Source organism: Plectrocnemia conspersa, unplaced genomic scaffold (genome assembly GCF_051122295.1).
Source record: "Plectrocnemia conspersa isolate PC_06_02 unplaced genomic scaffold, ASM5112229v1 ptg000006l, whole genome shotgun sequence".
Taxonomy (NCBI): domain Eukaryota; kingdom Metazoa; phylum Arthropoda; class Insecta; order Trichoptera; family Polycentropodidae; genus Plectrocnemia; species Plectrocnemia conspersa.
In genome coordinates, this window is record NW_028277170.1 from 17,223,873 (window position 1) to 17,345,461 (window position 121,589).

The 121,589-nt window shown below is 33.1% G+C and overlaps 6 protein-coding genes and 1 long non-coding RNA gene across 10 annotated transcripts; 3 read left to right on the forward strand and 4 right to left on the reverse strand.

Annotated features, from left to right (window-relative positions):
- Nucleotides 1-213: 213 nt before the first annotated feature.
- On the reverse strand, nucleotides 214-4,148 carry LOC148234381 (peptidoglycan-recognition protein LF-like). Its single transcript, XM_088188400.1, has 4 exons — nucleotides 3,827-4,148; nucleotides 1,159-1,269; nucleotides 789-928; nucleotides 214-720 (listed from the first exon to the last, which is right to left on the reverse strand). The coding sequence occupies exons 1-4, from the start codon at nucleotides 4,134-4,136 to the stop codon at nucleotides 214-216; spliced, it is 1,068 nt and encodes a 355-aa protein (XP_088044526.1). The 5' UTR covers nucleotides 4,137-4,148.
- Nucleotides 4,149-6,091: 1,943 nt separating this feature from the next.
- LOC148234382 (histone-lysine N-methyltransferase SMYD3-like) lies at nucleotides 6,092-27,504 on the reverse strand. The gene is made up of 9 exons (XM_088188474.1): nucleotides 27,322-27,504; nucleotides 16,345-16,597; nucleotides 16,103-16,272; nucleotides 15,762-15,920; nucleotides 14,768-14,905; nucleotides 14,509-14,701; nucleotides 13,923-14,185; nucleotides 9,768-10,837; nucleotides 6,092-8,196 (listed from the first exon to the last, which is right to left on the reverse strand). Exons 1-8 carry the CDS (start codon nucleotides 27,462-27,464, stop codon nucleotides 10,651-10,653), a joined length of 1,506 nt encoding a protein of 501 aa, XP_088044600.1. The 5' UTR covers nucleotides 27,465-27,504; the 3' UTR covers nucleotides 6,092-8,196; nucleotides 9,768-10,650.
- Nucleotides 27,505-27,929: 425 nt separating this feature from the next.
- LOC148234383 (peptidoglycan-recognition protein 2-like) lies at nucleotides 27,930-34,971 on the reverse strand. Of its 2 annotated transcripts, none has more exons than XM_088188475.1 (4): nucleotides 34,665-34,971; nucleotides 29,824-29,937; nucleotides 29,406-29,545; nucleotides 27,930-29,344 (listed from the first exon to the last, which is right to left on the reverse strand). In XM_088188475.1, exons 1-4 carry the CDS (start codon nucleotides 34,969-34,971, stop codon nucleotides 28,964-28,966), a joined length of 942 nt encoding a protein of 313 aa, XP_088044601.1. In that variant the 3' UTR covers nucleotides 27,930-28,963. The 2 variants fall into 2 exon arrangements, with proteins under 2 accessions (XP_088044601.1, XP_088044602.1); XM_088188476.1 differs by lacking the exon at nucleotides 34,665-34,971 and adding an exon at nucleotides 33,060-33,080.
- On the forward strand, nucleotides 34,649-38,927 carry LOC148234384 (uncharacterized). Its single transcript, XR_015810192.1, has 3 exons — nucleotides 34,649-34,749; nucleotides 34,812-35,012; nucleotides 37,263-38,927. It is a non-coding gene; the product is annotated as an uncharacterized LOC148234384 (long non-coding RNA).
- A 1,748-nt stretch (nucleotides 38,928-40,675) lies between these two features.
- kon (chondroitin sulfate proteoglycan 4-like protein) lies at nucleotides 40,676-60,399 on the forward strand. Of its 3 annotated transcripts, XM_088188471.1 has the most exons (18): nucleotides 40,676-40,970; nucleotides 44,426-44,562; nucleotides 44,639-44,785; nucleotides 44,848-45,173; nucleotides 45,237-45,444; nucleotides 45,515-45,670; nucleotides 45,741-46,256; nucleotides 46,329-46,526; nucleotides 47,950-48,056; nucleotides 49,090-49,225; nucleotides 49,291-49,626; nucleotides 49,798-51,816; nucleotides 52,647-52,842; nucleotides 52,911-53,066; nucleotides 53,312-55,173; nucleotides 55,527-55,771; nucleotides 56,030-56,207; nucleotides 56,414-60,399. In XM_088188471.1, exons 1-18 carry the CDS (start codon nucleotides 40,907-40,909, stop codon nucleotides 56,510-56,512), a joined length of 7,086 nt encoding a protein of 2,361 aa, XP_088044597.1. In that variant the 5' UTR covers nucleotides 40,676-40,906; the 3' UTR covers nucleotides 56,513-60,399. The 3 variants fall into 3 exon arrangements, with proteins under 3 accessions (XP_088044597.1, XP_088044599.1, XP_088044598.1); XM_088188473.1 differs by lacking the exons at nucleotides 40,676-40,970; nucleotides 44,426-44,562; nucleotides 44,639-44,785; ... (2 more) ...; nucleotides 45,515-45,670; nucleotides 45,741-46,256 and adding an exon at nucleotides 47,489-47,579 and having other exon boundaries at nucleotides 46,398-46,441; XM_088188472.1 differs by lacking the exons at nucleotides 40,676-40,970; nucleotides 44,426-44,562; nucleotides 44,639-44,785; ... (2 more) ...; nucleotides 45,515-45,670; nucleotides 45,741-46,256 and adding an exon at nucleotides 47,489-47,579 and having other exon boundaries at nucleotides 46,480-46,526.
- A 2,579-nt stretch (nucleotides 60,400-62,978) lies between these two features.
- Nucleotides 62,979-67,463, forward strand: bor (ATPase family AAA domain containing bor). The gene is made up of 8 exons (XM_088187842.1): nucleotides 62,979-63,263; nucleotides 64,516-64,783; nucleotides 64,902-65,108; nucleotides 65,177-65,334; nucleotides 65,458-65,717; nucleotides 65,780-66,087; nucleotides 66,512-66,818; nucleotides 66,896-67,463. The coding sequence occupies exons 1-8, from the start codon at nucleotides 63,065-63,067 to the stop codon at nucleotides 67,064-67,066; spliced, it is 1,878 nt and encodes a 625-aa protein (XP_088043968.1). The 5' UTR covers nucleotides 62,979-63,064; the 3' UTR covers nucleotides 67,067-67,463.
- Nucleotides 67,464-73,720: 6,257 nt separating this feature from the next.
- Nucleotides 73,721-115,018, reverse strand: LanA (laminin subunit alpha). The gene is made up of 57 exons (XM_088187983.1): nucleotides 114,713-115,018; nucleotides 98,812-98,958; nucleotides 98,353-98,480; nucleotides 97,460-97,568; nucleotides 97,221-97,391; nucleotides 95,963-96,176; nucleotides 95,682-95,891; nucleotides 95,425-95,618; nucleotides 95,275-95,359; nucleotides 95,067-95,204; nucleotides 94,674-94,785; nucleotides 94,431-94,606; nucleotides 94,189-94,365; nucleotides 93,999-94,121; nucleotides 93,774-93,932; nucleotides 93,438-93,694; nucleotides 93,227-93,363; nucleotides 92,399-92,537; nucleotides 92,124-92,333; nucleotides 91,752-92,054; nucleotides 91,146-91,298; nucleotides 90,916-91,084; nucleotides 89,462-89,628; nucleotides 88,834-88,990; nucleotides 88,523-88,759; nucleotides 88,012-88,174; nucleotides 87,796-87,940; nucleotides 87,148-87,288; nucleotides 86,263-86,741; nucleotides 85,968-86,196; nucleotides 85,593-85,720; nucleotides 84,415-84,539; nucleotides 84,150-84,323; nucleotides 83,798-84,079; nucleotides 83,499-83,725; nucleotides 83,212-83,376; nucleotides 82,923-83,136; nucleotides 82,732-82,841; nucleotides 82,541-82,662; nucleotides 80,758-81,019; nucleotides 80,528-80,689; nucleotides 80,259-80,455; nucleotides 79,856-80,055; nucleotides 79,457-79,788; nucleotides 79,266-79,399; nucleotides 78,918-79,199; nucleotides 78,641-78,842; nucleotides 78,220-78,546; nucleotides 77,697-78,007; nucleotides 77,376-77,629; nucleotides 75,677-75,781; nucleotides 75,294-75,563; nucleotides 75,055-75,224; nucleotides 74,744-74,986; nucleotides 74,536-74,685; nucleotides 74,236-74,467; nucleotides 73,721-74,124 (listed from the first exon to the last, which is right to left on the reverse strand). Exons 1-57 carry the CDS (start codon nucleotides 114,938-114,940, stop codon nucleotides 73,859-73,861), a joined length of 11,103 nt encoding a protein of 3,700 aa, XP_088044109.1. The 5' UTR covers nucleotides 114,941-115,018; the 3' UTR covers nucleotides 73,721-73,858.
- Between the last annotated feature and the right edge of the window lie 6,571 nt (nucleotides 115,019-121,589).

Sequence of the window (121,589 nt, forward strand, 5' to 3'; positions counted from 1 at the left end):
TCCTGGGGCTAGACGTCCTGGCGCTGAGCTTCGGGGGACCAGATCCTGGACCCGCTAGCTCTTTCCACGAGCGACTCGACGCTCCACTGCGTCACTTCGGGGACCAACTCCTGGACCCGCTGACTCGTCGAGGTGCTGTCCTAACCTGACGGCTGGGTAGCGCTGCTCGGCTCCGCGTCTGTGAGTTCGTCCACGTGGTGGACGACCTCGAGGTTAAGACGATGTTTTCGGATTCAGACCTTCGCGACGTGTAGGCGTCGTCTCACGTATCCGGTTCGAAGGACCAAAATGTTGCGTGTAGGGATACGCGTGCTGGTTAGGTCTTAGGTCAATCCAAAAACACGTGTGCTGGTGTAACAGTTTTATTGAGCTCGGCGTGGTCCGACCGCTTTGTAACGACGATCGGAGCCGACTCACGTCAAAATTGGGTGCTTTCCCGAACGCCGTATGACGGCGTTCGCGAACGTGTGCAAACGGCGAAACGGGCGTCAACACATCTAGTTGCCTTTTGGGTGGCTTTACGTCGTTAAACGTCCCGATCATGGCAATACCCATGCTTATATTATTATAATTTTTAGTATGTGCTCCGATTGTATCCCAGCTGCGACCTTCGTACACCTTACCATCCCCGCCCACCAAGAAGTTATATGCTATGTCTGACCATTTGTTGTTCTCCTCATGGTACACTTTCATGCTTTTAACACGGAGCATACAAGTGGCCTGAAATCGGTATATAAATAATTTAAAAAGTTTAGTTCGATGATTCGACTGACAAAAATAATCGATACCTGGTTTGTGCAGTCCCCTGTAACCGTGTGACATATAACAACATAAGGAACGGGTGTCAGCAAAGGACCGTTTGATCCGATAGGTCGATCCAACCACTCTTTATTTGAGATCATCCTAAGACCACCTGTTGCAGGTCTTACTGAAACAAGTAAAATTTATTTTCAATAATAAAATATATTTACTTCAAAATTAAACTAAAAAAATTTATCATATGATTCGCGTAGCGATATTTTAGTTCAAAAATTATCTTACCTAAATAAAAGATACTTACAATATATAAAGGCGCATAATAATATGAAAAATGTTTATTCTCACGCAATTATTATTTATATTATTTTATATTTTACGATATTTAATTGTGTTTTGAACCTAAGAAATAAAGTAGCAGACATGCTGGAATGAACGACACGGTGATGGTTGATCCTATAATAATTATTTTCCACCTGTTCTTCTGAACCAGACCACTTGAAACATAACCATCTGAAACATAAATAAAAATGAAATTTTAATTTCAATAAAATATGACATGAAATCTTCAAATAAATGCTTGTTATATATAACTCAATTAACTATTTAGCTTTTATATAAATTTTCAACTTAAAATAATTTCTGTTATTGCATGAAATTTTCATCGTATTTTTCGCAGATAGTGACAAAGTATTTTTAGAAAAAATATCAGTCTAATTGAAATAAAAATATCAATGTCTGTGTGTCAACACTTTTTTATATGAAAAAGTTTAAGAAAACAGTTTTTCCAGGTAGCCTGCAATAAAACTTTAAATTTAGATCTTCGTTAATTAGTTCTCCCTCGACATATTCCACTAATTATTCAATATCTTTCACGATTAGTTGGTTTGCATGGTCTCGCGAGACACTTTTATATTACTTTTAAGTTTGATAATAACAGTATTCTTAATAGTAGGAATTAAATACCCGGTGTGGAGTTTTTTTAGGTTAGTATTAAACGGTGTATTATAAATTATTTGTATGACATTATTTTGGATAACATGAAGTTTATTAAAATTAGTATTATTCGTATTACTCGACACTGGACAAGCGTAAGTTAAAACAGGTCTGATTACTAGGATCTTATTTTTTATTGTAAGCACGCTTTTTCTATTAAATATTGTTTTTGCAGCCACAATGGCGCCTTGCCCTTTTGACCGAAGTTCAGTTATATGTTTGTTAAATTTAAATATGTAGTCCATGTGTATACTTATGTATTTAACGGCCGCTCTCCATTCAATGATATGCCCTTGTTCGCTCTTAATGGGTGCAGGCAAGGGTTGTCTACGTTTAGTGAATATTATAGTGTAAGGACTAGGCTGACGGGGGTGGGCTTAGGGCCAACGGGGGTGGGACGACAACGTGGGGCTTAGGACCATCGACCCGGTGACGGAGGCGGTTGGCGATAACGGCCACATTGAACTAACTTAACACCACATATAGCTTCTATTTTGTCTTGATTAATTTTAATTATCCATTTCATAAAACAGTTTTTTAAATTTTCAAGGGGTTTTATGGTTTAACTGCGGTAGGTTTAAGACCTCGAGAACTAGTTAGGATTGCAGTGTCATTAGCGTATGTTGATTGATAATTGGAATATCATTAGTATAGAGAATGAAGAGAAATGGACCAAGTATACTTCGCTGAGGTACACCAGCTGGTATTTTAAGCGGTATCAAAAATGTATTATTTAGCGAAGCAACATAACTTCGATTCTTCGATTCTAAGTCCGTAAAATGTGGATAATATAATAGGGACTTCCTTATTTTAAAGTTTATACAGTAAACCGTCAGGTCATATAATATCAAAAGCCTTTTCTATTTCTAGCAAAAAAAGACCAAAATTTTATTCATATTAAAATTGGCAGATATATGCTCTGTTAGTCTGTTAAGTTGGTGCGTAGTCGAATGATGTTCGAATTTTTGCCGTTTTCCAGATAATTGGGAAATAAATTATGGTTATACCCATTCGAAATAGAGTCCCGCAGGGTTTTTTGTGAGAGCCGTTCCTCTTCATTATATATACTAATGCCATTCTCATTTTTAAAATACTGACTTATTGATGTACGACACAGCCGCCATAATTCTTCATAAGCCGCTAATTCTTACGGTTTTAATCTTAACAAAACTTAAATAATTATTTTATTAAATGGAAAATTAAAATAAATCAAGAAAAACTGAAGCAATTATTTTACAACACACAAACAGCGTGTCTTAAATGAATAGGGTTAAATTTACTAACATATCACGGATCTCAGGTCCAAAGAGCTTGCTGCCATTGCATTTCTACAACCGACGTTTAACATAAAATACGTTTTAAAAAGAAAAAGTAAATTTACTATATAAACAGCAATATCGGTAATAACAAACGCTTGCTCGGTGTGGAATAACACCAATAATTAATTTCTTTCTAAACACCAAGTCATTGAAAGTAAAGCGATGTATAACACAGATTTCTATACTACATAATACCAACAACTAGAGAACATTGCTATAATCATATCGAAAAATACTATAAACATATTACGCGAGACCATTTTAACCTACTAATCTACAAAATCAATGACAACGACAAGAGCAAACGTAAATTGAAGTATGAGTATAAAATGTCTAAGCACTTGTTTTAGATGCATAAATTTATTTTTAGTAAATCGGTGGTACCAGTTAATTATTATAAATAGTATCATGCTATAAATAATTAATTTATCTATGTATTTTACTTTGTAAACGGTTTTTGTATCTACTCAATGTATCTTGTATTTTTATAATTATTTGTTTTATTTTATCTTTTTCATTTTCTCTTGCAGACTAGGAAATGTTTATTAACCAGCAACTTGTACTTAATTTTAATGTATGTTTTTCATATACAATTTCCTAATCGTGTAATAAGCGTTTATATAAAAATTTCAAACCTCGGTGCTCTTTCTGGCAAGCACTTAATAAAATACAAACAATCCATACATAATGTTTTGCGATCAATTAATATCATATAAATATAAAATTATATTTCTATTATTCAATAAACTACTTACCAGTAGTCGTTTCCTCTGTAATGCATGTCGTATTTTCTTCATTGTGTGGTTCATTATTTTCTTCGGTTGTCTTATCGTTTATATAGAAGTTAGTACCATAATAGTGGTTATTGGTGCCAAAGTGAAGATTAGAGCATTGCTCAAACGTAGGTTGAATTCCAGCTTGAAACTCACTCATGGTGACCATTTGCAAGGACTCATTAGTATACTCTTCGTTATCTGATTCGTAATCGGTAGACATGGAGTATGGTACCACTGCGCCTTCGGTATTACCTTCACTCGGTGGTAACAACAGTTTGATGTCAGACATATTGCTGCCGAAATCGAGTTACGGCAGCGACTAGTCTACGAAGTATCAACACTGATAGCAGTTTGAAGCCACAGATAATAACGATAACGTTCAAAATAATTGGCGAATACTGCCACTATTCAAACATAACGACTGAAATTGCAGTTATCAAATATGTAAGTGCAAAACTCTCTTCTTGTGATGTGTCAGCCTCGAAAATTATAACAAAAGGCACAACTTATGCGTATTTTAAGATTACCGTGCCTGATGCAAAATTTAAAGAAGTTCTGGGCCGAATGTTTAGTGTTAGTAAGAAAAATTAAAGAAAAACACATATAAACAGCCTTTTAGACCGGTACTATCATACACTTGCTCGGTAAGGAGTAACCTTAATATAAAAATTTTAGTAATTTAAAATAAAGCGATAAAAACAACACAAAATACACCTTTTTCTACTCACCATAAAAACTTCATAGTTGAATTCTAATTACAACAATTAAAGAACGTTGCTATTATCAAACCGGAAAATACTATAAAAATATTACTCGAAAGCATATTAACCCACTAATCTTCAGACAATACTAAACTTAAATTTAATTATAAGCATTTTTTTATTTACAATCGGTCTATACATAAATAATTAATATTTTTTTTATGACATTGGCATGTTATAAAATATCTCATTGAATGCCTCTCCATATTTATTATTACAAAGTCTAATTTATTTTATACAGCACTAATTTATTTGTTTATACTTGTAGCGCGTGTGGTTTCTGATGGCTATCTTTTTTGGTGAGCTGGTAGGGACGCTGCGTGCTAGCTCTTGGCCATGGCGAGAGAGAGAGAGAGAGAGAGAGAGAGTATATATGCTGCCAGTTGTTACGAGCGGTGGTGTGGCAACACTGGGAACTGTCAGAACGCCGGCACATACTTATTTACTATTTTACATTTATTATTTGTCATGTCTATCCGGTATGTCAGATGGTCTAAATCGTTTAAGTCGTCTGGTGTCGTCATTCTACAGTCAAGTAGTTCGGTTGTCATTTTGTTAGGGTGGAGTTTTAGTCTGTCTCAGTGTGTCGTGTATTTGTTCGTTATTTCCTATTTTATGAATTCTTTGTAAGGGTCGTTACGTATTACATCAATATTATAAACATAATATTCCTTAAAACATATTACTTTAGAGGCATAAATTTTATTTCTTAATATTTTCAGGATTCCAGCTGTGTATGTATATATGTATAAAAAGCCTTAAGCTTGATAATTTATTTAATTAATGTATGGAGTTTTTACTTTACTTTTTAAAAGCTTTTTGTATTTTTTCCTTAATTTATCTCATGTTTTCATTACTAATAGTATTTTTTTAATGGTTATAAACCAGATACTTACACTTTATTTAAATGTATGTATTTTTAATCTTGTAATAAACGTTTATATATAAAAAAAACGCTTTAGCTATGCTATCGTACTGATTAACTAATAAATACATCGCGCACTTTGTGTAACTATAAAAAATGTTGTAAAAAAGGTCCGCCTTGAACATTTTTCCGGCCCGCGAGATTCGTCACACTTTTACAAAATATATTTATTTATAATGGCCAATACACTATAGACAATTTTTCACTCCAAAAAAATGTGTATCTAAATCTAATATGGAGATATATAATTTTATATGTGGCTCGCTGAGTTATGATGCATTTCCAAAGTGGCCCACAAGATCATTTGGGTTGGCCACCCCTGATCTAACCGATAAACATAGCTCATGTTATCTGATCCGTATAAATTTATTTTACTCTCATAAGAAAGCGCCACTCTTCCTTAATCCAAAACAGTCCAGGTCATTAATGTTTCTTTGGCAGGTATACGACTGCACCCTAAACCACATCTAAAGGTTGTCCATATGTATATCCTTATCAAATGATTGTCTTGTCATGAATATTTATATATATTTTAAATGATGTTTAAAAAAACAACAATTTGTTCACAACATTTATTTGACACAACATACATATTATAATATAATGGAACTGATCTAAATAGATTTAATTAACTTAGATAGGCCTCATAAGTGATTCATAAATATTTTAAGAATCATTTTTTTTCATTATAATCACATAAAACAAATACAAAAATACTGTTTAATATATTGTGATTTTAAAAATCAGATGTAACATTTAGCCGATACAACTCGTATGACTCCTATTTAAAATTTTAAATCACATTCATTTCTACTGGCATTCCCTTTTAAATTACCCTCTTTTTAGTCCACAGTCTTAGATATAATCACGAAAATATTTTTTTATCATTAGAAAAGAATTGTTCATAAAACGCGCAGAATTATATAGCAATATGATTTGGAGAAACTCTAATGAAATGCGCTATGAAAAAATAATAAAGATTCTTGCTTATAATGATTTTAAGAAAAATATAGAGAAAACATTTGCAAAACGATTTTCTATTAAAAATTATATAAAATGTGGCTTTAACATGTCACTCCTTCCTCTAATCTTTTCATATTCTTAAATCTGGAGTTCATTAGAACCGGTTACATGCACATCTAGCTAGATACGTTTAATAATGTATTCAAAATTTAGTTGTGTGAAATATGTGCTGTATAATTATTACACTAAATAAAAGTAAATTAATACAAATTTAAATAATATATTCCCTGCACGACGACAACGACAATAGGCGGCACGCGCTTACTGCCGTTGCTGTGAAAATAGGGAATGGCCTTATCATAAAATAATATTTAAATAAATGAAAATAAAATTGCTAACTGCTAATGACATATGTATTACTTATATCTAAATATTAATAAAAAATACCTTCGTTAATCGATCAACGGGTATCAAGGAGACGGTGGAGTAGATTGCCACATAACCCTATTTACTGATAGATAGGGAGAGTGATATTTGCATATCTAATATAATCCTTTTCTTCTTCCGCGATTATGATCATGAAGGGCGAAACTGTGTTATGCGAGAAGCGCCAGCTCAAGTGCGTAAAGCGCGAAATTACGAACGTCTGTACATCTACTAGATGAAATGTGAGCATTGATATCTAAAAGTGATTTAAATACTGATTTTGGATCAAAATTTAAGAATTTTAACTATTATTTTTAATAAATCAAATTGCAATGCGTAATTACTGTTTTTCAAACTTATTCTAGTTTTCCATGGTCTGGAACAAACACATATAACAACTATATTTCTAATACTACTACACTTATTATCATCTAATATTTCTATGTCGTTGCCTTAATTTGCAACACCTGCAGTTTTTTTTACGTTACAATGATTCGAATGAGGGCTGATAATGGCTGTGCTGAATTGACATTATATTTCACAATCGAGAGATTTTTTCAGCAAATTTATTATTATTAATTACATAAATTCCATAATTTGATTTGAAAATACCATAGAGCCGTAGTATTCAACATTGAATGTTATTATAGTACGATTTTAAATGAGCTTAAATCTATATTAAATGTTATCGTCACCAAATCGATGCCCCATACGTAAATTAGATAAGAATAATGGTGAGAAGCATCTAAATTAAAATTTTATATTTATTTTTAAAATCGATCTAGGTAAACCGTCTAAATAATCCGTTCAACTGTTTTTATTTATGATTTTTAAAAATGTAGTTTACCGCACAATCGTATGGGGCATAAATATGTGTGTTTTACACTTTATCGCCATTGCTTTAGGCTAGGTGACGTTTATGATGTTTATGAAGTTTATGTTAAAATTAGCTTAAATCTAGTAAGAAGATCAGTATAGTTTTTAAACATCAGATTATATAAAATATATAAGGATAAAGTCATCAGATGATGATGTGTTTTGAGCCGTTGTACAGCTTTGACAATATAATTAATATCCAAAATAAACATTATTGTGCCCAATTTTAATCCCTGTTTACTTGGTAATAAATTACCAGTCAATATTTTTTTCTTTGTATGTTGATATCGAATGGTGTATGTCAGATGATTCCACTTTTAGCTTGAAAGAGTAACTCCAGATACTAGACGCACATACTGAAGACAGAGCTTAGTCAGAAGATAATCAGAGCCAAAGATCTGTAAACATTACAATGATTAGTTTGATATAACGCTATGTAACACATTATCGTGAACATTATAATAATGACTGATTATAGTAGCGCAAACATTACTATAGTTGTAATAGTAAGGAAAAATAGTATATCTATTCCGCTGCAAAAAAGGAATGCTCCAAAAAAAGCTATAGAAGAAGATAAATTTCGAGATGTGCAATATTCTTTTTTCAAATAAAACAATCCTTTTTTGAATTAGATTAAATGCATTTACATATTGTGTTTGTATTTTTAAACTAAAAACCTATAAATAAACATATATATTAATAGCAGTTTGATTCACTTAATATATTAAAGTATAATTAATACCCAAACAAAAACACTATAATAAAAATTTCATTTCAAAGATCAAAAAATTTGTTATCTGACATTTTAATTTAAAAATATAGATCAGCAGCTTTTATTGTATAATTCAACATTTTTGAAATGCTTTAAATAGTGTAATTGTTCAATACAAGTATCTCGCATTTTGCAAAAATATTCATAGACAATATCAATGCTTAAAAATGTACATATAGTCATTACAACAATTTGCCAAAAAAAATCTGAAATTACTCTTATGGTGGTTTTTTGACATAAGTGCCAAAAAATATCACCATGGCAGTTGAAAAACTTGGACCGTGAACATGTCGATCAACAGCCGGTAGAACAGCTGCAATATATCTGTAAAACTCATAATTACACCCAATAACTTGCATCACTTTTTAAATGTTCATGATACAATTAAAATTACAAGAGTAATAGTAACAGATTAAATATCGTCAATAGCGTAGTTTGAGTCTATATAGTGTATTTGATACTATGAAGTTATGCGCGCACTTTGTACGCCTACGACTAGCGTTATTCATGCGCCGTGGAAATGGATGTGGTAGAAACCTTGCTTAAAAATCAGTGGTCTTTAAATTGACGTAAGCATACCCCAGCGGATACTTCAAGTAATAAGTAAACTATTATATACATATCAAAATACAATATAATAATAAATTATGTGTAAATTTAAGAGTACGCATAATTTTTTTCTGTAAAAATAGTAATGATCTAGATCAGGGATTCCCAACCACGTTCCGCGGTCACCATGGCAAGATATTCATATTTGAGATTAGGAAAATCTATGAAAACCTAATCTGGGATAATCGATCGGAATTATAATTTAATAATAACCACTAATTCTGATCTCCCAGTTACGATTGAAATGAAAAAGTATGTGATTCGAACCCATGTCTTTTACCGACTTATACCACTGGTCTATCGTGCTGGTTTAATGATACGCCTACGTTATAAAAAAACATGTGAAAAAGAATAAACGAGGGATAAATGTAGAGATTTTTTGATATTTGTGTAATTTATATGACAGAAAATTTGTATCAAACAATCCATTTCTATTACGTAAGAATAGTTCCGTATCTTAGGGGTGCAATGGTGCGCGCATGCGCACGCGTATTATCTTATATATAATTGTAATTTTATACCTCAAAATAATTTAATAATCAATAAAAATCTTTTATGTAAGATAAAATTTGTAGCTAAATAAATTACCTGTTTCGGCACAAACGCTGCTGACTATTGCACAACTTATATATCTTGGTCGATACATCTGATGTACATAGTCGAGGTATCTGTGGTGCAATGTCCTGTTCTGAAGTACTTCTGGTCAACTTATCCATTTCTGGCTTCATTTTTAGTTATGTCTTGTGAAGCATACTGCTGCGTCGTACGATACGTAGTGGAGTTACTGATTAAGGTGAAGCGGAGAAATCTTGACTGCGGCCATACGTTCCGCTAATGTGTTGTTCACTACCATACTCCCCCCTTAACGATTTAAAATTGTGAAATGAAATTGGGAGGAGGACTGGGTCTAGGCAGTGTGTGAAATGTGTATGCGTGCGCAACGTGTGTTGACGCAGGCAGTGTGTGTTTCGGCACAGATGAAATGTAGTCGCACCGTGAGTTAGAACAGCCGGAATATAGCGAGCGGCAGATGTAGGGTGGCTCTGAAAGTTATTGGCTAGATATCCGGCGAAAGTAGCGACCGATGCTGATAGTTTACCTTCTGGCGAAGGCATAGCGAGGTCCACATACTCAACTATTCTAGCCATATATAAAGTGGTGTAGTATTAAATAAAATACTGCCGGGGTAGTAAACCATATATTAATTTCCGAACTATTTCGGAGCAATGAAAATAAAATTATTTAGTTTTAAAAAAAATTGAGTTTCGGAATTCAATGAGAGTTACACTGTGAATTGAAATTGTTTATAAAATAAAGGCTTGAGAAAAATTCCAAGGCGGTGCCCCGACGCGCCCCGGCCCTACCACACCACTAAATGTATATTTATTTGTTAAAAATAAGGTTATATGTTGAAAAGTAAGATTTTAGTTTGTTGTTTAATTGAATGAAGGAGGTTATTAAGTTTTGGTGCTTAGTCGTAGTCGGTTGCTCTTAAGCAAGCAACGCATTTGCATTGAAAGCCACGATTCTGGAGAAGCATCTCGATCCTCATCCAACGCGGTAGAGTGCAATATCGAGGGATATAGCAGTGGGTAATTTCAGTACCAGCTGGAATATCCGTGGCAGCCACGCCTACGAGTCTGGCGCGTTCATTAATTCTGAAAGTACAATTTTAAATTAAAATCACATTTATATTAAAATTTTAATCAGCTGATGATGACAAACCACACAGTTATGTTTATGCAAAATTAGAATTTGTATGTGTGTTACCGAACATGTAACCAGGTGTTTATTTCAATAGCGGCCCAAAGCAATATTCAACGGCCATTAAAAATCAAGAAGCAGAAAAAGACCGAGTACGTTTATATACTTCATAACGATCCACACTGCGTGAGCTTAACAATATAACCCACATACCCTGAAACGTGTTTAACTGCCGATTGGCATAAAGTACCCGGCTCCGCTTTTGATGTATACGTTATATGAAACAATGCATATTTGTAAAACGAAACAACATATACCGACATACTCACTTCTGTTCCTTCCTTAGAGCACTCGTGATTCTACGCCCAATATAAAACTTCTTATTTTATTCATATAATTATTAATCTTTCAATGCAACAAATTTAAAGTAGGGCATATTTTAAATAGTCGAAACAAACGTTCACTATAAGATTGGTCAATTGGAGATACAAAATATGAAGATTGTAGATGCATACGCAATGAAAAAATGCTAAAATGATCATCATCAACGTATGCGATGCTTATAGTGTTCCGAGGAGCGTTTTTCCACACATGATTTAAAAAACATGCTGGACCAAGCCTTCATGTCTAATAATTTAAATTTTTGTGACTAAAATTAAACATTCACAACCTGTGTAGTTTATCACCAGTTTTATATATATTTTTAAATAGATGTGTAGAGGTACAATACATACGTATTACTAAGGTAAAGTAATATATTTTAAGTTTTATTAAAATTAAATACTTTCAATTTTTCCTTTAATTTAAAACAATGAGGACCAAAATATAGCCTATAAACATAGGCATAATTAGAGCATCCAAATATCCGGTGAAATTTATTACCCGGTTCTCGGATATTTTTTCTTAAATTGACCGAGTATCCGGTTCGAGCCCGGGTACTTTTTATCCAGTATTATATATGGACACAGATTTATAGTGTGGTTCTTAACCCTGAACGCACTAAAATATATATATATAAATCCACGAATAGCGAGAGCTTGACAATAACCAATTTATTATGTAGCGCATATAGGTTCTGATGGCTATTTAATTAAACGACCTTTTTTGAAGAGCGTTGGTGTGGCAGCACTGGGAACTGTCAGAACGCTGCCACGGTCCCCCTTTCCATTCTTGTTTTGGTGGCATTTGATTCCAGCTTTCAGTTGTCGATGCAGGCGTTCTACCATCCTGTTTGCTGCTGGATGATAAGCTGTCGTCCTTAGGTGTTTAGTTCCCAACAGCTTGTTCATTTGATTGAACAGTTGTGATTCGAACTGGCGGCCTTGATCGGTAGTAACGCTGAGAGGTACGCCAAATCGTAATGTCCAGCCGTTGTAGAATGCCCGGGCGACAGTGCTTGCTTTTTGATTCACTAAAGGTATGGCTTCAGGCCATCGTGCGAAGCGATCTACACATGTTAGACAATATCTATGCCATTCTGAATGTGGCATAATGATTATGTCTACGTGTACGTGCTTGAATCGTGCTGATGTTGAGTTGAAATTTCCTATTGGAGCTAACGTGTGCCTTGAAATTTTGACACGTTGGCATTGGATGCATTGGCGAGCCCATTTTGCAGTCTGCTTATACAGATGGCCATACTTAACGGTCTATTATTAGCTTTACAGTTTCCTTACCGCCCGGGTGCGAAATACTGTGCATTGCCTTGAAGATAATTTTGCAGAACGCATCTGTGACGTATGGTCGTGCCTTAGCTGTCGATACGTCTCACCATACTAGTGTGTCCGTATCGGGCATTTGTATCTTCTTCAGCTGTAGGCCTATGTCAGTTTGTAGATATCTTGGTAGCGTTTCGTCTTGCTGTTGTGATTTTGATAAATCTTCAAAGTTTATTGACTTGACATTTATTTCTTCGATTCTCAACACTGCATCTGCTACAACATTGTCTTCTCCTGATATATGCTGGATGTTTGTGCTGAACTGGAATTCTCTCGGTGAACATTTTTCAGATTTTTGTTGGAACGCGTAAGTCAAAGGTTTTTGGTCGGTGTATATTATAAAACACTTTCCTTCTCTAAAGAATTTGGATCAATTTGTCCTTTCTCGAAATAATCATCGAGGAACACTACTTATAACAAAACAAATCATCCTATAAGACTTGATACAAATCTTATTGAAATGTAGAGAATTTTCACTTTCTCTTAAACATAATTCCAATGTCTAGAGAAATATCCATAGTCAATATATTTTATGAACAGGCTATTGCTTACACGGACGGACAATCACTTGCACGGACTATTACTTACATTGTTTTAATAAAAAATAGTATAGTTTAATAGTTTTTTAAATTCAATACAATATCATTTATATCGGGCTTTACTAAACTGAGGTTCTGCGAAGAAAAATCAAAATTAATAAGTTCGATTCCGAACAATTGTCACCGAACCGTTTATTTTCACCCAGGTAATAAAAAAATTCACCAGCAATAAATATCTGAAAAATGACATTGCACTTTCGGATGCTTAAATGCCACCAGGTGATCATACATGTCAACCTCTTATCGTCGTCATCCTTTATATAACGTTTTTCTACTTTTGTATACCAAAAATTCAAAAACTCGGTGTTATAAATGGGCTTACCATAACTATAAAGCTCTAAACCGGTACAGCTAAAAAAAAGGTTACCTCAGATATTTTTGTTCGTTTCGAACAAAAATGTTTGGTGGGAGAGCTAAATTAAATATCAACTGAAAATTTTGTTCAAAAATGTCTGAGGTGACCTTTTTTGACTCCCACCAGTTTTCGGCTGGGACCAATAAGAGAAACCGGGACAATCCATGTCAAACTGAGACGTATAGTACACCTAGTAATAATTAGTAAGATATGTCGTACTTAAAAATAATAAAGTTCAATTAAGAAGTGTATGAAATATTGTCTTAATCTTCTTACAAAAGGCTATTTTTTGTTTATTTATTGAAAAATGTACCTTTACACATTATTTATTAGTAAAAATTATCGACAATGCCGCATTTGTGTTTACCTGAATTTGGTGTTGGGTTCGCAAGAATGTCTCATCATCCCCGCGGAAGCGTAAATGGCATTTCCAATATCACGATAGACTTTTTTTTCGACATAACGAGTCAATGCTATATTGTTGACAACGCCTTGGATCAAATGTTTCATGAGCAAAGCTGTAATGAATTCCTCGACAATTACTGTAGCGGTGCCCGCAAACTGTTTGTACATAAAGCGATGAAAGAATCCTGCATGGTCTTTTAGGTATAGCATAATCACCACTGCTTCCTACAAAAAAACACGAAACATAATAAAAACGGTTAAAAATTTTATATAGTTAAATAAGCGGTAAAAACTATTAGAGATCAAACTGTATGCATGCCAAAAACCATCACTGCAATGACCGCAGCAATTAAAAACAACTTAATAATTAAATAATTGGAGTTAAAAAACGCAATTCTCAATCAAACGACTGTTTGAATTAAATATATGTATTCCATAAATTATGTGTATTATTATTATTAAATACATATTTTATTTGTTAAATGCTTAAAAACCTTAGAATGTCTCAATTTTTTTAACGACAAATAAAAAATCTTTTATGTACTTACTAAAGTGAATTTCTTCAAATCGACCGACGGATGCATAACTGTAGCCAATTTAAAAGTTCTTTTATACTGCCCATTTGATGATGTATCTACGTAACACATCAATGTATCTGCGTCTTCATGCGGTACTGAGCAAGTAAATGGGTCCAAACCGAAGATTAAATCTTCTTCGCCCATCGCGCCCACCATTAAAGAGCTGTGGCAAAGAATAAGAATTGATATATCTCAATGTCGTTTCATAACAAAATGTAAAATAAATTACCGAAAAGCCAGATGACTTGAACCTAAGCTGTCCCAAAGTCCCGTTCTGCAACCTTTGCACTCGTAATAATGGAAGTGTTGTAAATCGTACTGCATGCAACGAATCGAGCAATATTGAGCTATAGTGCACATATTGCATCTGAAATTAATATTTTATTAAATTAAAAGTAACGATGATGTATGTTATATGCAATATCCCAAAAGAAATAATATTGATTTATTGTGTAAATGTATGTAAGACTAACATGAAACCACAAATATTATCCTTAGTAATACACAATTTTCCAGTCTCTAGTAATGATGACTCTACCATATGGATTTTAGGCTGAACGCATTGCGTCTTTCAGAGGACCTATATAATATAAAAATATCTAACAAGCGGTTTGCTGTTTATATTTGTATACTATATTTTGTGCCTATAAATGTGAGAGACGAATAGTTGATCATTATAAGAAGGATGAACACGCCAGCCAAGGTTGATTTTTAAATTCAATTGTTTGTTAATTGGTTTTTTGTTAGGTGCCGATTGGAATATATATATGTTATATAAGCAATTATTATATATTGGCGCCTAGCCGTTGTCAAGGGGTGGAAATTGGTCGCCACAAAAACAACTAATCTGTGCCAAAAATTAATATCGCTGTTATAATGCATTATAATGTTTTAAAAATAAAAATCTCGATAACCATACCTCGATAACAACAAACCGATGCTGACCTGTTTAATTACACGTATTTGGTACATGGTTCATGGTGGAAGATCAAATACAGGGCAGAAATTTAAAAGCATAGGACGATTACGCATTGAATGATGTTATTGTGTACTTACTTTTGAAAATAAATAGTACTATAACTGATTCGCCGTTAAAAAAATACTAAAACGTGTACATCTTCAATATATGTTACGTCAAGCAATGTGATTGGGGTATCCGTAAAAAATAATGAACGTAGTTCCGCCACTGGTATATTAATATTGTAAAGTATAATATCACTTACGGGTATATTATGTTAACGATAACTCTCCAGCATAAATCGCAAGTATCGTTAGTACCCTGCTGCAATTTAGAGAACGAAAAAGGTCGTTCGCAAAACAATACAGAATTCTTCGGGATGTCCGCAACGGAGACAAGATGAGGTCCCTTTTCCTCGGTATAGCTGAAATTGCAATTATTTTTTTACAATCGACATTTATAATAAAATAAAATAAATCTGAGCTGCGAGTTTTTTACAACGCAATGTGTCAAAACTCTAGTTGGTTTAAGAATGTATTATTAGCTATAATGTAGCCAATTTAAGTATTTTTAAAATATTGTACAGTTAAAAAAGTATATACGTACCGCTTACATACTGCAATAGAAGCACCTATCAATTTAGGATTTTCATCAGCATATAAATAAGGGCGTCTGTCCCGAAGATGTGGAGGGACGTATTCGTTAAACCGAACCGGGCCCGGCAAGGGTTCGCCTTCGACATATTCAAAATCTTGGTCAAATTCCTCCTCAACATCCTGGAAATATATACTTTTAAATACCTATAACAGAAACTTGTTTTAACTGAAATTAGTCTAATAGAACATTACTTCCGTGGGTCGAATCACCGCAAAACAATTTTCTCTCTCAACCCACAATTCTTGAACTTTTGGATTATGTAAATTAGCGTGTTGCATGGCCTTGTTGTAACACTGAAGAGCGGGCATAAAGTTACTATTAATCCAATAATTCCTAGCCGTCTTCCACCAGTATTCCATTCCTTCATCGCTCTTCCTACGTCTACTGTATTCAGGAAGATACAACCTTTTCTCATACTCCCTCAGCCATAAACGGATTTCATTGCTAAAAAATATTTTTCGTTAGACACAATAATTTTAATAAAATATTATAAATGATTTTAATAATCAACATAATAGTCTCAAATAACCTGCAAATATTTACTTTACCACATTACTACAACTTTTGTTTTATGTATATTTTTTGGTATCACTAGTATATTTATTTATCTGCGACAAAGTGGCGATTCAGGCCGTTGGCTGTTTCAAATATGTCTATTATAATAATCGCCTAGAAGATATGTATAAATTCAAAAATGTTTGGTGCTGAAAGGTGACGTCATCTTAAATAATAATGGAGAACTGACTCTCAAATTTGAAGCCGTGCCTTTTATACCCGTCTTTGCAACATGTGCCCTTCTATAGCCATCTTCAGTGCCGTTACACTGGTGTATTGGTTTAAGAGTAAAAGTGGGCTGGCAATAAGAAAACGTATTGTGTGGTTCATCAACAAAATTGAGTTGCAATAAAAATTGCTCATTACAATATATAATTACATCATAAGACAAAATTAGAAGGCAAACACACAATTATAGATTTACATTAAAAGCAAAAAATTCTTCATTTACAATTCCACACTACTGTCAAGGGGTTCGTGTTTAAATAATTGTTATAATCCTATTATACTTGTTTATTATGAATAAAATGTCTGTTTTTTTATTACAAAGCTTGCCTTTTGGATTGTGAGGGTCGTCCATTTACCACTGATTTTGGTGGTTCGCGGAGAATTTTTATTATAATTTATAATTTACGGTTCCAATATCTCTCGTCTGACGATGATTACAGATGAACATTTGATATTTTAATATTAACTATTAATTATTGTTTTAATAACATTTGAGACACCTGTAATTATATCAGTGTACATCGGCAAATTCAAATCTCTTCCGGCCACTGCGGACCGTACGTGACAATAGACGAAATAAACTAAAAGCATCACAATAGTCATTGGAGAATTTCTGTAAGTGTTATTATAATATAACAAATGACAACACTTTGAGACCTACTTGTTTAAAATATTTATCGGATGTTTAAAACCTATGCATATGACAGGTTACAACCCGCTTAAGCTTCAACAAAATGGTTATAACAGTCCAGTAAGTGAACACGCTAATCTAATTACACTCTTAGCTCGTAGCAGCAAAAAATGCGTGAAAACTAAACCTGCCTCAGGTTAGCCATGTGTATAAAATCGGATACACAGTGCCCAATATGAACAACTATCGTTTGAGACTTGCTTTCAACAACACTGATTATTATGTATGGGGCCGATACAGTTAGCAACCCTAGATAACTCGAAAAGGCGTTTTCTGTCGATCGACGCGCGCTGACAGCCTTGTAATAAACTTCTCATAAAATGTAATACTTTTAAGCTATAAAATTAATTTTCTGAAGCGGCTAACCTGTGTCAAACTGTTTCTACCCTTTATAATATTAGTTGAAAATATCTTAAAGACAGATTCTTTAACCAGGATCTTTACTCAGAAATTTCAAGCAGCTAATAACAATTTTCATTAGTGAGCAGATTTACTTATGTAAGGATATTTGACTCAATCTCTTTTTGACCTGAATAATATTTGTAAAGAAATTCGAGCGATAGTGTCAAATAATTAACATGAAATATAAAGCGTTATTGAAGAAGCTTATGTTTGAATATGCTAATGGGGGTCCATGTATAATATATAATTTGTTATGTATATGTTTAAAAAAAAGTGATGATTATCATATTACAATATATGATAAAATTCAAAAATATAAATCTTTTGAATAGTACGTGGCTTTTGACTCGCAGTATTTTATTCAATTATTTTGATTTTTAAGTTAAACAGTGTAATATTCTATAAAATGTTAATAAATTAAGTAGTAATAATAAATTTACAGAAATTTGTTAACTGGTATTTTAATTTTGGTTCATACCCGTTCTATTTCAAAATAGCTTTTTAGAATAAAAATTAAAACAATAGCTACATCAATACTATTAATTTTAAAATGTTTTTGAATGACAGAATAATAAGTGGAAAAGCTGGCATGGCCTTTCTCATAACAATGTTCCATTGGCATAAAAGTTTTATGTTTTGCTCGTAAAATTAAGTACCTGTGTATAATTTTAAGCTATAAAAAAGACGCCCATTTATTTCCAAATAGTATATGAAAGAAGTAAAACTTATAGTCAAAAATTAAAAAATCATCTAAGGAACAGTTAGATAATGAATCGGCAATAGCGACCGGAATTCTAATCCAGTGAATTCATTTTCTAAGATATATTTTTATTAAATTTATTTACTTGGACGCTCCAGGTGTCTTTGTTGGCTTTGAAAGCAAAAAATAAAGCTTGATTAAGAAGCTCAGGCCTCTTAACAACTATTTGCATCATTAGATTTTAATGAATAGCTTAATTCCCGCAGTACATCTCTGCAAAAAAAAATCTAAATATCAATCTTCAAAAATAATATGTAATATATTTTTTTATACTATCTTAAGAAACTTCATAAAAGGCCACAGTTAAAGGGCATCGTCATTTTAATACCAGAAAATACGAGAGTATGTCAATAAGACCATAAAAAATCTAAGAGATGGCGCTAGTAGTATAGAAACAAGTTTGTTTCTGAAAAGTACTATCTTTCAATAGACTGCTAGCAAATTGTCAGACATTTCCATTGCGTTCTTTCATTTTTACAATCGATTGAAGAAACAAACTTTGTTATTTTCGAACAATGGAAAAAACGAGTTTCATGTAGTGATTAAACACCTTCATTTAAAAGGCAAAACACCGAAAGAAATCAAAGCCGAGTTGGATGAAGTTCTTGGCACATCTGCACCAGCGCTTAAAACAGTTTACAATTGGTTGTACATCCACAAGTTATGAACATCGTTCGGGACGTCTACTTAAGTGACTACGCAAAAATGATCGACAAAATCCACGATATGGTCTTGAATGATCTATGAGTCAAAGTGCGCGAACTTTTTGAGGCCAAAGGCTCAGTGGTTACAATTTTACACGAAAAAGATGGATGCTGGATGTAATAAACGCAATAGTATGGTCGATTCAATGGCTGGTTTGGTGCTTATCCGCCGCGATTACGTAACCGTTGATGAAACATGGATCCACAAAGCCAAAGGAACAGTCGAAACAGTGGTTTTCTAGAAATGATCTGGCTCCAAAGAGAGCGAAGACGGTGAAATTGACTGGTAAGGTGATAAGCACGGTTTTTGGTATGCACACAGAATCATCCACATTGGCAACTTGAAATAATGACGAACGATAAATGAAGAATATTATGCGTTGTTATTGGACCGGTTGAGTAAAAATCAAGAAAAATAGATACCAACTACCGATTGTACATCTTGAATTATATTTGTCAAAACTATAGATTGAGTATTCAAAAACCCCATGGAATATCATTAAAAGAGTCTGCCTTTCTGGTGCCTCGAAAGCGTTCGCAGAAATCATAACTCGTGCGCCACAAAGACTAAGCCCCCAGACGGGCTTCTTCCGCCAGATGAGACTTACTCGCAGCGTCTTTACAGAATCTAACTTAAGTGAATGTTAAGCATGTATTATATTACCAAATTGATATAATCCTATAATTCACGGATCGTTATCTCTCTATGAGTCATGCATTTACAACTGCAACCGGAGCTACTGATGCGTCAGTAGCTCCGTCAGCGGAACTATGATGCGTCATGAAATAGATCACAAACTTATCTTGCTGAACATTGAGCGTATAAACAACACACGATCCAGCGTTTTTATTAAATACAAAATTATAGAATTAGGAAATGTGTTTTTTTTTTGTAGCTTTAATATGATTTTAACAAATCATCGCGACAATAAAAATCTAAACATATATACAGGTAATTCATAAATAGTCTAAATTGCGGCCAAACTTGCAGAAACGTAATATTATTGCTTATCTTGAAATTAAAACATATCCAAATGTTTGCAAAACTGTAGCTTATTTCGATCGCGTGCAATTATTTTTTGTTTCTATAAATCGCACAGTGCTAACTATTGAAGCTCCTTGTTGAGTTGGGGTATAATTATTAATTAATGGATGAGTAAATCTCGTGCTCTATGCGCATTTCTAGGCTTTAGCAAAAATGAGCACCAGTGGCATAGATAGGATATGTGCCGCCCAGGGCGATCCTTAAAATTGCCGCCCCCCCTCATACATTTTTTGCAGGGTCATAAAATCAGCATTTTTTTTTTAAATAAATTGGTTATTATTAAGCTCTTGTTATTAGTGGATTTATATATGTTTTAGTGCATTCAGGGTTAAGAACCACACTAGACGATCCCAATGCCGCCCCCAAGCAAGTGCCGCCCGGGGCGACCCGCCCCCCCATAGCTACGCCACTGATGAGCACATGAATTTTTGTTTAACTTGAAATTAAAAGATATCCGGATTTTCAAAAATACAGTAAAGAACGGATTTATAGTCTTTAGCACTAACCAGCAGATGCTATACTCTAATTGAGTCTGCCGTCGACATAGGTCACGCGTAGGGATTCCAATCCCGGACCAAAATTTTGATCCCGGGATTTCGGTATTGCAATTAGTCGATCCCGGGATCCCGGGACCAGTCCCGGGATAATTTTCATGTTATTTTATCGATAAAAATAATTAAAAATGAATAATACAATATATTTTTACATCTGTTTTTTATAACGTACAATGTATAAAGTACGTATAATTTTAGTATTGGGCTTAAAATAGAAAATAATATAATAAAAATAAAAAAGGGAAGTTCTTAAATATTTATTTGAGAAGAAAAAAATGAACTTTTGACAATGTATGTACATATGTACATTCATAGACACAATTAATTGAAAACATTATTTTGAATAAAACTCACGAAGTAACATCAAAGTGTTTTATCATTAAGCCTTGATCTGATTTTGGTTCCTAAGCAGCCTGCTGCTGAAAAAGCACGTTCAGACTCACAGCCTCAAAGATTCACAGATGACACGTGCAACTCGCGCAAGTTTGTACACGAAATATAACGATGTTGTCAATAATAATTCGATTGTGCTTGATAAATCAATCAATCCGAAAAAATCGGGATTATGTTTTATAATCCCGGGACTCATCGGGTATTGAAAATTGTTCGGGATCCCGGGATCCCGGGATCCGGGATCCCGGGATTGGAATCCCTAGTCACGCGTGATTATTTACAGCTGTCAAATATTACCAATCATCAAGTGTATAAATATGTAAGTAATTGTAATGCACATATATAAATATATTTAGTGTTTTATATATCAAAGTATTTCAAATGCTTGTTGCAAACATTACACTGTAACGGTTGTGCGAATCTTAGAAGTGATTCATGCAAAGGAAACAGAACAATATAAACAATTTCACAAGTATCTAAAAACATAATCACGAGTGCATAGTAAAAGTGTAATTGCGCAGCGCCCGCATCAAACACGTCTTTTAAAACTATGATATGTGTGATGGTGACAATAATACAGGTGAAAATGTCGAGACAGTAAAACTGACTGTGAAGACCTAGCACCGGATACCACAACTAACGAAGAGTGTAAAACGGAAAAATATAGAAAAAACAAGCGAGCTAGTCTTGTAAAAGAAAAAAGCAAAAGAAAAAAAAACTATCACGGATTATTAGCTAGATCACACATCGAATATATGTATATGAAGCCCTGGCCGGAGAATCAACAAGGAAATGGAGCCAACCCGCCCCCAATTTTCGTATATGGATTTATAATATGAAACCACTTTTTGAACTACTAGAAGCTCGAACTGAAAATAATTATCAAGCAAAGATTATCGGAAGTAAGGGTTCAGTTACGAGATAAGAATACGTACCTATCGATTTTGATAGAGTTGAAAGAAAAAATATCAAATTTCACTGATACCGAAACAAATCGGACAGAACATTTAAAGTTGTAATTCGAGGAATACACTATTCAACAGAAACAAAAGATACCGAAGAGGTGATAAAAGAACATGGCCACACAGCGAAAATGTACTAACATGCGAAGCGCTCAAACAAAAAAAAACACTACCGATATTCATAGTAGAACTAGAACATTAAGTCAACAACAAGGACATATATAAAATTATAAGTGTGCTCAATACCGAAATAAAAATCGAACCACTGTGTAAACGAATAAATATACCCCAAATTCAATAGCTTTAAATGACAAAAGCTACTACTCTTTTTGGAAGGCTACAAAATAAATATAAAAGCCGCAAATGCATACCCCCAATAAAATTAGAAAATGGAAAATGGGCAAGAAACGATAAAGAAAAGGTTACAGCTTTTGCTGAACATTTAGTAAATTTTTTTAAACCATTTACTGCGTCTTGCTCAGAGAAGGAAGAAAGGATGGTACTGTCCTTTCTGGGATCAACAAGAAGATAACAATGAGAGAGGTCAATCTGTTATTAAAAAGAATCTCAAGTCATAAATAGCTCATGGAGATGATTTAATTACAGGAAAAATATGAAAATAAACTGATATGGATGTACGGGATACAACTATGGGGCTCAGCAAGCAACTCTAATATAGATATAATTTAAATATATCAAAATAAAATGTTAAGGATGATATTGGATGCCCCATGGTTTGTTCCAAATTCATACATCCATTGGGACCTGACAATACAAAGAAAGACTGACGAACCACCTTACTAGTGAAGGATTTAATAAAAATCCAATACAGAAAACGCCTGAAGAGGAAAGAAATGAAGTAAAAGTTAAGATGATTTCTTCAGTTTCGAAGTGAATCGCTGACGGGCGACCCCACCTACCTGCTAGTAAACGGACAAACAATTTGTTTAATGTCCCATAAGAACAGATTACAAAAATTTTCATATACAACAAAAAAACACATATCAAAGTAATAAATAAAATCCGCGTGATTAAAAACATGTTGAGAAGTATTGGTGGTGTGTGAATTATAATAGTGAACAATTAACTAAATACTATTTACAAAGATAGAGCGAAACATTCGTTCTTGGGTGTTTTTTTTCCAACATCTGGAACGGACACAGGGTATACTCTAAATAAATGATATATAAATAATAGGTAAGAAGCCTAATTTTCGTGATTAAATAAATTGGACCGCAATAAAAAAAGTTTTTGTCTGGTAAAGGTTAATAATAATGCCTTTTGTGAAAAAGAAAAAGTAACCGTAGTTTAGAGAAAGAGCTTGTATATGCTATTGAAATTTAATAGTGGTGTTTGCTAATGAACCCTTCAACCCGCCGCTTGTGTACCCAGACATGTCAATAACTCATTTATGAATCTGTGTGTACCTATGCTGCAGTTGCAGTATCTGTATCTGTGTGCGGCGGGCAAAATCGATCAGAATCGCCATGCGCGTAAACCTTGCGCGTGTGCATAATTAAAAATAAATACATTTTATGAAAGCTCCTAAGTTTTAGAATAACTGAATCCGCCTACGAACTGACCCTGCATTTCTGATCCTTATTTTTCTATACAATATAAATATCATTGAAATGCATATACAAATGAGCGTATGCAACAGTGGCGTACGGTGGGTGTTAATATTGGGTGTGCTATAAAAAATAAAAAAAAACGTACATTTTTTCATTTTTATTAGCCGAGGTTTTGGCATGCCTAAACTGCCTTACAGCTTTTCCCCATATATAAATAAATAAATAAACATCAAACCTAATCTAAAATATTATTATATAAAAATATCAAATTTCCAATAAACATAAAATTATAATTATTTATATATAAAATCTAATCTTCTTTCTTTGATCATAAATTTTTCTATCACGCTGTCATAAAAAGTGCTCTTCTTTTTAATATCCACAAGGATCCCTTTTTCTACTGAAATCAAGCTAAGGCCACATAGCCTTTCTTGGCCTTGGGTACTTCGATAACAATTATTAATTCGTTTCGGAGCAGAAAATGAACGTTCTGCTGAAGCAGTACTGCTTGGAGGAGTTAATATTAGTTTGCCTAATTTATCTATTTCCTGAAAACCTGACTCAAGATTATTTGTGTTCATAAATTGTACAAGCTCATGAACAGATTTCTCTGCAAATTCAGGCAAATGATAAAGAACAGCAAGCTCATTTTTTAAACTTATATAATCAAATAATGTTCCATAGACGTGTTGCAGTTTGGTAAGTAATTCATTTGGAAATTTTCCTTTATATTGCTCATATTTTTCTTTCTCCGGAAGGTGAAAATATTCCAATTTGGACATTGAAGAAAAACGGTATTCAATTTGCTTACATATATTATCAATTATTGTATTAAATAGTTGGCTAAACGCGTGCTTTTCTTCAACAAGCAAATCATTACTCAGTCTTGGATAATTTTTTCCGTTACATAAGAATCCCATAATGTTTCATAATTATTTTCCTTTGTTGCAAAATTTCGGTAACTTTCTTACAGCAATATAATATGTCAAAAGATTTGGATTGTAAAATGTTGTATAACACATCAGTTTTTTCAAAAAGGTTTGAAAATATGTGGAGAAGTTTTCTTGTTTCAAAATCTTCCAAAAAGCTAAGAAAACCTCGTGCTTTTATTAGTGTCGGGGTCCCATAGTTCACAATTTTTCACGACGTCTCGAAAAAAGTCCGTAAATTTATTTCTGTATTTTTGCACTGTGTTACTTAACCGTGATGTGTAATTCCATCTTGTAGGTGTAACAGAAGGAAGTCTTCTAGCTACAAACTCTTATAAAGCATTTATTCGTTTGGAAGATTTCGAAAAGAATGCAGACAATCCATTTAAAGTTTGAAAGAATGATTTGCACACTTTTATATTGGAAAGACCTTGTTGTAATGTTAAATTCAACATATGAGCATAGCAGTGTGTAAAAATGGGCAATGGATAAGCTTCGAGTACTTTGGCTTGCAAACCATTAATATGCCCACTCATTACACTCGCCCCATCATAAGTCTGTCCAACTAATTTTTCTTGAATTTGAAATTCTTCAATTATATTTACAACGTGGCAAAATAAGCCATCGGCTGTTTTATCAGAGCTAACGTCTGTAAAGCCAATAAACCGCTCGTAAACTTTACCTTCATAAACAAAACGCAAAACTGTCGAGAGCTGTGAGTTCGTCATTATATCTGAAGTTTCGTCAAGAATAATAGCGACAAAATTTGCTGAATTTACTTCTTCCTTAATATGATCTTTAATAACATCACCAATTGCTTCAATTATGTCATTCTGTATGGATGGGGAAGTACCACGAAACACCGTTGCAGTATTTAAATGAGTATCCAAAACAGAATCGTATTCTCGAAGTGCATTTAAAAATTCAAGGTAATTTCCTTTGTTTAGTGCATTACAGGACTCATCGTGGCCTCGAAAAGGTTGTTCTTGTTTTCCTAGATATACTACTGCGTCAATCACTCGTTTTAATACTTCTCTATTTTTATTAACTTGTTCATTATGTTGAATTATATTAGCTTTACGTTGAGCGTCAATCATGACTTCAATTCGTTGTTTTCCAAACATTTTGAGAGAAAAAAATGATTGAACGTGTGACTGCGCTCTTTTGTATTTTTTCAGTGCCGTTATCAGATGACTAGGTCAGCAAATCTACTTTTATTCCACACGCTTCTTTCTTTGGAAAACAATAAACATGGCCAACAGAACAATCTAGATCGAAGTTCACAGCCTGTTAACCACTCAGTTCGTTCATATGATGAAAATGAAAAATGTCTTGTATATTCACATTTATTGTCTTTATGCTTCATAAATTAATTGGGAAGAGGTGGACGTGGTTTGCCAATTTTGATGATCTTCAATTTAATTTCATAACTTCTTTTTGAGAATGGATTATTCAAAATATCTTCAACAGTATTCTTCATCATTATTGGGGTAAATAAAAAAATATAATCTACAATAGAAAATTAAGTATTGATCATATGTAAATAAGATAATAAACTATTTTACGCCAAAATATAAAAAATGTGTGACCTGTTATTGTGATATAATGTAATAAAAAAGCAGCGACGGACGCAAGAGTTTTTGAAGTACGTGCACCAAATTCGAGACCAATTTTACTACTGAGCGCTGCCAGCCGACAGAACGACTTCAGCCGTTAAATCTCGGAACAATTTACTTTAGTCGGCCGCCGCACTCAAGGTCGGCGCGCCACATGAGTAATACATAGCGTGTCGGTCGCGCGGAAACTTTTAGAGCGAATGACAAATACCAATGCATACTATACACTGCATATTAAAATTTTATAATTTTGCATACTACTGTATGCAAAATAATGTCGCTTTATGCCCTAAATTTTCTAAATTTCTAAATTTATATTTTAGATGGTTTTGCGGGTGTGCGCCGCACACCTAGCACACCCTGAATATACGCCCCTGGTATGCAATCGAGAAATGAACATATGTATACATTTTACGATAATTAAGTTCGACAATAGTTACATTTATAACAATGTTAGTATAACATGATGTTTAAAGGTGCATTGTTATGGTATAATTTTAATGCTTATTTTTTAAAACTATAGCCCATTTAAAACAGTAAAAGAGTATATTTATTAATTTACTTACAAAGAAAAATTCAAATGAGCATATCAAGTACGTATGTTGCAGACATATGGATTTTGAGTATGGGGTATATTTGCTAACCCCATTGTGCAACGCGCAGAAAAAATATATCACGCAGGTTACAGAGAATACGCTGACCTGACCTAGTGTAAGGTCGAGACTATTAGGTAAACATGAAAATGGTATGGTACTTACCAAACAATCGGTTGCTTGAGCACAGATTTAGCGGCCGTCGCCTCGTTGCGCCCATCGTAAAATCGAACGAGTGGCAGAACTCTACTTATCAGTTCAGGATACGTTTCCCTTGAAGGTTCTTCGTCCCAGAATGATTTAAACATCGTGACTACGTCTCGACAGCCCGACGCCTCGTAACGATCTGACTCACGTACCACCGACCCTCTAAGCTGCGCGCGTGCGCGGTCGCGCACGGCTTTGTTAGCGCCGCGCGCAATCTTGGGTCAGCGCGCACTCATTCAAACCAGACAATATCCAAAAATTTACCATTTAAATGAACTTTTACAATATTTTTTAAAATAAAAAAATATCTATATATTTGATTGTGGGTAAACTTAAATATTTATTATATGTAGAACTTTTGCTAATTATTTGCACGCAACATAATTATAATTATAATTTATTTTTGCACGATATTATTAATAATCGAAATTATGAAAAGATTTGATAGTGAAAAATATTCGGACATTGATTTAATAATTTATTGTAAATCTTTCGTAACCAAATGCATTACAAATTAATACTATCAACAACTACTTAGAGCGAGACACTAGAGTAAAAAACAAAAGTCTGTAAATCAGTTATAAATATTTTATTAATTATAAACTAATATTAAAGCTTACAATCAATAGATGTCACAATTACGATATTCCCCTATGAGTTTACAAAAATATAGGAAAACTTCATATGTGATGATCGATCGGAATTATATTTATATAATAATCACTAATTCTAATCTCTCAAATACTAAACTGACTAAACACTAGACACTTTTTTAAGTAAAATGACAATGTCCAGTCCAATTTTGAACTAAGTTCAACAGAAACTAACACTTTATTAAACATAATATGAAAACAATTATCCAAAATATCACTGTGAGAAATTTTCTGTAAAGGTAAATGGAAGTTTTAAATAAAATATAATAGCAATAAAGTGTTTTTTTTTTAAATTAAAATATAACTACTGCGTTAGATTAAAAATAAAAAAATTCTCTGCAGTATAGCAGAATTCAATCTGCAGTCATGGACGGCCATGAATACGAACCAACACAATTAATTGTAAGCTTACTTAAAACGTAACTCGATTTCGCGGTTCTCGAGCTCGAAAACAGCAACAACTTTGTAATCGATAATCAGAAATAAATAACTGGAGTGACACGCGCTTCGCATAACGAAGCCGAAAATTGGCGATGTGCATAGGAAATCTTCACCCTGCTCGATCGTCACCCTAAAGTTATCAACGGTATTTCTGCTTAAAACACCCCCCGCCTAAACTGTACGAAAATCTGTAAAGAAAATGAATCCGAATTGAAAATTCTGAAAATTTTCAAGTAAATAAAATATTTTAAAATTGCGTTAAACGATTGATCAACTTGATAAATTTAATGTATAAAACATAACTAGCTATCTATGAAACTTTTGAGTACCATGAAAGAGATCATGGTCAAGATTTTGACAACAATAAATTTGAAATAAGGAAACTGAAAAATACTCAAATTCTCTCAGGATAATCGTGTTGTTTTAAATAATATTATTTACACAATAAAAACATTGATAATCAGTTGATTTTATGATTTAATGAGATTGATAGTTTTTGTGAAATATTATGGTTTTTCTGAAAAGTGATCCCAGCTTTTTAATATGTTGAGGAGCAGGGCACCTGGACTTATGGCAGGTGTTAGTTGACTTTGTCCGACTAGTTTATAGTTTTTGTCGATTTTGTTCAACTTGACGCCAAGTTCGATGAGTTTCTTCAGCGCAGTCAGTTGCTGCTCAGGAGGTTCTATTCTTTGGAAGGTGCCGATCATAGCCACGCCTATGCTCTTCATGTTGTAACCAGTGGTGTGGACTCCTACGGTATCCCAACCGCAACCTTCGTATGCTTCACCGTCGCCGCCGATCAAAAAGTTATATCCGATGTCTGACAATTTTCTGTCATTGACATGGCTGGCTTGCATCGTCGCCACTTGAAAAGTGCACGAATCCTAAAATAAATATTATATTAAATATTATGCAAAACATACATAAAGCCAATTATTATAGTACCTGATCTGAGCATTGATCCGTGTACGTGTGACATACGATTACGTAAGGAACAGGTGTCGACAAAGGTTTACCAGCTTTTATAGGTTCTGTCAACCAAACTTTATTAGATATTATCTGAAACCCGGCTAGCGGAGGTAGTTCTGTAAAAAATATTTAAATGTAATTTATTTTTGCTATCTTTATAAACATTCGAAAAATAGATCAGTCAAAAGCATAATAAAATTTTGTCGATCGAAATTTGCTCCTCCTATATCAAAATAAAATTTAAAATTACAATAACTCTAAAACTAGACCGAAACATTGTCATAATATTTTAGCACAAAACAATTATTTAAAAAAATAAAAATATTTGTAGCTCCTAATAAATAAATATCAGTTATTATATAATATTTTGTTTACAATATATTGATTTTCTTACCTAAGAAAAAAACTAGAAGAAATATTAAAATCGCAATTAACAGGACAGCTGGAATCACTAATTTTATAATAGTAGTTTTCTTCCATTTTTTGGACCTCCTCTTTGGAATGAGACCTAAAAAATAATAATAAAATATGAATTGGTTTATAATTCAAAATTTTTAGATAAAAACACTAAATAAAATAATTAAAATTAATGCATAGCAAAAAAAATACATATTTTTTGGTCAGCGTGGATTGTTTTGACATACATAAATCATATCAACAGATGTGCATTGTCCCATGCAAAATGAACCAACTCCTAAATATGTGCACAAGATAAAAAAATAACATCTCTATGCGCCGTATTGTTAGAAAATAATTGGCAATTATAAATATCGAAGAAATTTAGGTTATACTTTTTTGAATCGCAGTTTATTACATTGACTGTTTATGCTAGTAGTCCATATAATGGAGCCTGCATATAATATATTACGGACTATGGCATCATAAAGAGTGCGCTATACAGTGGCGTAGCTATGGGGGGGCGGGCCGCCCGGGCGGCACTTGCTTGCATTCGCAATGGGATCGTCTAGTGTGGTTCTTAACCCTGAATGTACTAAAACATATATAAATCCACGAATAACAAGAGGTTAATAATAACCAATGTATTATTTTTAAAAATGCTGATTTTATGACCCTGCAAAAAATGTATGGGGGGGGGGCGACAATTTTAAGGATCGCCCTGGGTGGCACATACCCTAGCTTCGCCACTAGCGCTATACCAAAATATTCTTAAACTACGTGCTGAAGTCATATAAGTCATATAAGTTATATAATAAAAAAATGAGTGATTCGTTTTCGCCTCATTGTCATTAATGAACAATAGAAATATTAATGGACCCAAGTTGGATCCATTAATATTTCGTTTATATTTTATCGTTCTGAACATGAGTTTTCATACTTGACAAACTGATATCTATTGGTCAAGTATTTTGAAAATAGCTTCATGAAACCTATATTATTATATAAATCATGTACGTATATCATAAAATAGTCAGTATTAAATTGTGGGGAACGATCGACAACCATGTCGAAATTTTATATTAACGAAAAAGTTAAAATGAGCGTATGAATAAATATTCCGGAACAAATCGACCTCTCGCCTGCGTTCGCAACTTCTAATCGTCCGTGTCCAAGAGAAAAATCGACGAGTGTATGTTAACAGGGCATAAACCTTCGAGTGTAAGCGGACATGCCATTCCGCTTGATTTCGCGTGTCGTATACTTGCACTTACACAAATGCATAAGGAGGGTGACGCATATTAAAAATCGTAGCGTATTCTGGATCTTCGACGGACAAAATGACCTTGTGACGTTTGACAAGCGAATAGGGCATTTGTAATGTCTTAATTATGGAAGTCAAATCAAATTTGAATTACTAATGACATTTAAAATTAATTAGCTTACTTAGTAAATATCACTTGATTTCTTCACTTCATTTTAGTTAAATAATGAATTCTAATATTTACGCACTTTTCAGCAACAGCTCTAATTAAATGCAAATAATGATTACTTGTAGGGGCTCGTTCAAACATGAATTTCTAAAGATTTAAAAATATTTTACTTACAATATAATCTTTATTATATTTAAGCAATATTTTTTACTGGCAATTTTGATTAAGTAAATATATTATAAATGTTCAAATTTTAAACAAATTTTCTTAACGTCATCAGCCTTCCCGATTTTTATGATTTATAAAACTAATATTATTGCAACCTAAAAGAGCATTCACAAACATTTTTTTTAAATAAACTTTTTACTTAACCTGCAAGGGGTCTTCGCCAGCGAAAAAAAATTTGGGGGTCCATGAAATAAAAATGGGGGTCCACTGAAGTGGATCTCAACAACCACTGATAGTTCCTGTCTACTTACATTATAATCTTACAAAATAAAGACATATACATTATTTATAAAAGTACCTATGATGTAAAAAATGTATTATATTTGTTCGCTTTGTGGTCGCAATACATTTTGAACTTGTAAAAACCTGCACATAATGATATACCACCGTGATTCTCAAAGTGGTCTATATCGACCCTAGTGGTCGATATAGACGACGACCTGCAAGGGGTCCATGTCAGTGAAAAATAAAATTGGGGATCCCACACCCACATTTACATTTGATGTAAATGTGGGTGACTTTATTTTTGGCTTTCAATGAATGGAATAATCCACATACACAGATAGTAGAAATCTTTCAAAATGAGTAGCACGATACCAGCTGTCAAAAACACATTTGAAGTTGATGAATTTGCAAAAAGTCAATATCAAGCAAGCAGGGGGTCTACCCAAAATCGAAAAACATGGCAAGTGGTCTACGAGACAAAAAAGTTTAGGGACCTCTGATTTAAATCATCAGTATCATTGACTTCATTAATTCTGTGCCTATTTGTTACATTAATACGGTTGGATGGAGACAATATCCTAAAATTTTAAAACGGAATGCAATTACCCCTAAGCGAGTCTCCTAATTCTAAGCGAGTAAAGAAGTTTTGTAAAGTGTCGTGCCGTTGGATTATTATTATGCCCTCCGTGAGATCTATTATTACTAATAATGGTCCTGATTTATTTTATAAAATAGTATATAATTTAATAGCCATTCTTGTTCAACCAAACTATTGGTGTTTAGCGCTATTCTTGCAAATTAAGAATCCTAAAAATCCTGTTTTTAGTCTACTAGAAATTACTCTTTCGTCATTATGATGAAGAGATATTATGTGTTTTTTAATATCTTCGAAAAATCTGAAAATCTGTAAATGATTATCTTTACATAGAGGTTTCTTAAAGTTGAACTGCTTCATATTTTTTCATAATAAAAATAAAATAAGAACAAATATTTCTAACGAACGCTCACTAAAGATTTCTACTACTTCCATGAAACCAAACATATGAAATACATATATATATATATATATATATATATATATATATATATATATATATATATATATATATATATATATATATATATATATATATAAATATAAAACCAATAAAGTTGAATAACCCTTTGAACATTTGCCGCTAAGCAACTGCTGATATTTTGCACATATGATATAAAATACATATACCAGGAATTTCCATTGAGCCGAAGCTAGCCCTTTGAATGCTTGCCGCCATGCAACAGCTTATATTTTGCACATATGATATACATATAACCAGGAATGTTGAATAACCCTGCTCTATTGACTTACATTGCGCCGAAACTAACCCTTTGAAATTTTGAATGCTTGCCGCCAAGCAACAGCTGATATTTTGCTCATCCAGTGCAATCTGTAAATTTCATCAAGACACTACATATATCTGTTGAACTAGTAAGCGTTACCTTGTAATTATTAATAACGTTTAAAAATATAGTACTTGTACTTATAGCTAATAAAACCCGACAAAAGATTTTTTATATTAACATGTTAATATTTTAACAGAGGTAATAATATGCATTAAAATAGTTATAGAAATAATTGAAAATTGAAAATATTTAGGAGTAATTGTGGATAAAAATTAAAATTTTAAGTAACATTGTAATACATACTAAAAAAAATAGCTATATTATTTAGATTAAAAAATATGTTAAGAATAAACAAAAAATAATAATCTACAATAGTATCATATTGCCCCATTTTAATTATTATGCAACAATATTAGATATTTTTAGTAAATTAGATAAAATGATGTTGCAAAAATTACAAAATAGGGCAATCAGAGTAATTTTAAATAAAAATAGCTGTACTAGTTGTAGAAGTATGATTGATAAATTGGAATGGTTGAATGTTCAAATAATATTGAAGATAAATGTAGTATTTATATATAATATGAGTTAGAAAATAAGAATCAGAGTATTTTAATAAGTATATAATAAGAAATAAAGATGTACATATATTTAATACCAGAAGTAGAGGCAATTTAAGGGTAGTTAGGTATAAGAAAACGAGTACGGCCAGGGGAATAATGTACAGAGGTGTGAATTTGTATAATAATATTCCTAGGACAATCCACAAAAATAAAAATGTTGCGGGCTTCCTATATGGAATAAAGAAACACCTTCGTTCATTGAGAAATAAATTATAACAGTAAGCCTTTTTTATTTAAAATTAGCTATAATAACTAAAATAATAATATATATATATAATTATAATTATAAATGTTTTTCGATAGGGTCATGATATGGACATGTAAGCAAGAAAGCTTTTTGTGATTATTAGTTTTAGCAATTAAATGGTGGATGGTGTAAAGTGTGAGGAACTGGAACAAATAATGTGGAATGTGTACAACTATTTATTTATCTTTTTATTTTACTATTGTGAGTTTTGTATATGTACGTACTACGCAAGTGTCTGTATATACATACGTATGTGTCTACATGTGTATGGATGTATATATGTTGTATATATAATATGTGTAAAATATCGGATCGGAGGAATCCTACAGGTCATTAAATGTCAAATTTGTAATGCATTACAGTATTTTAAAAGTAGAGCTTACTAATACTTATCAATCTAATGAATTATCAAGATTTTTTTTCTGCTGACAAATGTAATTTGTGCTGACTGTAGATATGTAATTTTTTTGTTGATTAGTCATGAATCATTATGTTTTCCTGTATATACTTCGCCCCACTAGTCTAGAATAACCTGATACACTGTTTTGATATTGGAACAATGAAAAGCAATAGAATAATATGGTTAATTTCGATTGACTCTAGTAAAATGAAATATTATGGTTTATTAAGATGTAAACACGTTTTGAAGCATGGGCGTATCCATTCGATTATTTTTAGTATTATGTTATAAATTACGCACAGGCAGTCTCTACCGACTTGTCTTCATATTTTCGTGGTTGGCTCTCTTTGACGATTTGTTTCACTACTACTCTACCGCCATGGACGTAAGTATTGTTTCCAAAGTGGATATTTTTTGAGTTTTGTATGCCTATGCTTGTCCCAGCAGGAAGCTCACTCCTGCCATGGATCACATGGACCAGATCCTTGTCTGAATCTGAGTCCGATTCGTAGTCGGTAGACTTGGTCAGCTGGTCAAATGTCTCGACGCAAACTCTGTTAACTGACGTTGACGGACACAAAGAACCACATCCACGCGCACTTGCCATACTGCGTCATAGCAGCGACTGGCCCACAAGCACATGAAGAGGTAAAGCGAGCTTCCCCGCCAGTGATAGGCTTACGAAATCCGCCGCCTCCCGTTGGATTTTTTTTTACTTGTTATCAAATTTTGTTAGTGGTCAATTAATCATGAGTTTGATACCGGTTTCGACTCGATCGGACCACGGGTTGTAGCGTTTTAACGTTTTTAGACAGACACACCATCGTGACGTGACTTCTACCCATATAAAATGTATGAAACCGATACCATTCTGATGCGTCACGTCACGCCGCGACACGATGGTGTGAGTCGGAAACCCAAACAACTCGGAAATCCGTACAACACGTTATGATATTAAACTTTTTACAGCTTTATCAACTTGACACAGATTGATATTTATTTATGTATTTTTTTGTATTTTCAATGTTGTTTTAAACGCTTATATAAATAAATATGTATCTTATTTTTTTTAAAAAACTTACTAAAATCTCTTTACAATTGAAATTAATTAAAATACTCTCTTTATTATAAAAAGCATATGTTTATATAATAAATAATATTTATCCATTTAGTTTTATTCTTATTTATAATAGCTTAAATACATTATTTTTTAACCATATTTATATTATATTTAATTCGTTACATAAATTATCGACCACTTCTCTAGCACTATTGCCGATACAAAAAAATTAAGTGCCATCTGCAAACAAATGCATTTTACGTGTTTTTATAGTACTTATTATATATATTTAATATATAGTAAAACAATAATGGTTCTAAATTAGAGCACCGTGAGATATTATTTTCTCTGTGGAATAAACATAATTAATTTTAATAAATTCTAAATAATTATCAAACCACATTAAAACTATTTTTCAAATACATATAATCTTTAATTTATTTAATGTTACATTTTTATCCACTGTTACAAAAGCTCATTCGATTACCTTTTAGAACAAGAACATCAATTAAATCTGATTATGAAATGAATATCAATGTGATTAAACGCATATTACAACAGCATATAGAAAACATATACAAAAAAGTCTCTGAGATGTGTCATGCGTTAAGCGCATTAATTGATGAATTTGATGGCATTGTGTCCCTGTATAATCTCCCAGTGCACAGCGCTCTTGAGCATGTTCCGGTTTGATGGCCAAATATGACTCACTTCTAATAGAAAAGGTTCAAAAAGGTTTCTCAGATACTTGTATATGGAGATATGTTTATAAATATTATATGATTTCAACTTATATTTTGTGATTTCAACTTTTCCATACGTAGTAATATTTACATGTACTTACTTATTGTATGTGTGTGTTTTCAGTGAAGTTATATATTCACTAGTGAAATTCAAATACATTTCCGCCAATTGATATATTTATTTCTACTAGCGAAAATAGAATTTAATTGATTGCCGCTAGTGAAATTATATTCTGCTCTAAAATGTCTATGAAACTCAATTTGACAGTTGCGAAACATTCATTTGCTGTTCAAACCCAAACCTAACCTACACGAATTAACCGAACCCAACTTGACCTAATGAAAGTTCTAAAACTAATTATAGTATTATCATTATTATCAGTCGTTTCTATCAATCAATTCGGTACTGGTCTTTTTGCGGGGCTTGCACATGTATACGCTCGCATGCACTAAATCAATTCGACGCACGCGTGAACGTCGTGTTAACCCTCGAGAGGCGTTTTTTTGCCGCGTTAAATGTGATAACATTGAATTAAATTATTTTGACTTGTATTGGTACGTATGCTAAAATAATTTTATTAGTGGATCGCATATAGGACAGAATAGCGAAGTCCGTAACGTCTCAGACTAGTAACTCTGAGATTGCAGGCTCGAGCCCCGGCAGCGGCACTCGAATTTCTAATTATGAAAATGCGCTATTATTAAAAAAACCGGACCCAGCTGCAGTGACATCTATTGATTATAAAATGTATAGCAAGATTAAAATCATTAAATTTATTTTATTCTACTTTGTTTTACTTCTAGTGTATTTTTTTTACAAAGATACCGAATATTTTGTAAATCAATATAAATAAAATAAAAAAGCTGGTTTTTAGGATTAGTAGATGAAAAGTATTGATTTTGTTTAGTATGATGATCGCGACGCCAGCCAGCCACCCGAAATCACGCTCAAATTTAACAGTTGCGAAACGTCCATTTGCTACTCAAATTAACATATGTCAAAATTATTTTATCAGTAGTTTTCAATCTGTGGGTCTCATAAGAGTAAATTTTAAATTTTAAAATTTGTTTTATTCCACTTCGTTTTATTTCTAGTTTAAAAGATATATGGGGACCCCGAGACGACCGTCCGTGACGCAGCATAAAGTGAAAGTGATTGTCCCGCTGAGCCGCGCGCCCGAACTAAGCGGCGTCGTACAATAACACCGCATCCCCGCCACCGCGAGCTACGCGCGGAGTGGGGATACTGTTGCACACCCGACCGGGATTATAAGGAGGTACCAAATGGCTCACTTTACACATTCTACTCAGGACTTCTGACACTGCAACACTCACTGGACTACACGGATTCTACACCTCGCCTCCTGTTCGAGCAACCATCTCCAGGACACGCGCACGAGGTTTAATATCGACGACTGTCGAAGGATCCCAGTCAACACGTGTCAAGAACGTACCGGACGATTTCATAAGGGCCACTTTGTACAGTTCGCTGTACAAACGTCCTATCACAGATCGTCAACCGGACTGCCGATAACTACAAAACAGAAGCGTAACCCCACGACCGCTTCATTGGTGACCCCGACGCGATGGATTCTCCAGCCAATACCAGTGTTTCAACCAACCCGCAAGCAACGATGACCATCACACATGCTTGCGAAGAGCTTCCTGTGGACGCGGCTGGGAACTACCTAGCCGACCGGAACCTCCGAGTGCCACATACACAGCTCCGCACACTGTCTGGAGACACATCTCCAGCAACGACAACGCCCGTCTAAGTTTCGACTATAAACTTAGCAACGGATTGCAGCACCGACTGATCGTTTCAGTTTCAACCACAAACTAAACGACGACCCGCTGCAATGCAACTCCACTGCGAAGAGCTTCCTGTGGACGCGGCTGGGAACTACCTAGCCGACCGGAACCTCCGAGTGCCACATACACAGCTCCGCACACTGTCTGGAGACACATCTCCAGCAACGACAACGCCCGTCTAAGTTTCGACTATAAACTTAGCAACGGATTGCAGCACCGACTGATCGTTTCAGTTTCAACCACAAACTAAACGACGACCCGCTGCAATGCAACTCCACTGCGAAGAGCTTCCTGTGGACGCGGCTGGGAACTACCTAGCCGACCGGAACCTCCGAGTGCCACATACACAGCTCCGCACACTGTCTGGAGACACATCTCCAGCAACGACAACGCCCGTCTAAGTTTCGACTATAAACTTAGCAACGGATTGCAGCACCGACTGATCGTTTCAGTTTCAACCACAAACTAAACGACGACCCGCTGCAATGCAACTCCACTGCGAAGAGCTTCCTGTGGACGCGGCTGGGAACTACCTAGCCGACCGGAACCTCCGAGTGCCACATACACAGCTCCGCACACTATTTGGAGACACATCTCCAACAGCAACACCAATTCTTTGTCTAAGTTTCGACTGTAAACTTAATCAGACACGATTTGGCTAAACAGTGAAATTCCCGAAACGTTTGGGATACTGTTCACATTTTCGGCAACAACTTCAACTAACGACAGACGAGTCTACACAAAATACAGCAACGGACAGCCAGTACCTTGAAATATATTTTTTAATTGCAGTAATAATATTTTTCTTTATATTTTAAGGTAGAAGTATGCACACGGAGGAAAATGTCATGCACAAGTGACAAACGGACCCCGGACCCCTACTTTTCCGTTAGCTGAGAGTTTCGTAAGGGCCACTTTGTACAGTTCGCTGTACATACGTCCACACAATCATCAACCAACTGGTTCTGCTTCCATCTGCACTGACCCACGCTGCGCACGAGACCACATCAGTCTGAACGAGCCTCAGCTTCTCCTCTTGGTTAAATTCCGCAACTGTAAATTGCTAAGAGGGGGAGTACTATGGGGACCCCGAGACGACCGTCCGTGACGCAGCATAAAGTGAAAGTGATTGCTCCGCTGAGCCGCGCGCCCGAACTAAGCGGCGTCGTACAATAACACCGCATCCCCGCCACCGCGAGCTACGCGCGGAGTGGGGATACTGTTGCACACCCGACCGGGATTATAAGGAGGTACCAAATGGCTCACTTTACACATTCTACTCAGGACTTCTGACACTGCAACACTCACTGGACTACACGGATTCTACACCTCGCCTCCTGTTCGAGCAACCATCTCCAGGACACGCGCACAAGGTTTAATATCGACGACTGTCGAAGGATCCCAGTCAACACGTGTCAAGAACGTACCGGACGATTTCATAAGGGCCACTTTGTACAGTTCGCTGTACAAACGTCCTATCACAGATCGTCAACCGGACTGCCGATAACTACAAAACAGAAGCGTAACCCCACGACCGCTTCAGATATTTACAATATAACAGAATATTTTGAAACTTTATATAAATAAAATAAAATAAATACATACTGGTTTAGAGGATTAGCTGAAAAAATACATAGATTTCGTTTGGAACTTGTTTATTATCAAGGCGCCCAAATTAATAGTTACTTTGCACAGTAAATAGACGTTTCGCAACTGTTTAATTTGAACACGGCTCCGCGAGGCTGGCTGGCGTCGTAGTAATAAACAAGTACCTAACAAAATCAATTATTTTTGTCAGCTAATCCGCATAACCGTTATTTTTATTTAATGCCTTATTTATATTGAGTTTCAAAATATTCAGTTCCTTTGTAAAAAAAGTAAGCCAGAAATAAAACATTTTTTTTAATTTTAATTTAATTAACGACCGCACTACACGGCATCTAAAAGACCAGTACCGTAATTTTTTCTGAAATTGCCTTTATAAAATAAAATGTTTCCAATTTTTGCTTTTTTTTCAAATCCTTGTAATTTTGTTGATAATTGCCCGCAAATAATTTTTAAATTTGAAATTTAACAGCATTTTATTGATTGCGTTAAAGTGAAACCTCGTAAATCGAAGTTAGTGTGTATATATCGGAAACTTATTGTTCCGAAATTGGGTTGACAGCACCGGTTGTAACGCATTGGGCTACTGCTTGACATGTTACAACACAATATGTAAAAGTATCAGGATGGAATAGTGCTGAAATATGTGCTGAACCGATAACCCAGATGTCACGGATATTAATAATAATTAAACATTGAACAGTCATCTTTTTTAATTTATCTGACCTCTTCGCATATATGTTCAGCGATCCCTACCAACTAGAAGACAGCACACGAACAATCGTCGTCTGGTCCATTTAATGACATTGTCTCCTAACAGAACATCCAAAACGTCTTTGTGTAAAAACTAAATTAATTAATTTATGCTTGAAATTCAGATGTACATGAAGTATTTAACGTTAGATTTCCATTTTACCTTACTACTCTGTACACTTTGGGGAAACGGTGTAAAAGCTTATCTAAGGTTTATATACATGATTGACTGTTTTATTCCGATTAATTATAATTGTTAACTTCATAAGCGTTTTGATGACAAGCAATGAAATCTCTCGCTGAAAATATTTTCAATTATTGAGAATATTCCTGAGCGCTCGGATCGGGACGTGTGTTCGCGAACCCCTCGTGTGCGTCTGTCGGGTCCGGGCGCGGCTCGCGCGCCGCGAATATCGATCGCTTGCATTCGAGGGTGTACGTCGCGCGGAACGTCCCCGGGAGTAGAAGTCCTCGACGTCGCGACAGAGGTCCCTGCGGGGATGCGGCTCGGGTGCGGCCGAAGTTGAACGGCGCCACGGTCTGAGAGCCCCGCGCGGGGCGGAGCCGCAATGGGGCCGCTGGCACTCTTCGTGCTCGTGGTGGTCTCCTGCGGGGCGCACGCAGTCGACAAAGGTATTCATATCACTCTGTTTCTTATTTTTATTTTCTTATCAAACAAGGGAAGGTAGAGACATTTTCATACGCCTCTTCCTCTTCTTCCATTATACTTGCTTTTTCTTCTTGTATTATGGACGCCTGAAAATGTAGTCTTGTTGATACTACAGTGGACTGTTTTACCCAGGCTAATAAAAAAATACGTACTATTATTTTATATGTTTACAATGAATGATTTATTAAATAATCAGTGATTTTGCCTGTTTTTAGAATCATTGAAACGATTTTCAAATATCAGAGCGAATTTTCCTTAGCACTATTGTGTCTAACTATAGCAGTTTTTAGTTCTTAACTTGTACCCTCAAGCTTTTCCCATTTTGGTTGACACTACAAATAATTTCTACATCACTCTTAAATTAAAACCCTGGAACATTTGAATCATGCTCCATCAGCTCCTCGGTGTTTTCTTTATTGCCATTTTCAAATCTTAATTTGCCATTAATTCGTATATTTCAGATATTTCAATCAGAATCCACTAAATTACCGCATTTTGAAAAAGGGTGCGATTTGACAGGAAATTATTTTAAGAGATATGTGTATTTAAATAAATACTTTATTCCATAAAACAAATTGTTTGCGCATTTATGTAAGGTAAATACTCATATTTTTTCTTTGGAAAAGAATTCGCTGCAGAGTTATTTATAAGGTGTTCACTGTTCTGACCAATGTACCCTCACACATAATCTGTCCAACAGTAATGCACAATTAGTTTTATGGAACAATTATTTTATATATGGCTCATTTAAATTTTCTTCCAAGTTCAAATTAGTGTCACTGGCTTTCCTTTGGGACCTAGATTCAGATACTACATTTGATCTAGCTATTATACTTAAAAATTAAGGGTACTTTCCTGTTGTTACCTATTATACTTAAAAATTAAGGGGTCAAATTTATTCTAAAAAAATATTTTTTTATTTGTTTACAATAGTTAAAAATATAAAAAAGAATTCAAAAACATTATGAAACATAAAAAAGTACATACACAAATCACCTCAACAGATGTGTATTGTCCAACCCTGATATGTGTTCGAGAAAATATCAACATCTCGATGATTGAGCAGTTGAACGGCCATAACCAGCTAAAAGTTGGCGAGTATTCCAGTCTTAGCCTTTACAGGCAAAAACAGAGGACACGACCGAGAACTACGACCACACCCACATTTCAGCACTTCCAAAATGAAAGCACTCGTAGTCCTAATCGGGGTAAATTACCCCAAATGGGGGTAAAAATGAAATTTTTGGGAGTAATGAGCATTCCTTCATTTAAAAATATACATTTTCTAAAATATTTTTTAAGACCAAAATCAACAAAAGACGCCGCCCTTATTTTTTTTTTGTAACTTCTAATAAACTAATTGTTCCTTATTTCTGTATAACCAATGAATATGTCGACACTAAGAATATGCAATTTCTGGAGTAATTATACTTTTTCTTTAGTGGCATCCTAAATCACAAAGGGCCGTCCCTATTATTAATATTTTTTGGGTAATTTTATTCACACTTGTTTCGGTTCATTCATGTAACGACTTCTTCCTGCTAATATTATGCAAATAACTCTTGTTTTGCTTTTTTTGCAACGGACAATTTATTGTCTTCTTTAAATGCTACCGACGTTTTAAAATAGCTGTCCTGGGTCAATCTCAAGGATTGTAAAAGATCATTCCATTTTGTCTACACCTTCAAAAATCCCTATATAACTCCAAATCCTAGGAGCAATCGTCAGTAGTACTCAAAACAACAAACTATTATTTGACTCATCTTCGACAAAGATATAACAGCTTAGCAGCCATAACGAAAAAATATCTTTTTATATCATAAATAAAAATTAAATAATTTCTACAAAGTTTTACTTTTTTCAATTTGGAAAAAAATGTTTGTTGCAATTATACAGTACTGACTTATATATTGTATATTGAACATGCAGAGGTTTCTTTTACTTCACCATGCACTAAAGAGTTAGATTCGTTTTGATCACTTTTTATCAATCAGTAGGAATATTTCACCAGCAACTATAACCTTGAAAATTAAGATGTGACATGTCATGACACTGAAAGGCAATTGGTTATTGAGCCCACTTCCATAGAGAATTGAGATCCTTCCCGCAGGTCGAGGGAATCCGAAATTGACTGCACCCTCTTGAAAATTTTCAAGTCGTTCCAATATAATAGGAATTTTGAGTGGTTCATTATCATCTCCATGTCATTAACCCCTTAAGTGGATATGTCGTATATATCCGTCATGATAAAAGTACTTGCAAAACTCAATGGAAACGACGGATATTTCTAATAATCTAAATACTGGTGTAAAGACTGCAGCAGATCACCACTTTGCGCAGCTCCATGTCTTAAAATATATACACACCAAAAAATAATTTATTAATTTATATCCGCTAGCGGCAAAAAGTTTGTGTCACTGCGGATCACACTTTCAACAGTGAAGCATAACGTTTAAGGGGTTAAGGCATATTACGCACTGTCGACTAGTTGCTGGGCGACTGTACTTTATATGGTTTTAAATAAGTGCTTATGCACGCAATCGCCGAGTCGCCCGAGCATCTAGGGCGCCCCTGTAGTGGCGATGTACAGGCAACTTGCTTGTTGCCGCAACCTATAAAACCATGGGTTTAGATGAGCGCTTTCACCCGAGGAGCGACTTTCGAGGCGACTTATATATCATTCGCATAAAATGGCTTCGACACAGAAAAGCTCATCGTAGAAATTGAATCCCGAATTGTTTACAATAATTTTATATGAATATTGATAACGAAAATAAATTTATTGTGAAATAATGTAGATGACATCCAATTGTTTACCTATATAGAGATTTTCGTCACAAAATTGGAAAAATAGAATAAATTCATTGTAAAATTTATCATAAATAAATTTCTCGAAACGTGAAAACTGCTTTTGATCTATCAAGGTATCCTTTGTGATGGTCCAAAACATACTTATGAATTACGATTTCGAATACTGATCTAGCCCTGATAAAATCGACACTGGCGTTTAAATATCTATCATACTTTTTTATGTATGGGAGTCATTTTTGTAATTTTCCCTACATCACGGAAAATGATTGTTTTCAATTAAAGATTAAAAACTAACAACTGATGTGCGATAAGGTTTTACATTTCTTTAATTATTCATTTTTCTAAACCCATACTGAAGGTCTATATATTATATATTTTCGAGCAGTTGTCTGAATCTGAACTTGTGACTGAAGAAGAGAGTTTGAAAATAGATCGCAAATGCATTAGCTATCTTTCCATCATCTTCATATTAGTTTTCATTCAGATTCATTCTATCAAATCTGTACTTTGTTGTTTGCTTTGAGTTGACATTTAGATTTTTAAATTAACAATGATGCAATAATAAATAATGCTTATTTGTGTATAATAAATATTTTTTTCTTTTCAGCCTCGTTTTATGGTGCAAGTTTTATTTCCTATCCGCTACAAGAAGCAAAGGACACGACTGATATAAGTTTTAAATTTAAAACTCGCCTCTCCGATGCCCTATTATTACTAGCCGCCGGCAAAACTGACTATTGCATGGTGATTAACATTTTTTTTAATCAATATTAAATTAATCTTTAATTTACGTTATCTTATTGTATCGGTGTATAATTAGATACGATTGGAGGAGGGCAAATTAAAACTTCGAATCAACATAGGAGCCGGTGAATCAGAAATGTCGTCACCGAAAGGCATCATACTTAACGATTCCAAATGGCACTTTATAAGCGTGGTCCGACGAGATGCGAATCTCACTATGAAGGTATAAATTAATTTCATACTATGATATATTAAATTTATTAATAAAATAATCAAACGTTTCAGATCGATAACATTATTCTAAAAACGCGATTGTCTGATAAATATTTTGAACTCAACATTCAACACGGAGTTTATTTAGGTAGTAAGGGAAACTTTTCTGAATTATTCCTTGGACACATGGAAAACCTCAGGGGTTGTATGGAAGAGGTTTATTATAACGGCGTCAATATAATTGAGAAAGCGAGAAGTCGCACAGGGCCGGTTACGGTCGTAGGCGTCACTTGGAACTGTGCTCCCGAATTTGACGCCGGATATAACTCTGATATAAGTTTTGTAGAGGAAGGATCGTTTTTAATACTTCCTAAAATTAATTCACGAGCTGGTGGACGGTAATTCGCTAATTTGTTATATTTACTTTAAGAATATGTATTAAATGTGATTTATGATCGTAGATGGCAGATCGAACTGAAGACTATATCTCAAGATTGCGTTGTCCTTTATAATGGTGGAGGCGGGCGTGGTCAAGATTTTTTATCTGTGGAAATTTTAGACGGAATGATTAGGGTTAAGATGGCTCGTGGTCAGATCATGCATACTGTTCGAGTCAGCGATGGACATTGGCACAAGCTTCATCTGCTCTTCAATCCGTCTCTCATAGAGGTATATATAAACAAATTTAGTAGAGATCACAGATGTGATATTTTATCTCACCGTTAACATTTAATTATAGCTATCCGTTGATGGAGTGGCTATGAGCACCCGAGTGGAGAGTAGTGGAACAAGATATTTAGATCTATCCGAGTCCTTTTATGTCGGTGGAATAGAAGAAGATAAGAGGCAGCGAGCTTTTCAGAAGGGCGTTAAAGCAGCCGATGCTGGATTAATGGTACATATTCTATAGTATTAAATACAGACATAAGTGAATCGCATTATTTAATTTGATTTAATTATTTTAGGGGTGCGTACGAGGTATGGAAGTCGACGATAAACCACTCGGGCTACCATCAGCTGTTGTCACAAGAGGCATTTTGCCCAACTGCGTTTGGTCGTATCCGTGTCAGGCAACTCCGGCGAATCCTCCATGTATTCCACACGCCGTATGCCGTCAACACGGTGTTGACCACTTCACGTGTACGTGCGACGCTTCACTTTGCATCAATCCAGACTATGCGAAAAAATATAAAGTGTTTTCGAAGCTGGCTAATCAATTAGAGTTGATCGCTCTTTCGCCGTTAGTTGTTCAAGAAGGTGGCGTAGCTCTCATCACAACCAGGAACATCGATGTCATATTAGACCATCAAAAATACGGCGTGAAACCGGCCGGTATACTTTTGCAAGTGACACAGTCTCCGCAGCACGGTAGAATCGCCGTGGATTTGGCACTCCAGCGAGTCCCATCCCAATCGACTTATATAGACGTCGAAGGTAAAATAAAGCAAGTGTTCTCGCTTTTAGACGTCACCAGAGATAAGGTATCCTATCAATCTACTTGCGAGCTATAAAAGCGGTACACGATTCTTGACGGCTCTTGTGTGTGATTTTAGGTTAGGTATGTTCATGATGGATCAGAGAACCACCAAGATCATTTAGTGTTAGACATGGACTTGGTGCCGGAGGGTCGATTCACGTTACCGAGTTACTTGCAGGGCAAAAACACGTTTGTTTTACATATTAATATTACCCCCATAAATGACGCCCCAGTGTTGAACATCCCACCTGGCAAAGTATTGCGACTCACTCAGGTTACTAATTGGAACATATATGCATCGTTAATTGTTAATCGGCAAAATGCTTTTCAGTAATGCAACGTTTAATATTAAATAGATTTTTTATTATTATTTCAACAATATCGACTACACAATCGATGGATTTTCGATTAGTTTGCGTAAATTTATTACGTAGAAAAGTTGTACTAGGCATAAACGAAGATCTATCGGAATTAACTAAATATATATTTTAGAAATTCATGTGCATGTAATTTTTTGAAATTAAAAATTATATTAATTCATAAAAAGTTATGAAATAACTTTTTTATTTACTCAAAAATACTTAAAAGTATGGACTACGTCTTGAAACTGACTATTAATAACAATAATTATAAATAAATCGAATCTCACTGTATAACAAGATTTGTGCCACCAAAATAAGTTGGAACAAAAATTACACACCGATATCTGTATCATAAGTTTTTTTACAAATATGGTCTTGTTTTATTTAAATATCAGCTTTCACACTTGGATTTTATAAACATACTACATAAAAATATCATTTAGAATTAGTATTTTGTCAAAAAAATTAATATCGATACATTGATTGTATATGGAAAAAAACTAATCATACATATGACATTAGCATATAATCTTAGATATAGATCTAGTTATAAAATCTTGGCCAAAAAATGTTACACAGTGTTAAATAAGAACTTATAGAAAAACAAAATTAATCGAAACTATTTAATCTTAATAGTAGTTTAGTTAAAAATATACAGTACGACTTCGGTAATTTTTAAGTGTTTATAATACATATAAAAATAAAAAAATTTAAACTTCAATATGTTAAATGCACTTCATTGCTTTTAGTCGTCTTGTATGAAATTTTATTAATTTTTCTTTACTAATTATTATATATTACATACATATATAAATAATTTTCTATTATCGTTATTTTTCCTTTTTTATATTTTTAATTTTGTATTTTTACCCAGGCATGCAAGATACCAGCTATTTTATCGTTAATATTGAATGAATATCATTATTTGAATTATTTTATTGACTAATTCGAGAGTTCCTTGAATGGTAAGACTTAACACTAATTATTTTTTACATATATTTATATTGTAATTCTTTTGTGATTGAATAATTTATGGAAAATACATAATTTTATCAAGTTAAAAACTATTTAATCTAATTTTTCAATCACTGACGGGTTACTGTATATATCCTAATTATTAATACCATAATCATTAATACATATTGAAAAAATTACAAAAAAAATAATACATATTATAATTATTTGCATTTTAGTCATTTTTATTTTAAAATATAGCTTAGATTTGCAAATATTGTAATTGCATCTGTGTTATATCTATATATTTATATTTAAAAAATTATATAGAATACTTGTATTTGTCGATTGATTTAAATTCATCACTCAATCTTCTTGCAGGGCACTAGAAAAGTTATAACTTCCGAAATTTTGAAAGCTGAGGATCCAGACACATCTCCGATAGATCTGCTGTATTCAATACTACATGGGAAAAATGACCCGATAAGGTTTGAAAACTATATATTTATACCATTTTGGCGGTGTGGCTGCACATATGCGGCGACACTTAATGGATCCAGATAGAGTATCGCTGTACATATACGTCCGTAACTATTTTAAGTTTGAAAATAATAGTAATTTAATAAAATTTTGTTAACAAAATTGATTTATTTTATTACATACGAAAATTACGAAATTTTGTGGTTGTACAAAATAAAACAATATTAATAGATATTAGTCGAGTATTAACAATAAGTAACAATAACAAACGTTGTTATCGATTAATATCGTTCATTGTCGATTACACAAACGGTAATATCGTTATCGACCATTATCGATCCAATCGATATTAAATTTTTTTTATTATTTCGTTCATTATCGATTCAAACATTTCGCTTCTTAGTTTACACTGTTTTATTCATATTGTCTATGCGTCTCTATTGTCAATTCTTTACTTCTTAAAAAATCCTCTAAATCGTCTACTTTTTCATCAGATGTTTCCCTAGATGATTGTGATTGAAATTGATTTCTTTAAAAATTATAATTTTCTGTAAATATTTTTCAAATGTTGCACAGCTTGCATTTTTTATGACTGTGCTTGAACATGGACCGAACCAAAATAAACCTATATATTTTTTATCCTGTTTAGCTCCAATTTTCGTTCCAACAAAAATAACGGTGTTTTCGGTTCAGTTCCAGTTCGAAGCCCTGACTGAATTTGCTCCAACGATAAATGTAATATATGTAGTACATAAATATAAAACAATAATTAAAATTAATGATATACGTGAATAAAATAAGTTGATAAATGTGAAACATATTTGTTTCATCAATAAATATAATATGTACAATAAATATTAAAAAATTAAAGAATAGAAATTAACTCGCTTCCACGATGTATATGCTGAAAAAAATAACTCACTAATCAAACGGTTAAAGGCCAATAAATTAAATAGGCGTAATTTGTATAAATAACGCAAATATGCATTATTTATAAATCAAAATTTAAATTGTATATTTATACTATATATAAATTTTCAGTGGTCACATTGAGATGAGTGGTCAACCAGTCGATTCGTTCACACAGCAAGATGTGGACGCCGGATTGATATCATACGTTCACGTCACAGGCAATGATAAAAATTCCAATAAAACATCAGCACGTCTATCGCTTCAAGTTAATAAAGATCAATTCTGTATTTCATATTTAAGAAAGTGTACTAATTTATGCTTTGTTGTTAGGTATCCGACGGTATCGAGACCAGCGGACCGGCAACGTTGCGCATCGCTATAATCCCACTGCAAGTGCGACTAGTGAACAACACCGGTCTAACTCTAGTACATAAGTCATACGGCATAATCACTCCGGACAATTTGACGTTCACAACCAATTCTGACGATACTACCGTCGAAGTCAAATACGATATAATTAAGCCGCCTCAGTTTGGCGCTGTCGAACGCCTTCGAATATTGGATGGAACTTGGCAGACCGTCGATTCTTTCACTAGTCAAATGGTGGCTTTTGGACGCATCAGATACATACATCTCGGAGGACAACCAGTGCACGACGAGTTCAAGGTTGATGCATAAATTGATTGAACCTATATAACAAGATTTTTTGGTTATTATTATTATAAAATACTAGCTTCACCTTTAGTTAAGAAATATAAATAAAAAATTGTTATATAGTGTTATGTATGTATATTGAAACATTAGAACAGATTCTAATTTGCTTATATTTATTTTTAGTTTAAAGCATCGGTAGGCGACATTAGAACGAATACATTATATGATTTTCGGCTCACTTTCATTAAATTGGAACTTTACCAAACAATCAATAAAAGGCTTATTCTGAACAACACACGCGAAGCTTTCATAACTTCGCACAATATCAAATTTGAAACCAGACCTTTGTCAATACCCGGCGAAAGAATACAATACACGTTAATCAGACTGCCGAAGTATGGAATGTTACACTTGTCAACTGGGAAACATCACCTTCAAACTCACGACGTGTTTACGCAGCATCATATAGATTCGGATCAGTTTTGGTACAGGCTTCACCGCAGGGCTTACTCTCACGTTCAAGACGAGTTTTATTTCATCGTGAGTGCTTCCGAGTGCGAGAATGTGACCGGTAATTTTTCGATACAACACATCCACAGTTCGCCGACTAACGATCACCTATTATCGCACATTCACACCACCTTAGAAAGACTGCAAGTGAATGAAGGAATGCGCGTCGTGATTCCCAGCACTCACCTCAACTTCAAAACGGACTCAATCACCAATCTCATTTATAACATCACACACATGCCTCGCTACGGCAAACTGGAGGTTGTCGATCAGCATCAAAAGGTGATAAGAGAAAACGCCACATATTTCACATCGCAGGAGCTGAACGCCGATCTCGTGTATTACTGCCATGATGATTCAGAGAGTAGCCATGATTCATTTCATTTCATGGCGCTCAGTCCAGAACCGGAAGATTTTCAATACGTCGGCGTTTTCCATATCGACATCATGTTGAGGAACGATAATAGTCCAGTGCGTGTTTCTGAAAGTATATTTCACGTGGTTCATGGCGGATCGAGGTTGATAACATCCAGAAATTTGCGATACGTGGATGCCGACATCAATACTAAACCGTCTGATATTATATATTCGACTAAAAACATACCGAACGGAGGGATATACCGTGCCGATAATCCGCTTGTCCCGTTTGCGGAATTTTCGCAGGAAGATATTGATAAAAATAGAGTTTTGTTTAAGCATCAAGGCGACGAATATGCTAAGATTACTTTGTGGGTAACGGACGGATTGTATGATTGCAACGGACCTTTGGAGATCCAAGCGTCTCCGCCGTTTATAAGAATGATGCCGTCTAACGGTACGATCGTCGAGAACGGAAAAACTGTGTTTTTATCGAGCGGCTTGGATATTGATACCAATATGAATTGCATGGAAGAAAAGGTCCGTTTTGAAATTGTGAGCGGACCCACGAAGGGTATAATCGAAGTAGGCGGCGCCGCCGGCGCAATGGCTTTTACTCAGTTAGACGTAAACGCAGGAAGAGTGGCTTATAAGCACCGAGAGATTGGGTCGCTTCTCGACGAGTTCCGTTTCAAAGTCACCTGCGATAGTGTTTACGGAGAAGGTAGCTACCAAATTAGAATTTTTCGTTCCAGCTATTGGGAGCCTTTGAAGGTATACACGAATAGAGCTTTGATCGTCGAAGAGTCGACTAGTGTCGTCGTGACTAGAAAATGCTTAGAAGTGATGCACCCTCAAATCGAACCGAGCAATATAATATTCAAAGTCACAGACGGACCCAGATTTGGGTGGTTGGAAACCATTACGCATCCGCTCCCAGGCGATTCGGAATACAAAGACGAACCAAAGCCCGTCAAAGTGTTCGATCAGGCCATAGTCAATTCGAAGCGGTTAAACTATATCCAGTCCGGTGTGAATCAAACCAGCGATAGGATAACGTTCGACGTGACGAACGGAGTCGTCTGGTTGCGGGGCATAGAACTATCCGTTGTCATTGTACCTGAATTTTTATATATACAAGCCAAGAACATCACGGTCTACGAAGGCGGCAGGATACAGTTGAAAATGAATCAATTCGTGGTCTCGACTGAATATTATAGAGGAAAAGTTTCAGAGTTCCGCGTGGAAACTCCGCCTAAGCATGGAAAGCTGACAAAATCCAAAACGTCAGTTACAAAGTTCTCTTTTAGGGATTTGCAGCTCGACGGAATAGAGGTAATTTTTTATTATTGGAGGAAAGGTGCCGAATATGAGAACTTTTTTTCACAAACGTTTCCTTAAAAGTGACTATAGTTAATAAACATTTTTAAAAAATACAGTCATACCTATTAGAAGATATTTGGTTTTATGTTGTCCTTGTTTTTTTCAAAGCGTGTCCTAATATGAGATAGTAGCTCATTAAGATGCCTTGGTAAATAAATGAAAAACAAATAGGTAGCTATTTTTTAAATTAATATGTATTTAAAATCACAAAATTACAATTAGTAAATATAGTAAGTATAATAAAGTTTAAACAATTTGAAAAAATAATAAAATAATAATATTAAAGTTATTGTCTGAATATTTGGTCCCTAAAAATCACACCTTCCGATTTATACTGAAATTATGATCCAAATAATAGTATTGTGTCTCTAGTACAAGATATCTCGTAGGGACATGATACTATCTCATATTAGGAACTAACCTCAAAATTGATAAATGTGTATGTACACAAAAATCTGTAAAATTTATTAATGGAATTTATATTAAAACCGGTAAATAAATCAATATTTGAGATCATTAAAATATCACATTGTAAAATATATTTACCTTTAACAGAATTATTCGCCTTTAAACGTGCAATAAAAACATGTCCTAATTCCACAAAACGCAACCCATCTTCAAATGATAATGGCTTATTTTTTAAACAATGCGATTCGCTTAGTGTAGTTGTTGCTTGAAGGCAACACCTGCATTTCAAGATATTGCTCTGTCTTATATATGGTACCTTTCCCCTATCCAATTTTATGCTCTCGAACGTTCAATTTATTTATTTATTTTTGCAGTATGTACACTCTGGTTCAGAAAATAACTATGATAGTTTTGTACTCGTTGCGTCGACTGATGGAAACAAGGAGAGTGTACCATTTGTGGTTCACGTTAATATTTTAGGAGTAAATGACGAACCTCCCGTAATTAAAGCTAACACTGGACTTTGCGTGTGGGAAGGTGGAATCTTCACATTTACAAGAAATGAATTACGTACGTTTTAAATTCTTTATGTTGAAATATTTTTCTTATAGATGCTTATTACATACGTGTTTTTATAGATGTCGTCGATGCCGATACGCCAGCTGATAACGTAACTTTTACAGCACTAGAAATGAGTGGTGGTTATGTCGCAAAAAAGAACAATACTGGTGTTGCTAATCGCCATTTCAGTCAAAGGAATATAGATAAAGGAGAAGTAGTTTACGTGCACACAAGTAAGATTCTCTATATAAAAGGCATTATAATTACACTGTATAACAATATTTTTGCCACAAAGGGACTCGATTTTCATGCGAAACTATTATTTTTTTCCAATTAAATCTTGTTTTTAGATATATTTAATGAATAATGACATATTGTCGATTTTTAACTCATGAATTTTTAATGTATTCCGACCTTTGCGGCAAGAAAATTGAGTGAATTTTAAGTTTGATACTTTATATGTTTGATTATTACGCAGATGGTACCAAGGGCAAGATTCTATTCAATATATCTGATGGTGTGCACGTCTTGCATAAGATACTGTTTCAAATTACCACCCGTCCGGTCCAGATAAAGCTCGATAGGAAACGTAACTTGGATGTGTTTCCTTTCCTTAGAAAACCGATAACGAGATATTTTCTGTTAAGCTCGTGTTCAGATCCGAGCAGGGAGATTCGTTACGAAATTCAAACAATGCCAACTATGGGAAGAATCGTGATGGACACTGGAGATTCGCATCATCAGATCGTAAAAGAATTCACTCAAAAGGACGTAAATAACTCCCTCATATATTATGAACACACTCATCCCTTCGCAAATCTTTACAGCAACGATTTGTTCATGTTTGACGTCGTAGCCACGTTGGCGAAACCATTGAGGGGTGTAATATTTCATATTGAAATATCAGTCTCGTCAGGCGGTCTTGAAAAATACATACATATCCCAAGATTGGAAGTAGAAGAAGGTGGCAAAACTCAATTGAAATTGAATCTCACTGGAGTTATTCATTATCTAGAAGGCCATTCCGATCTTAAAAATCCCCACATCGAAGCGAAAATAGTCTCACCTGAACACGGATTTTTGGAACCCAACAATTCCAGATACAGTCTGTCTCAGATTCAGAACGGATCGATATATTACCAACACGACCATTCCGATACGACTCGAGATTCAATCGATATGTATATATATTTAGTACCAGATAGGATTCCACTATGTAACATCTCGGTTCCCGTTACTGTCATTCCTATTAACGATCAAAAGTTCAAGTTGATAACCAGTTCGCCTTCGATATCGGTTGTTCAGGGAGAAAGTCACGCGATCACAAAGAACGATTTACTGACGGAGGATGCTGATACGGGTCCCGAGGAAATTATATATGACATCATCAGTGGGCCGAGTCAGGGTAAAATTTTAATGTTGCACAGAGGTAAAAAAATAGAGGAAGCTTTTTCCGTGAATAAGTTCACGCAGGCGGATATAAACAACGGCCATATTATTTACGAGCACACGGGTGTGCTTCAAAGAACCGATTTTTATTTCCGCGTGTGGGACGGAAAGTTCGAGCCAGTTTATACGCTCTTCAACATAATGGTGTTACCGATCATTTTAAATATTAGTTCGAGCGCTCCCGCTTATTTACAGCAAGGCTTGAACGTAGTGACGTTATCTAAGGAACAAATCCATCTGACAACCAACGTCAGAAAAAGCAAGATAACATACAACATCACAAGGATGCCTTTACATGGAAAAATATACTTAAACGATAATACGCCGACGGGCTTTACGCATATGGATCTCGAGTCGAACAAAGTGTTGTATATGCAGAGCGATATGACGACATCAAGCGACGCCTTTGAGATAATCGCCAGCGTTCCGTACATGACGGCATCTTTAGCTATAGAAATTAAGATTATCGTCCAACCGTTTATGACTGTCGGCAACTTAAAGGTCGATACTTATGATAAGAGTAAGATAACTATTAACACGTTGGATGCCACACTATTGGCCAAATTGACTGGTAGCAATCCTGTTTATAACGTTACGCAAAAACCGCGCTTCGGTAAAATCAAAAAGATCATCAGAAGTTCGGGTGAACATAGAAACGCACGCGAACGAGAAGTGAGCAACTTTACGCACGAAGACGTGAAGAGTGGAGTGATATACTTTGTGCCGAAAAAAGTCACAAGCGACTTTGTCGAAATTGACGATGCACTAAAGTTTACGTTGGCCGCGTCGATATTCCAGCCCGCAAACGGTGAGGTTAGAATATTTCTGCGCAGAAAATCCAGAGACGGCTTGCCAGGTCCAAACGATCCTGAGAGTCACGAAGGAATACCCGTACGTATTTATTACTCAAGTACAACTAGTTTAGTTTGCCATGGTTTTATTACGAGGGTGAGTTAAATAATGTGGGTGGTTTTCAACTGAATCTCTTCTTATCGATTAACTCTTCTGCTGCATAGCACTACAATGTCAATTATGAAGGCAGCTAGTGTAGTATACTTTGTGGAACTACTAAACATCTGATGTGCCGGACCTGATCAGAAATCATGCTATTTTAAAGCTTTCAAGTCCATATATACTCGTTTGACTCATTCTCGTACTTTTGCACTAATTTTTGTCAAACTAAATTAACAATGATCTTTCGACTTTGAACGGAATAGATGTTATAGATATTTGTTTGTTTTCAGGTTGGGGGTTCTGGAATGAGCAGTAGTTACTTGTTGATATTTATCGGAGTTTCTATTTTTGTGTTGATAACTATAGTCATAGTCGGCGCTATAAAATGCCACAGGAGCTCTAAAGCGAGAAAAGAGCAGAACATGCTAGAAAAGATACACGGACAGGGACAGGGAGTTATTGCGCCGATGCCGTTACCGAGACCTCCCGATCACCTCATGCCCTCGCCGATACAGGGTACACCTTCAATTAAAAGGTATGCCACAATTCATATATGAGTATCTTTTGTCAGCCGCAAAACATTTATAATTCATTTTCCAAAACTGGCATAAGATATATAATTATTTTTTAAGTCGTTGCTAGCGTTTGAGAGCTTATGATTGAATATAACAATTGTTGTAATGTCAATTGCTGCGTCACTGATTGTATGTTAGCTATATCGATCGCGATGTGTTTTCAGAAGAAAGCAGTCGACGATTAGTTTGCAACCAATGTTTCTATTACTTGTCTACAGATATATATCATCGGAGAATTCCATGCACACTGGTACAAATACTCCGATGCCATCGATCGGAAGCATTCCCCAGTGTAAAGTGACTCCACTGAGAGTTGTCGACGCCGTCCCGATACCTCCTGGGTGTGCTGATCTCAACACGCGCTATCCTTACGGTGCCGCTGACGATCACACGGATGTAAGACTAAAAATATTTATTAAAAATTTGCTCATAAGTCACTTATTTTCTTATTCATTAATCAATGTCGGACATCTTGTTTTGTACATTTTGGAGTTTTATTATGATACATTAAATTTAATTTAGATATATTTTTATCTCGGTAATTTGGTTATGCTCTGAGCTCACTGAATGAACTGTATTAATCGTAAACGTATTTTTTACAGACTGAAGAATGGAGTAGTTACGACGCTAGCGAAGTAGCGTATCCTATCAGAACCACAACGACCAACCCGATGCTGCGCAGAAACCAATACTGGGTCTGACCCGAGGCATCTTCGACATTGTTTTCCAACAAGAAGAATTTAGATTTTGTGCCAACGCCGTTCCTCTTAAGCAATTACCACACGATTAGAAAACCGGCGGTCGCGTCGTCGAATCAGCGAAACCGCGATAAGGAGATCACGCTCTGAACTGAATCGACTCATCCAGTCCGGTTTGCACACTCATAAATTCTTAAGGTGTTTGATCGGTTTCGAACGAATGTTTTATATATATATATTTTTATTACGGCCTCATTTACAATAAGCATTAAGGATAAGTTTTTATAACTAGTTTATTACGCACGGTTTGCAAAGCAATTCATTAGGTTAATTTTCGTTTAAGTTTGTTTTGCTGCATTTAAATATGGACGTGTGACTTAATATTTAGGACATATCTACCAATTTTTTTTACGTATTAGGTTCATTACGCGTTCCCAAAGTTTCGGCGCAAATGTTCTTGACTCGGTTCAACACCTTATATGTTTTAAAATAATCGATCGATGACACCGACGTATATGATTTTGTATACGTTTGCCGATAAACTTTTACTGACCGCCGATCAAGACTTCCTTAATAGTATACGAAATTCCGAGAGCTGAGATAAATTCACAGCCAAACAGACATTGCTTTTTACCCATATTCTCCAATATTAGGTAATACTTGAAAAAACACGATATGAAAATCGACAATTTAAGGGTAAGATATTTTTATAATTATAAAATCAGACATCAATTTATTTGAAAAAATATCTTACCTTAAATAAAAACACAATTTCTTCCAGTGACATTGTGCGACTGCTAATTATGAGCAAATATTTTTTAATATTCATCTTATAAATTGAAACAACTAATGTGCGTACAATGCTAAGAGAATATGGGCTATGTGACAATGCTAAGAGAATATGGGTTACGTCAAAGCAAATTTAGTAACATACAAGTCAAACCAAAGGAATGGTATAAAAATATATATATATACATATATAGCTATTATACGAACTATGACAAAAATAATAGTTATAATTTTGTATAGAGATTAAGAATGAATTGATTTAGGGAACATAATTTATAGTAAAATATTTACTTTTGTATTGTTAGTAAATAAGTCAATCTTAAAAATAGCTATGACATTACATAATCTTATATCAGCAATATTTAGTTACTCGAGTGGTGTGTCATACGTAAAATGTACATTATTGCGTGTTTTTCTATCGCGGTGAATTTTTTTTCAGTACAGTTTCACCACCGCGATAACACGGCATATACTATTTTTTATTAATTATTAAATTTAGAATAATACGACTGTCCATTACGTAATTATTATCCTTTGATTTTATTTAAGCGTAGATTTGACGGTGAAGGCGACGCGAAAAAGAATCTCATTGTAAGGGATGCGCCAAAATGAATCACTTTGTACATATAACGATCATTCTTCATCCTTTCGACGGCGTTCTAAAATAATAGGTAATTTTTTAATCTAATAAAAAAATGAAAAACGCTATTGAAATGATTAGGATTGGCAAATAACGATTATTAATAACTTATTTTTGTATATGATGATTATCTTTTTCGTATAGAAATTATTTTGGCCCACCCTGAAACCAACGTAAGGGTGTATATATATCTTGGAGCGATTGTTTATGAAGTTTTTACGGTTATGCGTTGAATTTATGATGATACCGTTGATTATTAAATTTATATTATATATTCATATATATGTACAATTATTGTATTTTTCGTGAAAGGTACGTGTACACGTTTGTGTGTATATGTATATTTATGTATAATGTATAGTTCGACTTATGATATATTTTATATGAGATTGTTTTTCAGATGCATACTTCCATGTTCAGTATTAGTGGATTGTTCAAATTACGAAATTAAAAATTTATTTATAATATGTTAATACTGTAGATAATCTATCCAACCTCAAGAGTGTTTCGTTAATATTAAAAACGCCTTTATTAGTATTTTATTAATATAAATTCAAATGACAGTATATATTATTTTTTTTATATTATTTTATAATAATTAAACAGATATCTACTATTATATATGAGAGTGAGTCAAATGAAAACCTTCAATATTTTATTACTTCTAGATATCTACTATTATATATGAGAGTGAGTCAAATGAAAACCTTAAATATTTTAGACACTCCATGGCGTACAATCATACACTGTCAATTGTATCTCTTTTTCGGATCTTTACTTCCTTGAGCGATCCAAAGAATACAATAAAACATATGTTCTCGGAAGTTTACGAATATGATTCTTAATGAGATTCTTTTCCTACGCATTTCTCTCAATATGTTAAGGAGGTATGCTGCGATTCCCTACCAGCTTTTTGTGTTTCCGTCTGGTAGTAGTGAACCCAGGCTTCATCTTCATTGTACCATCAACTTTTCTAAAGCGCTCCAAATTTAATCGGCAGGCTATTTCAATTATAAACTCCGTTGTCCTGTGAAATGAGGCTTTTTATGCCTTCGACTGCTCCAATGAACTCAATGTGCCTGAAGATTGCTACCTAACTTGCGCCATTTCGGAACTATTGAGTCCATTAGTACACTTACTGAAGTGACAGACATGCATCACAATACTGAACTCTCATTCATTAAAGTATATGTATCAATGCTGCTACTTTACATGACAATAGAATGGTATTTTGAAGTTTTTTTTAATAAATTCTAAGGTTTTTATTAGACTCACATAAAAATATTTATTTATCGTGGATATTTAAAAAATAGCATTATATATAAACATAACCATATGGCAGTAATGAAACTGACGAGCTTACACTATAATTGTTTTTTTAACGTGTATTGAAAGTTTTTTTTTGTAATTGTGGACAATAGTATCTTTTACACAATTTTTCGATTCAATTTTGCCACAGCATAAGCATAAAAGATATTATTTTTTAATACTTTTACAATCTGCATTTACAAGGTTCTAATGTAATCTGAATTTGTCAAAAATAAGGTAGTTTTTAAATTAATTTAAGTAAGAAAACAACAGATTTGAAGGTAGATTACTGTAGAAATTGTGTATTAAATAATATTGTCTACGGTTAAACGAGTGGATACCAACTCACGGTTGATTTTTACTTATTTTCCCTCCAGGATCGTATAGCATCATATCAAATCGCTTTTTATATAATGTTGAATGTTTTAGTTTTACGTATACATCGTATTAAGAGAATCTTCCAGTCGAGTCCGACTTTGATGGTATCCGTTGAATACATTTTATGTAGTTTTATCATAATGGTTATAAGCTGAGCCGTCCCATAGATATGGTAGAGTAAGTTTGCCTCAACTGCATTCTAAAGACACGGATCTTCGTCGTTGGTCCGGGCGCAAAACGCCCTAATGGAAAAAATATGTACATACAAACTATACGTATAATATTGGACATATAAAACTGAGCTATTTATGTGATAAAGGATTTCAAGCAGCCGATTCCAACTAAAATAATAACCCTACTTAAAACTGTCTCGGGGTTCAAACACATTCATGTCCAAATTATACCTCCAGATCAAATTTATATATTTTACTTTATACCCGTAGATATGATTTGCGATGCTGGGTGATTATTATATATATATATTGTGTATTAATAAAATTAAGGTTTGACTGCCAGTATATATTATATTTTTATCTATGTATATATACATGTACATGTATACAAATAATGGTAAATATGTGTGATTTCACTTTCCCATTCTCCCCCAGATTATTTTAGCAGTAATTTGCACCATATTGCGATTTTGTGGATAATATAATGAAAAAAACGTACTCGAATATTATATGAAATGGAATTAGTTATGAGTTTGTGAAGTTTATATTATATTTAAATCATATATTTATTATAATATCATGAACAATAAATATGTATATGTAATAAACCGTGTTTAATTATTTAATTCCACTCTTTTAACAAATATGCAAATTAATTTGGAAGAAATCGGAAATTAAAGTGAAAGCATTAAAGATAAACCCATTTGTGTGGTTCTTATCACAATTGGATAGCATTATATTATTTCACAACCTTTTCTTGTAAGAAGTTATAATATTTAGAAACCATTTTTACATAGAAAGTAATTACAAAGGTTAGTTTCCAGGTAGTAGTATTATAATATACATGATATCTTTATAAATTAGAGATAAAAAATGATATTCTAAACAGCAATATTCAACACTACCTTTATTATAACCGGCACAATAAACCAGTGGTATAAGTCGGTGACCAATACCTAAAAGATTTGAATTCGATTTCCATATGAACCGTATTGTTTTTTAATTTTTATGGTGTCTGGAAGTTTAGAATTAGTAGTTATTATATTATATATAACAGGGCTGTGGAGTCGTTAAAAAAAAACACGACTCCGATTCCGATATTTACCAACAACACGACTCCACTCCGACTCCGACTCCGACTTCGACTCCGACTCAAAAAAGTTTAATTTTATCTGGTATTTTTGGTGTTTTTCTACACGTTTAATATTCATACGCTATACACATTCATTATTACGCAATTAAAAATTCATAAATTTCGTAATTTAAAAAAATGCTCGGAGTCGCTCATTTTTCACGACTCCGACTACGACTCCAACTCCGGCCAAAACACCACGACTCCACGACTCCAACTCCGACTCCGACTCCACAGCCCTGATATATAAGGTAACAAGATTTTGAAAATATCAAAGGACACTAAAAATAAAAAGACCATTTCAGAAAGTTTTGTTCGAGGAGGATAAAAAAGGACATATTGCTATAAGACAAAAAAACACGGATATTTTGGTTCAAAATCCATCTCCCTAATTTTTGCCCAGAAGGATAAAGAAGTAGAGATTGCCGCGGGAGCTTAAAACAAGTTCACCACGGAAATTCTCATTCAAAATCCATCTCGAAATTTTTGTTCGAGGAGGAAGGCAAATTGCTATAAGAGCTAAAAAAAGGTCATTTCGAAAAAATTATTCGAAAACCATTTCCGAATCATTTTTAAGGAAGAGAAATTGCTACGGGAGCTCAATTTTTGTTCATGGAGAAAAAAAAAATTAAGGAGGGTGTCTGGGCACCCTATTATATTTTATAATTATAACCTCACATATTTGGTTTTTCTAGATTTTCCTAATCTTACGTTGCAACGCATTTTTCAATGAAAAATTTACAATACATAAATAATTATCATTTTAGATAGAACTTCACCTAGCTCCATTTAATACAATGATTTTCTGATATATTAGTATTTTTACAATTGGTTATATTCATTAATTTTAAATCAAGAAAATTATAAGCGATGTTCCGCTTTACAGGTAAAAACGGTCACCAAAGAAAAAATGAATAAATTTCGGTCGTCTCATTCTGCGAGACAGAAAGACATAGGTATTCGTATTTGTATTAATTATTATCGAAAAATAAATATTTCAAAATATCTACTACCTAATACTCATAGCAATATAGGTACGTCATTTGGGAGGGGCAGATGGGGGCACTTGCCTCCCTTTGAATTTGGCCAGAAAAATGCAAGGCATTTAATTAAAGGCTCGTATTTATTGGGTCAGATATTTTTTATGGTTGTCAGAATTTATATTAAACGGTCAGAATAAATATTAGATGGTCAGAATTTATATTAATTAGTTAGAATTTAAATTGGATTGGTCGGAATTTATATTAAATGCTAAAATTTATGTTGACACATGGTCAGATTCTTTTCTTCGGCTGGCAATATTGTTATTGTATAAGATAAGCGGTTAAAGTTAAACAGATACCGATTGGGATGAAAAGACAAAGAGGGAGGCCGAAGTTGACAACAAATGCACTTATAATCGAGTAAAAAAATGCATCTTGATTAATGTATAAAAATGTATATTTATTAATTAATAAAAATTATAATATAATTATTAATAACAGATTTTCTTTTTTAATACTACTTAATTTCATTAAACAGTTGCTTAAAAGGTAGAGATGCGTATATGAGTACCACGATTGGAATGAGATAATAAAATAGGTTATCTTCAAGTTTCCTGCGTAAATTATGTGACTGTGGTAGCATGCTATATTATTATGACCATGTGATATTTTGACCATCTATTATTTTTATTCTGATCGTTTATTATTTTTATTTTTCCCGTTTTTAATTTTTATTCTGACCATGGTGCTAATAAAATTCTGACCGAGATTTGATTTTTATTCTGATCCAAAGCTTATTTAAATTCTGACCATTTATTAATTTTACGCGTTAAGCCTGTTAGATTACGATAGTTTTAATTTTAATAATTAAATAAATAAAATAAAATTAAAATAATAGTCGCATATGAATATTCTAAAATATGTTGATAATATTATCTTGAAACATGTATTTATTTACATTTATCGCCCCATTTTATAATGAAAATAATATTACATCACCGAGACTATGATTTTTACTTAGGGCAGCACCGAGAACCTCGTGCGCCGGTGTTCTGCTCAGCAGGTTAGTTCGCTGCCGTCAGTCGCCGTGTTGCCTTCGTCTCCGCTCACGCTATCTTTCATTTGACATTTTTTGAATAACAAGCCTGTGCCATGTCTTGGTTGTTTGGATATGGAAACAAAGTGCCGGCGGGGGGCGCGACTGACCCTCCACCGTCAGAGGGCGGCGCTCCCGCAGCTCCAGCTGACGTTAACCTCAGCAAGGCCGAGAAGAAAGTCATGGAGGCATACCGCTTTGACTCTAGCGCCTTGGAGAGAGCCGCGCAAGCAGCCAGGGAACTCGAAAAATCAAGTAATAATCACTCAATCACATTATTCATTATCGATTTGTTCTAAATTACAATACGATTAATAAACAGACCCTTGAATTTATATACTTCCGGACCTAAAACATATTGCATCGATAGGAGAAATATTAGATCACTTAATGATCCCATGATGAAATCAATATAAGTATTTTAAATTACCGCCAGATGGTTCGTTTCATTCACCGAAGGACCTAAATATATATGCTAAAGCACATTTTACACCCATTTTTGGCCTTTTTTTAAATTTATATTTTAAATAAATTACAACGAAATATTTTTTTTTACATACGTATAATACATTCAATTGAAGCCCAAAAGTATTTGTTAACATAAACAAATTGATTCAAAATATTAAATACATATTTGTTGATGTATTTAAAATTTTCAAAATTCGTCAGCTCCTCATTAATGTCTCAATAATTGGTACGCATTAAACGGGTATTGAAATTAAATAACTTTCTTTAAACCGTGTGAGCAATGTTCATATAAGCAATCGATATGTGACCAATTTTCGTGCGAGCAAGTTGCCTAATGACCAATATTCATGTGAGCAATAGTCTGTTCACCAAAAAATATATATATCATTTCGGTTCTGGTAAAAATAACGTTTTTTTTGTTTTCGTTCAGCTCCAAGTGATTGATTTAGAACATTTATTCCTTTTGTAATAAGCATACTACATATATAAATAATAATAATTAAAACTAGAAGTATATAATATAATTTATTAAACGAAACAAATTTTATTTCCTGTTAAAGTATACAGGACTATTGGGTTTATTTATTTATATTTAAATAATATGAAAGTTACCACTAATCATTAAAATATCTTCCAATGTATTTTCATTTAAACTACTTCTATTGTCTCGTAGAATAAACTTGAAACCAAAAAAGGCCTTTTCAACATTAACTTGTGTTGCTGGAGCTCCTAAAACCGCTATTGCAATTTTGTATAGATGAGGATATGTATTTTAAAATATGTTTTTTTGTCTAATCTTTGTACACGGTTAAAGTTATTCAATATGAATTCAATGTCCACATCTAGAAATAGGGAATCTGTGTCTTGTCAATTCTTTACTTCTTAAAAAAAACCTCTAAATCGTCTACCTTTTCATCGGACGTTTTACTAGAACTAGATGAGTGTTTAAATAAACATTGTGAATAAAATGATTTTTTGCTAGATCATTTTATTTTTTGAAATAATATATTATTGATTAAGTTTGTGATTTTTTTTATAGAGCACTCTAAAGAAGCGCTAGAGTTGAGCAAATTGCAAGAAGTTACGAGGCAGCAAGAGCAAATGACCAAAATTAAAGAGTATGAAGCACACATCGAGGCGTCTAAAGTAGAACAGAAGAAAATTGATCATGAAGAAAGAAGAAAAACTCTACAGGAAGAGACCAAACAGCATCAAATCAGAGCGCAATATCAAGATCAGCTATCGAAGAAGCGTTACGAAGAGCAGTTGGTCATGCAGCAGCAAGCGCACGATCAGAATTTAAAAAAGTATTTTTAAAATTTAATCAAATCAATATTTGCCTTACAAAAACAGCAGATTATTATTAATAAGTCTAACTTCTATCTAATCTAATTAAAATTATGTTTAATATTAATTTATTTTCAGACAAGAAGAATCAGTCGCTAAGCAAGAAGCTTTGAGAAGAGCAACTATAGAGCACGAAATGGAGCTTAGAGAAAAGAATAAATTGAAGCTAATCGAGGCTGAAGCAAGAGCTAGAGCAAAAGCCGATAGAGAAAATAGAGATATTACTTTAGAACAAATAAAATTGAAAGCGCAAGAAAATAGAATAACTATGTTGGAAGGAATCAAGTTAGTTTATTGCCATAATTGGTAGATCATCATTTATGCTGTTACTAATATATATTTTATTTTTATAGGACAGCCGGTAGCGTTTTGGGAACTGGTGTCAATACGCTCCTCACCGATTGGGATAAAGCGATAATGTTCGTCGGTGGATTATCGGCGATCGCTCTCGGAATTTATACTGCGAAGGGTGCCACATCGGTGACGGCTCGATACGTCGAAGCGCGTATAGGTATAATTTTTCAATATTGAAGAATATTGCACACGTTGCTAAAGCGTTTCTCTGATTTATTTGTGTATCGCTAGCCAGTAGATTGAAGTCGCGATTCGTTACTAATTAACGTTACACTTATAGGTAAACCCACATTGATCAACGACACTTCTAGATTTTCTCTGCTGGAGACTCTCAAGCATCCGATTTTAACTGTGAGACGTGCAATCCAAACTTATAAGCAGCCTAAGGATGCTTTATCTGGTGTCATATTAGCTCCTAAGCTAGAAGAGAAATTGAGAGATGTCGCTATTGCTACTAAAAATACTAGATTCAATAGGGGAATGTATAGAAATTTACTGTTCCACGGTCCGCCTGGTACTGGCAAAACTTTATTCGCTAAGGTAATTATTTATAAATTATATTGTCAACTGTACATTTTATGTAACGATAAATGACATTTCAGAAATTGGCTGCTCATTCAGGAATGGATTACGCTATCATGACTGGTGGTGATGTCGCTCCGATGGGAAAACAAGCCGTCGCTGGAATCCATAAAGTATTTGACTGGTCAAATACGAATAGGAAAGGTGTTTTATTATTCATCGACGAAGCCGATGCTTTCCTTCGTAAAAGATCATCAGAGAAGATCTCCGAAGACTTACGCTCTGCGCTGAACGCCTTCCTGTATAGAACGTCTGAACAAAGTTCCAAGTTTATGTTAGTTTTGGCTTCCAACACTCCGCAACAATTTGATTCTGCTATCAACGACAGGTATTATTTTACGAATTTTCATGACACATGAATTGCAAAAGACGATCAGCATAAGCTTTCCTTTATGGATATATGGCGTCATTTTCTGCTCTGATAATGAACCCAGAATTCATCTCCAATAAGGATATTTTCTATGAAGCACTGCAAATGTGTCACGCAGCCATTAACACATTCTTTCAACTAAACAAAATATGCATGTGCCTATCTTAAAAACTATTATCTCAAAAAATTAGGCTATTTAGTTTACTATTAATGGACGAATTTCAATCATAATTTATTCAATGAACTCTGGTGTCACTACGCGATGCGTATGAATAGTCTAATACATAACTTACTCTACTTCAAAACTATCTAGTGACTAGATGATTAATAAAAATACTGCAATTATCATTTGTATAATATTATTATTTTATTTATCTTATAGAATTGATACAATGATTGAATTCGGACTGCCGGGAATTGAGGAGCGAAAGCGACTATTGATGCACTACTTCGAAAGATTCGTCCTTCATCCGGCCATAGAAGGACAGAAGCGTTTGAAAGTAGCCAAATTTGATTATACAGCTTTGTGTCAAGAGATGGCTGAAATGACCACTGGAATGTCTGGAAGGGCTATAAGCAAATTGGGCGTAGCATGGCAAGCCGCTGCATATTCCTCAGCTGACGGAGTATTGACTGAAAAAATGGTGCTCGATATATGTGAAGAAGCTTTACGAGACCATAAATTGAAGGTAGTACATATTTTAAAAAACGATCTTATCTTTGCTGTAAAACTTATTCTTAAATGTACAATATATATTTATCGCAGATGGAGTGGTTATCGAGAGAAGAAGAGCAATACCGTGGCATGCTGTCGTATCTAAGCATGACGACTGACAATATGGCGACGACTCCGAAGAACATAACTGACGATGTGAAGCAAATTATTAAAGAAGAATCCGCAGCGTCAGAAACAGAACCGGAAAAGAAAAACATCTGATATTCCATAATCAAAGAAGATTCTGTAAAACATAAAACATCTGATTTCACGGAAGCTGCTGTTGATAGTGTCACACTTGAACAATTAAACAATTTAACTGTTATAAATCCACAAATCTCAGTGAACAACGTTGAATCGAAAAGTTTGTCTAAAAACTCTTGTTTAGATAGGAAAACCGTTATGATTGGCAACATAACTGTAGCACAATTGTTGTTAATGTATAAGTATGACAAGAGGTCGCCATCGACGATGAAGGTGTGTCATAAAGATCGGCATGTAGCAAAAAGTTCGACAAACAGCAATGTCGAGTGTGATTAGACTTCAAATTCTGTTTTGTATATATCTGTTAAATATAGCATTCCTCGTAGTGTATAGAATAAAACAATATTTTTTGCTATGATTGCCTATTGATTATTTTGTTAATGTTTGTTTGCAAATAGTGATAATAGTGTTCAAGTATTTTAATGTAAATAATTATATAATGTTTATTAGTCGATTATTAATTTTTTACTTGATTTATAGAAGTGTAAACCAAAAAATAAACATAGTTTAAAAAAATAATATGTTTTATTTATTATCTGAGAAATTGAACTTTTGATTTTCCGAAGTTACATTTGGACGGGTTTATAATTATAGTCCAGTCAAATAAGGCGAAATAAAGGCTAAACCTCGGAATGAAAGATACCAAGCTGAAATTTTGCACAGACCTTCGTTTTGATGTTCTAAGGACAGGGTGAAAAGTCTCATAAAATATCGTGTCTGCTAATCAAGATATCAAAGGTCACAAAATTTGTTTTTTTGCAAATATCTCGCGTTTTATGTGTTGCACGTCATTAGATGCTTCACAAAACATGTAAAGCATAAAATTATCTACAAGTTTAGTTATAATATTTGTTAAGTATCAATAACCGTTTTTGAGATATAGCGCGAAGAGTGGGAGGCGTACATCCGTTTATAGAATCCAGCGAGTATTTCTACCTGCTTAACTTGGTATAAGCTTTGAAAAAGTAAACAATCGTGAAAAAAGTGGTCTCGGCAAGTCGTTTGAACCATAATTTTATTACTTTCTTCATTGAATTATTAGGAATTAAATATTGCTCGACAAGAAATTTGTGCGAAAAAATTGAAAGAGTTGAGAGATGTCCTTACGGAGTATGTACCAGATGATAAGATCATTTCCAAATTAAGAGAAAAATATTTAACTAATATTATAATTATAACGAAGATTGGATCATTCCCTATTTTTTCTTTTCGCGATGCTCAAGCTTAAGTTTTATCCATAGCTTGGTATGAAAATAAAAAAGGCACTTCGGAAGAAGAACACTTGCGCGTAGTGGAAGCTGCTGCGGCGATTATTAGAGAAGATATTCGATCTTCTGTTGTTGAGACCAAGTCTTATCCGCCCCCCGAGTAAAATATTACTGAAGAAATTCCGAAAAGACCGCATAAAGAAATTTACAACAAAACCAAGTGCAAAAGAGTTAGCAGCACTATCACATATACCCCTTCTAGTGTATGAAAATTATGTCGTACCCGGATTGAGCAAGAGATTCAAGTTCAAAATTTTAATGATGTAGAAGAACTGACCGAACAAATATTTAATGTAGTTGATTTGTTGTGGAAGTACGGAAAGTGGAAAAATAACTTACCGTTGCCAGGGTGGAATGGATTTATTGAACAACTTACAAAAAACAATGAGAACTTTGTAACTTCTCGGATTCTGTTTCTTACTTTTATTCATCATCCTGTGAGTAATACGGACACAATTTACACTACATTACAGTGTGCTAGCTCAGACTTGTCCAGAGTAGTTGTGAAACTAGGAGGCTTTCATATGCTTATGTCTTTTATTGGATGCATAGGGTATATAATGAATGGAAGCGGAATCAAGGAAGCTCTCAGTACAATTTATGCATCGAATTCTGTCGACAAAATGTTGGATGGTCCCGCTTTTGCAAGAAGTATCAGAGGCCATACGTATTACTTTTTGCATTATCGATGATGATTTTTGAAGATATGGAGATTGAAAGTTATAATGCTTTAGATGGGTTCATTCAGCAGATAACAATTTGCGATGTTTTCTACGAAACTGTGGAAGAATGTACAGGTAACTCTGGCTCCGTAGTTTACATAGCGTTATCCTATAAACGGATGCGCGCTTCCCACTCCCCGCGCTATATCTCGAAAACCATTAACCATACGAAGAAATAAATTATAACAAAAACTTGTAGAAAATTTTATTTTCTATAAGTTTTGTAAAAGATTTAATGACATGCGACGCAAAAGAGGCGAGATATTTGCAAAAAAACGATTTTTATGACCTTTGACCTTTAATATCTTGATTAGCAGACACGATATCTTTTGAGACTTTTCACCATATATTAAGAACGCCAAAACAAAGGTCTGTGCAAAATTTCAGCTTGTTATCTTTCATTCCAAGGTTAAACCCTTATTTGACTGGACTATTATTCTATATTGCTGCAATCGTTCAAGCAATGTCTTCAGGTGAAGTTGGCGCGCTTGTTCTGAAATTGATGCCACCAAAATATCGTCTATGTATGCATAGCAAAACTCCAATCCTCTCAACGCCTCGTCGATAAAGTTCTGGAAGGTTTAGGCTGCATTTTTCAATCCAAATGACATTCGAATTTCGAATATGTCATTTGCATTCGAATGAACCAAAGGATGTAATGATTGCTTTTTTTTTATTGTCAGTTGCAACCAATATCTGGTTGTTGTCTAAACTAAGTTGATTGTTGAAAAGATCTTGCTCCATAATATGTTCGTGAAGTCTTATATATGCTGTACTGGGTAACGGTCCAGAATCATACGGGCGTTTAAAGCACGGTAGTCGCCATTCATCTTTGGGACGAGGTGTGGAGGCGAAGACCAACTACTTTCAGATGGACAAATAATTCTCATGCTGAGCATCGATTGAATTCTCCTTTGGCAATTAATTGTTAATTAATTGACAAGGTTTGCTATTCACAGGCCATCCCGGGGTAGTTTAGACATGAAGAACTGTTGAATGTGGCACATCTGTATTTCCTCCCATAGGTTTCAGAATGTCCGGGTAATGTTGGAGAAGTTCGTGCCGTTCAGGATTCTGATGGATGCGACATAATTTTCTGTTATGTGATCTCTTGCTTTCAACGTTGTGTTCTGGTCGTGCAGGCATTGGTTCCTTATGTCGAGCATTTAACCGTAGTGGAAAAGGAAGTCTAAACCTTTGATCGGCTTGGTAACAATTATGAATTGCCAAATGAATAGTGTTGCATGTAGGGATACGCTTGCTGGTTAGTTTTTAGGTCTGAATTCATAAACGTGGGTTTGTGTGTAAACCTTTATTGAGCTCGGCGTGATCCGATCGCTTCGTAATGACGATCGGAGCCGACTGCTGTCAAATCGGGGACATTCTCGAACGCATACAAAAGGCGAAACGGGCGTCAACATACCCCCACCATTAAACATTAGTTTCATAATGACGGGCACATCAGCGGGCCTTACAAGTGTTTGTCCTCACATTCCAAACTCTGTGAGGACGCGATGTTAAATAACAGAATAAGTAATTAACGCTAAACTACAATAGGCATGAAGAAAAAATGAATGTTAGTAGCACAGTATAAAAAAGTTGTAAAAGATTTAATGTTAGTAACACGATATAAAGTTGTAAAGAAAAGTATGTTACAGGTTCGTGCAATAGTGATTTTGTGTATATATTATTGCACACCATATACATTTGGATTGTTTGTACTAGATTGTTACACAATACAAATTGCAAGCATTCGTCCATTTCTAGACAATAATAATTTAAATATAAATTTAAACCAAATTAAATTTTAAAATCAGACATGAAATACCTTAAATAGTTAGAAAAAGGTTTGATACCCAAATAAATTAGCATTATTTGGTTTGCTACATGGCTAAATTATAAATTTAATAAAAGCAAGAAACATGATACACATTTAAATTATCAATCAATGAAACATAAAATATCTTGTACTGCACACACTTACACTTTTGCCACTATTTGTTTTTGTCACTACACTAATTAGTTCATCGGAACTTGGATGAATCATCTGGATGAGACTAATCACCCGTAGCAAGGATACAGGTCATCTTCTTTGACGACGCCTACAGCGGCTTTGTGAATCCGACTGCAGCCTTACTCTCCATCCTTGTAGCTCTGACGGGTGCTCGGTATACCACCAGGTCCAGAATTCCTGCACCAGATCTTGCATTTGATGGTACAGCTGCGTCCCCCTGTAGGCCGAAGCGTCCTGCTGTGGAAGAACAGTTGAGGTGTGCCGATCAAGAGGAGGCCAAGGATCAGATTTTTGAGAAACTGTTTGTTTGTGAGCAAAGAAACAATCTTCTTCGATTGTCTGCACTGACTTGATTGTCTGCAGACTTGAATGAGTGAGGAAGTCCATGAGCTGTCTGAGCGTAGGCAGAACGAATTCTGTTCGCCAACTCTCCCATGCCTGTTTGGACAGATTATCGAGACGCCTAACCACCATAGCCACCACCGTGGTATCCTCGATGTCATGCCCTAACTTTTTTAGAGCAGCGAAGTTTGTCAGGACTGTTTTCACCAATTCAAATAGGGACTGCGATGAAGCTGTCCGAATTGGTTTCAGGTCCTGAAGAGCAGCCAGATGTTTAAGTACAGTTTGTCTAAAATCAAAACGGCCTAGAAGTCTTTCCCATGCGGAATTGTAGTTCTCGGGACTAAACTGAAAGAGTTCTATGACCGTGGCTGCGATACCTAAAAGTGCAATTTTTAGGTAACAAAATTAGTGAATTTCACTTAGCTCCGGGTTGTTGTGTACTTAGTGAGAAAAAGTGTCGCGGAAGGCCACCCACTCAGTCCAGGAGCCATTGAAAGTTGGAATGACAACTGTTGGCTGCGTTAACCTGTACTGGTTAAGAATTGGTTCCCGTTGCACTTCCGGCTGATCTTTCAGCACCAGTTTTGCCAGGTTGAGAATATCATAATAGCTATCCTCAAAAGCATCGACTTCTTCATCGTAACCCTCGGCATCTAGCAACCTAATTTGTTGCTGGACAGCGAGGAATCTGTTCAGCAGTGTATCAAAACTTTGAAATTTATCGCTTATCCTTTGGATATTGATGGGATCAGCAGTTAACAGTTTGCCAAACCTTGTTAACTCGCTTTTGAGGTACGCCCTGTGGTTGAACAACTCCATGTTGTCGTTGACCGAAATTGATACAAATTGTTTATATTAATTAAAATGTAAACAAACTGTTTTTTGGAGAGGAAGTTGGGTTAGGATGATCGACACTAACCTAACGTCCTTCAATTTGTCGTGCAACTCATGAAAAGAAGAGATGGACATTCGAAAATAGTTGAAGAATTTCTCTTCATGTTTTAGTAATTCTCCGAACAAAGTGTAAAAGGCCCCCACAAGGAGCCTCTTTTGAACGACAGGATGCACCCAATATACTCTTTGCTTTTTTTTCTGGCGTCGGCAATGCCGACGGTAAAGAATCCACATTGAAATAATCCGTTTATGATTCATATTTAGACTGTGTACACTGTATAGTGTCCACACTCATCACAGACTGGCGTTAGTTGACGGGACTCGGCCGGGTTGCGAAAAAACCGGCCAGAGACCGGCTACGTGTGAAAGGTTTGTAGACGGCGCCGGGCAAATCCACCCGGCACGTGTGAAACCGGCCTCAGTCAGCGTCGGGCCGGCGCCGGGTAGATTTGTCCGGTACGTCTGAAATGATAGGTACTAGCCCATACAACACCATCCCCACTACACGGCGCCGGCCCGGTGCCGGGCAAATCTACCCGGCACGTGTGAAACCGGCCTTAATGTTTAATGTTTTTTAAATCTCTTATTCATTATTTGAAAATCATTGTCATTATTTTTATTGCTATCGATTTTATACACTGGCAAAAGAGGTTAATTTTATTAAAATTGTTAAAATCGGAGTCGATTAATTATTTTAACGAATTCATTATTTTTTTGAGCAGTCACTTATATGAAATATAATAAAATCAAATATCATATTAAAACTTGTTTAACAATATTTAAACTTACTGTATATTTATCATAAAATATATGTACACATTTAAATTTATCTTGTTTTTATTTAACTGTATTTGATTAACAATGTATTTATTTGTAACTTATAATAAAAAGAGTTTAAGAGCTTCCTCTGGAAGTTTATTTATTTTCTATAACCATTTTAATTAAAAAAAAAATACATTTTGCATTGCTTCAAACTTTAAACTTCAACAGATTTTATTTAATTCTTAAATTTATAAGAAAATATGTATTATTATAATAATAAACAGTCTCCAGATTTATATATTGAACACATCGACAAGTGAATGACTATATAATTAGATTTTTTTCTTAAATATAAATGCTTTATAATAAATTTAACAATAATCTTTCTTTCGCTCTACTTCTACAGAATATTTTCCACTCCTTTGTGAATCAAATTGCTCAAAATGGTGTTTTTGATTTATTTTTGTCACTGATTAAAGTGGGAAATACTATGTATATTAAAATCTAACAATTATAATACTATCAAATAATTGATATATGCAATGTTTTGGTATAAAAAAGCAGTTTAAGTATCATGCAGACGATTATTTATATTTTACATATCTAATTTTAGCGCTTACCAAAGTTGTTTTATTATTCAACTAATACAAAATGTTATAATTTATTTATATTTTACATCTTACATCTTGTAATTAAGATCACTTTGGTAAAATAAAGGGGAAAAGTGTTTACTGTTAGTGCACTTTCAATCCGATGGACACATGCCAATGTACACATCGCCATTGGCTCTCGATAATGGAATCTCCAAAGGCTTGCCGTTGATGTTCAAATTCTTCATGCATCCGAAATAAGGTCTCTTTACAATGGCACCCCTAACGCCTCGTTCGATTCTCGGATGGCCGCCGATGAATATCGGCGATTTGGTATCCGTAGACAACGTATTCTCTCCTATAACGGCTTGCCCAAATCGTCCGTCAACTCCCACTGATACGACATTGTTGAATTTCAATGCTAAAAATAATAATGATTAAATATTATGACAAGAAAATTATATGTATTTTGTTCTGTTCCGAATTATGCTATTTGTTTAATTTAACAATAATATTTTAGTGTTCACTATACCTTGTATACTGTGCCAGTTTCCATCGCACAATAAATGACTGGGTACCAATTTATAAAGAGCTTCGAAGGGTCCTTTGCCATTTTCTACTCTCAGCACGATAGCATCGTCCACAATCTCCAAAACCAAGTAATCCTTCTTGCCGTGAATCACCATTAAAAGTCCAGACGTATTTCTCGGCTTGACGTCGATAGATATCGAAATTTGTAAACCGACTTTGAATTTTTCACTAACCTGAATGCATAAATTTTATAATACATATTATTATCAATAATAGCAATAATTAAAAATCTATTTATTACCTTCAAATAACCTCCCGAAGAGCCAAAGAATATACCTTGTTCTTCATTCTCTATGCATGGCAAGACGTTCATTTTGTTTTGAATACTGTTTATCGGTTTATCATTCAGCAATAAATTTTTCAAGCAACCGTTGAAAGGAGAATATTCGTCCTAAAATTTATTATAAAAATAGAATACATTTATACAACGAATATAATAAATAACTTACCCTTAAATTATAGCTTATGTCAGTGGTGACATTTTTTATTCCACCGTAATAAAATGGACTTTCCATAATCATAGATCTTGCGGCTCCTACAGAGTCGCCACTATCTATCAGTTCTCCGTCGATTACTAATTTACCAGATTGATTCTCTCTACTGAATATAATAGTGTGCCATTTTGTGTCATTGTATTTTTTAGTGGAAACTAATCTTACGGGTCCTGTGCCGCAATTGAAAGCGTAGTGTACCTGCAATGTAGAAGTATCTGTGTGATTTAATGAATCTACGAAGCAGACATTTTTGGAACAATTCTAACCTTTCCATTATTCATATACAATACCACAAAGTCTTTATGCGATTTATCGGCAGAATAGAAAATCAAGCCGCCGTTTTCGTCACCTGTATTGATATTTACAGAGAACGTAAAACTATTTTTGTATCTACTGGGTAGAATGCTAAATTCAATTCGGCTGTCGTTTCTAGTACCTGAAATTATGATAAAATAAAATCAAAATTCTTGAGTGCTTACAAGAAGTAAACGCAATCAATACTAACCAAATCTGTAACCGTCCGTAGAATCATATTCCATTTTTAAGGGATCGTATCCGAGAGCACAGCCCTCTACTGACGATACTATATTTTTTTTTTCTATTATGGGTTTGACAGGTGTAATAGATTCATTTGGAGTTTTTACTACAGGAATTGTTGCCGGCGCTTCTACAATTTCAGGTTCGGATTTTTCAGGCTCAGATTTTTCAGGTTCAGGTTTTACAGGTTCAGGTTTTACAGGTTCGAATTTTTCAGGTTCAGGCTTAACTGATTCTTCTTTTGAATAAAAAAAAATATGCATACATGTATATGAAAATGATGAAGATGATCTCAAATATCATGAGATTAACTTTTATAGCCATCAGAATACAGCATTAAATAATTCTAACCTGATTTTACAGTTGGAATCTCAGCTGGTGGTTTTGGCGGTTTTGTATTTTCTTTTTCTTTACGTTCTTCTACTACAGATGTTTTGTTATCAGTTATTAATGGTACTGTGTTTATACATAAAAAATAATGGTTATATTAAAAAATTGCCATATACATATATTAATATATGTTACTGGCAATATACCATACACTATATAAATAAACAAACTTATACACTGGATTTTGGGGACATGATGGCTGAGGTAATTTTAATAATATGCGTGCGTTACATGCGTTCCGTACGCCCACTTCTTCTCACTCACTCTCAGTCACTTAACACGCAAGCGATGAAAGGGAATGTATCTCACTATACGCGCCTGATATCGACACGAAACTTTAAATAAAAATAGACCTTGTAAATATCTCGGTTGAATTTGCTAGCCAGCCTGATCCGCCACTTTATTTCAAAATAGTGACTAATTAAAAAATCGTAGATTTGTTAGAAAAAATTTAGAGAAAAATGTAAGAAAAAAAATGTGAGAAAAGAATATTACCAGATCTCTTTCAAAATTTAGTACATCTCTTATAATTATTATTCAGCCAGAATATTCATAATGTGTACATATTATAATACATTTAATTAATATAATTTTAATATTTCCCCGTTTTAATGACATAAGTACTTGTTGAACACATTTTTAAACTTTAAATAAATGCTGATTTTTACAATTATGAATTGGTTTTTGAGTAACATCAATAGGGACATCATTATTTCTAGTAAATATAAACCGTATTTGAAAATATAAATTAAAAAAGTTTATGTTTTTGTAGCTTGTCATTTAAATGGCTCTAGAAAATTTTAATCATGTCACATTTTGAATTATAAAATTCCGACTGAAATGTTTTAATTTACACATTTGTTTTTTTTCTCACAAATATGAATTTTTACCTAATCCTCATAATTAGGCAGAAGTTGAAAAGATGCCCATTATTATATTTTAATAATATAGAGAATCTACATTATTATTTTGGCAGCACTGAAAGAACATCTCAAGGTTTTTAGAGGCTGGCAACCCAAAATGAGTTAGGCCGCGCGTGTATTTGACAGTTGCAACAATATGAAAAGTGGTACGAATATAGAGTGAAGAAATATGTAGAGGCGGCGATGCATGTTAAAAAATAGTGCAGTGAAAAATCTAATAATCTGATTTCGTAGTCAGTCACGTGGTCGCAAGTGTTGTCTCGGCGCATTCGACGAACTTCATAAAATATGGCTTCCTGTTCTGTATATTCGTGTGAAAACAATACAAAACAGCAGAGGAAATACAATTTATCATTTCACATGTTTCATTCTACAATTATTTGTATTATCTTAAGAATTAGTTATTAAAAGTAACGCATGTAAAACACTTCATTCTCCACGTGTCAACTAGGGTTGCTAATTCCACACTTCGTATTTATATTTAATTAAATATAAATGAAGAAAATAATACTTCATTAGTCAATATTTTTGTTCCACAGTAAGGTTATTTATATTATGCATATTTTTTTGGATTTTCTTGAGAACCTGAATTGCGAAAAATATGACTAGAAAATATTTTACGTCCTTCATGGAAATTATCAGTTCGGACCACATTAGTCCAGATTGTTTTTTTGTTATAAAAGGTAAATATAAAGGGTTAGGATTTAGGTTAAATGTTATATTTAAATTTCTTTTACCATTTACTGGTAGTATAATCTTGGATTTGTCAGTAAGGAGACCGCCAGCCGAACACTTATGTAGCTTTTCACTGTATTTATCTATGGTGGTAGCGAAATTTACAAGTACTCCATTCATTATGGTGTCGCCGAAGCACCCGGTAAACGTCTTCGAAGTAACCGGTCCCCCAGGTAGATTCATGTAATCGGAAGGTATTCCACCAATGAACAAGTTACCATACATGAAATATAATTTTGGAGGAGAAGAGTCAGTGCTAAAAGTGTTAATAAAGTGTGATTTAATTAAACCGACATAGTATATATATTTATGTTTGTATATACCTCTTATAATCATAATCGTCTACAATGATTCTCAACGATTCACTGTCGTGTATTGTGGTAGCAATGTGCCACTGATCGTCGTTATAAGTATATTCAGTGTGCAATTCTTCTTTTTGACTCTTGGCTACCAATTTTCCATTCAACATTGACAGAGATATTGCAGCCGTATTCTTATCGGTGGCATAAAACAAGAGGCCCTCGCTTGCGCTAGTTTTAAATTTGATTGTGATATTGAAATTGTTAGAAACAGACACGTTCGATCGCTGTATGTATCCGCCGGAGTCTTTTTCTATTTCCACCAAAGTAGTCACCTATAAAATGTATTATACATTTATATGCTATATAAGTAGATGAAAACTATCAGATATACTAAAAATAAAGAACATTTTTAGAAGTAGAAGAAGAAAAGTTGGTTTATAAAAGATAGTTAAATCAAACATATACCCATTTTATGAGCTAAATGTGATTTTTTAAATATTTTTACATCAAATAAGTAATTATGACTTGAATTAACGATACACACCTTTGTTGGACAACCTGGTTTTACACCACTCGTTGCCAAATTTGTGGTCAAATTTACTTGATTTCCTGATAGAGTAAGATTATCGATGCACCCGTCGAAACCCTGATTTATGACATCGTCGTAGTTATGTTTGTTCGGATATCCTCCGATGTATATGTGACCAGTCATTTGAAGAATCTCTCCGTCTTTTGCGGTGTCTTCATTAGTTTCATTGTCGATTTTCAAAATCCCAATATTTTTAGATCTGGTCACGCTTAAGTTGTGCCATTTGCCATCATTGTAGCGTTCAAGAGTGCCTATTGTGCACAGATCCTCACCCAGACGGAACTGGAATAAAATTTAATATTTCAGTTGAATCATATAGAAACAATGTTGTTAAGATTAGCTCATATATTATAATTATACTAATCTAACATCTGACCTGTAAGAAAACTTGACCGTTGTTTCTCATTTCGATAGATAAGAACGATTTGTTCTTTCCCATCAAGAACAACAGACCGTCTCTCGATGTCGTTTTGAAGCTCAACTCGATGAATGAGTGCTCTTTTAATCTGTAGTAATCCTTTGTCTGCAATATCACATATCCCTTGCCATTGAAACTATATCCAGTATTACCGTCATCTCTGAAAAATTAAGCAAATATATTAGTATATGAACGCGTTTTACATATATTGTAATAAATTGTTTGAACTAAATACCTTTGAGCTAACTCGTTGTTTCCCCTTGCTTCTATAAAATTCCACAGACTTACTGGCGTTTCGCCGATAACTAACCCTTCGATTTTCCCTTCAAACGATGAAAATTTCAAATTTGGCTGAATTTTGTTTCCGTAATTTGGATATCCACCAACATATAACTTGGATTGATCCTTGTTGAGATGGAATATCATATCTTCTCCTTGCAACTTATGCTCCTTCGTATAAATTTTACTTCCTTTACTGGTATCTTCTTGGATAGAGAATTTAACATTGTTTCCATACCTATTTTTTAATAATGAACATTAATAAAACTAATAAAAGTCACATAAAAGTAATAAACAAATATACCTGTCGACTATAACTTGATACCATTTATCGTCGGAAACTGTTTTATTATCAAGAACGATCGTTTCAGTTCCATTTCCAATGTCGATAGCTAGTACTGGATATCCATTTTCAATTTCCAACGCCATAAAGTCGTCCTATATAATATATTAATATTGTGCGATTTTAAATGTCTTTTTAAATTAAAAACTTACCCTTCGAGTCCTCCTTAATTTTGTGCCGACAAAGTTACCCAAATACACGAGGAAACCGTTATCTTTAACGGTTTTGAAATAAGCCGACACTTTAGTGATAACTCCCAATTCATCCAAATCGTCAGGTAACGGTAATTGTAAAGTATTGTGATCATCGAATTTTACGCCGAGAGACACCTGATCAACTATTCCTTTAGCATTGGCGATCTGATTTTGCAAATCTTCTTTACTCCTTTGCAGTGCCTCTAGCTTACTTTCCAAAGAAGAACCTTTTTCTTTTGTATTTTCAAGGGGCGACGATATATTTGGATAATTATTATTCCAAGTCTCGACTACAATTTAAAATAATATTTATTATTTATTATTATATATTTAATGGTATTTGGTATAATTTCTTACTCTGTTGATTTATAAGATTTTTATTTTTGTCGATGATTTTCGAGTTGCCTGATATTATCATTGTTTTATTCTTAACGTCTGTAGTATCGTATTTTTTGGCAGTTTGCAATGCCTCTTTTGTCTTTTTGAGAGCATTGTCGGATGTTATGTTGGCATTTAATAACTTTGGAATGAAGCTTTCCGAATAATTATCCACTTTTCTATTGATACAAAAAAATCGTTAATAATAACTCATGTAACATAGAATTGAAGCAAACTAATAATGATTTTCATTATAAAACTGCAGCTTACAATAGCTGCAATAAAACTGTATGTGTATTGCACATACATACATGGCTAATTTTTATTCCTAAATTTGCAACATATGGTTCTCTATACTTATGTAATAATGTAAAAAAATTACTTCATAATTTCATCGAATTCTCCGTTCTTTTCATATATTTTTTCCTTTACTTTATCATATCGGCTTTTGGTATCATTTAAATCATCTTTTGAGTAATCCATCGATTTAATATCATCGAGAGCATTCTTCGATTGATCGTGTATTGAGTCACTGACAGACTTTACTTTGGTAGAATTAGATTTTATGCCTGCATCCATCTGAATTTATTTATTTATTTAATCTTACTACTTTAAATATTTAAATTAGTTACAAGTAAAAAATATAATTACCAATTTTGTTATATTATTTTCAGCGTCAACTGCTGCATTTATATTGTCATTGGCGAGATTTATTTCTTCCACTATGCGGGTATACGCAGATGCTGCTGTTACGGCATTTTCCGTTTTGCTATCACGATTCTCGCTATCCAGATTTTTCATTCTCTTCTTGGACTAAATATAAAATGGTTAAATTTAATGATAATTAAATAAAAAATGGTTTAGCGTTTAAAAAATAATACCTCATTGATAATATTCTCGGTGTGATTTTTGGCAGCAGACACTAGGTTGTTTATAATCAAGGGTTCCTTAGAAGTTTGATTCAATTGGTCTCTTATCATAAACACCTCATTAGACTCAACGGTTATGTTGTTAATTTCATATTTGGTACTGTTCAAAAGCAATATGGCATTCTTCAAATTTTCGCCAGCATTCAGAAGATTGTTTCTACTGTTTTCTTGTTCTTTTTTTATCTTGTCGTCTTTAGAATTCGCCTCGGATTTGCTATTGTAAAAATATAATAAACATGTTATTATTACACAATATTGGGAGCAAAACAGGATATTTCTAAGTAGCTCCTAAAACTGTTTTTTCTTTATTTTTCAAGATGAAATCGTTGTATTTTATATAAGAATTGGGTTCGTAAAGGCTGATTTACATGCTGCCAGTTGGAAGTTGACTGGCATTCCAGTCCACTGGCACCTTACCGTTTACACAGTGCCAGCAACTGAAAGAATTATTGTTGCGAAAAAGCGCCACTCACCTTGCGCCAGTACGGTAATGTGGTGGAAAGGGGTGCTGGCGTGCCAGTAAAACAAAAATATTTGTACTGCTGGCGTGCCAGTGGCGCACTGGCTTCTCCAGTGACTGGCGTTAAGCGTTTGCACAGTGCTAGTCGCTGGCATCCAGTGACGCAACCTTGACTGGCACCGTGTAAATCAGCCTTAACTGAAAGGTGTGACTTTTGTCGCCTGCTAGACGCCGAAAGAGATATTTGATATGACCAGGTATTATTTTATATGACCAAGGGAGAGAAGAGCCATTAGTCTTTAGCTCCATTTGTGAATGACTCCATTGGGATATCTCAAAGAGTTCACATAGGACGCCGCCTTAGCAGAATGCCTAAAAATCCAACAGCGTTAAATCGCATGATCTTGGAGGCCAGTTGACGGCACCAAAATAATCATGCAACTATAGCGCTTATCGTTTTCAAAAAAGTAAGGCCCAATGACGCCGCCTAACTACAATACGAACCAGAGTCACTTTTTGTGAATGTAATGGTCTTTCCTCGCCCCATATGCGGCAATTTTGCTTATTAACATACACAGAGAAGTAGAAATGTGCATCATCAGAGAAGATTTTCTTTTAAAAATCAGCATTAACTTCCTGCTGCTCTAACACCCAATCTCCGTAATTTTTTCGCTGTCCGTGGTCTTTATGCTTCAGCTCTTGTGCTATCTGAATTATATACGGTTGTAAGTGCAAGTTCGGATGTAAAATGCGCCAAAGGGAAACATGAGAAGCCCAAAAGATGTGAACGTCGACGAATTAATAATTCCGGGTCTTAGGCTACATTTTCACTTACAGTAGCAATATTCTCGGCCGAACAGGCGCTACCATGATGCACTGACCTTACCCTATCTCCTGCGCTACGTTGCGAATTGTTAAGTAAGAGTATGAAATTGACCATAATTTTCTCGTAAATTCAGATTCACAGTTCGTATAGAATTGTTATTTCTGTAGAACAATTTTAACTAGTTGAGCGGTGATTAAACGATTCATTTCGTAATATGTTGTTGCAAATTAACGTTTGCCACTTTGAACACGTGTGATTATTGACAGCTGTCTGATTTACAGTGCTGCCAACATAGGAAACTCGAATTGGATCAGCCTGTACAAGTAATTATTGTTTTATTGTTAGGTTTTGGCTTAAATGGATGTTCAAACGCTACATTGTAAGTAGATAAATAGGTATACTTTCTATCTCAACCTTAAAAGTATGTCAACTTTAATTATGATACTTACATGTTTTTTAAATTTAGTTCGGAGCTCTTATCGATAGTATTTTCTAAGTTATCATTAATTTTCTGCAAATCGTCGAGTTGCTTTCCAAATTCGTTAAGCCTCATTTGCGATTCGTTGAAAATCTATAAAATTTAAATTCATCGCATTTAAAAAAGATTAAATATAACGAGAGAAAATTAGAACTGAATTACCTTATTGTGCTCATTGACAGGTTTGATGAATTTTTTTATTTTCTCCATTATTTTGTTGGCATTTTCGTGATAATTATTTACAGTATTGAGTTCATTATCAAAGTTTTTGGCTTTAAAATAATAATTAATAAATACATAAATACTTGTATATGTATATTAATATATACAATTGAAATTCAGTTTTATCAAACCTCTTAAATCAGATAATATTTGCCTAGCTTCGGAAATTGCATTGTCAACTTTTGGAGCTTCACTAATCTCAAAGTTTTCAGCCAACTGTTCAATCTTTTCGACAGTAATTTTAGCCTTTTCTACTCCTTGTATAACTTGAGCTTTGAAAATTTCCGAATCGTTAACAAGCTTTTTAGCGTCACTGTTAATTTTTTCCGGGTCTGAATAATCCATCTGGCGAAAAGAAAAAACTTAAATTATAAAATCTCTGAAACTTTGAAATGGCATATCTTACTATGGAGCACTCACCTTCTTTTCTAGTAGGCTAGTTTCATTTTCTAAATTTTTAACAGCTTGTGCTCTCATATTCATTTTAATATTGCTTGGAAGATTATCAACTTGTTTCTCCCATTTAGCCGCTTCATCATCGAAATGTACTAGACGCTGTCTTGTGAAAAATCCGGAAGCCTTATTCTGTAAATAATATATGAGAGTAAACGTAGATTTAAATATAACTACTACAAAGCAATAAATATTCCTTCACTAATTTTAGTATTATTTTAGAGATATTAGTATCCATGGTTTAAAATAACTACCTCAAAATCGTCCATTATTGGATCAATAATATTTTTTAGATCGTTGTTTGAATCGAGGAGATTGTGTATGCATGAGCTGCATTTTAAGCATCCGCTGTCTGGTATTAAGATATTTCTAAATGGACAACTATCGCATTTATCACCAATCACACCTGGTAAGCATTCACACTGGCCAGTGTTTGGATTACAGCCGAATCCTCGCGAATATCCTGTATTGCATCCACAAGCTGAAATATAAATACACAATGTTAGTAGACCACTTCTTATTAAATCAATTTTTTCATTAAAAAAATACTTACTAATACAACCATCCTCGGTGAAATTCCAAAAACCAGTCGCACATCTATCGCAGTTCTTTCCTGTCACTCCTGGCTTGCATTTACAGTGGCCGGTTAAGTCATCACATTGTGTCGACAGCGAAGCCACCGAACAGTTGCAAACGGTGCAACCGGTTCCAGAGTCGAATCCCCAATGGTCTGTTTCACATCTGTCGCATTTTTCGCTAACAACACCCGGTTTGCATACACAAGTTCCATTGTAATTATTGCATCTGTCCATACCGGTCTGGTCACACATGCACACTAACATATATAATTATATAAATAAATTATGACCGCAAAAGCGAAAATCAACATGATTCAAAGGACAAACCTTGGCAATCTTTTAGTTGTATAGCATCGCCGAAAAAGCCTGGCCGGCAAAGATTACAAGCTTGTCCAAAAGTATTGTTCATACATTTCAAACACTGTCCAGTTAAAGTGTCACAAGCGGCTGGATCCGTTGGGTTTATGTTACCAGAACACTGGCATGGTTTACAATAGTCACCTTAAAATTGAATGATCAATTTTTAGTTAAATGAGTATTAAATGCAAGAATTAATAAATGTTTATCATTAAAAATATAATTATTTATTTACCTATGTCTCTGGGCCTTCCGTAAAAACCTGGAGCACAATATTCACACTGAGGTCCGCCATATTGAGAGTGGCAGTTACAAGATATTTCGTCCCCTTCTGGGCTAAATTCACAGCTAGTTGCGAAGCTAATATGAAAGAAATGGTTGGTTCATAAGTTGCTTTTACATTTAAAAATAATAACTCCTTATATTTATAATGTATGATCTAGACCTAAATATGTCACCATGAAATAGGTGTGCATGATTTTAAAATATCTCGATTCAAGAGCAGATTGAGGAAGAAGGTTTGTTGTTTGTTTGTTATAACGCTACTGAGAAATTGATTGTGAAAGTGACACATTTAATCAAACATCGCTCAAACGCAGTGAACATCGATAAATCCCATGAATAAATTCAAGCAATTTTCAACTTAAAATAAAAATTTAAAAAAAGTAAAAGTTATTCCCAGAATCACGTTGATTTATCCTTTCGAGCAATTTAAATTCCTAACTTGCCTTGCTTTTGCAATGACAATAAATAAAAACAGTATATGGCCATTACAAATCTTGTTATGGCCAAACAGTGGGCTACGCGGCTGTCACTGGAGTTCGCGAACGTCGTCCCGGTCTCGAGCGTCTCCCCGTTGTCAGCCGAAACAAATTGTTTATTGGATTGTCATATCAAAATTAAAATAGTTAAATTATTTTATATATATATATAATAAATAGATAGTAATATAAATATATTAATCCTTAAGATCACCATGTCAACAACTAAGAAAGCAAGATTATACAATTAAGAATGGATTTTTAAGTATGGAGTTATTGAAACAGACAATAAAAGCATCTATCTCATATGCAAAGAAAGTATTACTGTTCGTAGTTACAACGTAAAGCGACATTTTGAAACGATGTATAAAAATCTTATTTCATTGAAAGAAGCAAAGAAGAAAGAATATTTTTCACAACAATTAAAGCAATATAAATCCCAAACAAGTATTTTTAAATTTTTTTAGTGCCTAAAAACAACATCACATGTGTTAGCTTTCAACTATCGCATTGTATTGCAGGACGTAAATATATTGGTAAAGTTCGTTAGAAATTAAAATAAAATTCTAATTTAAAAAATGAATGTAAATTTTTTTTACTAGTGTATAATATATGCAGAAATCTATAAAAATATAAAAAATACTTTACTAACTTGTTAGTTTCCGTCGGTAGAGGACATGCGCAAATTAAACAATCATTGGGAGATTTCTGTGTAGCATTTCCATGAAAGCCTGTTATACATTTGTCACAATGATCTCCGTAAGTGTTGTGTTGACAATTCTAGAATGATAATATACACATTTATATAAATATATTTATACCAGGGGCGGGCGGTGAAATACTTTTTCTCTCGATCGCTCGCGTGTTAAGTGACGAGAGAATGAGAGATAAGGGCATGCGAACTGCATGCTCTTATCTTTCACTCACTCTCGTCACTTAACTTCGGCAAGAGATACTAAATATAATCAAGCGCTTTCATCTCTTAAAGCTAAGTATTATATATAATTATATGAGTTAATATATTTACTATGCAAATTCCTGTATTGACATCACACGTTACTGCATGATTATTGCACTGGCAAGGCACACAGTAACCACCATGTGGTCCTGAAGATATTCTGTAAAAACCATCAGCACATTCTTCACATGAGTTGCCCTTATAATTTTCGGGACATTCGCATTTTTCAATTGCATAAGTCGGTTCGCTGTCTTTATTCCAAATTTCGACTCCAGTATCTACGCTGATGTTCACTAACCTGAAATTATAAATAAATTATGTACAATGTTGCTAATTCATAACTTTCAATCCCTGAAAAAATTACTTGGTCATCACTCCTGATTCCCAATAGGACGCTCTGATGTAAAGTCCTTGTAAGTCTTCCAAAACGGTCATCAGAAGCTCTCTGGTAGCCGGCAGGTGGTTATCAGTGAAAAATTCACTCTCAGTCAGCGTTAAAGAGTTCTTCCAGTAAGTGTCACCTGGCGGTTGTTCGATTCCAGCGTGAATCAACCACGTGTTGGCACCGTACAGAATGACATCGCCATGACTGATTGCGTTTCTAGTTCCGAGCGTCGTGTAATATATGCTGTAGTTCAACATGCCGCCATAGATGGCGAGCTTATTACCCAAGTATTCGTTAGAAGCTGAAAAGTAAGCGATGACCTTGCTGTCCACATCGTCAGGAATATTCGCTACCAACGTATTACTGCCTTTTACTTCGAGTTCTTGTTCGAACTTCTGTACTGTTACATTGTGTGAGATTATTATGTTGTACAAAGACCAATTATTGATGTCGTTTATCTGAAATAACACATATAAATATATAATTATGTCCAAAAGCATTTAATTTTTAAGAATATTGATAACTTTATTCATGGTTTGCATTTTTAAAAATATATTATACTATACATATGTTTTACAAGTAAATAAGATGTGTTAGAAGTTTTGAGACTAAATACATCGCGAATTATAACTTGACAATGAAATATAATAGTCTGAATACAGTACAATTTTTTGTACATGGTCCAGCTTTCAGATTTTGTAGGCGAATGTATTAGAATAAACACTTGTGATCCGAAACACTTATTAATAATTATGTTTTAATATGAATTTTCCCTAATTTATTTTAAGCAGATACTTAATTTTCTATTCAGCTCATTAATTATATTATGTAAGTAGATTGATTAAATTATTTTGTTTTACGAACCGTGCTCCAATATAGATTGGCACTATTACAGCTTGTAGTTTTTCCGAAACAGAAACATTTCGTGCATCCAGCGTCGTTATCTGCTCGCATGTTAAACGTTCCTTCCTTACACGTATTGCAAGCGTTTCCATCAACATTTGCCTTAAAATATACATTCATGTGTATTATACTAGTAACTATAGAATATAAATATATTATAAATTAATAGCCATTTTAACTGACAATTATTTTATTAATGTTATGTTTTAAACATCTATATTATAATGGATAAAATTAATTGATTGATTTGCTTTTGGATTGCCCTATATAATCATCAAATCTATGTCCAATAGAGCATTTGTAGTATATTTTAAAAGATAAACTAGTAACAATTTCAAATTCAAAGTTAAACTAAAGGAAAAATTGTAGATGTAGTGAGAAAATTGTTTCCATCCATCATCTCTAAGTATGCTAAAAAGATTGCAGCAGCTAATAAAACAAAGGGAGAGTCTGATGATCGTTAAAAATACGCTTTAAATAAATTATTATGAACCTTGTTCCTTTTTTTGCTACTCCATTATTTTGGATAAGGCTGTATACAAAAAGTTGTTGGTCATAGCATATAATTAAGTACGTAGGAATCTTAAAAGAAAATGTTTTAAATTATACCTTGCAGAAACATCGAGCGTCGTTTTGATCGCAAATTTCATCAGTAGTTCCCTTATTGCTACAATCGCAGGGATCACAGTCCGGGAATGAGAAATAACCAGGCACGCACTGGTCGCACGTTCGTCCAACAACGTTCGGTTTGCATCTGTAATATTTTTGAAAGCCTCAGTTTTTGTCAGTTGAACATACAATGAATAAAAATGTAAGTTTACTCACGAGCAACTGCCGTTCAATAAGTCACATTGAAGTTGTTCATTTAAAACTCCCAGTTTATCACAGTTGCAGTTTTCGCAGCCGATTATGGCGTCAAAACCATAAGTGTAAGGCTCACATTTGTCGCATTTTTCACCATATACTCTCGTCGGACATATACACTCACCTAGTATAAAAAATATGTTTAATATAATAAAATTTCATAAAAAATCAATATGTGTAATTATTTAGGGTTATATTTATTCCTCAGAACTTTTCAATATATATTATACAATAAAAATATTATGGTCGAAAATAACATAAAAAAATTCAATCTACGATGTGCAGATGACACTGCGTTTATCATCATATCTTCCATCAAACTAAAAGAGCTACTGAAATGAAGATTATCAATATTTTTGAAATTTTAAACATTAATCAAAGAGAATTCTCTAGTACTTCACACACAATGTGGAGGTAAAGAGGCAACATGAAGAAGTTGAATGATTTGTACATAATACTAAAATAATTTTACCAGTTTCTTCTTCGCAGCGAGCAGAAAACGGACAGTTGCAAGGTAGACAGTCAGGGAAACCGTAGTATCCATTCTCACATGATTCGCATCTTCTTCCGATTACATGTGGCTTACAATCACATTGACCGCCGAATTTATTGCACTCAAATGATAGGGATCCAAAGCCGTTGCAACTACAGGATGCCGCACCGTTGTTGTAATCAGAAGTAAGTGAGAATACAGATTCTCTACAGAAACCTGAAATGAATACAATAAGATACTTACTTGAACAAATCACGTCAATAATATTATTCCGTATCTAAGTTTATCACCGTTATCTGTTACATTGATGTAAAAATGGTCGTTTCCGCACGATGCTATGAATTCGCGAGTTTGATCCATTCTATTCTCTTCTAGTAAAGAATTTTCATATTGACTTGCTGGAACTACTAATATGGAAGATATCCAAACTGCGTTGGGGCTGGACTTCTGGAAAAAAAATACACATACGTTTAGATTTGTTCATTCATAATTAAGAATCGCAGTAGCAAAATTTTAATGATGTACAAAATATATAGTTTGATTTTAATCTCATATCGCTTTTTAGATTGTCTCAAATTGTAGTAGTGTCATTTATTTGAAGCTGACAGTAAAAATATTTGTATTTCAAGTTTGCGATATCTTTTGCCATCCAATAATCGCGCCATTTAAAAATAACATTAATATTTCGCACTGCTTTCTTACTATAAATACATTATACAAGTTGGCCTAAAATATTTGTAATGCCTGTATCTCATTAATCGTTAATGCTACAGAAAAAAACGAATTTTTATTTTTCATGTTCATAACAACATTGTGTCTTTCTAAAAAAATACAGTTAATAATAAGCTTTTTCATGAGATATCGTCATTTAAGATTTAGTTGTTTTTTGGCCACTCTGTACGTCAATCATTTACTTACTAATATTGTCAACATGAAGTTTTCTGTCAACATGAATTGATTGCTGCCATCTGACGATCGAATTATGGATCTGCATCCCGAACTTGATGGACAATGCTTGATCGGCAAGCTGGCTTCATGATTTATTATCATATCTTCGTTTTCGATTGATACATCCAAGTTGTGCTCTAAAATTAAAATACATTAAAAATAACTTTTATGATCTATTACAATTTTAGTCCAAATAGAAAATCATATAAACGCACGCAGCATTTTCTTTAAAGCATGTTAAATTAAAAATAAATATAAAAACATCTTATTCAATTTACTAAATATATGTGCCTCATTATAGTCAGCAAACTATCCCTAATTAGTGATAAAATTTACTGTAAAAAATATAAAATTAAAATAAAAAATGCAGTTTTGAAAGTAAAACAATAGATGATTTTTACATATTTAATTTTAATTCTAAGAATACCAAATACAAGATGCACATAGGTGTGTATCGCATGAAGTTAGTCGCAACTGTTATAATAAGTATTTAATTATTTTTAAAGCTTAGTAAAGTGACGTAGAACTTGTGCAACGGCTTTTAGCTTGTTATTATTGACATTTATAGATTATTTATTTGTAGATGTTTCTACATTTGTAAAATTTGACGAAATTTGAGGACACGATAACTTCCATAATTTTTATCTTATCTACATGAAACTATGTATTTCTAAAAATAGATCTTGTTAATATCTCGGCTAAGTTTGTTAGCCAGCCTGACCGCCATCTTGTTTCAAAATGGCAGCTATTCAAAACATACCAGGGGAAAAAAGTAAGACTTCAAAAACGTTTTAGAATTAAAATAAAAATTTAAAATATATTTTTTGTCATTTACGTATGTGGGATATAACGAAATTTAAGGACACGGTGACTGACGTAGTTTTAATCATATTGACATAAAACTTGTTATAAAAATATATCTTTATTGGCCAGCCTGATCCACCATCTTGTTTCTAAATTGTAGTTAATCAATTGTTTTTACATATTTACTACATTCAGAAATCTACCTAATTCTGGTTAATATATAATACAGCAATACTTGCGTCCGGTTTATAAATACTGAGGATAAAATTAACGAATATGAAAAAAATATTATTTTTAATTGATCTCTATTGATTTTTTTAACCCTGTGGTTACTGAGCCTTTTGAAACTATCATCTAAATATCGATGTATTATATAAAATAATGGTGGATTTGGAAATTCTTGGCAAAGTAACAAATGCTTATATATCTGATTTCAGCAACTAAAGGGTTAACATGTTAGATACGGTTGTATTATAAACTTTAAATGTACATACATTTGTGAAAGAATAACACGCCATTTATTTAAACACATATACAGAGAAAAAACAACTAATTGATTCAGCAGCAGAATTATATTTACACGCACAGCAATTTAAACGTATATAGTAATTTATTGTTACCTGGAGAATATGGTTGATAATACTGCACTATGAAAACATACGGTCCTGGTAACGGCACTTTGGTTTTCAAAGTGATGGTATCATTTAAGTACATCAATTCCGTGGTGTTATCAAATATGTTTGGCGGCCTAGCTTGTGGTGAGTTATCCTTTTTGGTTTCAAACTCAACCTATTGAAATAATTATTAGAAATGTGCATATTTTAACAAAAAATAAATATGTCATTTAAACCTTCTTAGAATCCGGCACAATAGGGAATTCGCTCTGTATGCATTTTCCGTTCCTTCTAACGCACACTGATTGAGGTCGTAAATAGTCTAAATTCCATTTTTCTTGAGGTATTACCGTGGCGGAAACAATGCCAACGGAGGAATCTGGTTCGCCCTTGAGTTAAACAAAAACATATTACACATTTGTAGCTAAGAAGCATTTTCAGCAATAACACTTAATATGGCTTTAATTAACTCAGAGCTAATATAAATTATAATGTAGAACAGAACAATTAAATATCTATGATAACGTATGATGCGATTTGCTGATGACTTTATAAGAAACTAACATTACAGTAATTATTACAAATATTATTAATAAATTTCTCGAGAATTTATTTTTGATACATTTATGGCAAGTTTAAATAGGTTTAAGGCTTTGATATGATGATGTTAAAGATTTCGTAAATGAGAAGACTCATCAACAAATAGCTGCATATAGTTGAAAATAAAATGCATCAACAACAGTCTGGCACATCAAGAAGAACAATTACACCAAAAATTTGATCGAGGAAGCCATATACGGTGTTAAATTAATACTTGATCATTTCTGTATTTTGAGTCTTACTTTTATCGATATTCCGACAAAGGTGTCATTGATTTTGACCATTTTAACTCGTCCATTCTCATCGAGTAACACCTGGCGGCAAGCCGATGTATACGGACAAGCGTTTAAATAAACTTTTGAACTGTCTTCCGAAGATTCACTCCGAACAGTCGCTGTTATATATGCACCGTTTTCGTTCTCTGGAAGGGTGATGTATTCAATCAATATTACACTGTTTCCTGGTTTAGTAACCTTGACGTCCATGACCAACTCTTCTTGATCGTTGTTGATCAATGGAATATGAGTCTCGTTTAATTCCTTGTGCTGAAAAAAAGCATCAGTTATTATTCTATTGTATCAAATCATAAAAATGAGTTGTTCAATGGTGCTTACGTATTCTGAACCTGGAACGAACTGGTAAATTTCAGATCTTACTCCACCTTCGGCTATGTTACCCAGTTTAGCTTTCACACTGTCAAACTTGAGATCTGGATGTGCAAAATGTCTACAAAGACCTTTGTCTCCGATTACACAGGGCTTCACAACTTTTTTTGACAAAATTGTTGCTTCATAATATGCAGATGGTATTAAAACGAAATAATCCTGAAGTATAATATCAAATGTTACATAATCCAAATGCATACTGTTATCTAAACATATGTACATACCAAATAGAGAGTTTTATCGGTTTTGATTGTTATACGCCAATTACCAGGATTCATTACAAAGGGAGACGGTATAATGCCTTGAACTCCAGAAACAGTTACAAATGTCGGAGTCATAGTCTCTTTTAATAAGACATCAAAGCTAAAATATTAATTTAAAAATTTACATACATTTATTATAAAGATGCACCACAATATTTCGATACTTCAATATACTTTTAAATATCCTATACTATAATTTTTAAAGTTAGCTTTTGTTAGTATTGTTTCAAAATAGCGGCCATTAAAAAAAAGAGAATTTTATTTAAAAATCTTAAAAAAAGAGGTAAGAAATTTTATATTAGAAATTAAATTAATTTTTCATTAGTTTGGGATATAACAAATAATTTGAGAACACAATAACTGACATAGTTTAAAATATATCGACATTGAAATATTATCATAGAGTTTGTTGATCAATCTTCAAAATTGTTTCAAAATTGAATCATTAAAAAAAAGTAGAGATCAAAAATGTTTAATAGATTTAAATATATTAGGTAGATTTCTTTGTTTGAAACGCATTTTATACAAAGAAATCTATCTAATTCTTGGATGGATCAGATTATTTTTTGAAAATAATATGATGTAGGTGTGTAAACTATATAAAAAAGCGATCATTTTAATTGTAGTTAACACATACTAGTTGTTTAGATCTATAATACAATCATAAACAAATAATAAAATAAATGTTAATAATTCCAGCTTCAGTTTCATTCTGGTATTGTAATTAGGTGTACCTTTAGGTATTGATTGTATTGTTATTATATTGATAATTTCGAATATTAATTTTACCTTTGTTCAGTTTCACCTGTATTCTCAGGTGTGATTGTAATTTTTCCAATAATTGATCCAGGAACAGGTTTTACATATCGAAGTACCATTTGATACATGGACGGCTTGAAAATCCGGACATCTTGACGTATTTCATTCTAAAATTTCAAGGGTTTATTTCTTTAGCACTATTTACGCTTTGTATGTGTGGATACGCTAAAAAGCAATTAACCTGCAATGACGAAAACACAGCGTATCCTTTCCATGAGAAATTTGGAAAGCGTTCTTGTGAAAATTGATATCTAACTCGGCTATCCGAAGGCGTGTATCCGTTCTCCACTTCATATTGATATTGATGCAGTGTGTGGAAGTAATGGGATGTTATTGGCTCGTTGCATTGCAATCCGGTAACGCGCGGTTTGCAAGTACATTGTCCAGTTTCCTTATTACACACATTGTTAATCGAACCACCGTTATCGCAACCACAATCTGATTCAATTAAAGTTAATTTAGATTAAGCTTATTTAGATAAACGTCGAGATAAAGCAATTACAATAAATAAATTTACCAGTGCATCCGAATATGTTTGATTCCGTCAAATTGAAGCTTCCGTCTTTGCACTCGTTGCACTCTCTCTGATCTACGCTATATTTACAAACGCACTGTCCTGATTTTGAATCGCACACTGATATTCCATTCTCGCTACCCCTTTGATTGCAATCACAATCTAATGGATGAAAATATATTTTTAAAATTTAAAAATATAACAAAAAAATAATATAAATATACATACCGTCACATCCTAGTTCATTGCTTTGTTGTAGGTTCCAAAATAGTGGTTTACATTGATTGCAAATCCTTCCTTGAACTCGTTCCTTACATTGACAAAGTTCGCCGATTGGAACAGAACCGCAACCTTAAAGTTAACCAGTTTTATTTGTATTGCGCTTTAATGGTACATAATACATTTTTAAGATGTATACCTCCAAATGATTCAATTACTCCATTTGGATCGCAGTTACATTCTTCACACACTGGGAAATTGTAGTATCCCTCTTTACACGTGCTGCACTGTAGCTTGTCAAAATTATTTTTGCACTGACATTGTCCTTCAGAATCGCAAGTGACTCCAATTGCACCATGAGAGTCGCAATTGCATGCTAAAATCGAAGACAGTTAAATCGCAGTTTATTTTAGCACCGACTGCTTCAGGTACAACACTTACGCAAGCATTCAGGATAATTATAATATCCTGGCGAGCACTGGTCACATCTTTGTCCACCAAAGTTATAAAGGCAAGAACATTTTCCAAAAGCATCACAGTTCGTCGTCATTGATCCATTCTTTGAACAATTGCATTCGATACATGTGCGTTCTTTATCACGCAATTCACTGTAATATCTGTAATAAAATTGGTAAGTTTATTTTATATTCATATTTTAAACCATATTTTTTTTATGTAACTCACCCTAGAGTACACTGATCGCATCGAACTCCTCCGAAACCTTCCTTACACAAGCAACTTCCTGTTGTTTTATTGCAAATACCAGGCAAAGTTCCGCTTGAATCACAGCTGCAATCTAAAATTATTATTCATAGTAGATATGTTGAATTTAATAAGTGTACCTGGACTGTTTTAAAAGATCTCGAAATTGGATAAAAATAGCGTTATAAAATATGTCAAAACAGCTAAGCATATGACTGTAAGACAAAACAAAATGTAAAAGTTATTTTAAAAAGAGATTCTGTTGGATGCAAACTAATAGAGATGTCGAGTGAGTTGGAATAAATAAATAAATAAATGAGTAAATGACAAGGAAGAAAATAAGTAAGTAATTGGAATGAAAACTGATTAACATACATTTGCAAGTTGGATAGTTGTAGTATCCATCTCCACAACTGTCACATGTCCTTCCTGCAAAATTATTATCACAGGTGCAGTTTCCGCTAGTTTGATCACACTCCACTGGTGTAGATCCGTGTTGGTTACAACCACATTCTAAACATACACATTTACATTGTATATTTGTTACATGAATTAAAAAATTATAAATTGAAACAAACAACACCTTCACATTTTGGAAAATTGTAATATCCTTCTGCGCAGCTATCGCAATGTTGACCATGATAGTTATATTTGCATGGACACTGAACCTTTAAATTAAGTTTTCGTTATACAATGAAAAATAATGCGTACACAATTTGAATAATCGTATTACCTCTCCGAATGCAGGTACGCAGTAATTTCCTTCTACACCTTCCAGATAACACATACACGGCTTACACTCGGGAAAGTCATAGTATCCACGACTACAATCATTGCAATAGGGTTTTAAAAAATTTTCCTTGCATTCACATTGCCCCGTTTCGTCGGCGCAATTGCCCGTAGAATTATCGAAATGGCATTTGCAAGCTTAAATGTGATATATAAATTAAAAATAAAGCTTTCAAATTATAATTATAATTAAATACTTACGTTTGCATGCGTCAACTTCGTTCCAGATTTTATACGCAGGTTTGAAATACGTTGCTTTGCATTTATTGCAATTTATACCTTCTGTGTTATGTTGACAGTTTTTGCAAACACCTCCACCATTGTATTTTCCGTGAATATCAAGTGACAATCTTTTGGCGTCAATCTCCGAGTCGTAATCACACTCGTTTGAATGATTGAAACAATTGCACGCTAACAAATTAAATGTTTATAAAGCAAAATCTGATTAATGTAAAATAAAAAACATCTAATAACACGCTCACGTTCACAAACAAACTTCTCCCATTCTTGGGACTGTTTCCATGCTTTTTGCTCAAATCCTGTGCAGCAAGTTTGACATTGCGGTCCGCATGTGTGATGTTGACAGCGGCAGTGCAGCTTATTTGGATCTTGTAAATCAGGAATGTCACAGGTTTCTGCGTGGCCATTGCACATGCAACGACCTCCAATACTAATATCTTTAATTGAGTAAAAGTACTGTAACGTGAAAATAAAAATAATTATATTTGGAACATTTACCAATTACATAATAATTACGTGATAAAATGAAATTAATGCAATCGAAATGATTGATAACAATTTATAATGAAAAATAATGTTTTTATGACCACGATAACTGTCATAGTTTTAATCAGATTTCACTAAATCTTTTCGGAAAAATTGACCCTGTAAACACCTCATTTAAGTTCGTCAGCCAGTCTGATCCGCCATCATGTTTCAAAATGGCGGCTATTGAAAAATTCATTACTCATAATAGTAAAAATCAAGGTAGATTTTTACAGGGACATCATTTGGGGGGGGAGCAAGTGGGGGCATTTGCAATCTTAATGAAAACAAAATATTAAGAAAACGGCCACTGATTGGCCAACTTTTGCCCCCCCCCCCTCGAAAACGCTGAAATGACGTATCTGGATTTTTATACAGAAATCTATCAAAATTTTGCTGCCTTTACCGGACGGACGCAAATTGACATAAAGCATATGTTAGAGCGTCTTTGCGACGTCACACGGAACGTCTCTTTCTAGCGCCTTGGTGATGTCTTTCGAATGTCCAAGCGGCCATGGAATTGTCAGCATATTCCTTCATCCATTGATCCAGGTGCTCAGCATTTAATAAATTAGCTCGATAAGTGTTGTTTTTTTAAGTTTGCAAAATATCTTGCATAAATACGAAAATTACATTAAAAGTGCGATAAAAGTTCAAACCCATGCACTTTCTAAGCACTGAAAAACTTGTATTGAAAAATATGCTCTTTTGTACAGGTTTCGTTGAATGAAGTATGATATAAAAAATATTAAAGTTTTCATTTGGTATAAAAAAAATAAAGTGACTTGAGGATATTTGTTTTTTTATTTACATAAATAATCAGAATTACACTGCAGCTTATAATTCACTGCTAAACCTAAACCACAATAATACTGTGAAAGTCAAGTCTCAGTAAGTGGAGTTGAACGTTACAAACCACTGCAGTTACAAATGAAAAAAATATTATGATTATTTGCAAGTTATAACGATAATTACCCTTCGAGTTACAGTTGGATCTTGCCGGCGGACAGACATCAAGTGACCCTTCAAAGAATTGGTACGCAATAGACGCAATCGTACATTAGTCGCTCTTGTCCACTCTTGCAGTACAGTCGAGTTAAAGTAGTGTTTGGATGAAGGTCTATTATCTAAGAGTATAACCGGGATCTAAAAATTAAAAGTATTTTTATACATTCAATAGGTATTCAGGACATTAACATGAATGTAAATATTACCTCTCCACCTTCCAGTGGCACAGTCTTGGCGTATTCAGTATTGCAAATAACAGAATCGTCTTTCGTGATTGGTAGAAGTGTGTCTTTGCCGAAATAAGTTTCGCAATCGCTGAATTGGAAAATAAATAGAATATTATTTTTAAATTAATAATCATCAATAAATAGTGCTGTTAGACTAAGACATAAAATCATACTTATCATTACAAAGTTAACGGAAAACTTACAATAAAAATAATATTAAAGGTGACCTTATTTAATTGACAATAAAGTTATATAAAACTGGCGAATGAGTTTATGGCGTTCCCATGCATGTTTTATTTTTAAAAGTACAGGGCTCGTATTCATACAATAGCACTAACCAGACATAGCACTTTACGAATTTAATTCTGTTCTGAAGATGTTTAAGATGTGCTTATATGTGAGCTTTAAATTTAAAAATCTAGCTTTTAGAAATTTCTATGCAGACTTTAATCTGTTAATCAGAGTTTATTTTGTCATTTATCCAAATATCCAGGTATGCTTCAATCTCTCATTTACATCTCCGTCTAATTTTAAACTTAACAGGCCCACGGTTAGCTTGCTTCTTACCATAAATTTTGTTTTATTGATTACACTATTCAAGAATATCTGAAGGTTTTCAACGGTCTCAACAAATATTGCTGCGTTATCAGTACAATACATTTTATTAATAGTCTCACTTTCGACTTCAATTCCTTCTTGTATAATTTTTAACAGAATTTTCAGCGAGTGACTAATTGAGCTGATAAGTCTGAAGTCGCTGCACAAATCGGAATTATTACTTTTTGTCGATTGCAGCAAGTCATGAGGTATTTTTCCAGAATAGTGTATTTCATATAGCTTGTATAGTTAATAATAAATGTTATTCAACTTACGCCAAAGAATTTGTAAAATACTGCCATGGTGTGTAAGTCTTTCCATAATCCGAAGACTTCTCCAATGTCCATATCTCTGGACGTGGCGAGTTACCCATTTGAACGAACACATATGCAACGTGAAACTCCTGAAAGTATAACATAATTTATAACTAATAATCGTTTTCAGATATAAATTCATATTTTATAGATAATCAAAAGACGTTTTATAATTATTTTCTTATTTAATGTAGTACAATATTGAACATACATATCATACATATATGGAACTATCAATATAATATATATATACATGCATATATAAAAAGGTCTTTGACTTACTTGGAAAAACACTTAACTAACCCTCACTACATATTTAAATAGATGTCACCAAAATAATCTTCCGCCAGTTTATTAGTCCAACTTGTTGTATTTCGATGCATAGTATAAAATGAAAATTATATAATTAAATTACTGTACCTGTCCCAATTCGATTGTGAGATTCACTTCGTTAAATTTCATTCCTCTGGATAGAGGAGGGCTCTGCCACCAGGTCTCCATGCCATCCACCGCATACTCTGGAGGATGAGCTCTTGATTTGTTGTTTAAATCACAATAGTCGCACGCCTAGGAAAAAATAATGAATATCGTTAATCAAGTAGTAATATTTTTTTACCATAACTAATGTTTCAATTATAAATCGAATAATAAATCTGAGTGAAATAAGTGAGATAGGATAAAAAAGGCTTTACATTTCATATATTTTATTTATTGTAAACCATCCGTTGTAAAATGACAGTCCAATGCGTTACAACATAGTAAACACCTACAAATAGATGGCGAGGCATCTATTTTATTCGGATCAGTCGGAATTACAGGTATATAATAATCACTAATTCCGATCTTTTCGACACGATAGAAATTGAAAAACCCTAGGGTTCATATAGGATTTAAGCCAAGATCTTCAAGGTATTAGTCACTATCTACACCACTGGTCTATCGTGCTGGTTATACTTGTCTATCGTATCGGCAATATTCGAGATATCCAGATATTAATGGACATATTAACAGCCTTTCAATCATTTTCATCTTCATTATATTTTAATTTTATTAATTATACACTGGCAAAAAAATGTTTTACGAGCAAGACATAAAACTTTTATAACTAGAAAACTGTGAAAAATTATTGACGTCAACTGCATATTAAACAAATTAAAATAGCCAATCTAAAAAATATTATTATATTGTTAAAATTACAAATGAGTCCGCGGCTTTTATCTCATGTGTTTTAATTAAACATTTTTTCACAAACATGTGTTTAATATCAATGCATGGCACTGGTGTCAAACCATTTTCAAGTTTACAATTGTGTTACAATGCAAGTAGTCATTTTTTCTTCGACGTAACAGTACAATACAGCTCAGTTGATTCTTTTTTTATTTTGAAAAAAATATCTTCTTATCTTTATGTTATTTATAACTGTAAAGGGTATAACAACTAATAGAAAACAAACAAATTATTGAAAAAAACTTGGCTATTGCCGAAATTGCAGAAATTTCTTATATTTCCGAGTTAATATTGTGTAGCTGTGTACTTTTTCAATAGCTGGTATTGATTTTTTTATCTCTTTCAAATTAATACGAATAATGTTTGATTTTGAGTATGTCTAGAATAATTTGTTATGATTTTTTTGAGCATTCCGAATTGTAGATTTATTGGTGGCATTCAGTGGCGTAGCTAGGGTATGTGCCGCCCAGGGCGATCCTTAAAATTGCCGCCCCCCCCATACATTTTTTTCAGGGTCAAAAAATCAGCATTTCTTAAAATAATAAATTGGTTATTATTAAAATATTGTTATTTGTGGATTTATATATGTTTTAGTGCATTCAGGGTTAAGAACCACACTAGACGATCCCATCGCGAATATGCCGCCCCACCATAGCTACGCCACTGGTGGCATTAAAATGGAACCTGATTTAAAGTTTGAAACACGTAATTCTTTATTATTTTTAAAATAAAAAATATATAATCTTGATACATTTCGTTGTATTTTTATAACATTACAAATATATGTGTATTAGCCTCAATTAATTATTTTTCACTGATATATTTGAATATTTTATCAGTTACTATTCGATATTCGAGTAGTTGAAAATAACAAATATTTGGAAACTTTAGATACAACATATCGTCCACTAGAAAGCGTGATGTAAATTTAATAATATGTAATTTGACTATATCAAATTAAATACAAATGTAGAACTAATGTGTTGTTGTTTAATTCTGTCTTCCATACATTCTTTAGTGAAAGCTTAATTTTAAGGTTTGAGGGGTGCTGTCCGATAATTACAAAGCATATCCCACAGTATTTTTATTTATACTTGTGTCTTAAAGCTTAGGAAAAAGGACTTAAATAGTTCTTATGTTGTGGTTATTGATGATAATGTGTGCGTTTCTATTGTATAAAATTCTTGGGTGTTCCGAAATAACTATTTCACTAATGTATTTTTAGCCAAACTTTTGTTCTTGTAGTTTTCTATGCATTTTTTAAGTTCCCGTTTAAGTAATGTAAAATTATATGAAGTTAATATGGATCTTTTAAAATAATCCGTTCAATAAATTATGCTAAATGCGAAATAGTACTCAAAGAGACTTGTTAGGATTGAGAAACTTTTATGCAGCCGTAGCCTAAATATAAATCTACGAATGCGGAAGGTCCGATGTTACGTTATTTCTATCGTTATGTACAGTGTAGAAAGTTGGAAGTTAACCGAAGCTAGGAAAAGAGATTAGAAGCTTTCGATATGTGGCTATATATAGAGGAAATAAGTTAAAATAATGAAGCCTAAGTACTTCGTACAACTCTTAACTAAGGAAAGACAGTGGCTCAACATTTTCAGAGACTGGTATAAAAACGGCACGACATCCTTCGAAAGAAGAAGTGTGGATTTATAAAACTTATTATTTAATTTATTTATAATACATTATTTGTACTTATTCCATGGTCTTATTATATAGAGTGACCAGTGATTTTGAATATATCAAAGAAATACACTAATGTAAGGTTTTTGTTCATCTAGTAATGCTGTGAGAGCTAAAAAGTTCACCACGGACATGTTTGTTCGAGTAAGACAAGCGAGAACGTCTGTCACCTTATATTATATCATCATCAATGATAATTTAATTGTATTGAGAGTTTATTATATGCATTTATTTTGCTTGATTCACTTGAGATCATAAGCTCGCATGTGAATATTTATACGCTCAATATCTTTATATCTATACTATGCAGTGTTGTGTATATATAGAAGGAGGATGAATGAGCTTGGAAATAAAAAAATAACAATCAAAGCGTTCTTCACGTGTCGGACACGTGTTGCACATACTATACACAAGAGCATCCCACGGAATCCAACGAAGCATATGGCGGGGAGCCGAGATTTAGCAAGTCTCCACGTGAAACCAACTATACAACTCCATGTCTCGAGGGGGTCCTGACCTTGCTATTCGACATGTGTGTTATCATTGTTATCGACAATAATTCCCAATGAATGAGAAGCGATACGAGTTTTCGGTTCGCAGCGATAAGGAGCAACGAACGCTCCTTCGCCGAGAGGAGAGCGTTTTATAGTATTGTGTATATTTTGTAGTATCTTGTTATATGTAGTAGTTCCTAGATAAGCAATTGTCCAAAGCCCACAAACGTTGTTTACAATTTATTAAATTGGGTCGCGGGTCAAAGCGTCACTCTTGAAATATCTCATTCAAGTGAAACATACTTGTCTTAGAAAAAATCGTAAATCTAATCGGTCACTAAAGAGATGTTTCATTCGTTTGATACAAAATTTCGCAACAGACGCTTTTTTACATATTAATAATTAGCTTTCTAACGTAAGGCAGCAAAAATAATATATAAAAATGGTAGTTCGAGTACCACAGAGATTTAAGTTGGGTCGAATTGTTTGTTTTATTTTTTATATGTGATTGGTATTGTAAATCTAATAAAAAGTTATTTAATAATCTATTTGTAGATACATTAAATTTGCAAATATGAGTTTAAATCTTCTGACTAAAATGAAACGATTTCACGTGCGTTAGTTATGTGTAACATTTTGTAGAATAACAATAATTTCGTAAGCGACAGTGACTATTTATTTTATGTAAATTTATTTAGAAATAAACTTATTGCAGAGTTACTCATGACGCGACTTTTCAATGCCGTATTATCGATAAAACCACTCTCAGTCAAAATGTTTAACTAACGAAGTTTGATAACAGGATAACTGTCGAAGCTTTTATCCTATCGACCTAAAACTTTTTCTAAAAATAGACCTTGTAAAAATATCGATTAAGTTAGTTGCCAATTTAATTTGTAATTTAATATCTTGTTTCAAAATATCAGCTATTAAAAATAAATAAAAATCATAACTCTGCTAAAACAAAGCTTGGTGAAAAGTAGAGGTAAAAAGCGCATAGATATAAATTGAAATAAAAAAAATACATTTATTAGATAAGTGTTCTAATCCTTTTAAAAAATCCGAGGATCAAAAATGATCTATAATATAAAAATTAAAATAAATAAACATTTTTAACTCACTTTGATATACATACATGTGTATATAAATCTCCCATTTATTTGAGAGTAGTGAATTTTAATTATATTATAATCTCTATTTCCGATTTACCAGAGTAATCAAAACAAATAAAACATTAGTTCATATGGGTACTAGTCACTGACTTGTACCATTTGTCTATTTTCACCACATAATGGCGCTTTAGAAACAGGGATGACATTTGAAGAGGGTAGGGGGGAGGGCATTTGCCCTCTCTTTAAATTTGGCTAGAAAAATGCATGTCCTTTAATGAAATACCATGAACTTTAATGAAATCAAAAATTAAAAAAAAAGCCACCACTGACTGGCCAATTTTTGACCCTCTCCCTGGAAAAAGTTGAAATGACGACTCTGATTCTAAACCAGAAATTATCGGGTTATCCCTTGAAGAAAATCTAAAAAAAAATAATTGAATCTATCATTAAGATTAGAAATAATATTTGTCAATAATAGCAACTCACTTATAATATCAACACATTGAGAACAGTTTCAATACTGTATCTAAGCGCAAATAATAGCAGAAGCATTGCGAATAATAACGTGGATTGCAGATGGACTCCTACGACATGCCTCGCATCTAGAACTACTCCTGAAGGATCTGAATGCATACATCTGTCTCATATGAAGTCCTTGACATAGCTACTAAAATAATGTACATATTTGTGCGAATATGTACTTGGAATCGGAATAATAAAAAAATATAGAAATCTTTAATTCAGTTATTATTACTGATCTAAACCAGCTCTGTCCAACTTTAAAATAAAATTAAAAAAAATGGCGATGAGAGCTAAAAAACACTGCTCGTTCACACAAAATGTCAGAGGTGACATTTTTTTAACTTAGACCAGCAAAATAATTTTTGACAAATAAAAAAATGACCCGCAGACTACGAGAAGTTGGACACCGCTGATCTAAACGAAAACAAATAACAGATTTTGTAAAGAAAAGTAACGAAAATGACATTTAGTTTAAACTATGTATGTCCTATGTTTATATGCGGAGTGAGATTGATAAGTGACCTCACATAATGTCGCGAAAATTACGTAATCAAATCAAACCTTTTAAATACTGAACATCTTTAATATATGATCTATAATGATTATTAAAAATTAAGATTGCTTACTTTGATTTGTTATAAAGTCACTAAATTGGTGTACAAGTGTATATTTAATAATAGTTATATATAGTAAACTATTACTACATTAACTAAAATAAAAGATAGTGAATTATTATTTATACAAATCGTATGATGTAGGCAGTAATGAACTATTTAACAAAAATGTATCTTTGCTAAATAGTTCATTATTGTATATTAAATATTTTGGAGGTGATTGATGCCAGTTACTCAAAGCTAAATTTCAAAATATATCCAATTTTGCAATGCGGTTATAAGATATCTCCCATTCTATGCGTGACTATGCGTTTAATTAGCCCTAAATTACAAACACTCGGTGAACTTTGAAGTCGATTATCTCGGAACGTATATTTGTGAAGTTCTAATATTCTCAATGTCTTAAATAATGTATAAATACGATCTAACGAAGCGCAAAAGTTCAGGCTTGTTTATTGAGAAAATCATGAATCAAATTTAAAAATTAGCATAGTTAGGATCAATGTAATATCAGTGGTAATTCTGGGTAGGAAAGTTCACAATGAAGCTGGTCAGTCACTTGAAGGAAACGAGATAACGCAGTGTCGTCTAAAATGTGATAAAGCCCACGCTCAACCCAACAAATAATCGTCGTTTTATTTAACACACACAAATATGTATGTCACTGTTGAAACTCATAAACATAATCATCACCACGATAAAGCAAAAATTCTGGTTATGATTCTAAACTGCAACCATTGAAGGATAAATGCGAATTTAAGAGCCGAGGTATGTCATAAAAATAGTCACAGAATTCAGGAGTTGTTATAAAACCTACTAGTATATGTTGATTTTAACCCTTTTATTTAATTTAACGAAGCATATAATATGCTAAATTATAAAATATATATAAGTTAAAAAATAATTAAATTGATTAATACTAGAAATACTTATGTGAATTTAGAAGTAGAAGTATAATTGTGAATAAAGAAAAACATTCGCGCTAAATATAATTTAAAGATAGACACAAATTTAAGGATATATTCGGAGTTTTTATTTATTAATCGATTCATTATTTATAAAAAATATTATTGATTAAATAGCCGCCTCTGGGTCTTTTGCAGCAGCTGACCCTTTCGATGTAATTTTTGTACATTTTTGGAGGATGTTGGTTTTTAGGTGCTCCAACATTTCGAGTTTGTTCAGCATAAACACGACCCTTAGCATAACCCCATAAAAAATCCAACGGATTTGACGACCAGTTGACGTCATATAAATAATTGCGCAAGATTCGTTCAATGGAATAAAATCAACGCTTCTTTAATTAAACAAATACTATAACAGTATATATACAATACTGTCTGATTATAAAGCTCAACAACTTCATATACGACACATTATCTACACAAATATGATTGATCTAGGTATATCTGTGTCAAAAAGTAGAGCTCGCTAAGTGTAGAAAGACAATGTTTTATAAAAAATACAATAACGTTTCTACTAGAATTTAATAAATCATATCTTATTTAGAAATTTAGGCAGTAAATCAATATATTTATTTATATTAAAATATTTGTATCATTTCTAATAATAAGGAATATTCCATAATACATTTGCATACCTTACAAATTTAGTATTTTTTAGCATTTATGCGATAGCTGAGAATCTTCGTTTCTCGACGTTTATCGGTTAAAAGTGGGAGACGAGGACGAAAGTATTTTGTACTGGGATTTTGATTTTTCGTTGATTTATCATGTTATAAATATTTAGTATACTAATGACTTTTTAAAACCAAAGGAAAGTCGAATGACACACATCTATTATAATAAGTAAATTTTTGTATTCATCCCTAGACAAGATACTCGAAGCGGTCGATTTATTTTACGACAGGAAGAATGTAAATTAAGAAATTATGATTTGGACTAATGAATAAGACTATTTATTAAAGTAAAAATAAATTAATTTGATGAAAAGTTATCATTATGATTTTTTAATTAACAACCTGGGTACAATTAATACATCAATAAAAATATATAAACTACATCAAGCTAATATACATATAGGGTTGAGAAACACTATTTTGGGAGAATCATTATACAGAAACAAACACTTGGTAATCACAAACACAATGACAGGCATAAGCTTACTGCGTTAAAACCGGGTAAACACCACAATGTATGAGCACATTCGACTCAGTTGACCGCAAGGAACCAGAGACTAGAGAGACACTATTTTGGTTAACATCGACTCTTTTTCATACGACACCGCCGTATCTGTATAATTTATATTTGTTCAAAAAAACTATATATTAAACAGCTCTTCCAGCGTTTAACTGTCTCAACACATCTTAAAAACTGAAAGTTTAAATTTAGTTAGTAGTTATAATAATATATACAAACGCTGGTTTGCATAATTATAATATTTATCAAACTCGAATGTCATCGAAGTTATGTCCCATTACAACAGATTCGTCTAAAAACAATAGATAGCCATTATGAAACAAAAGGGGTATAGGGAAGTAAAATAGTAAAGAACTACTGTTACCGATGACAAAGTTTCAAAATTCATTTTGGGCGCTATTGAATTTTCTAACCATGCTGTTAGTAATAATTATTGAAATGTCCCTCTATAAACATGTGGCAGATATCAAAATCTCAAGTGGGATGTGTTGATGTTCATCCGTCAATATATTTTATATAGCTTGCGAGTGATAAACTTTAAATAAACACGAAAAGATGGAAATAATAATTTATATTGATCTTGTGACTGTATTAGACCTTTTAGAAACAGTCAGAAATAATTAAAATTTATATGGAAATATGTATGTTGTTGCAAGTGTTGAAAAATGGAGATGACACATAAGTGGATTATCAACATACACATATAAGATTGCCAATTCTGTCCAATTGATTGCCAATTCCAAATGTACACTTTTTAAGAAAGTGGCAATTTATAAAAATTTTCATTTGCAAATTGGTATTTTTTCGTGACCGAGTGGTGTGACTTCTGTAGCCACGTCCTTTATACTGGTCCTTTTAAAAAGTTTGTGTATCACAAGCAATGCTTTAAAAATATACTTATTTTAAGATAGATTATCTTAAAAAACACATCATTATTTAACAATACATTTAAAATTATCATATATTATATGGATGCAATGAGTCAAAATATTTAGTTAGAAAAAGGAGCATGGAAATGGTCGAACCTAGGTTTAAATAAACCATGTATAAACCAATTTTTTAGCATAAATATATTTGTTTTTAATCAGCGGATAGTTCAAAGTTTACGCTCATTAGTGTCGTAAAATAGAGCAGGGTCATAACCTCACAAATTATCATCAAAGAAAAGAATTTAGATCGTGAAATAAAATAAATAACATGTATGTACATTTAGAGCTTATATTATAGAGCAAATCTTGTACTACAAACATTATCTCATGATCGACAATTCTTCCGTTTTATTTAATGGCTAGTGTTGATATTATACAGTACGAGTGTGAGTTTATCTGACAACATAGCAGAAATGGCGGATGTTTATTAATCACCGTTTGTGATAAGATGAATTTCCTCGAAATGAGATTTAACCGATCAGATCAACATTTGTACTATAAAATACTAAAAAATTACGTATTTTGTAAATCTTCTGATCCAACATGACAAGCGTTAAACTACTGCGTTACAACCGGGTAAACACAATCAACAACTATTAAGTTAGTGAGACATCAGACCGAAATCAAAGTCTGTAAATCAGTGATCTATTTTATTAATTACAAGCAATTATTACAGCTCACAATAAATATATGTCACTATACACGATCTAGTTCAATTTTATTAAGTGAGATTAGGAACATTTAGGAAAGGCGATCTTAATCTACAATTAAATAATCACTAATTCCGATTTCCGGGCCCATATTAAATTTGAACATAGCTTTTTTTTCCTATTTGCAGTAAGACTTGATTATTTTTTTTACTCATTAAAGTGTCGACACAAGATTTGCGCATCCTTTTTTGTACGAGTTTAAACTGAAACAATGCGGTGATCATTTAATAATACTTGGGCGCCGCAATGGTCTAATCTTTGTCCACTACTGTTTTATTAAAGCTTTGAAGATAGTAAATACTTGTGTAGATAGTAAATTCTTTATTAAATATGTTGTGACTATTTTAAATAGCTAACCTTCCCTACGATCTAAGATGAATTATTCACAAAAAGGAAAGTTTTATAAACGATCTCGGTATTATGATTGATTGTAACTCTGCCAACAGTCCAGGTAGGAAGTCAATCAGAGCATCGGTTTGCACAAAATATGATTTGTCGGTTTTCTGGATAAATTTATAAATTAAAATAAGCTTGTGACTCGAAAGCGTATTTATTTTATTATGCTCTAAGCTCATTATTAGGACATGTACGTAACGCTTTTTTGCTAAATTTATATCGAAGATAATATTAATATTACTAATGGCAATGCGTTTAAATAACCTATTATACCAATCTTTTAAAAGAGAAGGCCAAATCAAAACCAATCACGCTATTGATTACTATGCATCCGTTACATTCTTTGGTGAAAGCGTAACTTTCAAGGTGGCTATTTGCGGGCGACCGTTCAATAATTGCAAAGGATACATACACTAATAACCAAATTGATTTTAGGGAAGTGCAACATTTAAAAAAAAAAATTTATTTAAACTTATGTTCTGTTTAGCGAAATTAATATCTCTCATATCAGAGATACTTAAATGTCCTGCGGAAAAATAATTTTTATACAGTGTAATTATTAGATTCTCTTGCAAAATATAAAAATGCTCGGCAAAATTATGATATAAATATGTAACAAATAGTCTTTGTACATTTTTATCAATGCTAACACTCCAACCACTTATCTATCATACATCCGAAGTTTTTTAATAATGTATTTTATTCATGAAACGATTTAAAATCAGCGATCGTAAACTATGATACGAATATGACATATTTAAAAAAATGTTTTCGGGAATTCGACTATTTTTTTTAGATTTTTTTGAGGCAGGACCTGAGAAAATCTGTCATTTTATATTATTACAGGAGAGGGGTGAGTTGGCCAGTCAGTTGCAGTTTTTTTTATATTTCGATTTTATTAAAATACTTTTTTATATTTCGTGCATTTCTGACCAAATTCAAAGGGAGCGTGCCCCACCTGCCCCACCCCTAAATGACGTCCCTGCGTCATATTTGAATCGATCTTGTGTTACAACAATGTATGAACACCTAATTGTGATACCGAAATATAAGCTATAATGTAAAATGGTATTTACTATCAAACGCCAAATTCATAATATATTAATACGAAATATTGTAATAATTAAATAAATAGTATCGTTAAAGTATATATAACGATTTGCTTTTAAGAATTCTAGATTTTTACTCTTATTTACTTTAAGAAACGTCCGCAAACCAATGGTGTGTAATCTCTACAAAAAAATTCGACTATCTTAGAGAACTTTGCTACGAAACATTTATCAAATCGTAATTATTCAATGATACACTTCCGGATGTGTGATATTTCAAAGATGAGGCGATTTTCAAACTGTATTTTTTTAAAAGGTATTCTTCGACCGTGACGAGTTTATGGTTATGCTTTTGCCATTTATAAAGGTCAGAAACTACCCTCGAATTTGGAAAGATACACGTGTTCTGGTTAATTCTTAGAATCGGTTAGAATTGAAACAATGCAGATTTTTAACATGCCCACATCTGCGCTGGACATTTTCTCCTGCTTTGGCAACTTCCTTTCAAACTAGAAATATCCAAAAATAATATAGAGGCGGCCATTGCCATGTTATTATATATTATAATAATAACTTAATATGTACATAGATCGGCGATGGGTCAAACGCTATCGGCGCCTTATCGTATATTAGTATGAGTACACAATTTATTCTTACTTCATATATGTGTCTTCTTCTTGATATCCTAAATTTAGAAGCACTTTGACACAACGGAATGATTTGTTGAAAAACGAATATAAGCAAATAATCCAAAATAAATAATAATAAAATGTTCGAAGGATGTAAGATAAGTTTTTACGCGCCTAAAAACGATTGTGATACGCAAGCGTTTATTGCCTCCAGTTGTGTTACTATATGCCAGTGGTTGCCAAGTTGATTTAATAAGTATACGATGAGAGCGTTTAAAAATCGATATTGGAGAGTTTATCTCAGTGAGAGACGAGATAAGAGCTTGGTTTAAAACAAAAACTGATGAAAATAAATCCTCCCCTTAGGTGTAAATAGGTTAAAATTAGGAAAAGTATCTAAAAATATTATGGACTAAAAAATATTCGCATAATTCACGTGATCTCTGAGAACAGGGCAGAATTACAACATATACAATTTTAAAAAAACACGTAAGACAAAGTAAGATAATAAATTTATAATCATAAAAATAACTGTGTCAAATAAAGTGAAAAGATAAGTATCTCTAGAACAGGGGTTCCCAACCCCGTGCCCGCGGGTGCCATGGCGCCCGCGGACCGATTTGTGTGCGCCCGCCACTATTCGACCGCAATAGAATTTTTTTCACAAACACTAATTAAAAATTTAAATTATTTTTAATTATTTGTTAAGCCTCTACTACACTCTCTCGAAGTTGTCCGAACCGAAGCTACAACTGAAATCAGCCGAGATCGCCGACTTTTTTCCGATTATAGCTCCTGTAAGTGGCAAGAAAGGAATCTTTGACGAGTCAGGTGGTGCCCGCCGCCCTACCGATATTGTAAAATGCGCTCTAGGATACAAAAATGTTGGGAACCCCTGCGTCTAGAATTACAAAGCTCTGGTGTTGCACTGTGTTCTTATGCGTACTGTTGCATTCCTCACAGCGACCAACCAATCACAGGGCATAAATGTTAAATGAACAATTGAATGAAAACGTATACAATAAAAAGTATAATAAACATATTTAACCACTTATCAAAATAATAAGCATAACAAATTATAACATACATACATACATATATACATACATACATATATACTATTTAACAACTTAATTACATTTGTTTAAAGTTCTATGATTTTTTTTAAAAATATTTTTTAATTTCCCTAAAGTTATTTCTAGTTGATATTGCTAGATCATAATGAAACTGACTCTTGAAAATAGACTAGTGAATATATGCTACATATAAACTAAAGCGTCCAATAAAAGGACTGTCCTCGATTCTCATCAATGAGCAGACATATGCATGCAGGATTTTTTTGTCATGTAACGCGGTGGAACGGCGTTCCGGCACCTTTTTTTACAGTATTTTAAATGTTTAAAAAACATTGACAATTTGCGTAACATTCCATTTCTTTATTTTTACGTAAATATGACGTGATTATTTTCATTTTACATATTTTTGAGTGTAAAAGTTTAACCTCAAGTTAAAAATGAAAGAAAATTTCTCGCCGGTCCCATTAATAAAGGAACAAAACAATAACAGAAACGAAAACAGAAAATATCGAAATACTGGTATGAAAATTTACGACCTTTTTGCAATAATATGATTTTAAATGAGTAAGAATCAAATGAAGAACATCTAAACAGAATTTTGACCAATAGGAGAGCGCAAAAAATAATTATCCCTTCTCAGAAGTCAGACATCCACGTCAAAAGTAATAAAATTGTGCCGACACGATTTAATTGCTTTTCGGTTCCTCAAAAATCGCATAAACCCAAAATGAAAAAAAAAATAGAAATAATATTTTTAAATTCCAATTTTTATTTTAAAGAATTTTTATATTTATTTATTATGTAGATACATATTTACGTAGGGAAGTTTTTGGGGCTTCCTAATAAGATAAATAAATAGTATTGATTTTTTTAAGTCACTATATGAGTACATTTGTAAAAGGTAGCATTTCTTAAAAAATCCATCTAAAAGTTTTTGTGTCAGTGGTATTAAACATGTTTTTAAAGTTGAAGTTAAAAAGTCGTACAAATAAGTATTTACTGTGAAATGGGTCACTATTTGACCAACAGGTCATAGATTGTCGAACTCCGTTCTTGACATAAACTTTTCTTAAAAAAATAAATATAATATATAATCGCGTCGCTTGATACTCTAACAATACATTTAAAAAGTTCTTACACACAAATTAAAGTTAAAGTTAAACTATATTTGTAGCTATGAGTCCATTTAACGTCTCGAATTCTGAATGAATTGATACTGACAAAGAATCTAATATAAAATAAAATTTGATATTTTAACAGGAACTAATCAATGCATATACATTTTTTTTATATACATATAAAAAAATACCACTGAATTAATAATTTATGATATTACATACATATGTAAATAAAGTCAAAAAGTAGAAAATATATTTCTTTTTATGTACTGCATAAAGTAATATAAAACATACTGCTTAACGAAAATTTGCATTAAAATGTTGTTTTTAAACGAAATGCGCTTCTGCAACTGTTACAATAGTTTAAAAGCTTTAATATAAAATAATATTATGTTCTTTAATGAAAATGCCTTAAAGCTACAATATTTAATTTTCGGACGATGCATTAAAAATATTTAGTCTTTAAAAATTGTGTTTATATTTATTATTATTATTCGTTGGAAATTGTGGTTTAAATATAAAGAGAAACAAGAATCGAACATTATTAGTTGAAACCTATGCTATTAATTGTATGTAAATATGTGATAAATCTATTTGTAAATTTATCTGTTTTTTTTTTATTTATATTGATAGTAGCATAATGCATGAATTGTTCCTTTTCGTCCGCTTCAAATAGTTTATGAGCAATAACAATATTCTTAAATCAGTTATGTGGTTGTAAATGGATGTTGTATTTATTTAGATTAATCACAGTTTAAAAACCAGATTAGATTTTTTAGCAAAAGGTAAAAAAATTGAAATGCGGGGATGTTGGTACAAAAGATCTTATGGATCCAAATCACTTTTAACATATTAAAGTTATTTGTACATTTTTTAATTATAAACTATTATTAAAGCTCATAGGTATTAGATGGCACTGTGCAGCTAGCTCGATCTAATTTTAATTATTAATCACGATATTCATCGGTGAGATTATGAATAATCTAGGAAAACTTAATCTGTGATGATCGATTGGAATTATAATTATATAATAATCGCTAATACTAGACACGATAGAAATCTTTCAGGTATTAGTCACTATACGTACTATATGAGCAATTGTGAAATTTTATTTTACCCTCATGCGCGTGACGTCACAAGCTGTTTGGCCTTTACATAGATGGTATTGCATACCGCCTGTATATATATATATAGTATAGTCCATCCAAGATGTTAGCGCTCATCATCGTCGTGTTGGAAATAAGGGTGCGTGTAGGCATGCGTGAATTTGTTTACACCGATAAAAGAACGTTACCAATACTAAATCAGGGCTGTTTTAAGGGTAGGGTGACCATACGTTGGAAATTGAATTAAAAATTATAATGTGTTATATTTTTATTATAAATTATTGTCATGTTGTGGTATTTTGTAATCAATAAAACAATTCCTGCAATATTTTATTGGTATTTTAAAAAATATTATATTGAACAGATATACCAAAACCCTCATATTTTTGAGTTAAGTATGTATATAAATAAACAAAATAAGTAAGATAGTGATATTTTACACTTTCCTCAAAAATTAATTAAAAAAGTTAAAATGAAGTGCACTTGTAATTTCACATGGTCACCCTATTATATTTTCTCACCAATACTGTGCGGATGAGCGTTCATATCTTGGATGGACTGTACATACATATATACCAAAGAAACTATACATGGTAAAAAAATGATACACTGAACGTATTATTTTTAATTTATAAAAAAGGTGAGTGGCACACTATTGAATAACGATGAACATGAATTTCGCTCAGCAATATATTCAATTGAAAATAAGATTACTTAATTCATTTTCTAGTAATTAATTTACTCATCCCTAAGCTGGGGCTAATATTTACGCCGCAAAATTATTGTTATTTCAATGATTTATAATATCTAGCTATTATTTAGTGTAATATATAAATATATGTATCAATGAATTGAACGCGATGAAAAAAATGGAAATAGTATTGTATTAACTTTTATTTCAGTAGTACTCAAATTTGAATGGGTTTATTTTGTACTCCATTTTGGTACCCGATCCTATTTTCAATATTTCAATACTTGACAAAATATTTATAAATAACTATTTTTTAATTGTTGGGAGTGAAATATAAGTTCATAATTCATATTATGCTGGGAGTAAGACATAAATTCATAATTCATTAATTTAGTTGAGTTTTGTGCTTAATGCTTTAATTAAACTTTTTTGGTTCTTAAAGTAAAAAATGTATCGCTACATGAATTGTACTTAGTATTACTATTTTTTTACGTTAAAACATAGTACTATATAAATTTATGTAAAATATTTTAAAATGTATTTGTGGCAAACGTTATATATTTTCCATTCATGAACGCATTGAGACGCGGCTTACACGTAATATAGAATTTTTTCTTTATATATTTAAGCCTAAATATCTCGAATCCTAGAAATTTAATGTATTTCAGAAAGTGACGAGAAACACCTCATCTTTCGATCCACTTATAAAATGTCGAATCCCGAAAGGCTGGGGATTCGCCAGGAATGACTTGGCGACTCAGATTATTTTTCAGCTGTGTCCCTAGCTTACTGACCTGTCCTTGGATGACGTTGATGTTGAAGACGTTCTGGGCGTTCGCCCCCACCAGCTTGCAGTAAAGCTCTTCGCCCTCATCCCCGCACGTAGCCGTCGCCGTAATCCTCTTTCCCTCGGCCAAGTTAAACAACGGAGGTTTCAGCAGCTGGGCGTTGGCGTCCCTGAGCAGCAGCAGCAGAAGCAAAATGCCCCCGAGGGGAACCACGAGCGTCCCCAGAGCAGACATCCTGCACCACGCTCTGCCGGCTTCCGACTAAACGGACTCCGAAGCCGGTCGCCTTTTGTCGCGTTTCCGACCACCAATGAGATAACGAAAACTTTTGGGACGGTTCGTTCACAATATCCTTTTTATCGCCTATTTATCATACATGGAGATTGTGTATGTACATACATACATATTCACATATTTTGGTATAGATATTGTAATAATGTGATTATTTAAATACGATATTCCAACAAAATTACGAATATTTCTGAGAACTGTAAGACTAAAGCATCATATCTTTAGACGCTGTTGCACTAAAAACACTAACGTAGTGCTTCTCAAAATCGTTTTTATTACTTAAAAAAAATCTCCCTATAGTTTTAGATTTAGCGACTGAAATTTACTAGCTTTAAAAATCTTTAACAACTAGTTTTTTTCTGAAGTCTCAGCTTGAAAAGCACGAATGTACTTATTTTTTATTATCAGCAATGATGAAAATATTGTCAAACGTAGTCTACATAGATATGTTGTCGCAAAAGGAATTATTAATACATTTGCTGATTTATTCAAGACTCTTTTATATAATACAGAACTCTTGCTATTAAACTAAATGTTTCAAAATAATATAATTGGCGTGGTGTTTATATATTTTAAAACTGAATTTGCGACAACACATAAAAATGAATATATACAATAATATGCAAAAGTCTATATCTGTATTTTTTTTGTAATTTGAGGGTTCCATTTAACGAGTATTTTTAGCTCCATGCATCGTTCTATGTTCTCGCCATAGACTTAAATAAAAATTTACTTTATTTAAATTAATATTATTTTTAGGTGCTATTGATACATAATTTAGCTTAAGTGTTTATTCTAGATATAGCTTATACTAACTTATTTCATTAATTACGTTAATGTACGATTTGTTATAGTAGCTATGTTTTTGAGTATGCTATGAGACGCTTCAGTAAAAACGTAAAAGTAATGTAAAAGGTAATTTTTTTTAGTTTAAATTATATTTAAAAATATATAATAGAACATTTTTGGCATCTACTTTTTATCTAAATTTTTTTATACGATATAACGCTTTATACTTTTTTAATAGCTGTCATTTTGTAAAGCTGACTTTCAAACTTAATACCGATATTTATAAGAATATTTTTTTATGAAAATTCGATTATAATTAAGCGAAGTTCATTAGCTCACCTTATCTGCCATCTTATTTCAAAATGGCGGCTATTTTATATACTTTAAAAAATTTGAGAGCAAAAATTAGAAATATAGTTTTTTACATTTTTAGTAATTTATGTTATATAAAAAAACCGCCCCCAGCTGCAATGACATATATTGGTCATAAATTATATTACACATAATAAATTTTTAAAATGAAAAACTAAGTTAAGCAACTGTTGTATAGAAAAATAATATAAAATATGGAATTTGAAGATTGTAAGCGTGTTTTGTAGTTGGATTAATCATACGGTTTTTAATCTTTAATAATCATCGATCGTGTAAACAAATTCAACTGAACCGACGAATTGAACGAACTGGAAAAAGTATATGAGGTTGTATGCCTTGAATCATATCTCAACAATACTAGTGTATACGAATCAATCTGAGTAAAGTGTCAAGATGAGTCAAGAAAACATTTGGAAAAATCGCAGCATTATGTTGTGCTCTCGCCGTCAGTGTATTGTCGCTTTGAATCAATGACTTAAAAGCTTATGACTTGAAAGTATTTTAGAATATTTGTATTTGGCTTTGGGAGGATTTGGTAGTGACGTTCGATCAGGGTTGAATATTTAATATGCACGTTTCTTTACGCGGGGCGCATTTATTGGTAATACGTTAATTTAGCGTTCTTGAATATGATGAAGAACTTAATGCTATTAGAAAGGATTCATATCAATAATATAGAAATTTGGTAGTCAAAACCCTGATAATATCTTAACAGCTTAACGCCCGTGGACTCGTATACGAGTCTTGAAAGAACATTGTTTATTGGCTGTGAACTCAGGCTTGAGTCCTGCATCATACGTTTTATTTTATTAAAAAAAATACCAAATCAAGTTTGGCTCTATATGATAATAAAATATGGTAGTATACTGTTTCTACACAATATCAAATTAAAAATAAATGATATTTTTCTTCAATTTTTTGTAAGATACCGTTTTACGGACGTGATTTTTTTATGAAATCTTTGTATATAATTATTTATTTCATATAAAAAATAATATTTTATATTACATTCCTTGAACGGAAATGAATTTCAGAGTCAAAACTATTTGGCTACGTCAACATAAAACCAATCTAATCAAAATAAATTGAAATAGTACATCAATTATCAAAGTTTTTCAACCTGAAATTCTGTATATTATTGCAAAATTTAAAAGTAAAAACGTTACGGTATATGTAGATAAATTAGATAACACAGAACTTCCAAAAATATCATCTATTAATTTACGAACATTTTTACGGGTGTTTGTTATTTTGATATTTTCTTACCATTTGTAAAATTGCAATGATTCACAGATTATGAAACTAGGGAGGAAAGCTACAATTCAGATAAATTATTAAAATAGTTGCAATCGTTACAAACAATTTAGTTGTAATTTAATAATATGTATGTATGTTTAAATTATTTTTATACATTTTTGTATAAACGATTTAAAACGACATCTATAATGTAATATAATTTGCACTCACCAAATTTTTCGGCGTACATTTTCTGCGTACAACTGTCACTGACACATTTATTTTCACAATAACACTTACACTATATTCTCACTTATATTTATTTTTATTATTACACTTTATTCTTATTCATATTTATTTTTATTATTTACACTTTTTTATCTATTTTAATATTTTTTGATACGTATAAAAACATTCGTCAAAATAAAGAAGAATATCACAACGTCTGCACATGCATGCTGCAGATTACAAGTGCAGCACAATCACGACATTTTTTTTTCACATATTCCACTCCACTTTTTATTTTTATTGGCTGATAATTTGTCGGCTTATCCGAAAGCCTTTCTGGTGGATCGACAGCACGGCAAGATGTGGAAGAAACTGGTGATATGTCTTCAGAATCGATAGATTCCACAGAATTCTGCATCCATCCTTTAGCCTTACTCAAAAGAAAATCTTTGAATTTAATTTTGCTGTTACGATTCAAATTTTGACGGACACGGAACGAATCAAACTATGCACATTGAAATAAATAAAAAACAATCTCTTTTATTTATTCCATTGTTTTTCGAAATATTAAGTAACTAGGTTACTAGGTATTGATCGGTGCGATCAACACCTTTTGTATATATATAAATTTCTATAAAATATTTAAATTGGTTTAAAGTTATAGGGAATTTACTAAAAAATATAATTGTTTGTTATTATTTCGCGAGATCAAGCAAAGTTCGGCAAGAAAACACCGGGCGGTAAACTGTTAAAAGTGCTGATATGAATTATTTCTAGTTAAAGTTAAAAATAACCCAAATTAAATGTGTAAAAATTAAAAGTTAAATTACGAGCGTGGGGGAGGTTTGATTTATTTGGCCACAAGCTAAACGGCAACAGTAACATGGCGTCAGCGAGAGGAACGTTATTATTTAGTTGACCACGACCGGTAGCGATCTCAACGTTTTATAGCTATGTAACTAATACTTGACAACTTCAATAAACTTCTGTAGCGGCCCAGTCTGTATCTAATTGCAAAATATCAGTAAAAGTCCCAAAAATAGCCATAGTAAGCATTGAGATTATTGAATATTTAATATGATTGTTACGAAAAAATAATCAAGACAGAAGATTATCAATTCAATACAATATAATCAATATAAAATAACATCTATAGAATAAATTAAAAACATAATGTGTGGATTAAAAAAAATAAGAAATGTAGTAGCAAAAATACATTATTTAATTAATAAATCACGCGTTAGCTTATTGCGTTACAACAGAGTAAACACAATCAATAACTACTAAATAGGTAGTGATACATCAGACTGTGCTCAGAGTCTATAAATCAATGACATCTATTATATTAATTATATACTATTATTACAGCATACAATCAAAATATGTAACTATACGAAAACTGTTATTTTTGATGCTTTGTTTATATTATGAAATATTATGTTAAATATGAGTCGTTCAAATACAAACATGTCTAAGTGAATTTTAGATATCTCATTTTGGATTTTATGTGGGTTTGTCGAAGGAGATTCAAATCCTTTTTAAGATTTCAAAAATATTAGTAAAAGAACACATATACAATAACATAATGTTAATGTATAAACAATAGAAATGACACATTCAAGTTGTTCTGGCCCTTATTTATTTTCACACAAAATGGTTCCAAGGGCCCCGCAAAATTTACGATGGAGTTTTGGTGAAGTGCGAGGCCGGCACTGTATAGATATATAAATTTTACAATGATACGTAAAGTCTTAGAGGGAAAAAACGACCCCAGAATTCGCGCAATTTTGATTTCATCGTGTTTTCTTTTAGGAAAATGAAACATCGGTATATGAATTGTAGTTTCACTTTTTGTTGATAAAAGTATATTTTTATTTAAAAAAATCTTTGAGCGCCGTGCCCTAAACGAATGAATCGGTTGCGTATGCTCAGAGCCGGCCCTTTCGGCAACTCACCATTTTCTTAGAAGCAGTTTTGGGTTCATCGCTTCATCATATAAAGTTCTCATATACTAATCATATTTTGATTTGTAATATTTCTTAAATATATCTTTCACAGTAATCGTTTTACTTGATTTATTGACATTTATAATTTACATATAATTCAGATCGACCAGTACACATTATGTTTTCTTAGATTTTCCTAATCTCACGGGTGCTTATCGTGATTATTAATTCAAATCGAGCTAGATCGTAAATATTAGTGTAGTCAATAGAGAAACCTCTAAATTTTATCAAATTGTTCAGGTAATTGAAACCCACACAAACTTTTTTTATTTTTTGTATTATATACAAATGCATTTACATATGTACATACATTCATATTTTTTGGATCATATACATATGTATGTATAATATGTACATACTATATACAGAATCGTTTTATAATTTGTTTTTATTAAAAACCATTAAATGTTTAAGTCAAAAATTTGCAAATTTTGATTATAAATATTTAATAATAGTAAACCTTACGGTAAATAATTTGGTTTTATGAGTCTGTAAAATAATTTAAATTCTAAAGAAATCGATTTGCTTGATTTCAATTTTTTGCAGTTCTGTAATAACGTTACATTATTAAAAAAAATAATATTAGCGATCTTTTACATATTCCAAACGTATTAGTGAATTATATTTCTATTACTACAATAATAAAAATATATTATATAAAAAACAGATTATATGGTAATTATATAGTTGATGTATGTTTTTTTTCTTAAGAAACTATGCTGATCAAGACTAGGACTAAGAATAAAATAAAAATGATAATTTGTCAAAACAAAAAACAATATATGTTTATCGTCGTTAAAGTCAGAAAATATATTTTTTAATAAAACCTGATCAATTGTTTTCATGATTAGTGCTTAGAAAAGGACAACAGTTAATCAAGTATTTGCTTCATAATAATAATGTAGCGTTTATGTATTCCCATTTGTGGGTTTCTAATTTTAGAAGGAAGGGGCGCAGAGCGATACAGATGTGTATTTTCGTAGAATACACATGTTTTAAGCCAGCTGTGACGAATAACTTGTGTTAGTTTTGAAGTGAATCTATGGTAAATGTGAAATTATTTATTATTTATAAAAGCAATACTCGTAATTGGTTTAAAATATATAACAAACATTAAAAAGAAATATCATTTTTATTTAAAAATAATCCACGTGCCCAGTCGCTTTGCTAACTATAGCCGCTTGCTCTTGTCAGAATATATTAATCTTATAAACAGTGTATAAAAGTAAACATTAAATGTGAAGTATCACTGTCAACATATTTAGCAATAATATAATAACTCCTGCGGAAAGAAACATCTGGAATATCATTTCATACGTGAATTTTAAGTTATTTATGTATGCCGATCGTCGTTATTTTATATTTTTTGCTATATTATTACACGTAATCATATACTCTATATAGCTATATTATTAATACCTTACAAAGTTATTAAATTTACCGTTAATTTGTTATCTAACTGACGAAATTCGCTCAGTGGCGCGCGGTGTAATATACCACCTAACCAACGGGTCAAGTAGTCCCTACTCGCTGATGAAAATCCACAAGAAAGGTAGGTAGTATCTACCTTTTTGACTGTAGTATCTACACGCAAAAACTAAAGTTTATTGAGCTACCATCTATGGAATGAATATTTGTACAATATGAAAAAAATATTACGACTTATTTTTTCCTTGAATAGAAATCAAAGCGTCTTTTTGTACATACACAAGGAGGTCGTACAATGGCACCTTACTTTTCTTTCGAATTGATAAAGCCATAATTTATATAATAAATATGTTGACTTACATTAGCTGTTATAATCCACCGATGACTAATTTTTTTATTGTTTTTGACGTAAATTTTTATCTTCTGAGAAATGATAATGGTTAAATCGTCGGACCACCTTTGCTACATCTCGATTCTTCAAATTACGTTGATCTGTGTTTTCTCAGATTTCATTTGGCCATGGACAGCAACAC

Bases quoted from the DNA above. Each gene is read 5' to 3' on its own strand.
- LOC148234381 (XM_088188400.1), bottom strand. From the start codon at position 4,136: ATGTCTGACATCAAACTGTTGTTACCACCGAGTGAAGGTAATACCGAA. The intron at 1,270-3,826 runs GTAAGTAGTTTA...TTTATGTTTCAG, and splicing joins TACAGAGGAAACGACTACTG to ATGGTTATGTTTCAAGTGGT. The intron at 929-1,158 runs GTTCAAAACACA...TACTTGTTTCAG, and splicing joins TCTGCTACTTTATTTCTTAG to TAAGACCTGCAACAGGTGGT.
- LOC148234382 (XM_088188474.1), bottom strand. From the start codon at position 27,464: ATGTTTAAATCATTCTGGGACGAAGAACCTTCAAGGGAAACGTATCCT. The intron at 14,906-15,761 runs GTAAGTGATATT...TATTAATTTCAG, and splicing joins ATCGTTAACATAATATACCC to ATGCAATATGTGCACTATAG. The intron at 14,702-14,767 runs GTAATTTATTTT...TCTTTGCCACAG, and splicing joins TCAAGTCATCTGGCTTTTCG to CTCTTTAATGGTGGGCGCGA.
- LOC148234383 (XM_088188475.1), bottom strand. From the start codon at position 34,971: ATGGCAAGTGCGCGTGGATGTGGTTCTTTGTGTCCGTCAACGTCAGTT. The intron at 29,938-34,664 runs GTGCGTAATTTA...ATTATTTTTTAG, and splicing joins CAAGTCGGTAGAGACTGCCT to GTCTCATTCCAAAGAGGAGG. The intron at 29,345-29,405 runs GTACTATAATAA...TATTTATTTTAG, and splicing joins CGGATCAATGCTCAGATCAG to GATTCGTGCACTTTTCAAGT.
- kon (XM_088188471.1), top strand. From the start codon at position 40,907: ATGGGGCCGCTGGCACTCTTCGTGCTCGTGGTGGTCTCCTGCGGGGCG. The intron at 46,257-46,328 runs GTATCCTATCAA...GTGTGATTTTAG, and splicing joins TAGACGTCACCAGAGATAAG to GTTAGGTATGTTCATGATGG. The intron at 53,067-53,311 runs GTAAGATTCTCT...ATTATTACGCAG, and splicing joins AGTAGTTTACGTGCACACAA to ATGGTACCAAGGGCAAGATT.
- bor (XM_088187842.1), top strand. From the start codon at position 63,065: ATGTCTTGGTTGTTTGGATATGGAAACAAAGTGCCGGCGGGGGGCGCG. The intron at 65,109-65,176 runs GTTAGTTTATTG...TTATTTTTATAG, and splicing joins ACTATGTTGGAAGGAATCAA to GACAGCCGGTAGCGTTTTGG. The intron at 65,335-65,457 runs GTATAATTTTTC...TTACACTTATAG, and splicing joins ATACGTCGAAGCGCGTATAG to GTAAACCCACATTGATCAAC.
- LanA (XM_088187983.1), bottom strand. From the start codon at position 114,940: ATGTCTGCTCTGGGGACGCTCGTGGTTCCCCTCGGGGGCATTTTGCTT. The intron at 78,547-78,640 runs GTCAGATGTTAG...ATTTTATTCCAG, and splicing joins ACGGTCAAGTTTTCTTACAG to TTCCGTCTGGGTGAGGATCT. The intron at 77,630-77,696 runs GTATATACAAAC...TAACACTTTTAG, and splicing joins GACGATTATGATTATAAGAG to CACTGACTCTTCTCCTCCAA.